A 112264-nucleotide genomic window follows, 5' to 3' on the forward strand; every position below is an offset into this window, starting at 1 on the left:
CCAAAAAAACTGTTCAAAGAGCCAGGTCAAAAATGTGGGAATGGTTATAAAATCAAATATCTTCATTGCAGTCTTTGGACAGCTTTTACAATAATTCTACCTGAAAACCATCACGGATCCGCTGTTAGACCCCTTGCAATTTGCATACCGAGCAAATAGATCAACAGATGATGCTGTTAATATGGCTCTGCACAACATCTACAACATCCTACAACATCTTGAGTCTCCAAAGACCTATGAAAGGGTCCTTTTTGTAGACTTTAGTTCAGCATTCAATACCATCATTCCAGACATTCTTCTAACTAAGCTAAACCAGCTACAGGTACCGGAACAGACTTGTAAGTGGATCACAAGCTTCCTAACAAACAGGAAGCAGCAGGTGAAGCTAAGCAAGATCACATCAAATACCTGTACAATTAGCACAGGGGCCCCCCAAGGCTGTGTGCTCTCCCCACTTCTCTTCTCTCTGTATACCAATGACTGCATCTCCAATGATCCATCTGTTAAGCTACTGAAGTTTGCAGATGACACAACAGTGATTGGTCTCATTCGAGACAATGACGAATCCGCATATAGACAAGAGGTCGAACGACTAGCCTTGTGGTGCAACCAAAACAATCTGGAACTGAACACACTCAAAACCGTAGAAATGGTGGTAGACTTTATGAGAAATCCTTCCATACTTCCACCTCTCACAATACTTGACAACACAGTATCAACAGTAGAAACCTTCAAATTTCTGGGTTCTATCATATCGCAAGATCTCAAATGGACAGCTAACATCAAAAACATCATTAAAAAAGGACAACAAAGTATGTTCTTTCTGCGCCAACTCAGCAAGCTCAAACTGCCCAAGGAGCTGCTGATCCAGTTCTACAGAGGAATTATTGAGTCTGTCATTTGCACCTCTATAACTGTCTGGTTCGGTTCTGCAACCCAACAAGAAAAACACAGACTTCAGAGGATAATTAGAACTGCAGAAAAAATAATTGCTACCAACCTGCCTTCCATTGAGGACCTGTATACTGCACGAATCAAGAAGAGGGCCGTGAAAATATTTGCAGATCCCTCGCATCCTGGACATAAACTGTTTCAACTCCTACCCTCAAAACGACGCTATAGAGCACTGCACACCAGAACAACTAGACACAAGAACAGTTTTTTCCCAAAGGCCATCACTCTGCTAAACAAATAATTCCCTCAACACTGTCAGACTATTTACTGAATCTGCACTACTATTAATCGTTTCATAGTTCCCATCACCAATCTCTTTCCACTTATGACTGTATGACTATAACTTGTTGCTGGCAATCCTTATGATTTATATTGATATATTGACCATCAATTGTGTTGTAAATGTTGTACCTTGATGAACGTATCTTTTCTTTTATGTACACTGAGAGCATATGCACCAAGACAAATTCCTTGTGTGTCCAATCACACTTGGCCAATAAAATTCTATTCTATTCTATTCTATAATACATGAGAATAAATGAGAATCAAATTTAGAGTAGAACAGAACAGAACAGAACAGAACAGAATAGAATAGAATAGAATTTTTTTATTGGCCAAGTGTGAATGGACACACAAGGAATTTGTCTTGGTTCATATGCTCTCAGTGTTCATCAAAGTACAACACTTACAACACATAATGATAGTCATAGAGTACAAATTTTACATTTAATAATACAACACTTAATGATAGTCATAAGCTACAAATAAGCAATCAGGAAACAATATCAGTATAAATTGTAAGGATACAAGCAACAAAGTTACAGTCATAAGTGGAAGGAGATTATCAAAGAAGAGAAAAATAATAGGACAATAAAACAACATATCCAATTAAATGTTTCGCATAGTTGGTGAAGATATTTGGCCGCATGATGTGTATGGGATGGTTATAAAACCGGTGGGTGTCTCAGGATCGAACCTCTAAAAACTAGGCTACACTTCCTTGACCTTCAGCCTTCCTGATTTGTTGGGTGGTCTGGTGAATCGGATAAAGATGCTAGAAGCTGCAATTGTAGCATCGTTAAAGAGCAGCAGATTAAGAAGAGATGGAGTAGCCATGAAAGCACCTTGGTTTACCTTTGTCCTGTCTGTTTTTCCAGGTTAAGGCTTAAGGCATGGCTGCATTCCTTCGGGCCTTGTTTTCCTTGCTGCTTTTGGCCCTGTTCAGCAATACTGGGAGAGCGCAGCGAAACCCCGAGGTATTCTGTGGAGGTTAGTATCTCAGCTGAGCATTTCTCTATGCACCCAAAGGGCTTGTAGTTCACAGGGTTGATAATTCTGCACAAATAAGCCAATAACCTTGTCTGATCCCTTAATAGCAGAGCTTTTTTTTTATGGAGACTGAAAGTCAGAGATGTATCAATGGATCCCGGACATCCTTTCCTTACAGGTGGTCTTCAATTTGTGACTACAAATGGAACCATAATTGCCATTGCTAAGCAAGGTGGTTGTTAATAGCAATAGCACTTAGACTTATATACCGCTTCACAGTGCTTTACAGCCCTCTCTAAGCGGTTTATAGAGTCAGCCTCTTGCCCCCAACAATCTGGGTCCTCATGTTACCCACCTCGGAAGGATGGAAGGCTGAGTCAACCCTGAGCCTGGTGAGATTCGATCTGCCAAATTGCAGTCAGCCGGCAGTCAGCAGAAGTAGCCTGCAGTACTGCACTCTAACCACTGTGCCTCCACAGCTGTTAAATGAGCCATGTCCAATTTTACAACCTTTTTTTGCCATGGTTATTAAACCATGAATTATTGTGGTCGTTAAATAAACTATGCAGTTGTTAAATGAGTCCAGCTTTCCCCATTGACTTTGCCAGCTGGGAAGGTTGCAAATGGTGTTTCACACGACATCGGGATCCCGCAGGAGTTGTAAATTATGCCGCTTGCCAAGTGCCCAAATTTTGATCATGAGACTGTGGGAATGCTGCAACAGTCGTAAATGTGGGCACTATTTTTCCATACCATTGTTATTTCGAATGGTTGCCAAACAAATGGTTGTCAGTCAAGGTTTTGGTAACTATCTTCAAAGCGCTCCACGGCATTGGGCCGGCTTACTTACGGGACCGTCTGCTGCCACCGATTGCCTCCCACCGACCTGTGCGCTCTCACAGGGAGGGACTCCTCAGGGTGCCGTCAGCCAGGCAGTGCCGGCTGGCGACACCCAGGGGAAGGGCCTTTTCTGTGGGGGCTCCCACCCTCTGGAACGAACTTCCCCCAGGACTTCGCCAACTTCCTGACCTTCGAACCTTTCACCACGAGCTTAAGACACATCTATTTATCTGCGCAGGACTGGACTAGAATTTTAAATTTAAATCTGGTTTTAACGGGGTTTTATTATCTTATTGTAGTTTTAATATTCGGCCTTATTTAATAAGTTTTTTAAATTGGTGTTTTATTTTATATTTATATGCATGTTTTTGTTATTCAAAAAGTTTTTATTAGTCAAAAAAGGTTTATACAAATACATATCAGGTATGGTAAATTTTCATTTTTCTTATCTAAAATAAGAATTTTACTCAAATTTTTTAACACATACAACAGCCATAAGGCAAGCAGGTGACACGAAGTAGCTAAGTTTGCAAATTTTAAATACGTAATAAAGAAGAGTCAAGAATAAACAGAATATCGTACAAAAGAGAATAAGGAAAACCAACACAAATATCTTTATCACTTCCTAGTTTTGGATCTCAGAACTCTGGGTTCAGCCTGACCCAACTCCAGGGCCGCAACAGCGGCAGCCGCTTCAGCCCCATGATCTATAACCTCCCCTTCTTCAATTCCTGGGTCATCTGATTCCAGGAAGGCTTTGTGTTCCTCCACATAGGCCGTAGCCTCCATAATTGTACTGATTTTGTCGTAATGCCCTCCCGGAAAATCATCAATCCCTCTGGCATCAGCCATCTGAAGCCCACTCCCTTCTGGTACAATTTGCTTGACAAAAAATAATATTTCTTTCTTTTTTCACGTACCTGTCTGGGAATCTGCCTCAGAATGGCTATCTCCCTGCCCCTGTAAATCAGTGCCCCACTCCTATGTTTTCTAAGAATTTCATCTCTCGTCTCTCTTCTCACAAATTTGACATGAACCTCTCTGGGAACTGCATGCGTGCGTGCATATTGCGAATTAACTCTATAAACTCGATCCACATCCCAATTCATGAAATCAACACCTCTCCCAAGAAATTCTCCCAACAATTTAGTCACAACATCTCTCAAGTCTTCTTGGTCCACTTCTTCCAAATTTTGAAACCTAAGGAAATAAGACATTTTATCCCTCTGTGGTCCAAGCACAGCATTGCCTGTCGTCTCCTCTCTTTTCTGCACTGCCCGCATCTCACCCTCCAAACCTTCCACTTTCTGCTTGTTTTCTGCTGAAACTTGTTGAGTATCCTTTAAATCCTTTTGGATAGTCACAATTTCTGCTCTTATTTCATCCAATTTCTTGTCCATATTAGATAACTTTTCCAAAATTCTCCATCTCTCCAGCAGTTGGTCTCTGACCTTTTGCCATTAAGGAAAAAAAATACAAAATCCTCAGGCAGGCACAGTATCCTTGTAATTTCCTCCGGATCCACCAGGGGCACTCACAGGAGCAACGAGTCCAGAGTACAGTTAGTCAACCAGGAAGTCAAGGGAAGTGATGTCATCAAAATTCTCATAGTGAAGGCGGAAGCTGGACGCCACCACTGTTCCCCAGAAGGAGGGGCCTCAAACCTTCCCTCCTAAATTTCTCCATCACCTCTTCTCTCCAGAGCTCCACAAAACCGTAATCTTCTTATTTTAAGTTCTCCTCTCCAGAATAACTCGTGCTCCTTCCAACCGCAGGGGAGAAAACCCCCGCACTCCGGAGCACTCCACCACGCCACCGATATTCCCTTCCCTTCTCCTCCTCAATTCTTCTCCGTGCCCTGTTCACCACCAGGCTGCTGCAGTTATAGATCCAATGCCCCGGTGTCACTGGGCACAGCGGCCCAGGCGACGACCAAAATAATGGCCGCGGCCTGTGGCCTCCGAACCCCGCCGAGCCTAGGACGCGCCAGCATCGGTCCCCACAGTCCTGTATGTCGGCTGGGAGACCCCTGGCGAGCCGTCCGTGCGGCAGGTGTCCTTTTCGGAACACCTGGCCCCTGAGGGCCTCGGCGGCGGCCGGATTCGGGCGCTGGAGGCAGGAGAAGCCTTCCAGACGTCCGTTGCCGCTGGATACCGGAAGTCGTCCCATTTATATGCATGTTTTATTAGGCTGTAAACCGCCCTGAGTCCCTTGGGAGATAGGGCGGTATAAAAATGCGATTAAATAAATAAATAAATAAATAAAGACTGCCTGCACTCTTTTCCTCCGTTGTTTCCCTCCATTTGAGTGATTAGAGCTCAAATCCAAAGTAGGAAAATAACTCAGGACTGCAAACTGTGGCTTCCACTGCCTAGTCCCAAAGGTGCTTTTTTTCCCAAGAGGCATCTGAACTTTCTGGTTTTTCTTTGAAGAGGTTTTGCTTCTCATCCAGGAAGCTTCTTCAGCTCCAGTTAGATGGTGGGGAATGGAAGGATTTATATACCTGGCAGACAGCTGGTCATTTGCATTCTTTTAAAGAATTGTTGAGGCCACTTGGAGGTTTATCTGTGTCTTCAGCAGGGATGAAATGCTCTGAAGTCTGCTACCGGTTCGCTTTACTTGGCTACTGGTTTGCTTCACATGTGTATGCACGGTGCGTGGCAAATGTGCGCTTTGTGCACATGCGCACTGCAGGTGCTACCGCACAGCGCTGAAAAAGGAGGATTACGAAGCCTTTTCTAAGTCTGCAAAGGTAAGTAGAACAGCGAAGGAGGGAACAGCTGTGTTGCACGTTTTAGATTCGTTAGAAAGAAGAATATAAATCGTGCGGCACAGCTGATCATTGGAAATACTGGTTCGCTCAAACCGGTAGCAATTTTTATACTACTGGATTGCCCGAACCGGTAGCATTTTTTTACTACCGGTTTGGGCAAACCGGTCTGAACCGGTAGCATTTCACCCCTGGTCTTCAGGGTCATCTGAGTGATGTAAATAAGTTTGGAGCCTTCTTGGAACCATTCCTCGCCATCCAGTCAGAGCTGAAGAAGCTTCTTAGATGTGAAGCAAAAAATGTCTTCAAAGAAAAAACAAGGAAGTCTAGTGGCTGCTTGAGGAAGGAAATCACCTTTGGAACAACCATGACCTGGATGAGAATCTCCATAGATTTTTTTTGCTGTCTTGAATGCAAAGAATGTTATCTATCTGATCGTTTCTTTTTCTCTGGTGGGACCAGTCTATCAGGGCAACCTGGTCTACCCAATTATGTAACGGAGCATGCTGCTTCTGTTTTTGCCTTTCAGCCCCAATCCAGGAGCCTTCACAGGCAGTCACTTTCGCCACATAACAGAACAACCTTACTCAATAAGTAAGCATACCAAGTAGTCCTCAATTTATGATCAGTCATTTAGCAACTATTCAAAGTTATGACAGACCTCTACAGGGGTAAATACATTATGAGGGCCTCTCCCACCTGTAGCCACATGTCCGCATTTCAGATGCTTGGCAATGGACTCACATTTACAAACATTTACAGGGTCCGTTGCCAAGTGTCCATTTTACAACATTTTTGCTGGGAACCAGCGCATTCAGTTTTTGGCAAAAAACGGCCTTTAGCAAACAATTGGTTTACTTAACAACCACAGGGTGGCTTAAGAATTGCCACAAAAAGTTCATAAAATTGTGTCAATTATCTGAGTGACTTTCTTTACGGCTCTCATGATATGATTAATGAGCAAGCTCCTCTACAGTCTTAAGTCAAAGACTACCTATATCTCTCCTTTTATTTGTCTCATCAAAAGCCGTGATCCCTCCATTCACCTAAGAACTATTTTCAACTCAGTACAGCAGGATCTTGCCGCGAGGAAACATGCCTAGGAGAGAAAATAAACTTTTGCTTTATCTACATGTAGTTTGATGCTCACTTGATAGGTTAAAATTGCCTTAGAAAGGGAACTGACTGGCATTGTTCGCTGTGCATCGCTCGGTACCCAGAGGCAAAGATTCAACCTGTACAGGAGCACCCACATTGCTCTCCCCTCCTCCCCAGCAATTCCACCTGGCTGGAAACAGCAAGGCTTTGTCATCCATTGACAGTTGTGCACACAAGGGGGAAAAATCTCCATCTGTGGTCTCCTAGCACGGAGACGAGCGGTTGGCTTTTTAAACAGATGGCACAATGAGCTGTAAGAAATGAACATCTCTCCCGAGACGGATAACCTGACAAAAGTAGTTGCAACAACATATTGAAATAAATCCTCCCTTGATGTATGCCAGGGCTGCGGAATCTTCAATCCCAAGATCTCTTGACAAAAAAAGTCTGGTTTGGGTGATTCGGGTGCGGCAGTTTTGAGAGACAGACCACCTTGTGTTTTCTGGAAAGTAGCAGAAGGAGACAGGGTGGCGAAAGGCATACCATTACAGATGTGCTTTGATTGAAAAGGACCCACCACAGTAGCAAAGATGCCTCTTCCGGGCAGCAGTTAAGAGAGAAGAGTGTTTTCTGCTAGAGCAGAACGTGGTGTTTGCATTTCTTTTCTTATCCTAGTCAATCTCCTGATTCTGCTTCAAGTATATCTCTGGGATAAACCGAGTACAGGTAGTACTTGACTGATGACCAGTCCCTTAGCAGGGACATTAGAAAGGTGGTGTGTTGGTTTGTTTGTTTTTTTAAAATGAGGATAAATTTCCATATCATATGTCTTCAGGAATTTGGAGGGTTCCGTAAACCAAACATTTCTGGTGGATATCAAATTGTGGAAAGTTAAATCTGTGGAGTGCTTTGCTGGAAACAGGCAAGATATGGACTTATGGTCTTTCTCTGGTCAAATAATATATCCTGTAATGTTTTTGTACAGGAAAGCTTAATTTTATGTTACTGTGTTTCCCCGAAAATACGACCTATTCAGAAAGTAAGTCCTAGCTTAATTTTTCTACAGTGCACCCAATATAAGCCCTACTCCCCAAAATAAGCCCTATTTAAGACCCCGCCCACTCCAGGCTGCACAGGTAAAAATTAAGCTGGGGGAGGATGGGGGGATTTGAGCTGCCCTATCACTTACCTTTGGACAGTTGCAGCCAGGCCTCGCACACGCCGACACCTACCTCGCCAGCCAGCCCATTTCTTCTGCAGCTGGCAAGCTGGCTTTCCTGAAGTCTTTTGTAGCTGATAACAGAGCTCCAGATCAATCTAGATCAGGGGTCTCCAACCTTGGTCCCCTTAAGACTTGTGGTCCCCTTAAGACTCCCAGAGTTGAAGTCCACAAGTCTTAAAGGGATCAAGGTTGGAGAACCCTGATCTAGAGTTCTGTTACTGGCTATAGAAGACTTCAGGAAAGCTATGCTGGCCTTGCTGGACGAAGAAGTTCCTGAAGGCCTCTGATGGTGAAAAAGAGGCTGAGGGTGACACACGCAAGTCAGATGAGTGAGTGGATGATATTCCCCCTGAAAATAAGACCTGGAGCTTTTTTTGGTGGGAAAAGAAGTATAAGTCAGGGTCTTATTTTCAGGGAAACACGGTTATTTTGATCTATCTTGGCATTTCATATGACTTGGGATTAGCCCTCAATATTCAAAGTTTTTCATATTTTAGGGCAGTTTTGGTCCGTTCTGAAGAAACAGAAAGCTCCATTTTGTATACCATAGTCCTTGACTTGCAACCAGTCGCTTAGCAAACGTTCAAAATTTATGGACCTCCACAGCAGCACTTACAACCTGGTTCTGAAGTTCTGATGGCTGCATTTATGGCAATTTGCAGTGTCTCATGGTCACAAGACCACATTTTATGACATTTTTGCTTAAAATGGCATTTACTTCTGGTTTTCAACAAATCCAGCCCATAGTGAACAATTGGTTTACTTAAAGACCATGTTGTTTCTTTATCAACATGACAAAAAGGTCATTACATTGGACTGGTTACATGGGTGACCTTTTCAACCATCACAACTAATGATCATAATGGGCAAACTTCATAATGGGTCATAAATCAAGGACTACCTGTACTCTTACTGTTCCCAATCTTGTTTTGCAACTCAGATGTTCGTGCAAGGAACTTGGGTTTCCCATTGATTTAATGACCAGCTGCTGCTAGAAATAGATTATATATTTCCATTAGTTAAAAATTTTTCCATTGAAAGCTCATTCTGTGCTGCTTAATAATGAGGAAGAGCTTAAAATCAACCATGAAACATATGAAATATAGAAATGGGTTACCATGAAGTAAAGGAAGACTGGCAACCTTTTGGAGTCCCTGGATTAATTTGCAGTTTGTGAGAGTGGTATAAATATTTATTTATATCATAACTTTATTATTGTATTATATATATATATATATATATATATATATATATATATATATATATATATATATATATATATATATATATATATATATATATATATATAATTATATCTACTTATATTAATGTCAGGGTTCTAAGTAACACTCCCAATGAAAGAAGATTCTGAGGCTCTCAGTGTCTGTGAATTAGATATAATGATTAATATTAGATATGGAGAACATATCTAATATTTCTTCCTCCTCCTCTTTTCCCCACAATAACAACCTTGTGAGGTGGGTTGGGCTGAGAGAAAGTGAATGGCCAAAATCCGCATTCATGCCTGAAGTAGGACTAGAACTCACAGTTTCCTGGTGACTGGCCCCACAGACAGCTTTCATGCTTGAGGTGGGACTAGAACTCACAGTTTCCTGGTGACTGGCCACCCAGACAGCTTTCATGCTTGAGGTGGGACTAGAACTCACAGTTTCCTGGCGATTGGCCACCCAGACAGCTTTCATGCTTGAGTTGGGACTAGAACTCACCATCTCCTGGTTCCATCCTAGTGCCTTCATCACTAGACCAAACTTGCTCTATATATTCTCAAAATGGCTCACCTTTTGGGGAAAAAAAGGGTTATGCAGACGGGACACTTACCTGCACACACAAACTGGTTATCACCGCTGTCAGAGCTCCGTTATCATTGATCAGGTGTGCTGTCTCCTCCTTGTCCTCAGGTGATCTGAGAGAGACAGGGTTGCATTTGCCATCAAAACCCTAAGGCAACACAATTCAGTAGAACCTGATCTGAGATTTGAATTGGGTAGGTATGTCCAGTGGTGGGATTCAAATAATTTAACAACCAGTTCTCTGCCTTAATGATTTCTTCCAACAACCAGTTCACCAAACTGCTCAGAAAGTTAACAACCGGTTCTCCCGAAGTGGTGCGAACTGGCTGAATCCCACCACTGTGTATGTCTAAAAATCCACTGATTTTTCCACCCTTTCAGTCACTTCAGAGCCTTTTAAGGCTTCAAGTTCAAATCATCTCCGAGAATTATTCAAAGTTTTAAGGCAATCGCATCTCCCTCAAATCAATGCCTTTGCTCAGATTTATTCTTTTCTACCACAACTTATTTTCATCTTTTTTTTTTTTTTTGAGGTGGGGGAAGAAACAAGCAAGCAAGCATTCTTATGAGACTACAATAAAGCTGAAACATTTTTAAATTTTTTTTCTAAGGATGACTATTGGATCTATGTGGCGCTCAAAAGGTTTGCAGGAAAAATTAACCTTTGAGGCTGGTGCCTAGCTAGGGATGATTATGTCCCATTGGATGTCACCACCTTAGAGAAATTTAATTCTCAGGACATCTCAGTTCATACAAGGCATTTGTAGGTACAGAGACTACAGTTAAATACTGATAGAACCACGGATGAAATCCAGCAGGTTCTGACAGGTTCTGGAGAACCGGTAGCGGAAATTTTGAACAGTTTGGAGAACCGGCAAATACCACCTCTGGCTGCCCACAGAGTGGGGTGGGAATGGAGATTTTGCAGTATCCTTCCCCTGCCGTGCCCACCAAGCCATGCCCACCAAGCCACACCACACCCACCAAGCCATGCCCACAGTAGTAAAAAAAATTGAATTTCACCACTGGATGGAACCCAGGTTCAATTTGACTCCTCAAAGGCATAAAAGACCTGACTGAGTGACCTTCATCCATGAGCAGTGCAGTAGTGCAGTGGTTAGAATGCAGTACTGCAGGCTACTTCTGCTAACTGCCAGCTTTTGGCAGTTCGATCCTGTTCAGCTCAAGGTTGACTCAGCCTTCCATCCTTCCAAGGTCAGTAAAATGAGGATCCAAATTGTTGGGGGCAATAGGCTGACTCCGTAAACCGCTTAGAGAGGGCTGTGAAGCACTGTGAAGTCTATGTGCTATTGCTATCTAGGCATTATCTCTTAGCCAGTGGTGGGATTCAAATAAATTAACAACCGGTTCTCTGCCTTAATGATTTCCTCCAACAACCAGCTCACCAAACTGCTCAGAAAGTTAACAACCGGTTCTCCAGAAGTGGTGCGAACTGGCTGAATCCCACTACTGCTCTTAGCCCAACTTGACTAACAGAGATACGGTTGGGATAAAATTAAGAGATCTGTATAAGTTCAACACTTGAGGAAAAATGGAGCTTTGCAAATATACGGTTTATGCATTAGTTTAATTAATCAACCTGTTTTTCCAACTGAAGGGGTTCAGAACAATCCAGAACATAATGAGGAGATGCAAGTAATTCCAAAACACAAGTGAGGCTTTCCGTAACTTCAGCTGTGGACTTCACAAGACTTTACTGTTGTCAACTAGGAATACCCAGCTGTGAAAAAACAGGTTAATAAATAAATATAACCTAAATAATTTGGATTCAGGCAGTAAGGGGCAATGTGTCAGCGTTCCAGAAAACCCCACGAAGGCGCGGAAGCCTTCGGCCTAGTATGGCTTCCAAAGCTGACACAGCGCTTGTTCTGGGCAAGCTGTAGCATTTGTGGATAAAGATAATGAGAATGTGTTGCGTATGAATGAAAGCACACACTGTGTGATTGTACAGGAGTTAAGGACATAGTACAGGTAGTCCTTGGCTTATGATTACAATTGGGAATAGAACATCTATCGCTAAGCAATGAGATCATTAAGGGACTTTACAATCTTTTTGCCACAGTTGTTAAACAATCACATGGTTATTTTTTATTGTATATGTTTTATTTGTAGTTTTCCTTTAACAACCAACATATTTTGTGGACAGTGTAATGACTTGGTCAATACATTTTTTACGCAGTGCTAACAGTAATAAACAATTGCATATGCATAGTTTTTATCTAGGGGATGTGGTGGCTCAGGGGCTAAGACGCTGAGCTTGTCGATCGAAAGTTTTCTATAAACACCATTTATTAATAAAATTTAATCGGTCCCCGTATTATATCTCTAAGTCCCCTGAATTTGTAGTTCTTAAAAGCTATAAATTCCAATATATTTTTGCACACTGTTAATTATAATAATACATTTAAATATGCCTACTCACAGTCTTCCACCTCCTAACCTTAGTATATTTATGGTTATAATAAATTCTATTATATATCTATATATGTGTTAATATTTTCCCAAGTTATACTTCCTATTTATTTCTGTTAGTTTTTAATACAATCATAGTATTACAAGATATTATATCTCTATCCGTCATCTCTCAGCCTTTTTAGAATTTTATCATTTATTGACTTTTTGATACTGAAACTTAAGTTGAGAGTGCCACCTGCTGATGAAAGGAAAAATTACAAGTTTGGGAATACCTATATCAGTGTTGGCGAACCTTTCGCGTTCTCACGTGCCGCCCGCATCCCGAGGCAAATGTGCGGCTCACCAGCTCCCATTGCGTTCCTGTGCTCAAACGCGCGCCGGCTAGCTGGCCATTATGCATGCGGTGCTGGCGACCTCAGAAGTGCGGCGGTCCATCGCGCATGCATGTTGGCAAACCTATGGCACGTGTGCCGCCTCGCACATGCGTGGTCCGCCAGCATCGCCCATGCACAACAGCCAGCTGACCGGCACGCATTTGAGCACAGGAACGCGACAAGGAGCCAGCGAGGGCACGCATTTGCCTCGGGACGGTTTCACGTGCCACTTCTGGAACGCGTGCCATGGGTTTGCCAACACTGACCTATATGAAGGACTGTGAAAATATTTATTGGATTATTCCTGAATGTTATGCTAGAAGATTTAACCTGTAAAGGGGACACAAAGAAGCTTGTAATAACTGCTGGGACTATTTAAATGGAACTGATTGTTTAGCTAGGGGATACAAAGAACTGGGGTTAGTGCACTCCTTGAAGGGCAATTTAAGGACTGACTAAATAGTTCCTGGGATACTGGATAAAAGTTGAACTTTTTAAAACAAAATAAGATGCCTTATAAGGAAGAAATGAATGGAATTTCAAAGGAGATGGTGTTACTTTTTCAGAACACAAAAAAAAAAAATGGAGAAAGGATTGAAGGAGATTACGGAAAAAATTGAAAATACCATATGAGGAATGATGAGCAGTGGTGAAATGTTAAATTTGTTACTACCAGTTCTGTGGCCATGGCTTGGTGGTGGTGGAAGTAATGGGATTGGGTGGGTGTGGCCAACTTTTTTTTTTTACTTTTAAAAGCATTTTTTCTACAACTTCTTCTACCGAAGAAGCTTTTTTTTCTTTTAAAGGCAAAAAAATGCTTTTAGAAGAAAAGAAAAGCCTCTGGCAATCAGGCAATTCAGCTGGGATTGTCAGAGGAGGAGCCTTTTAAAAGCATATTTTTACAACCTCTAGGGCTGAAGAGGTTGTAGAAAAAATGTTTTTAAAAGCCTCTGACGATCCCAGCTGAGCCACACGATCATCAGAGGCTTTTTTTTTTCTTTTAAAAGCATTTTTTCAGCCAAAGAAAAAAAATTGCTACTGGTTCTCCGAACCACCCACTGCCATTGCTACCGGATCAGGTGATCTGGTCCGAACCGGGAGCATTTCACGCCTGATTATGACTAAAGACCAAGACGCCCAGGAAAGGGAGGAGTCAACAGAAGAAATGGAGGAAGAAGTCAAAGAAGAGACAACAATGAAAATAACTGTGACTGCTGAATTAAATCAGGGGGAAAATATACTAAGAGAGTTGGAAGCTACTTTTGAAAGGGAGATAGGGGCCTGGGCAGAAATTTTGGAAACTATGCAGTGGAAGCAGGTAGTGATGGGAGACATACCTAGATTGACCAGCCAAGAAGCAGATGCAGAGAGAGATAAAGATCCAAGAGAGGAATATAGGAAGCAAGCCAAAAAAAGAGAACAGCAATTAAAGTATTGAAGTGTGCAAGAGACGATGGATAGATGATTTCTCATTTTTGTTATTGTTCCGATTTGCTTTTCCTTTTCCCTCTCTTTCTTTTCTTTTTTTAGGTAGGTGACATGATTAGAAGTTAGGTAGGACAGAAAGAAAATGGTTTTTAATAAAGGATGACATGATTAAAAGTTAGTATAAGAGATAGAAATTAGAGAAGGTAGAATATTAGTGTATACACTTTTATATAATAAAAACAAGAGAAAGCATGGAATAATTGAATAATGACAGAGTGCAACTTAATATAAATGTGTATCATTATTAGGAATTATTAGAATATATTATTAAAAATATATAAGTTGGTTGAAGGTAGTAACTATGATCAATTCTACTAGTTTTATTTGTATTAGAATCTAGGACACCCAGGTTCTACACTGTTCACCGATTGGTATGTTTGTTAAAAAAAAACTTTAAAAAATGTACAAACAGCTTATTTGGGGAAGATTTATCTTCTATCTAGGTCAGGGGTCTCCAACCGTGGCAACTTTAAGACTTGTGGACTTCAACTCTCAGAGTTGAACTCAACTCTGGGAGTTGAAGTCCACAAGTCTTAAAGTTGCCCAGGTTGGAGATCCCTGACCTAGAGTGACAATGGAAAGTAATATTCATTCTGTCCCATGAGCAAAAAACAACAACCCAGTTATTTTAGCAATAATAATGCTTATTGATTAGCCATAAAGCCATTATTAGTTACGTATTTCAATATGTATTTCCAGGTTTCATATCTAATGCTTATTTGTCAGGATGCTAAAGTTTTTCCTTTTGCTTCAGTTTGCTATCTGGGCTGAATTATTCAATTACAAGCTCTTTGACCTTCTCTCAACCTTTCTAAATTATTTCCAGCCTCCACACCAGTCTTTGGCAGGAGTTGAAAGATGGTTTGAACTGAAAATTTCACAGCTTTATCAGCCTTTCTAGACTGTCTGCTCCTGGTTTAATTAATTTTAAGGCAGACATGGAGCAGTATTCAGATTTATTTTATTTATTTATTTATTTATTTATCACAACAGTATATATAAGCATAAGCATGAAATAACTATATGATATATAAGCATATATATAATCATAAGTATGTAATAACTATAAGAAATTGGATACAATCAAAGGGAACATTAGGACAGGAACAGTAGGCATGTTGGTGCTCTTATGCACACCCCTTGCAGAAATGGGGTGAGGTCAATAGTAGACAGTTTTTGGTTAAAGCTTTGGGGATTTTGGGAAGAGACCACAGAGTCTGGTAGTGCATTCCAGGCATTAACAACTCTGTTACTAAAGTCATATTTTCTGCAATCAAGATATTTTCTGCAATCAAGATTTTTTGCAGGAAGAATGAGCCAATGTGGTTGCATGATGCAGTTGTATGTTGGACATACAATGGATCTGCTGTGTTGCAGTTAGCTTGACAGTACAGGTAGTCCTCCACTACGACCAATCTTTTAGCAACCATTTGAGGTTATGATGAATCTAACAAAAGGTACTTACGATCTTACGGATTCAAAATTCTGACGGCCGCCCTTCCCCACTGTGGTTCTGATATTTTTTTGCAGAAAAATGGCTCAGGAATTCTGGGAGTTGAAGTCCACAAGTCATAAAAAGGACGTAGTTCCCCACATCTGTTGTAGAGGATTAAAAAACAGTTCCTAAGTCTTTAAATCGCTTAATCTTGTACTCATTTTCCACATACCGTCCGACAACGTTTGTATTGACTCTGGTTTTTTTAATGGTTGATGATAATTGTTCCTGGCTGTTCTCTGAAATATTAAGCAATGACTATTATATAACTATTAATAACTATTAAGGTTGCCATTTATCTGGCAATTTTAGCATCCCTTGATCTCTGCATTATAAATTTTAATGTATGTGAATCATATGTTGAAATGAAGCTAATATGTTGCCTAGGGACGCGGTGGCTCAGGGGCTAGGACGTTGAGCTTGTCGATCGAAAGGTTGGCAGCTCGGCGTTTCGAATCCCTAGTGCTGCCGTGTAATGGGGTGAGCTCCCGTTACTTGTCCCAGCTTCTGCCAACCTAGCAGTTTTGAAAGCATGTAAAAATGCAAGTAGAAAAAATAGGGACCACCTTGGTGGGAAGGTAACAGCGTTCTGTGTGCCTTTGGCGTTAAGTCATGCTGGCCACATGACCATGGAGATGTCTTCAGACAGTGCTGGCTCTTCGGCTTTGAAATGGAGATGAGCACTGCCCCATCTCGGCAATGATTAGCATGTATGTGCGAGGGGAACCTTTACCTTTACCTTATGTTGCCTACCTGCTTGAGGTAATTATTTCCCTTGCTTAATGGAAGAGCTAGCTTTGAATGAAGTAATTGTGCTTCACTATTTATTTGACTTTAATCCCACCTTTAATATCTGTATAAATAGCTCAAGGCAGTGAACATATATAATACTCCTTTCTATTTCCCCACAATAACAACTCTATGAGGTGAATAGGTCTGAGAGTGACTGGCCCAAAGATACCCAGCCAGCTTTCATACCTAAGGCAAGACTAGAACTCTTTGCCCCAAATCACCCAACTGGCTTTCATTCTTAGGTGGGACTAGAATTTAGTCTCCTGGTTTCTAGCTCCAGCACCTTAACCACTTCACATATTGCCATAATGAATGTAAAGGCCTCGATCCATATTTAACAAGAGAAACCATTTTTCTTACATTGCGTAGTACAGTGGTAGTCAACCTGGTCCCTACCACCCACTAGTGGGCGTTCCAGCTTTCATGGTGGGCGGTAGGGGTTTTGTCCGATACTGAAGCACTTTCCTTTTTTTTAATTTAATTGACTTTTTAAAAAATTTTCATAGCATTATTTAAAAGCATTTTCATTAGGTTTTCATAAAATTCCCTGTGACAATTTAAATTTCTGAAAATATACTATTTTTTTTTTTTGTTTTGTTTACATTTATACCCCGCCCTTCTCCGAAGACTCAGGGCGGCTTACAGTGTATAAGGCAATAGTCTCATTCTATTTGTATATTTGTATCGCCCGCGCATAAGTTTAGTTCATGTTACGTAAGTGAAACTAAATAGCGCTATAATGCGACCGCAAATAAAAGAGCCTCGTCCCAGAATAGCTCACACAGCTCCCCCCAGACCACCCAGCTATAACAGACAAGCAGAGCTGGTAGCCGGTGCCCCCCTCAAACCCAATCCACGATGTGCGAGAGGCATGCACAGATGACGATACATGGCGCGTTACTGTGGAACCGGTGGGCGGTTGGAAAATGTTACTACTAACAGAGATACAAAAGTGAGCGGTAGGTATAAAAAGTATAAAAATACTACCCCTGATGTAGTAGATAACTTAGTAACATCGGTCTTGACAGAATAATACAGTATGTCACATATAAAGCAGGCTAATTAAAACTAAGTCACGAGTAAGAACTATGGATGTAATTCTGAGCAATGTCTTCATAGGTACTTATTATTAACACCAGCCTGTTTCCACATTAATAGTTTACTGTAGATCTTCAGGCACCTTTGCAATCTAGCAAAAACTGGCCATGGTAAAGTGAGAGAGGGCCTTTTTGGTGAGGGCACCCCAGTCACAGAATGCTCTATCCAGACTGATTTGATTTTGATAGAAGAGAATGTTTGTAGCTCGGGCTTGAACTGTGCGGTCATTGGTGCTCTCTCAGTGTAGTTGTTTTCTTGTAAACATTTCATTACCCAACTAGCTAACATCAGTAATGCTAGAAGGGAATGGGGCTTGCTCTCTGTTTATATATATATATTTGCCCTGACAGAGTTGGTGGGAGTTGTTCTTGGTGGTTTCTTGATTAGGCAGTTGTTTATTGTTAGCTTGTTCGTCTGAGTTTGTAATTCCTTGATTAGGATATTGTTTATTGCTTTGATTTTCTAGCCTTCTTCCTAACGACATGACCTGAGTTTGAAGACTCCTTCCATGTCCTTCCTGTTGAAGACTACTTCAGCTTCAGTTGCAACAATACACGAGCACGCAATAGCGATTCGGACGGGACGTCTGAGGGTGGTCTTGGTGATGTTGTGTGGGATGAGTTTGACCCTGTGACTCCCGAGGACATGGACAGGTTGCTGGGTAGATTGAATGCCACCACATGTTTACTGGACCCGTGCCCCTCCTGGCTGGTGCTGGCCACTCAGGAGGTGACACGAGGCTGGCTCCAGGGGATTACGAGTGCTTCCTTGTTGGAGGGAGTCTTTCCGGCCGCCTTGAAAGAGGCGGTGGTGAGGCCCTCCTCAAGAAGCCTTCCTGACCCGCTGTTTTAGGTAATTATCGCCCAGTCTCCAACCCGCCGCGCGAAGGTTGTAGAGAGTATGGTGGCATATCAGTTCCCCTGCACCTGGAGGAAACTGTCTATCTGGACCTGCTCCAGTCCGGCTTCCGCCCGGTTACAGCACTGAGACGGCTTTGGTCGCAGGATGATCTCTGGAGGGCCAGGATAGGGGTTATTCCTCTGCCCTGGTCCTATTAGACCTCTCAGCGGCTTTCGATACCATCGACCATGGTATCCTGCTGCGCCGGTTGGGGGATTGGGAGTGGAGGCACCGCTTATCGGTGGTTCTCCTCCTATCTCTCCGACCGTCGCAGACGGTGTTGACGGGCAGAGGTCACCCCGCGGCGCCTCACTTGTGGGGTGCCGCAGGGTCGATTCTCTCGCCTTCTGTTCAACATCTATATGAAGCCGCTGGGTGAGATCATCAGTGGCTTCGTGTGAGGTACCAGCTGTACGCTGATGACACCCAGCTGTACTTTTCCACACCGGCCACCCCAATGAAGCCATCAAGTGCTGTCCCGGTGTTTGGAAGTCAGACGGGTCTGGATGGGGAGGAACAGGCTCAAGCTCAATCCCTCCAAGACGGCTGTGGATGCCGACATCCCGGTACAGTCAGCTGAGTCCGCGGCTGACTGTCGGGAGCGAGTCATTAGCCCCGTTGGAGAGGGTGCGCAATTTGGGCGTTGTCCTGGATGAACGGCTGTCTTTGAAGACCATTTGACGGCCGCTCCAGGAGAGCTTTCCACCAGGTCCGCCTGGTGCGCCAATTGCGCCTTTCTAGACCGGGATGCCTTGTGCACAGTCACCACGCCTCGTGACGCCTCGCCTGACTACTGCAATGCTCTCACATGGGGCTCCCTTGAGGGGCATCCGGAGGCTACAGTTAGTCCAGAATGCAGCTGCGCTGGTGATTGAGGGAGCCCTCGTGGCTCCCGAGTGACACCTATCCTGCGCCGGCTGCACTGGCTACCTGTGGCCTTCCGGTGCGCTTCAAGGTGTTGGTGAATGTCTTTAAAGCGCCCATGGCATAGGGCCAGGATACTTACGGGACCGCCTGCTGCTACCGAATACCTCTCACCGACCCGCGCCTCACAGAGAGGGGCTCTCAGGGTGCCATCGGCGCGACAGTGTCGCCTGGCGACACCCAGGGAAGGGCCTTCTCTGTGGGGCTCCGCCTCTGGAACGAACTCCCCAGGACTTCGTCAACTTCCGGACCTCCGAACCTTTCGCCGCGAGCTTAAAACTTACTTATTCATCTGCGCTGGACTGGGTTAGTGTTTTAATGGGTTTTAATGGGTTTTAGCACTAGATTTTAATTCTGGCCAATTTTAATAAGTTTTTTAAATTGTATTTTAATTTGTATTTATATTATTGTATTTTTACTTGGCTGTGAACCGCCCTGAGTCCTCCGGGAGAAGGGCGGTATACAAATTTAAATAAATAAATAAATAAATAAATAGATTTAAACTTAATGTTAGCCGCTCCAATCTTGATTGCAGAAAATACGACTTCTGTAACAGAGTTGTTAATGCCTGGAATGCACTACCTGACTCTGTGGTCTCTTTTCAAAATCCCCAAAGCTTTAACCAAAAACTGTCTCCTATTGACCTCACCCCATTCCTAAGAGGTCTGTAAGGGGCGTCATAAGAGCACAAGCGTGCCTGCCGTTCCTGTCCTATTGTTTCCTTTCATTATATCCAATTAATATAGTTATTACATACTCATACTTATATATATATGCTTATACATTGTATAGTTATTTCATGCTTATGCTTATATATACTGTTGTGACAAAATAAATAAAATAAAAAAGAAAGAAAGAAAGAAAGAAAGAAAGAAAGAAAGAAAGAAAGAAAGAAAGAAAGAAAGAAAGAAAGAAATGCAATATTTTGGCAGTGGGATAATATGTAGCTTTCCAGATATTCTCAACTTCAATTCCCTGCAGCCCGAGCTTGCAACAAGGCAATGAGAAAGGTTGGAAATTGCAGATCAGTAAGATTCTTAAGTAAGTAAGAAGAAAGTATTGCGTTATCACCAGTGCAATAAATATAAAACATCCCACTGGCTTTCTCCAAAGCGAGACACCTGTGCATGTGTGTGTAATGAAGAGGCAATTGCATCATACCAATCCTTGTGTGATTCTGAGGCAATTATGTTTAGAAGCAGAAAGATGGGATCTTGGAAAATAAAATAAACCGAGTGAGAAAAAGCTTTCTAGACAGATTTTTTACTCACAAAGTCTTACTCCAAGCAAATTATAGGGGCTGAGACATAGCCACTTCAAATGAGAAGCTATCTTTCACCATGTTTGATTTTTCTCCCAGCCCAAACCCAAATCAACACGTAAGACCAGCAATACATATCCTGTTTAGCTTTATCTATCTATCTATCTATCTATCTATCTATCTATCTATCTATCTATCTATCTATCTATCTATCTATCTCAACCCTGTCTTATATCACCAGACACATTTCAGCTTAGCAGCTGCACACATTAATGATTTTTTTTTTTTAAATGAAGATTTCAGCAGGTAGATAACATTAGGACTCCTGCATTTATCCTTCATTTCCTCAGGGGTTTTTCATGTTTGATTTTAGCCCATCCAGCCTGCAGCTGGAATTTATATTCAGGTTTAGCTTTTAACTACTCCATGCAAGGGTGGCTGCACAATAATTCCACTACGGTTTAATGAGAACAAAACAGCCAATAGTAATTCTAACTGCAAAACTTGATTAGGAGACTAAATAGCCTGTGCTGAAACAACCAATAAGCCAAGGCCATCCCCCAGGCAATAGATGATGAGCTTTGTTGGAGTAGATTTTGTTATCTTTTGACAGTTTATTGGGCCACATTTCTTTTGGGAAGTGGGAAGGGTATTTGTTCTAGAATATATGGTATTCCCCTTTAAAAGATGCCAAATCTCTAACTAGACCAAAACAAAATCTTCCTCTTCCCTCTGGGGAAATGTAGTTTTTTCTTTCATCACATCTAGGCACAAGCAGTGGTGAGTTTCTACTGGTTCGCCTCAGTTCGGGTGAACCAGTAGTGGCGGTGGAGGGAGGCTCCGCCCACCCGCCCGGATGTCATCATGGGCGTTTTGCGCATGTGCAAAAGCGCTGTGTGTGAGCGAAGCGAGTTCCGAACCGGTAGCGAAGGTAAGTGGAACCCACTACTGGGCACAAGTGTTCCATTTAGGTTATAGGTAGTCCTTGACTTACAACCATTCGCTTAGTGACTTTCCAAACTTACAATAGCACTGAAAAAAATGACTTATGACTGATATTCACACTTAGGACTGTTGCAGCATCCCCATGTCACATGATCAAAATTCAAGTATTTGGCAACCAGCATGTATTCATGATGATTGCAGTATCCCGGGGTCATGTAATCATCACCATTTATAATCTTCCCAGCTGCTTCCAACATGCAAAGTCAATAGGGAAGCCAGATTCACTGAATAACCACATGAACTGCAGTGATTACTTTAACAAACGTGGCAAAAAATATCATAAAGTCGGGCAAAATTCACCTAACAAATGCCTTGTTTAGCAACTGAAATTTTGGACTCAATTATGGTCGTAAGTCTAAGACTACCTGTATTTGCATGAGGTCTGAGTGCTTGTAGCAACAAGACATATAAAGAAGGGAGGAAGGAGAAGGGGAGAAGGAAGGGGGAGGGGGAGGGGTGGGGAAAAGGAGGAAGAGGATGGAGGATGGAGGAGGAGGAGGAAGTAGCAATAGTTATGTATTTTATAGAATAGAATAGAATAGAATAGAATAGAATAGAATAGAATAGAATAGAATAGAATAGAATAGAATAGAATAGAATAGAATAGAATTTTTTATTGGCCAAGTGTGATTGGACACACAAGGAATTTGTCTTGGTGCATATGCTCTCAGTATACATAAAAGAAAAGATACCTTCATCAAGGTACAACATTTACAACACAATTGATGGTCAATATATCAATATAAATCATAAGGATTGCCAGCAACAAGTTATAGTCATACAGTCATAAATGGAAAGAGATTGGTGATGGGAACTATGAGAAGATTAATAGTAGTGCAGATTCAGTAAATAGTTTGACAGTGTTGATGGAATTATTTGTTTAGCAGAGTGATGGCCCTTGGGAAAAAACTGTTCTTGTGTCTAGTTGTTCTGGTGTGCAGTGCTCTATAGCGTCGTTTTGAGGGTAGTAGTTGAAACAGTTTATGTCCAGGATGCGAGGAGTCTGTAAATATTTTCACGGCCCTCTTCTTGATTCGTGCTGTATACAGGTCCTCAATGGAAGGCAGGTTGGTAGCAATTATTTTTTCTGCAGTTCTGATTATCCTCTGAAGTCTGTGTTTTTCTTGTTGGGTTGCAGAAGCTATATTTATGGTAGCTATATTGTATGATGGATGGTTGCGGGATCTAGGTATGTCTAGTCTATTGAAGAAAAAGATAAGGGATGACATGATAATTGTCTTCCAGTACTTGAGGGGATATCACAGCAAAGAGGGGGTTAACTTCTTCAAAGCAATTGAAGGCAGGACAACCAGCAGTAAATGGAAGCTCATTAAATGGAGATCCAACCTGGCACTTGGGAGACATATCCTGACAATGAGAGCAATCAATCAATGGAACAACTTGCCTCCCACAGTTGTGGGTGCTCCATCCCTGGAGATAGACTGGACAACATTTGTCCAGGATTGCCTTGAGTAGGGGGTTGGTACAGAAGACGTCAAGGTCCCTTCCAGCTCTATGATTCTGTGCTCTATTTTTTAACTAGCTAAGTTTTATTTTAAAGAAAATGAGACACAAAATTAGATCTTGTTCTTCCTACAGAAACAGAAACTGATTCACTCTATCTCAACATTTCCACTCCACATTTGCTCAGTTCTTTGGAAATTCCCTACTCCCTTGTAGTTCCCTATTTTAGCCAGGTAGTGGTGGATGGTCTGAAATCGGACTCTCATTAAACCAGAAATCAAATATCAAGTTGCCAAGATCATATCCCAGAAGAGAACGGATTGATTTGGAGAAGTGGAATTTTGTCAGGGTCCTCAATTACCACAGAGATAGTTCTTAACTTACAGCAGTTTATTTAGTGACCATTCAAAGTCACAATGGCATGGAAAAAGTGACTTATAGTTGTTTTTTTACAACCGTTGCAGCATCTCCATGGTTATATGATCAAAAATTCAGAAGCTGGGCAACTGGTTTATATTTATGATGGATGCAGTGTCCTGGGATCATGTGATCGCCTTTTGCGACCTTCTGACAAGCAAAATCAATGGGGAATCCAGATTCACTTTACAACCTTGTTACTAACTTAACAATTACAACTACTGTGATTCACATAACAACTGTGGCAAGAAAAATCATAAAAGTAAAAGTACATATGTGGCTAGTTATTCTCGACTCTAGGGGGCGGTGCTCATCTCCGTTTCAAAGCCAAAGAGCCAGCACTGTCCGAAGACGTCTCCGTGGTCATGTGGTCGGCATGACTAAACCCCAAAGGCGCACGGAACGCTGTTCCCTTCCCACCAAAGGTGGTTCCTTTTTTTCTACTTGCATTTTTTACATGCTTTCGAACTGCTAAGTTGGCAGAAGCTGGGACAAGGAACGGGAGCTCACCCCATTAAGCAGCACTAGGGATTCGAACCGCTGAACTGCCGACCTTTCAATCGAGAAGCTCAACATCTTAGCCACTGAGCCACCATGTCCCTTTTTGAAAAAAAAAATCATAGAAAAATCATACAAAAGAGCAAAATTCACTTAGCAACTTTCTCACTTAGCAATAAAAATATTGAGGTCAATTGGGGTTGCAAGTCAAGGACTACCTGTTTCTAGAATGTGAGAGATAGCATAAGAGGGCTATTTCTCTAGTAATTAATGTTTGTTAATGCTTCTTTTATCCTGAGGGCCAAATAAGGAATAAGGCACTTGTGTTTTCCTTCTTCTTTTCCTAATAATCAAGTTCAGAGAGGAAGGGGGAATGAAAAAGAATTGCATAACCCTTAAGAGTGTTTCATGGATAAAATATAAGTATTTGAAATATTCATATTTTTCCGGGTGGGGGGAACCAAGCTGGCTATAAAGGTAGCCATCGGGGCCAAGTCAGGATCTGCGTAAAAAACAATTATCAGAAAGCAGAAAAGGAGACAGGACACAGAGAGGTGTCCAAACACAGATAGAACTTATTCAAGGAAGGGTCAATGGAGGTAGGAAGCTGTTTCTCTCATACTTCCTGTTAAGGAGGAACCAACGTACAATCTTTAAGAAGTCCATCCTTGGTAAAAAGTTATCTGAAGCAGTCTGATGCACAGGGCAAAAGGAAATAGTTGCAGTGTGGTTGGATGGGTGGATTTGAGAGAATTCTGAACACAGAAAATAGCTCATGATACTTCTTCACTTGATATCTTCACATTAAGACATAGGACAGTGGCCCCCAACTTTTTTGACACCAAGGACCAGTTTCAGGGCAGACAATTTTTCCACGGACTGGTGTGTGTATGGGGAGGGGGGGAAATGGTTTCAGTTTTCCTTGCTTGCCCACCGCTGTGGTCTGGGAGTTGGAGATGCATGACCTAGGTCAGTCTCAATCCTTGTGAAGAGTCTGAAAACTAATTGCTTTCATTTTTACCTACCTGTAATGAGCTACGGGAATAACCTTGAGAAAAAAGGAGGAAGAGCTGGAACTATACAGTGGATTAGATAAGAGAACCGAGCAGAACTGTAACCTGGGTAAGCATCTCAGATAAGACGAGCCCTGAGTTGCTTTGAAGTTTAGACTTTACTCTGTAAGTTTGAGTAATAAATCAATCAAATAAGATAAAGGCAGAGAGTAGGGAGGCATATTCAGACTTGCCAGATTCTGTTACTGTAACTTTACTATAAGAGTAATATTAGCATTCATATTTCTGGTTTCTTTTGTCTGATGAACTAGACTGACTACCTCAAAATGCTAAAAACACAATCAACTAATCAATGTCTTATTCAAATGATCAATAAAAGAGTACCGAAACTGTCTTGACACTGGTAATGGGGGTGGGTGGGAATCCCTTTCGCCTCAGAAGCCAAATAAATTGCAAAACATTCAGTGTGGTTGTTAGGGAAAACTTTCTGTCTGCCAAGTTATGATTCAATTGTTTCATTAAAAATATATCTTGCAGGCAGAGAAGGCCAATTATAATCTCTAGATACTTTTGCAATTAGACAATTTTCTAATAGTTGTATCATCATGGCATGGTTTGGTAGGGGCTGGAACGGGAAAAGGAGGAAATGTAATATCTCCTGGCAAGTAAGAAGAATGGATCGTAAAGCTCTGTAGAAAATGCAGAAAGAGACTAAATGATATCTCCAGTATGATGTGATCATGATGATTAATTAAACTTCTATGCTACCTGACTTTCAATAATTCCGGGCAGCTGACAGCAATCAAAGGTAGAAATTACAAATAAATAATCATTATAAATAATAAAGGGATGTGGTGGCTTAGTGGGTAAGACGCTGAGCTTGATTGAAAGGTTGGCAGTTCAGTGGTTCAAATCCCTAGTGCCGCATAACGGGGTGAGTTCCCGTTACTTGTCCCAGCTTCTGCCAACTTAGCAGTTCGAAAGCAAGTAAAAAATGCAAGTAGAAAAATAGGGACCACGTTTGGTGGGAAGGTAACAATGTTCCGTGTGCCTTTGGTGTTGAGTCATGCTGGTCACATGACCACAGAGACATCTTCTGACAGTGCTGGTTCTTCGGCTTTGAAACGGAGATGAGCACCGTCCCCTAGAGTTGGGAACGACTAGCACATATGTGTGAGGGGAACCTTTACCTTTACCTTTACAGCAACAGGATAGGAACTGGGAGACAGTGAGTTCTAGTCCTAAAAGCTGGCTTGGTGACTTTGGCTCAATCACTAGGCAATGGTGAATTATATTCTGCTATAGCCATGAAAGCCAACTGGGTGACTTTAGACCAGTGGTGTCAAACTGGCAGCCCGCGGGCCAGATGCATCACTCACAAGCCACGACCATCCCAGCTCCGCAAAGGCAAAAAATGTCACAATATGTCACATGACATCATGTGAAGCGAACGAGTTTGACAGCCATGCTTTAGATCAATCGCCAAGATAGTGTGAGTCCTAGTCCTGCCTTAGGTATGAAAGCCAACTAGGTGACTTTGGGCCAGTCACTCTCTCTCTCTCTCTCTCTCAGTCCAACCCCCCTCTCAAGGTTGTTGCTATTGAGAAAATAGAAGGAAGAAGGTGTATTAGAGATATTCACCTCCTTGACGTGTTTATAAAAAATAATAGGCATGATATAAATTAAATAACTGAAAATAATAAAGAATAGGTGAGGAAAGAAGATGGCAAGAGCAAAGAAGGGAAGAGTCTTCCTTACCAGAGGCCTTAGGGGGTCTTTCAATCTCAGAGGGACCTCATTCCAGAGGGCAGGTGCAACTTCAAAGGAGGTGTACTTCCAGGGTCCCAGTAGATAGCATTGTTTAATCAAAGGAACCCAGAGTGTACCAGCTATGCAGGATCAAACATCTGCTGGACAGATGTTATGAGAGACAGGCAGTCCCTCAAGTAACCAGGCCTTATGCCATGTAGACATTTATAGGTTACAGCCAACACTTGAAGGATGGGAGACATTGATGGGGTGTGAGTTTCACCCAATGAAAAACAGGCCATCAGTGTGTTCTGCAAAACTACAGCTTTTCAATGAAAAAGAACAATGTGCCTCTACCCTGTTTTCCCCAAAATAAGACATTCCCTGATAATAAGCCCAATTGGGCTTTTGAGCGCACGGCAATAAGGCCAAGACTTATTTCAGGTTTCAAAAAAATATAAGATAGGGTCTTATTTTTGGAGAAACACAGTACTTCCAAAACATCAGAGCAGCTTCAGAAAAAACCAACTCAGTTTAATTCTCCAAACTGCCCAACAAACCAGATTGAAACTATTTTCAAACTGTCTCAACCAGTCCTAATTGGCTAAGAATGTCAATTGCTGAGATCTTCGGAAGCTGAGCATACATAAAGCCCAAATGGTAAATGAAGCAACCAAGGGAATACAGGTAGTCCTTGACTTACAACCACAATTGAGCCCAAAATTTCTGTTGCGAAGTGAAACACTTGTTAAGTGAGTTTTCCCCCATTTTATGACTTTTTCTTGCTATGGTTGTTAAGTGAATCCCTGCAATTCTTAACTTAGTAACATAGTTGTTGAGTGAATCTGGCTTCCCCATTGACTTTGCTTGTCAGAAGGTTGCAAAAGGGACGTAACCCCAGGACACTGCAACCGTCATAAATGTGAGTCAGTTGCCAAGCATCTGAATTTTGATTACATGACGATGAAGATACTGCAATGATCATAAGGATGAAAAATGGTCATGTCACTTTTTTCAATGCTGTTGTAACCTTGAACGGTCACTAAATGAATTGTTGTAAGTCGAGAATTAACTGTAAATGAGTTTTGAGTTTTTTTTAAAAAAGAAACATTTGTTTGATTGCCAGCCCTGTAATTCTTCCTATGCTTTGCCAGCCTCTAGAATGAACAAATGCATGTGTATACGCGCACAAAGATCAGGGGTAAAATGCTCCCAGTTCGGACCGGATCGCACGATCCGGTAGCGATGGGGACGAGTAGTTCAGAGAATCAGTAGCAAAAATCCCTGTCTCCCCCCCACGCCTCGCTGTTCTTCTTCCCTGTGTCTGTAGCTCTTGGTGGTGATATAGCAGCAAACGGCCTTAAATGACTGCGGCAGCGCTTCAAAGAGTCGCACTACAGCACTGCAGCAGCTAGTAGACTGGTGCCTCTATTTTTAAAGAAGGTAGACCAGTGCACTCCCAAGTTTTGTATACTTTGTTTATTATTTTTATTATTTATTATTATTGGCCATGCCCATTCAGTCACCTGACCACCAAGCCATGCCCACCAATTAAGCCACGCCCACATAACCAGTAGGGAAATTTTTAGATTTCACCCCTGTCATAGATGCACGTATGTTTTATCTAGCCTCGCCACCATAATTCCCATGTACCTTTTGCATGTAACAGTAAAACATGGGTATTGTTCTTATGAATAAATTACAGGGATTCCTCAACTTTCAACTCGGCGCTTAGCAACCGTTCAAAATTATGATGGAGCCAGGAGCCAGAAAAAGCTACTTACAACCCAGATTCAAACCTGGCCCGCCTTTACAGCACTTACCTCCATTTCTTTGGTAAAACATGTCCCATAGTAAGCAATAGGTTTGCTAATAATTGCCACATTCACTTAACAACTGCCACAAAAAGAGTCATAAAAATCAAGTGTGGGTACATCATTATTATTATTATTATTATTATTATTATTATTATTATTATTATTATTATTATTATTATTATTATTATTAATTAGATTTTTATACCGCCCTTCTCCCGAAGGACTCAGGGTGGTTTACAGCCGATAAAAACATATATAACAAAAGTTAAAAATCATTTTTTAATCATGAGGACCCACTTAATGGCTATCATGATTTGCAGTCGTAATTTCAGGCACAATTATAGTCATAAGCCGAGGACTAACCTGCTCATAACATTTTTAAAATCTGCCACAGAGATTTGTACATACAAAGCATGCACTATGCCAGCAAGGGTAAGTGCGAGGATATGTTATCACTTTTCAGCTTTCTTTCAATCAAGCAATACTTCGGCTATGTGGATAAATGGGAACATTGAGCAATACAGCAATTTTAGACCTTTAGAGTATTGGAAGAAATATCCATCTAGATTCAGTTCCAAGTGGGGACAAAGACACTGGAAACATGGAGGCTGCTTGGAAAGATGGTTTAATGGTGGTCAGGATCACATGGCTTGAGTTCCTGAACAGAAAAGGGATGAGATCCTGTGTGCTCCCTGGCTTTATGCTTTTTCTGAGCTTTGAACTTTCTGGGGCACAAGAAGAGTACCCTGATTGGCTGTCAGACTCCCAGGGGGTGGGGGTCTTAGCTAGCCTTGCTGGCTGATGTAATCTTCCCAGGTGCCATGTGGTGAGTTTCAGTTGCTAGATGGGTTCTATTATGATGCAGATGATGGCCCATTGACAAAGGTGGGGGGTGGCAGGAAGTTGCAGGGAGCTGCTTTGTCTTTAAAACATGTTTCTCCATTTCTCATCCAGGGAAATATATTCTGCCTTTTTAAATATTTTCTAAAATATTTCATTCTTCTAGGAGGGGGGTGGGTGCTAAATTCCTACAAGAGTAAACAGATGAGGTACGTGTGCTGAAAGGATGGATACTAAGCAAGACCCATCCGATAAGCTGCAGAAAATGTTTCTGAAAATGAATTCCCGACTTCAGAGAAAAGTCAAAACCCATCCTGTCCATTATGGTTGTAACTCATGGCAGTCGATAAATGAGGCGCCCATGTGCTTGCCTTGCTCAACAATCGCAACTACAATCCCTGCTTTTCCCATAGTCACCATTCAGGAGGCCCTGGTTGGCCTAGCATAACATCGCAGCACCTCCCCTGTGGCAAAGGAAGATAGGCAGGACACGAGGCTTATCAATTACCTATATTTTGTTTCACCTGACTGTGGGAAGGGATTATAAGCAGTGGTGAAATCCAAATTTTTTTACTACCGTTTCTGTGGACCTGGCTTGGTGGATGTGGTGTGGCTTGGTGGGCGTGGCTTGATAGGCCTGGCAGGAGAAGGATACTGCAAAATCTCTATTCCCTCCCCACTCTTGGGGGAAGCACATTGCATAATCTCCATTCCCACCTCACTCTGGAGCCAGCCAGAGGTGGTGTTTGCCAGTTCTCCAAACTACTCAAAGTTTCCGCTATCGGTTCTTCAGAACCTGTCAGAACCTGCTGGATTTCACCCCTGGTTATAAGTCTCTTCATTTGTCGTCATTATCATTTTGAACAATCACTGAACAAACGATTGTAAGGACTACTTCTACATATATAAACTAGGGCAGCTTTGAGATGTTTGGGCTTCAAATCCCAGCATTCCATAACCATCATGGCCATTTATAGGGACCCTGGAGGCTGAAGTTCACAAATCTCAAAGTTGCCAGGTTGGGAAACTCTGAAATAAACATGGCCAATACCATCACTTGCAACCTTTTTACGACCTGTCAGCTCTGGCATTTTTTCACTTTCTTTAAGAAAAGCCAAAACATATTTTCCCTTTCCCTTCTCTACACTGCCCTTTTGAATCTCTTATCCGGTTTGCCTCAGACATTTCAGAATTTATCAAATTATGAATGAGCGTAATATTATTTCTTTGGGACACGTATTTGCTTTTTTGTTTCGGAGAGAATAAATGACAAGGGGATAACATTTAGCTGCAGCCGCATATCCTGGCTTACCACAGGCGAGGCTCCAGATGGTGCCATCTCAGGCACAACCAATCTTAAAAATGTGGCTTCTATCAATGTACAAGAATTATCCCTCAAATAAAAATAGCTGTTGTCATCTGTGCCATCAACGTTGCACATGACGCTGTGGTGTCCAAATCTTCTTTCCAAGAATTACTCTCAGAAGAAGAAAAAAACTACAGGGAGGTTCTGGCCCAGCTACATATTAAGATTTTATGGTGACAACATGTTTGAATGGCTATGTAAGCACATGTTTTGGAATACACTTTGCCTGCAAACAGCTCTCTCAGTATTCGTGTTGGTTTCGCCCCCTGCCTTTGACATATTTTCTGTTGGGATTTTTTTGGAATGAGGATATCTCTTCATACTTCTTTTCCTTTGCACTCTACAGCATGTAAGGCTCTTGCTGATGAGTTGGAGTATGAGATCAAGAAAATTGGACCAAGAAGGACTGTAAATTCGGGGACATTTCGAATCAACCCTGATGGCACACGAGGGAAAAAAAAGGTAAGACAGACAGGAGACCAAGCTCAGTAATTGCTAGGGTGTGCAATTATCAACCACTTATCCAAACAGCAGTTGGTCTTTTAATCTTCTAACCTTTCCTGCATTAGGCCAGCAGCCACTAAATTGCTTCATTTTCCTCTGGGACTTAAAATTATCTCTAAGCTTGAAATTGAGGTATTTTTTTCTTTTTTCCGGGGCCTTTTAAAAAAATTTTTGGATGGGGACTTTTTAAAAAACTTTGAGAATGGAGTCTTGTTGCCTTGACAAGTTGTACTACAGACTCAAAACATAGAATCATAGGGCTGGGAGGAACCTTGGAGATCTTCTAGTCCAACCCTCTGCTCAAGGCAGGAGTCTTTATACCAGGGGTCTCCAACCTTGGTCGCTTTAAGACTTGTGGACTTCAACTCCCAGAGTTCCTCAGCCAGCTTTGCTGGCTGAGGGACTCTGGGAGTTGAAGTCCACAAGTCTTAAAGCGACCAAGGTTGGAGACCCCTGCTTTATACCATGCCAGTTGTTTGTCCAGTCTACTTTTTGAAAACTTCCAGGGATGGAGCTACCCGCACCTGTGGGAGGCAAGCTATCCCATTTTCTAATTGTTCTCTCGTGTCAGGAAATTTCTCTTTAGTTCCAGGTTGGATCTCTCTTTAATGAGCTTCCACCCACTTCTCTTTGTTCTACCTGTTGGTCCTTTGGAGAATAAGTTGACTCCCTCTTCTCTGTGACAGCTCCCCCAATATTGAAAGAGTGCCATCATGTCACCCCAATCCTTCTCTTCACTGGGCTAAACATACCTACTTCCTTCAATTGTTCACCATACGATTTAGCCTCCAGGCCTTTTATCCATCATAATACGGGTTCATCAGAACCAAAAAGGTATCTAAGAAATGGTAAGAAGATATATCAGAATAACAGAATAATCAAGTTGGAAGGGACCTTGGAGATCTTCTAGTCCAGCCCCCTACTCAAGCAGGAAACCCTATACCATGTCAGACAAATGGTTATCCAATCTCTTCTTTAAAACCTCAATTGAACACCCACAACTTCTGGAGACAAGTCATTCCACTGATTAATTATTCTGTCAGAAATTTCTCCTTAGTCCAAGGATGGTTCTTTCCTTAAGTAGGCAGGAACTACACTCATATAACCTCTCATATAACTTTTCGATATCTTCTCCACTGGTGAGAGTTATCTACTTGCCCTGACTGTGACATCTCATATTGTCCAGTAATTTCTTCAGTTTATTCTGGTCTCAGAGAATGCAGTTGGGGTGGGCATCTACTGTGGGACTCCTCTGCCTTAAGGTGAAACCATGGGGGACTGAAGGCAAATCTGTCCCAATCATAAGCAAAATAATGAATGAGAGTATAGAACTTACACTAATGAATAGTGAGTAGCTTACACTAATGAATAGCGAATGAATAGTGACTTCTGACATACAGCTCCTTCAAGATTTCTGTGTATCTGAATTTTGTACTGTAGAAGTTAGCACCCACCCCCCTCCTAGAAGAATGAAATATTTTAGAAAATATTTAAAAGGCAGAATATATTTCCCTGGATGAGAAATGGGGAAACATGTTTTAAAGACAAAGCAGCTTCCTGACTATTTATTTATTTATTTATTATTTAAATTTATATACCGCCCTATCTCCCAAAGGACTCAGGGCGGTTCACAGGCATATAAAACATCAGTGTACAAAATTAAAATAATCTTTAAAAAACTTATTCCAGTGCCCTATCATTAAAAATAGAAATATAAATATTAAAATCAATTTAAAACCCCTATAAAATTTAAAATCTAAGCCAGTCCTGCACAGATGAATAAATGTGTCTTGAGCTCGCGACGGAAGGTTCGAAGGTCCGGAAGTTGACGGAGTCCTGGGGAGCTCGTTCCAGAGGGCGGAGCCCCACAGAGAAGGCCCTTCCTGGGCGCCGCCAGACGACACTGCCTAGCTGACGGCACCCTGAGGAGTCCCTCCTGTGAGAGCGCACGGGTCGGTGAGAGGTATCTGGTCGCAGTAGGCGGTCCCAGAGATAACCCGCCCTATGCCATGGAGCGCTTTAAAGGTGGTCACCAAAACCTTGAAGCGCACCGAAGGCCACAGGTAGCCAGTGCAGCCTGCGCAGGATGGTGTTATGCGGGAGCCACGAGGGCTCCATCTATCACCCGCGCAGCCGCATTCTGACTAACTGTAGCCTCCGGATGCCCTTCAAGGAGCCCCATGTAGAGAGCGTTGCAGTAATCCAGGCGAGACGTCACGAGGGCGTGAGTGACCGTGCATAGGGCCTCCCGGTCCAGAAAGGCGCAACTGGCGCACCAGGCGAACCTGGTAGAACGCCTCCTGGAGACGGCCGTCAAATGATCTTCTAGAGACAGCCGCTCATCCAGGAGGACGCTGTTGCGCACCCTCTCCATCGGGGCCAGTGACTCGCCACCGATGGTCAGCCGTGGATTTAGCTGACTGTACCGGGATGCCGGCATCCACAGCCACTCTGTCTTGGAGGGATTGAGCTTGACCTGTTTCTCCCCATCCAGACCCGTACGGCCTCCAGACACCGGGACAGCACTTCGATAGCTTCGTTGGGGTGGTCCGGTGTAGAAAAGTACAGCTGGGTGTCATCTGCATACAGCTGGTACTTCACACCGAAACCACTGATGATCTCACCCAGCGGCTTCATGTAGATGTTAAACAGAAGGGGCGAGAGAATCGACCCCTGCGGCACCCCACAAGTGAGGCGCCCGGGCCGACCTCTGCCCCTGTCAACACCGACTGCGACCGTCGGAGAGATAGGAGGAGAACCACCGATAAACGGTGCCTCCCACTCCCAAACCCCCCAACCGGCGCAGCAGGATACCATGGTCGATGGTATCGAAAGCCGCTGAGAGGTCTAATAGGACCAGGGCAGAGGAACAACCCCTATCCTTGGCCCTCCAGAGATCATCCACCACCTTTGTCAATGGGCCATTAAAGCCTCAGCTAAGCTCACTCATTTCCCCCCACCTTTGTCAACCATCATTTGCATCATAATAGAACCCATCTAGCAACTGAAACTCACCACATGGTACCTGGGAAGATTACATCAGCCAGCAAGGCTAGCTAAGACCCCCATCCCCTGGGAGTCTGACAGCCAATCAGGTACTCTTCCTGTGCCCCAGAAAGTTCAAAGCTCAGAAAAAGCATAAAACCAGGGAGCACACAGGATCTCAGTCTTTTTCTGTTCAGGATCTCAAGCCATGTGAACCTGACCACCATTAAACCATCTTTCCAAGCAGCCTCCATGTTTCCAGTGTCTTTGTCCCCACTTGGAACTGAACCCAGATGGATATTTCTTCCAACAGTACATGCAGATCTCTACTCAAAAATGGGATTTAAAAAGAAGCATTTTAAGACAACGTACTTCAGTAAACATACAGAACTTTCTGAAATGCGTGCTTTAAAATGAAATGTTTGGACATTTCTGTCATTTTCCAGGAACTGGGCAATATAGAAATATCTGCACATGAATAATGATACACATTTTTTTATTTATTACATTTTTTCATCCCACCATTATTTTTTATTAATAACTCAAGGGGGCAAACATATCCATAAATGAAGGCAAACATACATCTCCTAGGACAGTGATGCTAACCCTTTTTGCCGTTTTGTGTGCCAAAGGCGAGGGGAGCAAGGCAGGTCGCGTGCGTACATGCCCACACCCATAATTCAATGCGCCCCGCCCCCTGCGCATGCATGTGTGAGCCCCCCATGCTCCCCCCCTCTTTTGGCACACTATGGCATGGTGGGCCCGGTAGGCCCATTTTTCACCCTCCCTATGCCATGGAGCGCTTTAAAGGTGGTCACCAAAACCTTGAAGCGCACCGAAGGCCACAGGTAGCCAGTGCAGCCTGCGAGGATGGGTGTTGCGCGGAGCCACGAGGGCTCCATCTATCACCCGCAGCCGCATTCTGGACTAACTGTAGCCTCCGGATGCCCTTCAAGGGGAGCCCCATGTAGAGAGCGTTGCAGTAATCCAGGCGAGACGTCACGAGGGCGTGAGTGACCGTGCATAGGGCCTCCCGGTCCAGAAAGGGGCGCAACTGGCGCACCAGGCGAACCTGGTAGAACGCTCTCCTGGAGACGGCCGTCAAATGATCTTCTAGAGACAGCCGTTCATCCAGGAGGACGCCTAAGTTGCGCACCCTCTCCATCGGGGCCAGTGACTCGCCACCGATGGTCAGCCGCGGATTTAGCTGACTGTACCGGGATGCCGGCATCCACAGCCACTCTGTCTTGGAGGGATTGAGCTTGAGCCTGTTTCTCCCCATCCAGACCCGTACGGCCTCCAGACACCGGGACAGCACTTCGATAGCTTCGTTGGGGTGGTCCGGTGTAGAAAAGTACAGCTGGGTGTCATCCGCATACAGCTGGTACTTCACACCGAAACCACTGATGATCTCACCCAGCGGCTTCATGTAGATAAAGAACAGAAGGGCGAGAGATCGACCCCGCGGCACCCCACAAGTGAGGCGCCTGGGCCGACCTCTGCCCCTGTCAACACCGACTGCGACCGTCGGAGAGATAGGAGGAGAACCAGCGATAAACGGTGCCTCCCACTCCCAAACCCCCCAACCGGCGCAGCAGGATACCATGGTCGATGGTATCGAAAGCCGCTGAGAGGTCTAATAGGACCAGGGCAGAGGAACAACCCCTATCCTTGGCCCTCCAGAGATCATCCACCACCTTTGTCAATGGGCCATTAAAGCCTCAGCTAAGCTCACTCATTTCCCCCCACCTTTGTCAACCATCATCTGCATCATAATAGAACCCATCTAGCAACTGAAACTCACCACATGGCACCTGGGAAGATTACATCAGCCAGCAAGGCTAGCTAAGACCCCCACCCCCTGGGAGTCTGACAGCCAATCAGGGTACTCTTCCTGTGCCCCAGAAAGTTCAAAGCTCAGAAAAAGCATAAAGCCAGGGAGCACACAGGATCTCAGTCTTTTTCTGTTCAGGATCTCAAGCCATGTGAACCTGACCACCATTAAACCATCTTTCCAAGCAGCCTCCATGTTTCCAGTGTCTTTGTCCCCACTTGGAACTGAACCCAGATGGATATTTCTTCCAACAGTACATGCAGATCTCTACTCAAAAATGGGATTTAAAAAGAAGCATTTTAAGACAACGTACTTCAGTAAACATACAGAACTTTCTGAAATGCGTGCTTTAAAATGAAATGTTTAGACATTTCTGTCATTTTCCAGGAACTGGGCAATATAGAAATATCTGCATATGAATAATGATACACATTTTTTTATTTATTACATTTTTTCATCCCACCATTATTATTTTTTATTAATAACTCAAGGGGGCAAACATATCCATAAATGAAGGCAAACATACATCTCCTAGGACAGTGATGCTAACCCTTTTTGCCGTTTTGTGTGCCAAAGGCGAGAGGGGCAAGGGGGGTCGCGTGCGTACATGCCCACACCCATAATTCAATGCGCCCCGCCCCCTGCGCATGCATGCGTGAGCCCCCCATGCTCCCCCCCTCTTTTGGCACACTATGGCATGGTGGGCCCGGTAGGCCCATTTTTCACCCTCCCCAGGCTCCAGAGACTTTCTTGGGAAGGGTGAAAATCGACTTTCCCACCCGCCCGGAGGCAGGAAACGGCTCGTTTCCTGACTTCCGGTGGGCCCGGAAGGCCCGAAAATCAGCTGGCTGGTGTGTGCATACATGTTGGAGCTGAGCTAGGGCAACGCTTGTGTGCCCACAGATATGGTGCCACTTGTGGTATACATGCCATAGGTTCACCATCACAATCCTAGGGTAATGTTGCAGGATCTAATCTGGGTTGGTTACTGGAACCAACTGGTTTTGGTCTTCTGAGCTTTTGGATTTGTGCTGGAGCCCGTCCTCAGGGAACTTGTCTCTCACCAGAAAGTTTGGTAGAGAGATGTTCCCTACATTCTGGTAGAAAGGAATGCCTGAGGATAGGCACCTGGCTAGAGACTGTGAGTTCAAGTCCCACCGTAGCCACGAAAGCTGGCTGGGTGACTTTGGGCCAGTGACTCTTTCTCAGTCCAACTCACTCCATAGGGTTCTTGTGAGGAACATAGGAGAAAGAAGGTGCCACCTCGAGTCATTTATTAAAAAAATAATAAGGATAGGAAAAAAATAATTAAAAAATCCCACACAACCGTGTGCCTAAGGTGGGACTATAACACTCTCCTGGTGATGAGTCCAAAGCTATTTAGAGATGCAGTTTAGTCTAGTGGTTAAAGCACCAGCTAGAAAGTGGGAGACCGTAAATTCATAGGAGAGGGTGGTATGTTGCTGCCTTGAGTTATTTATAAAAATAACAAAGCAAAGGTTAAATAGAATAGAATAGAATAGAATAGAATAGAATAGAATAGAATAGAATAGAATAGAATAGAATAGAATAGAATAGAATAGAATTTTTATTGGGCAATAAACACAAGGAATTTGTCTTGGTGCATGTGCTCAGTGTACATAAAAGAAAAGAGATGCTCATCAAGAATTCTAAGGTACAACACTTAATGATAGCCATAGGGTACAAATAAGCAATCAGGAAACAATCAGTATCGGTATAAATCGTAAGGATACCAGCAACAAAGTTACAGTCATACAGTCATAAGTGGGAGGAGATGGGTGATGGGAACGATGAAAAGATTAACAGTAGTGCAGATTTAGTAAATACTTTGACAGTGCTGAGGGAATTATTTGTTTAGCAGAGTGATGGCGTTTGAGAAGAAACTGTTCTTGTGTTTAGTAGTTCTGGTGTGCAGTGCTCTGTAGCGTCATTTTGAGGGTAAATTAAATTTTAAAAAGTCATCCAGCAGGCTTTCAGGCCTAAGACAAGGCTAGATTCCACATTCTCTTGGTTGCCAGGCCAACATCTTAGCTACCGCACCAGAAGTAAAATAACCAAATAACTCTCATGATAGAATCTGAACATTTCAAACCATTCAGAAGAATAGTTAGGCATCCAATGTGAGTAACCAGAGAAATAGGACCTGGGATATAAGCCCACACAGTTACAAATAGGAAGTAGAAGATTATGACAGGACAACCTTTGCCCCAGCCTAAACATATAAAGACAGCATATGGAGGAGCTGTTTGGAGCAGAAAATCTCAGGAGAGGCAAATGCCTAAGCTGATATAAGCAATAATCTTCTTCCAATGATTCTGCCCACTGGGGCTCTTTCTTCTAAACTTCTGCATTCAACATATAAATACTAACCACTTCCTTATTTGCCAGAAGTATTTATGTACAGATAGTCCTCAACTTACAATCCTTCATTTAGTGACAGTTCGAAGTTACAGTGGCACCAGTAGTGGGATTCAAGCAATTTAACAACCGGTTCTCTGTCCTAATGATTTCTTCCAACGACCAGTTTTCCAAACTGCTCAGAAAGTTAACAACCGGTTCTCCCGAAGTGGTGCAAGCTGGCTGAATCTCACCACTGAGTGGCACTGAAAAAAGTGACTTTATGACTATTTGTCGTGTCCCACTCCTCCGCTGACGGCCGGGTCGGGGAAGTCCGTATTAGGCGTGCCTCTGCAGCTCTGCCAAAGTTCTAGCAAAATTCTCAAGGCAGGCAGGAGACCAGGAAGTGACTTCAGCAATCCAAGGTAGACTTTGCCTGACTCAGAGAATGCCAGAAAGCAGATCCTTTATATAGGCCATGGGGTGTGGCTCCATGACTCAGCACTTATCCAGGCCTGCCCCTCCCTTCCTTTTGCTGACGCTGCCTATCAATTCTCCTGAAGCGAGGATCTCTCCAGGCTCCAGCTGTTGGCAATTCACATTCCTCAGGCTCACATGCTGTGGGGGAGGGGGAGGGGGTCTAGTTGCTTCGTGCATGGAGCCAGGGCTGGGGGCTGGAGGCATGCCAGGACATTCCTCAGCGTTCGGCAGGAGATAAGAGGGACCCGGCTGCGGGGAAAGCGAGCGAGACACAACACTATTTTTCACACGGATGACCACTGCAGCATCCCCTCTACCACGTGATTCAAAATTGAAATGGTTGGCAACTGTATTTATGAGGGTTGCATTGTCCTGAGGTCATGTGATCACCTTTTGCGACCTTTTGGAAAGCAAAGACAACAGGGAACTCAGATTCACTTAACAATTGTAGAGATTCACTTTACAACGGTGGCAAGAAAAGTCATAAAATGGGGCAAAACTAATTTAAACTGTTGCTAGGCAATAGGAATTTTGGCCTCCGCTGTAAACATAAGAACTACCTGTACTATTTTCCATTAAAAAATATTCCTAAAGTTGTAATAGAAATTTATATAAAAGCAAGATTAAAATCAGATCTTGAGAAAGTAAAGAAAGCACATGCCCCTTACACATCTGATCCATACAGGTAGCCCTCGCTTAATGACCTGCTAGGTTGGCAGAAGCTGGGACAAGTAACGGGAGCTCACCCCATTACGTGGCACTAGGGATTCGAACCAGTGAACTGCCGACCTTTCAATGGACAAGCTCAGCATTTTAGTCGCTGAGCGACCACGTCCCTTAGATAAGCAGATAGGGAGGCAAATAAATAGGCCTGCAGATAGACAGGCAGGTAGTTAGACAGGCAATAGACAATAGAGAGAGATGCATTCAAGACATTTCTAGTCCTATGGACTGGTTTTAGAATAAATAATTGTCCTATTTATTTTTAAAACTGTTCCTCAATTGGAGTTTTAGTTTCTACTATGGAGCTAAAGTTACAGCCCATTCAGGCAGGTGAGCTTATTGTGCAATGATGAAACCAAAGTCTCTTCCAGCCCTAAACTTCAAGCCATAATAGAAAGGCTATACTACAGGTAATCTTGACTTATGACCATAATTGAGACCCAAACTTACATTGTAAGCAGGCAGTTGTTAAGTGGGTCACACCTGATTTTATGACCTATTTTACCATGGTTGTTAAGCAAATCATGGCAGTTGTTAAGTGAATCCCAGGGTTCTTAAGCAAATCTGGCTTCAGCCATTGGGTTTGTTTGTTGGAAACCAGTTGGGAAGGTCACAAATGGCAATCACATGACTCCAGGTAAGCACCATAGTAAGTACATGCCCGTTGCCAAGTGCCTGAATTACGATCACATGACCTTAAGTATGCTGCAATAATCATTAGGACCAGTTACAAGTCACTATTTTCAATGCCATTGTCACTTTGAACAGTTGCTAAATGAGAAATGTAGTAAGAGATAAGTACAGTGGCAATTTGACAAATCTACTTTCTACAAATCTAAGCTCATAAGCCATTTATGATTGCTACCTTCAGCATGTTGGTTCATTTTTTCCATTTTTTCCCCAGTCCGGTCCTAGGCTGAATTTTCTGCAGTTCTCAGTTAGCTTGTAGTTAGCTTGGCTATGTTGGATGGAAGGTGGACTTACAAATTTGGAGGGCACCATGTTGATTAAATACGATCTTTTGAGATTGGCAGTGACTCTGTATGATTCCGTATATCATTTCTTTCTTCTCATCTGTTAACCTGAGGGTTGAATTTAGATATTTCTGCATTCAAAGCTTATTTTCATCTCCTGCACAGCTGGAGAGTTTGTAGCTCACCAGATGTTATTGAGTGACAGCTCTTCACTCGTTTGCTCTTAGCCTTGCTGGGGATTGGTGTTGAGAGGCATTTCTTGTTCTCCTCTCCTTCCCTTCTCCTCTCTCTGCCTAGCAAGAACATCTCGATTAACCTGGGAAAGAAAAGGAGAAAGAAAGGCATGGGAAACGTTGAGGGCAAATGTGTGACCCCCTATTGCTCTGATCAAGGTTCAGGTTCAACTATACTACCCGAAATTTACCTATAGATCTGAATATTGATCACTTAGAACATTCCTTTGGCTACATTGTGCTAGCCAGATTTCTTAGTTTTTAAACTTTGTCCACATCTGGCCGTCTGTTTTAAATTGCAGATTAAGGCCATGGTTTAACTTCTTTTCAGAAAGAAGTTGAAGTTTTATTTTTTTAAAAAGGTATCTTCCTTGTGAAATGTTCTTGTAAAATATGCGTGGTAATATTTTGTTTTTAACATCTTTTTCATCCCTCTCTCTTTTCTCTTGCCAAAATGCATCAAACACCTGCTAAATATAAACTCCTGGCAATTTGCCCAGCAGCGCTAACGATCAGGGTTCTCAGGAGTCTTCTAATGTTGAGAGAATCAGAGGGCATCGCAATGCCATCAAGGTCAAAGACCATCCACTGCTTCCCACTAGTGGTGGAAATGATTTATTTTCATCTCCAAATTCAGACTACTCAACCAACTCATAATTAGGGATATGGGGGAATGATCTAAAACTCAGTCTATATCAATGAGGCATGAGTAGGCTTCATTCTGACCAGATTTCATGATTTGTGTGTGTGTTTTTTTTTAAAGACTGGAACACTCTACTTTCACATTTATTATTATTGCTGGACTTGAATGCTGGCTAAACAAAAGGCTTAGTTTAGCAAAATTAAAGGAAAAACATACTTGATAAATGTATTTTTTACATAACTTTATTTTATTTATTAGAATATTTTTTATATTTATTTATTTATTTATTATTTATATATAGGAAGTCCTCAAAATACAACTATTCATTTAATGATTGAATGAAGTTAGAACAGCACTGAAAAAAGTAACTTATGACCAGTTTTTACATTTATGACCGTTGCAGGATCCCCATGGTCATGTAATCAAAATTAGAGCCCTTGGCAACTGGCACATATCATATTTTTTGGAGTATAAGACGCACCTTTTCCCCCCCAAAAAAGAGGGTGAAAATCTGGGTGCGTCTTATACACCGAATGTAGCTCCACCCAGCTTCTCAAACAGAGGTTTCAGAAGCTGAAAAAAAGCGGAGACGACTTCCGGTATCCGGTGGCAACGGACGTCTGGAAGGCTTCTCCTGCCTCCAGTGTCCGAATCCGGCCGCCGCCGAGGCCCTCAGGGGCCAGGTGTTCCGAAAAGGACACCTGCCGCACGGACGGCTCGCCAGGGGTCTCCCAGCCGACATACAGGACGGGGGGCACCGATCCTGGCGCGTCCTAGGCCCGGCGGGGCTCGGAGGCCACAGGCCGCGGCCATTACTTTGGTCGTCGCCTGGGCCGCTGTGCCCGGTGATGCCGGGGCTTTGGATTTATAATTGCAGCAGCCTGGTGGTGAACAGGGAACGGAGAAGAATTGAGGAATGAAGAAGGGAAGGGGATATCGGCAAACGTGAGTGGAGTACTCCGGAGTGCGGGGGGGTTTTTTTTCTCCCCTGCGACTGAAAGGAGTACGAATCACTTTGGAGAGAGGAGAACTTAAAATAACAAGATTACCGGTTTTGTGGAGCTCTGGAGAGAAGAGGTGATGGAGAAATTTAGGAGGGAGGGTATGAGGCCCCTCCTCTGGGGAACAATGGTGGCGCCCAGCTTCCGCCTTCACTATGAGAATCTTGATGACATCACTTCCCTTCGGCTTCCTGGTTGACTAACTGTACTCTGGACTCGTTGCTCCTGTGAGTGCCCCCTGGTGGATCCGGAGGAAATTATAAGGATACTGTGCCTGCCTGAGGATTTTGAAAATTTTTTTTTAAATGGCAAAAGGTCAGAGACCAACTGCTGGAGAAATGGAGAGAATTCTGGAAAAGTTATCTAATATGGACAAGAAACTGGATGAAATAAGAGCAGAAATTGTGACTATCCAAAAGGATTTAAAGGATACTCAACAAGTCTCAGCAGAAAATAAGCAGAAAGTGGAAGGTCTGGAGGGTGAGATGCGGGCAGTGCAGAAAAGAGGGGAGACGACAAGCAATGCTGTGCTTGGACTACAGATGGATAAAATGTCTTATTTCCTTAGGTTTCAAAATTTGGAAGAAGTGGACCAAGAAGACTTGAGAGATGTTGTGACTAAACTGTTGGGAGAATTTCTTGGGAGAGGTGTTGATTTTATGAATTGGGATGTGGATCGAGTTTATAGAGTTAATTCACAATATGCACGCACGCATGCAGTTCCTAGAGAGGTTCATGTCAAATTTGTGAAAAGAGAGACGAGATGAAATTCTTAGAAAACATAGGAGTGGGGCACTGACTTATAGGGGCAGGGAGATAGCCATTCTGAGGCAGATTCCCAGACAGGTACGTGAAATGAGAAAGAAATATTACTTTTTGTCAAGCAAATTGTACCAGAAGGGAGTAGGCTTCAGATGGCTGATGCCAGAGGGATTGATGATTTTCCGGGAGGGCATTACGAAAAAAATTAGTACAATTGCGGAGGCTGCGGCCTACGTGGAGGAACACAAAGCCCTCCTGGAGTTAGATGACCCAGGAATTGAAGAAGGGGAGGTTATAGACCATGGGGCGGAGGCGGCCGCCGCTGTTGCGGCCCTGGAGTTGGGTCAGGCTGAACCCAGAGTTCTGAGATCCAAAACTAGGAAGTGATAAAGATATTTGGTATTGTGTTGGTTTTCCTTATTCTCCTTCGTATGATATTCTGATTATCCTTGACCCTTCTTTATTGTGTATGTAAGATTGGTAAACTTAGCTACTTCGTATCACCTGCTTGCCATATGGCTGTTGTATGTGTTTAAAATTTTGAGTAAAATTCTTATTATGTATAAGAAAAATGAAAATTTACCATACCTGATATGTATTTGTATAAACCTTTTTTGACCAATAAAAACTTTTTTGGAAAAGAAGCTGAAAAAAGCATCAGAAAAGAAGCTCCCAAACAGAGCTTCAGAGGCTTTTTTTCTGAAGCTGTTTCGGAGGCTTTCAGAGTCAGGAATAAAGTTTTTTCTGAAACAGAATTTCAGAAGTTTCAGAGGCAGAAAAAAAAAGCAAAAAAAAAAAAAAAGCAAGGCACAGAGCTCACAACCAAGGAACCTGTTCCTAAAATTCACCTCTGGGAACAGCTGATTGAGGGTATTCCGGGAGGCCAATCCACCTGCCAATCAGCTTTTTTTTTATTTTCCTCCCCAAAAACTAAGGTGTGTCTTATATTCTGGTGTGTCTTATACTCCGAAAAATACAGTATTTATGACAATTTCGATGTCCCAGAATCACCATTTGTAATCTTCCCAGTTGGCTCCCAACAAGCAAAGTTAATGGGAGAAGCCAGATTTGCATAATAACCACATGATTCACTTAACGTAATTGCAGTGATTCACTTAACAACTGTGGCAAAAACGGTCATAAAATGGGGCAAAACTCACTTAATACCTTGTCTTGCTTAGCAACAGAAATTTTGGGCTCAATGATAATTATAAGTGAAGGACTACATGTATTAGGTTGTTATTCCAACTTTATTACTTTATAAGTAACTGATAGCTGTAAATGTACCTAATACTCCTTCCTTTTCTTATTTTTTCTATAATAACAACCTTGTAATGTGGATTGGCCCAAACTCACCAGTTTGTTTTCATGCCTAAGGTGGGGCTAAAACAGTGGTGGGATTCAAGTAATTTAACAACTGGTTCTCTGCCCTAATGATTTCTTCCAACAACCAGTTTGCCAAACTGTTCAGAAAGTTAACAACCGGTTCTCCCAAAGTGGTGTGAACTGGCTGAATCCCACCACTGGGCTAAAACTTGATGATTGGCCGAAAGAGCTAAGAATGATAGATATTTGCAGAACCCATGTATCTGTCTAGTTTGTGGCTTGAAGAATCTGTGTCTCCAGGCCATGCCATTTTGCATAAAGAGAACTTTTGAAAATGCAATTACAGTAACTGAAAATAAACTAGGTGACACCAATCTTCAAATTATTTGATGGTCCAGAATGGTCTGACAATATGTTTTAGTTGCCTATGAATATTCAGCTGTTTGCATGTAATTTATTCTAATATTTTAAGGACTAGCAACAGAGAAATATCCAGCTGCTGATTCATCACAATCAAACGCTGGTTTTTAAAATCTCTCCCAAAAAGCAAAGCAGACACACCTGACAACATCTGACTGTAATGAGATACCAGACAAAACCAATGCAGATTAATTCAGCCTGAACTGTAACAAACAGCATCTCTTGTTTTCTGAAATATGCTAGAACGTATTTCGCTTTCCTAATTTGTAAACTCCATTCCCACATAGGATAAAAAAATTGCAGAGCAAATACATCTGAATCCAATTGTTTATGAAGGATAATGATATTTTAGTTCTGATGGGATGTATGCCATTCAAACTCTTATTATCCATATTTTTCGTACAAGTTTCACATTTCAGCATTTTTTAACCCTTGGATGATGCAATATAGCAGCCTAAATATTTTCTACCTCCAGCTCCTTCTCCTTCTGAAGGAATTCCAATCTACTCTGAAGATTAAATTCACTCTTGAAATCTAATATAAATGTGTCCTCGTTCATGTATTTTGTTATGTCTTTTCGAATTATCTTCTACTATATTACTACACTTAAAGCTTGAGATCCATATTACATAATATAATGAACACTGACCCAGTACAGATTGGTAACTAGATGCTTTTCAACTCCCCAGTCTAGGGCTGGAAAAAAAACAACTGCCCCAAAATCACCCTGGCCCAAGTCACTCTGCCAGAAAAAGTTTAGATCTTCATGTTTCTAGTCCAATAAGATAAAGGTAAAGGTTCCCTTCACACATATGTGCTAGTCATTCCCAACTCTAGGGGGTGGTGCTCATCTCCGTTTCAAAGCCGATGAGCCAGCAGTGTCCGAAGACGTCTCCGTGGTCATGTGGCCGGCATGACTAAATGCCAAATATGCATGGAACGCTATTACCTTCCCACCAAAGGTGGTCCCTATTTTTCTACTTGCATTTTTATGTGCTTTCGAGCTGCTAGGTTGGCAGAGCTGAGACAAGTAACGGGAGCTCACCCCACTACGTGGCAGCACTAGGGATTTGAACTGCTGAACTGCCGATCTTTCGATCAACAAGCTCAGTGTCTTAGCTACTGAGCCACCGTGTCCCTTATTCTAGTCCAGTATCCACTCTCAAATAAACATATGTGTATGTATGAATTAAGGTGCCACTATATTAAACTAGACATGAGATTAGTTATCCATCTTGCTCATATCAAAATTGACAAGCAGTGGCTCTTCCAATTTTAATTGGAAGTTTTAATTGGAAGTTTAAGTTTTTCAGCTAGATGTGTTAGATGTAAAGCCTGAGACATGGGTACAACCCCTGGGAACAGAAGCACCATAGGAACATCTTGAGATCCTATCAATCTCCTTGGGACCTTATTGAATGCCAGCATGGAAGCATGGCATCCTGAGTCTTACTTTTGCATCTGAAAACATCCATGCATTTTTAAGTTCCTGCTATCTGCAGATGGGTAGCGCTGTTGCTGAAGATATGCAGAGGATACGCACAGTGTTGGGATTCAAACAATTTAACAACCGGTTCTCTGCTTTAATGATTTCTTCCAACAACCAGTTCACCAAACTGCTCATAAAGTTAACAACCGGTTCTCCCGAAGTGGTACGAACTGGCTGAATCCCACCACTGGATACATATGAGTGTGTGAATCAAGAGTAGGTTCTTTAGAGAAGAAACAAAAACCAGGATGCTACCATCTGGAATAAATTCAGCCTGTTGGTGGAGCAGATCTTTTTTATTTCAGGTTTGCCAAATGTCAAGATACTGATTCTTCTGGAAACCTCAGAGGGATTGGGGGCAGGTACTTGGAATTCTCCTAGCCAAGGATGGGGACCCTTGGTTCCCAGACTCATAAAGATTTAGGAGTCTGTTGTGTAAACAGGTAACTCTGCAAGTTTGTCCATCATTGGAAAAGAGGTCCCCCTCCTTCCCAGAACATAGAAAGGCTGTCAGAAAGAAAATCAACAAGTTTCTTTTTTTCATTACTATACACAGTGATGTATTAGTTCTAAACGGGAAATAATTCAGTTGGAATTCATGCCAATGTTTGGAATCAGAGCTGGATTTTTAAAAAAACAAACCAGGCCAAAACTGGTGATATGCCACTAATTTGCCCATCAACCATTAAATCTGGAGTGATCAGCTTTGAAGAGGACAGAAAGATCATCTTTACCTTTTCATTTGCTGAGCCAAAAGCTACAATCCCAAAGGAGGAAGGGGGCAAGATGAAAACCTGAATTTGGTCATCTTCATGTCTAAGTTAAATTCAATAAATTTGAAGCAATGATTACAACTATTTTCCACATGTTTAATAGCGGCTACTTCTGTCTTATTGAAAAATTATACAGGTAGTCCTCAATCCCCAACAGTTCATTTACTGACCATTCAAAATTATATCAGCATTGAAAAATTATGACTTATGACCATTTTTCACACTTACAACCACTGCAGCATCTTTGTATTAATAACAACAACAACAACAACAACAACAACAACAGAGTTGGAAGGGACCTTGGAGGCCTTCTACTCCAACCCCCTGCCCAGGTAGGAAACCCTACACCATCTCAGACAGATGGTTGTCCAACATCTTCTTAAAAATTTCCAGTGTTAGGGCATTTACAACTTCTGCAGGCAAGTTGTTCCACTGATTAATTGTTCTAACTATCAGGAAATTTATCCTTAGTTCTAAGTTGCTTCTCTCCTTGATTAGTTTCCACACATTGCTTCTTGTTCTACCCTCAGGTGCTTTGGAGAATAGTTTGACTCCCTCTTCTTTGTGGCAACCCCTGAGATATTGGAATACTGCTATCATGTCTCCCCTAGTCCTTCTTTTTATTAAACTAGACTTACCCAGTTCCTGCAACCGTTCTTCATATGTTTTAGCCTCCATGTGATCAAAATTCAGATGCTCGGCAACTGATTCCTATTTATGATGTTGTAGTGTCCCGGGGCAAGGGTGGATTCTACTTACCTTTACTACCGGTTTGCAATGGGGCCGCACATGCGCACTTGCTCGCGCATGCACAGAAGCTTCCTGATGACGGTCAGTGAGCGGAACCTCCCGCCGGTTTTACTACCAGTTCTTGCAAACCGGGGGCGAGCCACCACTGTCCCGGGGTCATATGGTCATATTTTCTAGCAAGCCAGATTCACTTAACAACTGCCTTACTAACTTAACAATTGCAGTGATTTGCTTAACCACTGTGGCGAGATGGAACATAAAATGGGGCAAAATCCACTTAACTATCTTGCTCAGCAGCGGAAATGTTGGCCTCAACTGTGGTCGTAAGTCAAGGACTAACAAAATCTTTTCTGGCAGGATTGGTGGGTGGTGAGAGGTTGTACATTCACAAACCACGAATCATAATGTGAGAGTAACACTCAGATACTCATTCAGTGTTGAATGCTCCAACACTGGAAATTTTTAAGAAAATGTTGGATAACCATTTGTCTGAAATGGTGTAGGGTTTCCTGCCTGGGCAGGGGGTTGGACTAGAAGATCTCCAAGGTCCCTTCCAACTCTGTTGTTGTTGTTGTTGTTATTGTTGTTGTTATTACTCCTGAGAGCTTTGACTCTGTAACAGTCCTGTATTCATACTTACAAGGTTAGAGAAGTTTATGTCTTGTTTACCTGCCTGGTTTTTGGAAAACTAATGTTCCTGTGGCAAAGAGGACAATTCAGAAGAAGAGATGGTAATCTGGGCAAATATAATAATCTATATCAGTGTGCGCATGGAAGTCTTTTTCTGATGTTCCTTCTCTTTCAGCCTTCCCTCTCTTCCTTCATGAAGTTGTTTTCAGTGCTTAAATCAATCATTAGTCTCTGTTTATTTCGGCAAAGGACATAATTCTTTGGAGAAATATGTCCAGTCCCCAAGGCTGTCATAGGAACATGACCTTTGCTACCTGTAAATGTTATGTAAGATGCCTGCCTTCCTTGACAGCTGGGGTGATAATCCTCTTTGTCTCTCTTAAGTGATAGCTGATAAGTCTGTACAGAAATGTTGGCTGTATTTTTCTCTCCAGAAGAATGCGAAGGAATGCAAGTTGGCTTAAAAATATTTATTCTAAAAAGGAATGGAGAAATTGTTCCCATCCAATTTGGCCAAAGCTGAATAGAGTGGAGGGGTAACCTAAGGCAGTCAGATGCCTATATTTCAGAACGAGATTATGATTTTAGAAGTCTTAAAATGAAATTACATTTAGGATAGGAAGTTTTTGTAGAAGAGTAGATGGCTTCCTCCCTTCCCATTTGTATATCGACCTTTTTATTTTTAGCACAGATAAAGGGGATACACGAATGATTTGTCAGGAGCTCATATATTTGCAGAATAGCGGTATATATATGTTCAATGACACGCTCACAAAAAAGGAAATTTTAGCTAATAAAAGAAAATTAACACTTGCTATAAGCATTCGTGACATAATGATAAAGCATTGAGAAAAAGAATGGTAATAGTAGCTGAAGAAATCCCAAAACTATTACAATGAAGAAAATAGGATAATTTTATTTATAGGAAGTTTTTTTCTTGCTCTTTTCTTGCACCGACACACAAATACATTATGAATTGCCACACCCAAGATTTTCATACTCTAATACATTACAGAGGATGTTTTTAAAAGTTATTTTCCAGCACCGTTCCTTCTTTTCTCTCTCTTTAGTTTTTCTTGTTAAATGTATATTTTAACTACTTTTTCAAGACTGTGTTTTTCCCAAGGCAGCTTGCAAAATTAAAATATTCAATTCAACAACATACGTACTACACTGAAAGATCATGTGTTTTTTTTTTAACACATGAACTAATTATAACAACTCATGTAAAAAATATACATTAAAACTAAAGAATATTAATATACTTTAGAAGACTTAAAAAATTTCGATCCGCAATCCTTATTGCAGTGAATTATTTTGCCATGCTGGGCTCAGATCTTTGCACACCATTTCTTATTTATAGGCATACTTTTTTTAAAAAATGGTGACTGGTTAAGATCATGGTTTTTTTTCTCAGATGGAATATCCTTTAGCCTTAGGTTTCCCAAATGGAATATCTGCTAAGCCTTAGGTTAACCAAACAGAAACAAATCAAAAGAGACAAAATAACCCAAAATGATTTTGATGGCTTAAGACCAGAAACTTGTAACTTAGGAGCAGTACTAAAAGACACTCAATATAATTTCTCTATTGAGCCAATACTTCAGTCACTTTTGCCAAGGGAATATTTTTATAAATCATCCAGATATGGGTCCTTGGGATACTGCAGTTGAAAATTTATTATTTTCTTCAGTTCCTTATCTCATCAACCATAATGGCCAAATTTCACAAGTTTATGAATTTATTCTCCAAAAGGTGCAATTTATTCCGTTTTTCTAAATACCTAAATTTGAAAGTCCATTATGTTTGCTATTTTTTAACCAAGTGCTTCTGATGGCAAAGACAGGCCCAATAAGAATCCTTTAGAAGATGCGATTAGACGAATGTCCTGTTATTAATGATCTGCCTTCCTCTCATTCATGATGTATTTCCAGTTGTGGGTCTGCAATGCTCTGCCTTGAACAAGAGTGTAATCCTTTGAACGGGCTACCCTGTCGAATGCTTTGCAAATGCATACAGGATGCGAACTGCTTTTCCTCTTCTTTCATGCGGGATCACCGGAAGAACGTTTGCAGGCAACCAGAATCACATTAAATGGTTGAGTCCATTGCAGTGGGCTTTATTATTATTATTTTTTCCCTCTCTCCATCTCTCTCTCTCTCTCTCCCTCTCCCTCTCTCTCTCTCTCTCCCCCTCTCTGGCTAGCAAAAGAGGACGGATGAATGGGGTCATGCACCAAGTCCCCTGCAGTTCACCATTATTTTTGGTGAATAAAGGATGGCTAAGGTTGACTGGAATGTCAGCAAACCTTTCATCCCTCTTCCTTTCAGCTGTCTGTGTTGTTATCCGCAAGCCATACAAAGATCCTGGGCTGAGTTTTCACATCCATGGCCAGCTGGCTCCTGCTGCATAATGGGCAAGAGTGGGCATTTGCTTTCTACATTTGCAGAGGGAAAATGCCAGAAGATATTTATCACAATGTGCTCAAGGCAGGATTGGCCTCTCTTCCCCCTGTTTCTTAAGGAAGGAGTGGGGCCTGCCATCTCCCCGTGGAAAGTTGGTGCTGAGAACCCTTAATTTCAAAATTAGCGTGCCCCATGAGGAAGGCCAGAAGGTGGAGCCGTCGCAGGCCAGATGTGAACTGGGATAGGTCAGAACTGGTGAGAAAATGCATGTGTCTTTGTGTGTATGTATGTGCGTGTGTGTGTGTGTGTGTGTGTGTGTGTGTGTGTACATATGCGCAAACATGCATACTCCTGACATTTTGTTTTAATAGATGACCTCAAGTTTTAATATTCAGGGAAAGAGAGAGAAAAATTGCTTTCTCCCTACCTTCTTCACACCAGGCCTAATTTTATATTCTTCTATGTTTTCCCCCTTACTTGCCTTTGCATCTATTTCTTTAGGTGTTGTTCTTCCTTTCCTTTTCAGCACTTAGGCTATTGCAGCTGCCAAATGCAGGCCATCCAGACACATAACTTCTTGAAAACATTATTGTTGCTTTGTGTTTTTTTAGGAAAACTCTTGTCTTCTTGCAAATATCAAAGTGTTTTTCCACTGGGCAGGTCAGCAGTTTGTGTGTCTCAGAAACCTGTACTAGTTATAGGTTCATTTTTTGAGGATGAGCTGGGGACAACCTAAGTACTGTGTAATTGCTGGGGTTGTTTATGTTTGTAGTACCCTGCGTATCTCTAATTACACAATTCCCAGAATTCCCTAGCCTGCCAGAAATAAATATACTGTTGCGGAAATAAATATGCTGTTAGTAAAGGTCACAGTATACTGGCTTGGGGAATTCTGGGAGTTGAAGTCCAGATATTTTAAAGTTTCCAGGGTTGAAAAATATTGCTGTTGTATAAAACTACCATTGTGCAAATTTGCAGTCTTTTCAACTACTCAGCTGAGTAAAGTTGGAATATAGGAAATATTTTTCTTACCTTGCCAATAGATTAGAGTTATATCCCAGGTTATACTATCTGAAACATCTAGTCTCTGGCATTTATGCATTTTTACCATTTCCACTTCCCAAACCTTCAAGACCAGTTTGAAGATTATTGGTAATTATCTTCTTTTCTGCCAATCTCTGAATGCTAAACATTAAAAACAAGAATGTCATTTAGTCATTAGCTCCATTCTAAGGTGTTACAAATCCCAGAGTAACAAAAATCTTCTCTTCCCTTCAAAAGGAAAATAAAAGAAATGTTTTAATCTTTAAAAAAAAATTCACATCAGATGCTTTTTTTTCTGGTCATATTTAGGAAAATCAAAGTATTTCCTAGGAAGGAAGGTTACAAAGCTACCAAGTCAACCTTCCCCTTAAAAATACATTATGGCCACTGAAGGGAGAGGCTGATTGCGCAGAAGTTCCATTAAAATGAAATATTTTAGATGGGTAGGTAAGTAGGTAGTATAGATAGATTAGAAAGCCCAGAATGATAATCATGTTTTAGGACAGACCAAAAGGGTAAAACTGCAGAAATAACTGGAGTGGGGGAATGGATGACTGGGAACCTATTATTTTCACCCTGGGGAAATGTGAAACAAGTAGAAGACTCAACATAAGGTTAGAATTAAAGAGACAGAAAATATTCCAGGAATCGCCTACATCCAAGTTCACATTTCTGCATATGAAGGTTTAAAAAACAACAACAGCAAGAAACAGAGCTAGCTTCTTGTAAAAACTAAGCATGAATCCTTTCTAGAAACACAATAAGTGAGTGGAAGCAAGAAGCTGGTTTGGTAGACATTTAAGATCACTATTCAAGACTTGGTAGACATTCAAGATTTGACAAGCCAGTAGTTATCCCTGGTCACTCATTGTGAGAAAGGACATGAGAGCAGTGAAAGGTGACAGGATAGCAGTCTTCCAATATCTAAAGGGTTGCCAAAAAGAAGAGGGAGGGGGTGTCAAGCTATTCTCCAAAGCACCTGAAAGCAGGACAAGAAGCAATGGGTGGAAACTAATCAAGGAGAGAACCTAGAATTAAGGAGAAATTTCCCGAAAGTTAGAATAATTAATCAATGGAATAAATTGCCTCCAGAAGTTATGGATGCTCCAACCCTGGAGATTTTTAAGAAGAGATTGGACAACCATTTGTCTGAAATGGTATAGAGTTTCCTACTTGAGCAGGGGGTTGGACTAGAAAACCTCCAGGGTCCCTTCCAACTCTGCTATGCTGTTACTTTATACTTAGGTTTCATTAATTTCTTCTTGTAAGAAAAGAACCCTTACACTATCAAGGTCATGTTCAGACCCTCCTACAATGAGTGCAGGAAAACTGGGTTATATATAAATGTCCGTGTCATTTGTTGGAATATGGAAAAATTGGATGCTGTAGGACCAAAAAGTTCAGGGATTAATGGATGCTTTCACAGATCAGGAAAGGAGTGTGTGGGCATAGACAGACAGACAGACAGACAAGACAAGACAAGGAATTGCAAGACTGTGGACTGGGCTGGAAAATGAATTCCCCCTTGTAAAAAATAAATAAATAAATAATGCAGAAGATCACTGCTGTGTTATTGCCAGAAAATGGATGTGTTGATGTAATCACAGAATGTCAAGCTTAACTTAAGAACATTTTTATATACTGTAGAGCTCTTGTCTAATCTCAGGGTTAGCCTACTATAAATTTACCCACTGTAAGATTTCCTACCCTCTCTTGTGCATTCAGATAGCTCTGTCTCCACAAAAACATCATTAGCTGGAAGTACAAGAAAGTTATGACAAAGGAAAGTAATACATGGGAATTTAGCAGAGCGCAACAGGTGCTTATTACCTGCCCTTTCTTTCTTTAGCAGTAAGTAGGTGGCTTGTTTATGGGGATTGATACGTGGAGTCTACTGGTTTTAGGCACTCAGAATCTCAATAATGTAGTGCTGTAATGTTCCCCAAAGCCCTTCTGTCTACAAACTCTGAGGATATCAAAACTGAGAACCACTTACTTGTATTCAAAGATGACTTTGGGCCTCTTCAGCAAATCTCCTAAGGAACCCAGATGTTAAATTAGCAGAAGAGGAAAGCTGAAGCAAGAAAATATAGTTTGCATTTGGTTTCTATGGTTTGGTTTTCGTTTGGTTATTTTTCACATGTTAGATAACTTACAACTACAGATAATAAGTATGTTAATCGACCGAAGCACAATGCACAGAAAAGGAATAAACTGAATTTCAGCTGAAACGGACAGTGGTATGTGTAATTGTATACAGGTAGTCCTCAATTTAAGACCACAATTGAGCCCAAAATTTCTGTTGTTAAATGAGAGAGGATTTTGTTGAGTGAATTTTTCCCCATTTTATGACCTTTCTTGCCTCAGTTGTTAAATGAATAACTGCAATTGAAAACTTAGTAACTAGGTTGTTAACTGAATCGGGCTTCCCAATTGACTTTGCTTGTCAGAAGGTCGCAAAAAAGGATCACATGACCCTGGATAGTGTAACTGTCATAAATATGAACCAGTTGCCAAGCATCTGAATTTTGATCACATGATCATGGGGATGCTGGAAAAGTCGTAACTGTGGAAAAAGATCATAAGTCACTTTTTTCAGTGCTATTATAACTTTGAACAGTCAGTAAATGAACTGTTGTAAGTCGAGGACTACCTGTATTGGGCTGAAGAACCCTTCCTGCCTGCCTGCCTGCCTGCCTGCCTTCCTATTCAAGTGCAATAGTAAATTAACAGTATAACTTTTATGTTATCAGCTATTAAAATGTATTGACAATATAGCAGCATAACCAGTCAAGGTTAACCAACTTTATATCCCATTGACTTCAATATGAAACCTAATTTGTCTCATGTTCAATCAGTGGAACCGAAATTCCATTCACTGTAGCTGGGTAGCACCAATCAATCTCATTTTATTCTAATCAATAATCTGATCAGATAGCCTTATTTTGTTCTTGGAAATGATAGGAGCATCGTATACATTGTCAGCCGGGGACATGGGTGCCCCTGAGAAACCATTTCTAGCTGATACTGCAGAATCTACCCTTGATAAGGATACACCATTATTGTTCCTTATTGTCCTTATACTGAGGAAGGCCCACTAAAGACTGGGAAGAGAAATTGGATCATGGGTGGAGCTTTGCATAGTGTTTGGTTTATTTAGTTGGATGGAATCAGTTCTACAGAGGAAGAAAAACATAATATGCAATAGTTAAGTATGGCTCTTTAAAAACAGCTTCTGTGAAGGTAGAGATTTGAAGTCAATAACTTAGATGGAATTCTTACACCAGGACTTTTAGAATTATTGAGCACATAATTACTCTTAGACTATTAGAGTAATAATTAGACTATTACTCTTCAAAATACACAAACCAGGATATTTCTAAGCTTCTGTCAAAGAGGAGAAAGGTTGTAGTGCAGTGATGTTTTGTTACAGAATGAAAATCATAACTTTCTTACTATGAACAGTTCTACTTTCTTTAAACTAGCAACTTCTAGAATGCAGAATTTCATATTATTGGAATACATTTAGAATAGAATAGAATTTTATTGGCCAAGTGTGATTGGACACACAAGGAATTTGTCTTGGTGCATATGCTCTCAGTGTACATAAAAGAAAAGATACCTTCATCAAGGTAAGACATTTACAACACAATTGATGATCAATATATTAATATAAATCATAAGGATTGCCAGCAACAAGTTATAGTCATACAGTCATAAGTGGAAAGAGATTGGTGATGGGAACTATGAGACGATTAATAGTAGTGCAGAAGCATTTAGTAGAAGCATTTAGCTTCCGGGCAAAGCCAACATAGTTTTCCTTATGCCAAATTAAAGGACTTGTCATCTAAATCTAGTGTTTCGCTGTTTGTTACTCTCCAATTTCCAACCTGGAAATTTGGAAGTCTTTTCTGTTGCAAAATGAACTGTTTGCAAGCATTTGATGATGCCAGCAATTAAACTTATTTGCCCACTTGATTGCAAAGAAACAATTCTTTAATATGTTACATCTTTACTTACTGTAAAGATGGTATCATACAATACAAGCTGGTAGAATTTATCTCTGAATTAGCATGGTTGAGTCTGGGCTGAGAGTGTAGGTTAACTTTTATTTTACCTGGTTGGATCATGGATCATATTAAAAGAACACCTTGATATAAATATTACATGCTCCACCCCAAAAAAGTCAAACACAGATTTTAAAATGTGAAGCCCGCATCAGTAAGATGTTGACACTGGTTCAACTTTGTTTTTGAGCATGGAGTCACTGTATGGTATGATGTGCCAATTGTTATGGTGGAGATTCCTTTTTTCTACAAAGCCTTCATTTTACTGGCTAACAATAATTGAATTTTATGCTAACAGGATTATCGCTTCTTACCAAAAATTAAGCCGCTCAAATGTTGTATCCAAAATTAAGAAATAGTTGGTCTTCCTAGGTTTGTCAGGTTCTTACTGCACAGGGTGCCTCTTAAAAACAAAGAATAGCCAATATTATATTAAATAAATATCAGATTATATCATTTTATATATATTATGCTTATCATATTCATGAAATTCAGTGTAGTTGCTGTTACGGGAAGCCCAGATTTAAATACTGTATGTTTTACCTATATGTATTAACGATATTGGTGTAATTTTTCTGCAACATTGAAAACAGAAAAGTCACAAGAGTTTCAACTCTAAAACTGATGATTGGTATACATGAGGCGGGACAAACTTTACCCCAGAAACTCTAAGCCAAGACTTAGAGTTTTACTTTCAGATGTTTAATTCTAGCTCTTAGAACACCTGCATTTGTTATTGGAAATGAAATGATGAAGGTTACAGAACAAATACTAAAGTATCTTCTTTTACTTGGTTGATATCTCTTAATCAACCGAATAATAACAGCTTTATAGGTGAATCCCCTATTCCATTATCCTTGCATATATAGCTGGGTCTGTGGTTTTATTTTGAAAATTAAAAATGCCAGACTAAAACAGGTCAAACTTTTCTCATCCAATGTGAAGAATTGATATATTCTGTAACTCCAAGAATCTACTTAACTGGACTGGACTGGAAAAGAGTTAATACCAAGAACTTTCTCTGAACATAACCTAGTGACTTGGATTCTTAAGAAGAAATTTAGAGAATATAGATGGGGAATGAATGAAACCCAGTTAGACTATGAACCAATGGTAAAGGATTATAAAGGACAAATAAATGATTTTTTTTAAAAAAAATTAAATTAAATTTCTGAAGTGTAACAATTAAGGTTTTAAACTTTGCATTTGTGTACTCTATATGTATGGGAGGTGATCTGGTCGATGTGCAAAGTTTTTCTCTCTCTCTTCATTTTAATTAAGCAAGCCCAGGTGGTAACTCAACATAGCAAACATATTTTCCTAACCTTTATTGTACCTCATTAGAATTCTCTCTTTTAAAAGGATTTCTAATTATATTGTCTAATAAAACTAAACCTTAGAGATCATTTGCATATTATATGAAGAAATCTCATACAATAAACTCACAGTGGATTCAATTAACATAATAGCTAATTATATATCCCATCAGCCTTTTGAGTGGTTCAGCATTCATGTTTCTCCTGCACTAGCCTAAAGCAAATGGTGTGTGTGTGTGTGTGATTGAGTTTTCATTTTTAAATACTGACCCTTAATAAATATTGAAAATTGGAATATTGTTCTCAATGACAAAGCTGGTGATCTTTTCTGCATGGAAGACTCTAAAGAGAAGCATACTTCGATTCACTTCTGTATGGATCTACTTCTAGTTGGGCATATTTATGAATGATTGTAGAGATACACATACAAACAAACACACACACACACACACCAGCAGGCTGTAAATCATATATAGTGAAACCTGGATAGAAGAGAGGCAGAAATTCTTACATGGAAAGTATTGTTCAGAAATATTTGATTGGCTATCTAGGTTTTGGAAGCTGTCCATCTGTAGCAGTTAGGTTTTTATTTTATTTTTCCACATCCCAATTGCATTCTTGGCGAGTTGCATTCTCTATCAAGGCAGAAATTTACGATGAAATTAGCAAAGACACAGTAATGAACTGGATCATGAGCTTCCATGTAATTGACTGTTATGAAGGTGTCATTGTTGCTTGTAATGAATTCTCTATCCTGGGGCTTAAAATTGGCTAAAATATCTTGGAATTGTGGTGTGTCTCCATTCTTCCACCCGTGAAGTGTGTTGATGTTAACTCCCCCCCCTTTTCTTTTTAGGTTTCACAATCTCAGAAAGACTATCTGACCGCTGGTTTGAAAGTCTTCTTTTTTTCCTCTCTCTCTCTTCTTTTAAAGATGTGATCGGCATGCTCTGAAAGATTTGGCAACACAAGTGATTTCTTTGAAAATGTTTAGGCTTAATCCACTCCGCTGCTAACATCGTTTCCACATGCGACAAACATCCAGTTAGGGAAATGGAAGGGTTTTTTTGTTTTGTTTTGTTTTGTTTTTGGAGGTGGGGGTGTTGTTCCATGTTGCTCTGTTGTGGTTGTTTGAAATGATGGCGAAATTTGATGCAGAATAAGATGCCTTTCTTTCTTTTGAATGACGGCTGACTTGTTATTCATATTTTAATGAGGTTACAATCTCTGAGGCAGTTTTTCCAGGGTGGAGGCCCCACATCTCCGGGGTGATTACAATAGGAGCTGTCTATTGAGAAGCACCATTCAGAATCTTTAGGGCTTTCATAGAATTGCTTTTGGTTTCTGCCCCTTGTCCAAACTCCCCCCCCCATTTTATTATTAAAGCAATTTTAAAGTATACTTAACTTTGGGAGGGGTGGTTTTGCACGGGTAGTTATTTGATATATCTTTCTCAAAACTCTACGCAAGGGGAAATATAAATTGCGGTGACCATCTAGGGATGCCTCCTTAACTCGAGAACCAAGAAAATTATACAAAAGCAGGAGTGCTATTACCCATCTTGAATTGGTATAAGAACCTCATCTATTAATGTGTGTATGAATTTTGGTGAGGGTATAAATGTGGCCTGCAGTACCTCCTCGTACACAAAACTGCTAACAGAGAGTTTGCCCTCCTTAGGAGTTTTGTAAAACAGGAGAACCATCTGGAGGTCTTGTGTTAAATTTAGTTATGGTCATTTTAAATAGCTGGGGATGGGCAAAGAGAAGAAATATTGGGACTTTATTTGTCGTAGCTACTTTGGTCAGTGTAAAAAACAGGTTATTGAAAATGGTCTTGAAAGCAAGCAAGTCCCATCAGAAATATATTGGGGTGTGTAGAGTGTATACCTCTTTTTTCTACATGCCTGCATAAATTATTCTGTACATGTTTTATATCTATTTAGGATCAGCATCACATTCTTTTGGAGTAGGAACTCCATGTCAAACTAGGTCATTCACTGTTTCTTGAAAAGTTTGTATATTTAGAAACAGAGACTAATACATGCTTACTTCAAAGCAATACAAATATTTTTAGGCTCAAATTGAAGTCTTACCTGTATTCTGATTACCTCAATATATATCCAATTGTACGATTCAAGCCTAAAGCAATTCTCAAAAGTTTCTTGTACTTTCTCCTTATGTTTGATACCTCAGCACCTTTCATTGGCTTGGCTATATACATCCAAAATATCCTCCTACTCCTCCCTGAAATCTTAGCTAAATACCCAATCTGCTTTTTCAGAAAGCACTGCAGATCTCTCTCTCTTTTTTTTTTAAAACAGTCCTCTGAAAAACAGCACAGTTTGAAATATGAAGCTACTGTATTTAACAGCCTCATCGTTCTATTTTAATTTCCCATGGTTGGTGCAAGTTCAATTCTAGGAGGTCTACTTAGAAGTAGGTCTTGTGTGCTTTACTCACCATCAATACACGGGAAGATATGTTTAAGCATTGCAATAAATGGGCTTAAATATTATTAATCTTATTTATTTGCAGCCAAATCAGTTAAGACCCTCCTAGCTAAAGAACACCCAAGTATACTGTAGATGCACCCTAGATCAAACTTTCTAAACTTTCATTTTCATTACATTATTGTAGTAGATGTCTTTTAAATCAAATTATTCATCTCAATGAGTTCAAGACAAACTTTGTAAAATAAAGAAATGCATCTCTTTAACACATTAAAGTATCACGAAGGGGGGGGGAAGGGAACGGTATCTCTCGGCTTTTATTTCCACTCAGTGCAAATGTTTTACGGGTTAAAGAAAAAATCTCCATTGAAATTAGCAAGAAGTTCTTCCAAATAATATCAGAGTACCTAGCTTTGCAATGCTTACCGATAAAGGTGGAGAAAAGTTGTGTCAGATCATGCATTTCACCTAATGCCTTTGGAAACATGCTATGCAGTCTCTATATTATAGGGGAGGAAGGTATTTTTTGAGATATGAGAATGTGCACACACAAACACACATATACATACAAACATGTTCATGTGCATGTCTGTGTTCATTTTTAGAACAATTTTATTTGTGATTTAGCCTTCAATGCAACACATGAACTCTGTTTCTGAACATCTGCCCACCCTCCCACCCCCCAAAAAAAAGGAAGAGAAAGGAAGGACGGAAACAAGGAAGGGACATTTCCTACTAGCAGTTTTCTTTTCTTTTTTTTTAATGTTGAGCTTTTCTTGTTCTTTCCTATTTCCATAAGCTTCAGGTTTCTAACTATAAGGTAGGACAAGGTGAAAGGAGGGAAGTCTATTGTAAAGAAAGGCCTACTTCAAGATGCACAAGAGATGGGGGTTGGAGAGAAGGGACTCTAAGCTTTAATTTTAATTCTCCTGCCTTTATTTCCCTGATTTGTGACCAGATGGTGGTGAACGAAGGGACCCCCCTTTGTGTAAGTGGAGCACACATATGAAAGTCCTTCTGTAATGTAATCGTTGACACCGGAAGGGTTCATACTGCGTGTGAAAAGAGACAATAGGGATGGGATATATCAACACTGAAGAAATCGAGTTCATTTGTGATTCAGGTTCTTTGACTCTGGTTGTCATGATAACTTCCTCCTTTGATCAGCAGAGGGTGAAGAGGGGAAATCTTCTAAAGGCCCAAAGATGCAGCTCTGTTGTTTACTATGCACTTGGCTTCAATTCACGCCCTCTTCCGGAAGAAGCTCCAGAGATGGGCGCATCGTGCACCTTGACCTGTCTAGACGGGAGAGAAGTTTTTTTGTCTCTGTTACCAAGAGCAAGGGGTGCTCTTTGACCCTTGTAGCATTGACTGCTGAGACCCTCGCTAAGTACGTAGGTAGTGTGTGTCTAAATGTGTCCCCTGAATTCTTGCTTAATTCTGAAGGAAGGAGGAAAGGGCGAAGACATGGGCCAGCTGTTTGAAAAGAAAACCTGAAATAGTAGATTCTGGGAGAAGTACAGTTTTGTAAGTGATTATTTTCTTTGCCCAAACCCTTGGGAGGCATTAAACAGCTGCAAATGACTTGACGAACAGCAAGTCAGACTAACTGAAGGATGGACGGGTGTGGGTGTGGATGTGTGCGTGTGTGAGTGTGTGGGTGTATTGGGGGAGTAGGATGTTTGGAAACTTCGCTTTGGTTAAAGAAACCAAGCACATTCTAACTAGGAATCTATTAAGACTTCACTGAGACCTGAAAAACAAAGTTTCTCTCTTTAGAGGTTGAGTTTTGAACATAAAATATACCTCTGCAATTTCTAAAAAAGAAAATTAAACACCTCTTGCATTTAAAAATCATCTTACAATGGCACCTATATTTTCAGGCTAAAAAGAATATTTTATTAGCATCTTAAATGTTTAATTATTTCCAGACTCATCCTAGATTTAGCTGACATTTTTAATTATATATGTAATACGATATCAGACAATAATTATGTAGATACGGAGATCTGGAGGCATTGTTCTCTACTGTCAATCCAGGTTAAGGATTCTGTGTTTATGTACGCCTGCAGGATTTTGCTTTGGTAAAACCTGAAAAATGTATATTTCTGCAAATCTTTTTCTTTAGATTCCTTTTGCAAAGTCAGAGACCTTCTTAACAGACATTTTGGAAAATATATGCGATCGGATGAATGATTACAAACTTGAGGATGATCCTGTAACTAAGAAAAAGATGTTCAAGAGATATGCTCCGAGGAAGGATGAGGAAATATATCCAATATATAAACAATATTTCTTTTATTCTGATGCTTATAAACCCTTGAAATATGCGGTAAGACAACAGAATAAACTAATGACTTTGGGGAATGAACTGTTTTGACCCTCACATTTGATACTGCAGATTAATTTGTTTCCCTGAATCTAAATTTAAGGCTTTTATAGTATTCGGATATTTTTCAGGCCCTGTGTTAATTTGTCTTAAATAATAATAAATGGCACAGGATGGGTTAAAGCAAGAGAAACACTATGAAATATAGATCTCAATATTCTTCAGAACAAGTATGCATGGGTAATGCCAATTTATTTTCACCTTGGTTTATCAAATAATTAAGTTGAAATAATTTTAAAATAAAGAAAAAGCATTTTAAAATAAACGATAGAAAAGCAACACAAATCTACTGATTTACCTTCCATGATTTTCAGCAATATGAATCCAAAGACAACAATTGGCTACTCTATTCTGCAAGAAAACATGAAATTGTGACTCTAGGTTTTGCATTCAGATTTAAAGATTGCTAATTCAAACACTGATAGTTATTAAAGTGGTAGAGAGTTTAGTTATTGTTTCTTTTCCATTTTTCTTTCTTTGGACTTTGTTGACAGCTAGAATGGAGGTCTAGAGCAAGTTGACACAAGAGTGTCGTTCTTGAGCTGGCCTGTGCCTCAAACATCAACAAATACACATAAAAATAATGTTTTCATCATGGGCCTGTGAAAAAAAGAAAGAAATCTGGAAATATATTTGCCTGCTCATCTGAAAACAAGTCTTGTACTTTTAGAAGAGTTTACTTCGTGATTCTAATAAGTCTGGAGCTCTTGTAGGATATTTTATTGCCAGTTAAATTCCTTGCCAAGAAAAGTTGGTTCCTTTAACTAAATTAATAACTGATCTTCAACAATTACCACAATGATCAAATAAGGAATTTGGGCAAAGGGATTCCTGCAGGAATCTCATTATCTACTCATTTACCTTTTATTTAATTCTAGAACCAAGAAGGTTGTTTTAGGATCATCCAAGCTGTTTGGGAAAATTCTAAATAAACGTAAGAGAGCATGTAAAAATGTTAAGGAGATAATATTTGAAATTTCATTTTTTTTGAAGACAATTTTTGTGTTACAAAATCTGTAGAGACTTATCACATGTGCTGAAGCAGTTTTTATTTAAGAATGCACATTACGTATGCGATTTGAGCCTAAGAACTGGATTCTTGGGAGGGGTAGAATTTTATGGTAGAATCGGGTCTTTCTGTGATAAAAGTTGGCTTCTTGGTTATTTTTAAGGGCATCTTATAGAATGTTTCTCCCTTGCTGGGATTCTCTGCAGATTTTGGGGACAGCCAATGCTTAAGGCCAAATGACCAAGTAAAGCTTCATTGGAAGGAGCCCCAACGCTGACCAAATCAGAAGTAGAACTTATGTTATATGAAGTCACTGATGCTTTCTTCATTTTGAAAAAATAAGTTATTATTTGGTGATATAGTGAAATGGTTTCTTTCCCCATATGCACATACTGTGTAGGTTTTATCCATCCGTCCATTTCAAAGCATTAGCATCAATCCCTGGAACCATTTCAACCAACAGCGTCACAAAATGACTAACCTACATTAAACAGAATCATTCATCATTCGCTTTCAACAGATAGGATTTGAATAACCCTATAATGAAATCTCAATATATTGTTAATTCTATATATACTGTTACAGGACAACCGATCAAGCAGGCATGCTGCCTTCCGGGGTGGGGGGGGTAAGCAACAACCCCAAATTGTCTCTCTCTTTTTTTTTTTTTTTACATTTATACCCCGCCCTTCTCCGAAGACTCAGGGCGGCTTACAGTGTATAAGGCAATAGTCTCATTCTATTTGTATATTTTTACAAAGTCAACTTATTGCCCCCCCAACAATCTGGGTCCTCATTTTACCTACCTTATAAAGGATGGAAGGCTGAGTCAACCTTGGGCCGGGCTTGAACCTGCAGTAATTGCAGGCTTTGTGTTCTTAATAACAGGCCTTACCAGCCTGAGCTATCCGGCCCCTCTTGACATGATATCCTTTGGTTGTTCTGTGTAAATGGCCTTGTTTAGTTCTTTGCTGCTGCCTTTCCTCTTTACAGTGTGAAACTATCATAGAGCAGTATGAAGATGAAATATTCTCAGTTATCACTCGGGAGTCACACTCTCTGGCTGACAAGCTGTGCATTGAAAAATCAGGTACTGTGTCTGATGTAACATGTGCTTCTTTCTCAACAGCAATTCTCCCCCCCCCCTTCTCCCTCCTCGACCCCCGCCAATCCATGTTGTATTGCTGGGATGCAGCAAAAACACTTTGGAAAATAATATTTTCTAGATTGAAGGAGCATGGGCATTGCCCTTCCAAGGAAAGTTGGTTAAAGAAAGAAGAAATATATTCGCCTGAATATATTGAATTCAGGCAAATATATATTTTAGAAGAGTTTACTTCAGGGTCTGGAGTTCCAGTAGAGTATTTTAATGTTGATTAAATTCCCTGCCTAGAAAAGTTGGTTCCTTTAACTAAATTAATATCTGATTTGCAACTATTATGAACACAATAATAGAAACAGAATTTAAGTGATGGTATTCCTGCAAGAATCTCTCCATCTATTCATTTCGGCTTGATTCTAAAACCAAGGAGGTTGTTTTACGACTACCCAATCTCTTGTGTCAAATTCTAAATAAATATAAACTGAAATGTTATGGACAGTTACTTGTATAAGACCACAGAACAAACTGGGTCTTAGCAGGAAATATACGTAGGATGACGTTGCTATCACATCTGAATGACCAGATAGTAAAAATAGGTGAGTTTTAAAAAGCTGATTTAGAGAGACGATAAGATCTAATATTAACACTAGCAAATGTTAACAGGGCCAATTAGTGGGTAATAAAATAATTCATAAGAATACAGGGGAGGAATTAATAATTTACATAGTCTAGAAATTTGTAATTGTTTTAAAAAAATTTACTGCAAATAAAAGATAAATTATTTAAATTTCATCTATCACTTGATCACAATATAACTGATGTTCTTAATATAGTAGAAACAAATTGTCCCACATCGTCACTTTTAAAACTCGTGTACAGTTTGCCTTTTCTTTCCAAAGTTTTCAAGCAATGTGAAAGTAAAGATAAAAGTGTAGAAATAAGTAGGAAGAAAGATAAGAATAGTATGAATCAACTGCCTGCAGCATGTTAATCCCATTTTCAAACCTTTTCTCCAATTTGTTTTAAGGCACCTTTTCTCCAATCTATAGCCTTTCAGTTGTCTTTCTTCCTTTTATTCTTGACAAAGTAAGATGCGATATATTGGGTTCTTAGGAAGCATTGTATGCACACTTATCCAAGTGGTAACCTTAAATAAATAGGATTCATTTAAAAATAAATGTGATAGAATCAAGCTGAGTCTAGGTTGTGGTCTTCCCCGGTTAATAGTGAAAATAATGGCTCTTTTGGTCAGATCTATCTGTCTGCCTGTCAGCCTATATATATGTCTACTATCTACTATAGATTTACTACTACTGTAGATTATAACTTCAAGACAACTGCAGTGTTCTCATTTTGGTAGTGTGGCTTCCTGCAATTTAATAGTGTTTGAGAAGTTGGTGACCTTTGATAAGAAGCTATGCCACTTATTTCCCTCTAATAATATTTAGAACTGTGAAGCTAGATTGCTCCTCTAAGCCAGTTTACATAGTCTAAAGTATGTTTAGGATTGTGGCAAAATTCTGCAATGACTAGAAAGAATGATAAGAAAGTCTATCAGACCAATCAAAGCTATAAACATTTCTTCTTGAAGAACTGAATAGAAATATTGATGATGATGATGATGGCGAGGAGGAGGAGGAGGAGGAGGAGGAGGAGGAGGAGGAGGAGGAGGAGGTCATAGTAGTTTGCTATTAGTGCCTGCACAGGTTATTTACAAGAAACAAGGAAAAACAAATGATAGCACTTCTGTCTGACCTTGTAAAATCTCACAGGATTATAAATATGGCTGAGATGCTAAAGTGAAAACTCAGAAAGAAAAGTAAACAACCATACGTTCTTTCTATTGCTTCAGTAAGTAGAAAGTTTTAAAAAGACCCCCTTCCAAATGCTAAAACAAAGGAAAAAGGGAAAATATAGATACTGATTCCAATTATAAAAATGTTCAGCTTTAGCAAACCAAGTACTTATGTTTACTAGCTGATGTCTGCCTCGAGACTAGAAGAAAAATCACATTTTCCAGAAATTGCATCATAAATGTAAAAAACAAAAGAGCCTAACAAAATGTAGGAAAACCCTGTGGGTGTTGAATGTTCCCAACTCATTTCCCATCTCTACAAATCATAGTATAGCTTTGATTATAAACTTCTTTAAATGCTATTAGTTATTTCCACCAGACCATATATATATATATATATATACATACATACATATATGCATACCGATATGAAATTTGTGGAAAAAATGACTTTGTCGAAGTAACTAATTGTGTCAGTATGCATTTCTCTGCAACACAAAAGATAAACAGTCTGTGTGAAATGTATTACAAGGCACACTTTAGCGACTGTGACATATTTGTGATAATCTACAAGAAAGATGCCTTACAAAGCAGTTACTGATTTATGTACCCCTTTCATCAGGAAGGGGGAAATGCAGAATATCATTACCTTGTTAAAAGCAATCCATGATAAATTCTCTATGAATTTAATTCCTTATCCTATAATCTGTCAAACTGAGGCTAGAAAAATATGTGGTGTTTTTTCCATGTTTACATGATGATTGCATCTGGTGTTTCATTAAAAAAAAAAAAGCCAAAAACTCTTTCACAAGCTATGTTAAAAAGATGAGGGTTGGTTTTTTGATACAGACAACCATGGATCAGTTATCTGTCAAAAGATTTCTTTGATCTCACTTAAAATCTCTATATTCTCTTTCTGCCAGGAAGGAATCAAAAGAACGAAACAGCCTTTATCTATTCTTTTTCACAGTTCTTACGAAGATATTTTCTCCTCTCCTTAAAGGAATTGTTTCTAAAGTTAACAGACATTGTAGTCATTAGCTGGAAACTTAAGATTTGCTGTAGGATCACTGACATCGTATCAATGCATAACTCAGAATTTATTGTTTTGCCAGTGAAGTCTACCTAAACAAAATTGGGTGGACATTAATTTGCCTAAAGGACAATTTTCATTACCCCACTATTATTTTGTAATTATGCTGTTTAGAAGCAATAGGATTAAGACATTGGTCAAGAAGGTAGTATTCTTGGATTTGTATCAGTTAATTTGTTTCAACAACATAATAGACTGCCGTTATGTCCATCTGTCCCCAACCCATTATTATCATTAAGGTAATATAGAGGCTTCCATTATTCTAATCGGCTTCACGTGCTCATAACTCTGAAAAATTATTCTCTTTGGCTGAAATTTTTTATTCTCATCCCAAAGGTGAATTTATTTATGTATGTAGAAAGCTTGAGCAGAAGCCATTCATGCATTTTTAAGTCTCACAAGGATAGAAAAACGCTTCTATTATTCTATAAAAGCCTGATGTTTTTGCTTTCATTTCACTTGCTCAGTTTGGCACATCTATTATTGTTCCGAAAGTACCGCTTTCAAATTCAGTGTTTTCTAGGCAACTTGCTAAGACTATCCTTCAAAATGGGTTGCCAGCCCAAGACAGGACAACCAAGTCCTACGCAATGCAACTCAGCCTTAATATACAAATGATGCTAACATTTTCACTGTATTCTAATAACATTCTCTGGGATTTGAAGATAAAGATGTACTCTCCACTGATCTATTTTTAATGAGCCTTTACAGTTTCATAATTATCTTTTCTTCTCCCTCCTGCCCAGAAATTTCTAGTAAATACAGAGTTTTATTAATCTTCCCCTATGATGGGTTCTGTAAATTCAAGCTTTCTAGGAATAAATGCGGCAGTCATCTGAGGACAATCCCTTTCCGATAGCCCTTTTTATTTTTTTCTTTGATGTCATTTTGTAATTCTGATTTTAGTTTATTATTTAGATCTCTTTAGAAGAACACATAAGAAAAACCCAAGTATGTCACAGTAGGAAAAAAACCCTGTTCATTCTGTTTTGCTGAGGTATCTGAAACATATTCCTGTCGCCAAATACTAAATTAGTTCAAGCTCAGGCTATTTATGTTGTCAGAGATTAGATGCCAATATTAACTCTGTTGATTCAGAAATAAATAGCACAAAAAGGGGATTTATTTCCCAATAATTTTGTTAAAGACTGGGGCTGTGATTTTTAGATAAATGGAATCTTCTACAAAGAGCATTTAATATTTTTATACCAAAGTTCCTTTGTTCATTAAATTGAAACAGCTTCTACAAGGCAAAATACTGAAAGGAAAAGTTGTGTGTGGCGTATAAGAATAGGCAATTCTGTCAAATTTATAAAGAAAGAGAACAATCATGTTAAATAGCAATTCAATCATCACATATTTACTCATTGTCTTAACGCCAGCAATTTGCCCAAAATATGGACTGTCAGATACTGTTCACTTCAAAGATTTTTTTTATCTTAACACACCTATAATTTTATGTGTGAGGTTATATTTAAAAAATCTGGTTGTTCTGTTTTAAAATACTATGCCAAATCATTGAATACATTGGACCAGCCTTAAAATGAAAAAAACTACTATGATATTAAAAACTCATCAGTAACTCTCTTTTTCAAAATGTGTATCAGGATATGACTTATGATTTTTGAACAATGGTGAATAATCTATTGCACTACCATGATGATCAAGGGTATCTGAAACCTGAATAAATATAAACATGTAATTGTGAGATAATCTAATTGTTTGATCTTCCATTGGTGTCTAATTTTGCCCTCTCTTGATAGGTCTTTGTCAAGAAGCTGAGATGCACAGTGAACTCTAAAAGGCAACAAACATTATTATTATTATTATTATTATTATTATTATTATTATTATTATTATTGTCATCATCATTATCATTATTATCATCATTATCAGGAGCGTCTGGATGAAGAATATAAACTAAAATAATTCTACATTCTCTACCTTCCATTAATCTTCATAACAACCCTTCATATAGACTGATAAATCAACATGCCTGTTTGTCTTGTCTATTTCAGATATTGGACTGAGTTAGTGGGGGAAAGTCTTCAGCTTTTAAAGCTGCTGTGTCATTTGTACTCAAAAACCCTGCCCTTTTCATAGGAGAAACTATGTTAATTATGAGTAAAATTGCCGTTTCAAATCTATGTGAGTTGTACTTTTCTAAAACCTGCCGATGTATTCTCTGTAGATTTAGATCAATGCTAGGGCAGTTTTCTAAACCAGAATGGGACAACACGCTGCAGCTAACTCTCCATGGCGAATTCGCCATGGCCAACTCACCATAGCCAACTCACCGCGAGACAACTCACCATGGCCAACTCACCACAGGAGAACTTGCTGTGGGACAATTCAACAATTCAATTTAATTAGTTAAAATAGTTTGGGGAAAAAAATAATTTGTATCATTCACATTTCATTTTGCCCCTCCTTCAGCATCCTTTGTTTAATAATGCTATTGCTTTTTCCATATTAGTGTAACTCTTGTCCCACGGTGAGTTAGCCATGGAAAGTTGTGACGGAAAATTGATGTGCCTTATATAAAATTGTTTTACTTAAGAACGAAGAGTCACCAACAGGTTTTACATCCAGGATTTGGGAAGAGGATGGGCAATGAAAATGAAACAATTGGTCTATTTGGCTGATCTAATTGGACAATCCAGTCAGTTCATATGGTACCTTCTTACGCCTTATCACAATTTTTTTTTTTAAAAAAAATCATTTTGTAAGTAGGCAACTCAGGTAGGAAAACATGACTAGCACCAATAAACCATATCTAATAGTTTGATTGGAAGGTATTACTAACTCAGGAATATAATTGTTTATTATTTCTTGCACTGTATAATAAAAAGGGTTTCCTCATTTCAGTGATTGTGGCTTTCAATTCCTTTTCCCACTTCGCAGTAATTTCTTACTAATGCATCAGTATGTTTAACATTTCAAACACACCCTCGGCTATACTATTTCCATTGGAAAATATATCTGAGTGATTTCCATTTGTATATCGCAGACTTCTTGACTCACCCATGAAAACTTCCATACTCTCATGAAAAAATAATAATGATATTTATTTAAAATCACAATATGAACTTTAAGTCTGTATTTTGAAAAAGGCAAAGCCATAGAATCAACTTTCCATGGCTGCTGTTACACATTTTTAAAGTTACAAAATTTAGGCTGGCAGTGAAATTCCTAGGAACCTAGCGGACTTGTTTTGAGAAGTTGAAATGTTAAAAGTAAGGACGTTTGTGCAAATAGTCCTCGACTTATGGCCACAATTGAGCCCAAAATTTCCATTGCTAAATGAGACAGCTTTTAAGTGAGTTTACGACCTTTCCTGCCACAATTGTTCAATTTCTGCAGTTGTTAAGTTAGTAACGTGGTTGTTAAGTGAATCCTGGCTTTTTCAGTGACTTTGCTTGTCAGAAGGTTGCAAAAAGTGATCTTTTGCACTTGCAGTGTCCCCATGATCCTGGGACACTTGCAACTGTCCTAAGTACATGCCAATTGCCAAGCATCTAAATTTAGATCACATGACCACAGGGTTGCTGCAATCATCATAAGTGGGGAAAATGGCCATAATGTAAGTCACTTTTTCAGTGCCATTGTAACTTCGGTCATTAAACAAATGATCGTAAGTCACAGACTACCTATATTGTGACCAAGAACAAATCATTTTAACATTACCTTGGCTTATTCACATGAAGAACGATACGTTGTCCCCCTATAGGAAATTCCCCATTGATAGTTTAAAACTAGTATGTTTAAGTCTGGATAATAGTTTTGTTGCCTTAAATAACAAACATGGACTCAGTTCCACCAACTTCATTTTAATGTGCATGTTTACAGCAAATGACTCTAACTCTTATGGCTTTAATATTTAAATACAATATATTAAATTAGTGGGATGTGCTTCTGAATATGGAAAGTGATTTTCTATGCAAGCAAAGACCTTCATTGCTCAGTGAATTGAAAATTAATGACTTTATAGTACAATCCTAATCAAACCTGTGTGATTTTCTTCTGAATATATCTGTTTGGACTGCAATATTGATATAAATATAGACATGAATACACTTGCATTGGCAATATTTCCTATTTTGTTATCCCATTAAATTTCTTTCTATTGTCTCCTTCAAGAGTTGATTTTTCTTTTGTTTAAAAACCATACATTTTTACTACAAAACAAGATTTTGCTTCTGTTGATTAATAAAGATGAAAACTTTAATCTGTTTCAGGACCTGAATTTAACTTGAAATTTAGGTTTCAATAGCACAGAAATACGAAGAAGAAACGAAAAGGATTTTCAGTTGGGTTAATTTTAGACAAATACGGTTGGATATTTCGTTCCTACTTAGAACATAGAAAATTTAATGGAAAGTGTCAAATTGTTTACTTTAGCTTTCATGGAATACTATTGATTTTTAAAGTAATAATAAAAATAATAATAAGTTACCCCAAATCAGCTCACTAGATATTTGTCAGTGTGTTTGTGTAATACTTATGCTGCTCTGTTCCTGTTGTGGTCCGCCAGCAGCCTGTGGAGCTGGCAACGGAGTCGGAAAGCGATGAGGCTGACGAAGAGTGTGGGCCAGTGCTGGAGGCTGGGGAGGGCCCAGATGAGGACTCTGCATCAGAGGCTGAGGTGGGACCAGGGCCATTGGGGAGTGAGGTGCAGACTCCAGAGCCTCCAGAGACTGATAGTGGTGAGGCAGAGGAACAGGAGGAACTTGATCCTAATGCACACATGAGAAGAGCTGCCAGAAGGCAAGAGCCGCTCAAGCAAAGAGGATGACTTGGGAATAGAGTCAAGAGATGATCGGCCCCTCTCATAAGGCTTAAAAGACCAGCAACGGCATTGGGCTTTGCTGGAAAGCAACATCGATAGCTTCGTCTTGCATTTGTTTTATATCGGTGTATTCTGAACTTTTGCCAAGAAAGGCCTTTGGCAGTTTGCCTAATTGGACCAAGGCTGGAATTTGCTTTAATTTAGTTGAACTACGCTGAAAATGAAATAATTCTCAGCTGTTCGAATAAAGTTTGTTTGTTTTTACACTGATTGAATTTCCTACTACCTACTGGGGCCTGGGTCACAACAGTTCCTGCAGCTTTCAGAAATATACTGTATGTTTTTAAGGAAAAAATTAAAACAGCATAGACTTTCAACCATTTTAACTCCAAAACCATCCACCACAGATGAGCCAAATCTTAATGTCATCCGTTATTCACCGTAAGTCGTTTCAATAGTCCTATGAAAGCTCATTACAGAGGCATTGTTCCAGGTTTATGAAGGCTCCTTTTCACAAAAAGTGTGCTCTACCTATAGAGTTGTCTATAGGGTTCCCATAGATTGAATTCCTTTGGGAGAAAAGACCATCAACAACAGTGAGGGGTTGCCCCTGATTCGGACTGGTTCTATAGAACCGGTAGTAAAACCGGCAGGAGGCTCTGCCCACTGACTCGAACGTCATCAAAAGCGATCTGTGCATGCACAGAAGCTTCTGCGCATGTGCGCGCACACAAGGGCACGATGCAAACCGGTAGTAAAGGTAAGTAGAATCCACCCTGATCAACAAGTCTTTTCTCCTGGATCTTTTAGGATAAGAAGGTGGTCTTGGAGATATCCAGGCCTGCATCCATAAGAACATGTAAATAGCAATAGCACTTAGACTTATAAACCGCTTCACAGTGCTTTACAGCCCCCTCTAAGCAGTTTACAGGTTCAGCGTATTGCCCCCCAACAATCTGGGTCCTCATTTTACCGACCTCGGAAGGATAGACAGCTGAATCAACCATGAGCTGGTCAGAATCGAACTCCAGGAATGAGCAGTGGGTTAGCCTGCAGTACTGCATTCTAACCACTGCGCCACCATGGTTCCAAAGCTTCTGACTCTATCACCTTGTTTTCATTCAAGAACTGCAAGTAGTTTGTGGAACTCCTAAATCACCTTTTCCCTGTAAACAACACTGTACATATCAGGAAAAACCAAGGAACTAGCATGAAGACAGGGGCAACTGTGGGGGGGGGGGTCAAATCAGTCAAGAGAGCAGTTGGGCCGCTACAGTTGAAGTCCCTCCTGTTTGTAGATCTCAATGCACTTCCTAAAAAGGTGGAACATCAATAACAGCTGTCAACTTGAAGTATTTGATCCCCCATTCTAGGGAGATGCCCCTGGATGTAGAATTACATAAATCAAAGCAATAAAGTAGCTTATCCTAACCAAATATCCTTTTGTTGTGTTGCTAAGATAGTATGATCTATATTGGCTAGAAATTCTAGAACCTGAAGACTTCTATGGTGGGCAACCAGATAAGAAATGTTGATCTGAACAGCTAGAAACACCTTTCCTCCCCCACTTTTCTGGCAATTCTAACAATACCAGTATATCTCTGATGTGTATGTTTACTGTTTTCTGTAAATCACAGTCCTCAACTTACAACCATTTGTCAAGGTACCGTTGGAAGTTACAATAGCATTGACAAAAGTGACTAATGATCAGTTTTCACAGTTATGACTATTGTAGCATCCCCATGATCATGTGATCAAAATTTTGAGTGCTTGGCAACTGGCATGTACTTCCGACAGTTGCATTGTCCTGCTTCATGTGATCATCACTTGTGAATTTCCCAGACAGCTTCCAACAAGCAGCCGTTGGAGGAAGGCAGATTTGTTTAAGAAATGTATGTTTCACTTAATAATTGCAGTGATTCGCTTAACAACTGTGGCAAAAAAGGTTGTAAAATGAAGCACAACTCACTGAACAACTGTGTCGCTTAGCAATGGCTATTTTGGGCTTAATTGTGACCATAGGTTGAAGATCTAAAACTGTTTTTGTGACTACTAACCACAACCTTACATTTAGTACTTCAGTGCTCCGTTTTGCTTTGTTTGCTTTGTGGAGTTTGTGTGGGGCCACCTGCTAATGAAAATCTAACCCTGGGTTTGCTTTCTTTATGTGGAATCACCAGATGTTCATACTGCTTTGAAATTAAGCGTGTCTTGATATCTCCATGCAGCTTTGATTGGAGTAGTTTGTTTCTCAACTTTATCAACTTCAAGATATGTGGACTTACGCTCTCAATGCTGGCTTGGAAAGTCCGGGAGTGGAAGTCTTTAAAATGCCAAGATTCAGAAACACTGGAATAGAAGGTAAATGGGGAGTTGTCTCAGATCATTTTTATTGTCCTCTTGACTGTCATAGAATAGAATAGAATAGAATAGAATAGAATAGAATAGAATAGAATAGAATAGAATAGAATAGAATAGAATTTATTGGCCAAGTGTGATTGGACACACAAGGAATTTGTTTTGGTGCATATTTTCTCAGTGTACATAAAAGAAAAAGAAAAAGAAATACCTTCATCAAAGGTACAACATTTACAACACAAATGATGGTCATAGGTTGCAATTTAACCCTTAATGATAGCAACAAAAAGTTACAGTCATATAGTCATAAGTGGAAAGAGATTGGTGATGAAAACGATGAGAAGATTAATAGTAGTGTAGATTTAGTAAATAGTTTGACAGTGTTGAGGGAATTATTTTTTTAGCAGAGTGATGGCATTCGGGAAAATACTATTCTTGTGTCTAGTTGTTCTGGTGTGCAGTGCTCCATAGCATCGTTTTGAGGGTAGGAGTTGAAACAGTTTATGTCCTAGATGTGAGATCTGTAAATAAAAAATCTGTAAATATTTTCATCGAGTTTTATAAATGATTACACCGATTAACTGGCAAATCAGAAGTTCAATAAAAGTAGTTCTGACTCAGCTTTGAGCCATATTATACTGAGAATTGAATAGGATGCTCCTTAATGTACAGACTATTTACAGTCTGGTTCGTCCATGAGTAAGAAGATTTGGGATGCAGCTACAAATCTTAAGACTTAAACTCTTATCTTAAAGTTGTTTGCCTGTAGCTTGGAGAGATTTGAATAGTCCAGACTTTTTGAACCAATCTTGCTAGAAAATGGATCCCTAATATTTATATGTTATAGTATTAGCTTATTGCATTTATAGCTTATTGTATTTCAATAAAATCCCTTATCCAGAGCTATCAAATCTGGGCTGGAAAATCAAGATAATCATTAGCAGGTACAGAAAGCTCTAACTCTCTGCTGCCATCTGGTTGTCATCTGGATTTTGCAGTCCAGATCTGCTAGCTAAGTGAATCGTGCACAATTTTACGATATTTTTTTTGCCACCATTAAGCAAATTATTGCAGTTGTTAAGTAAATAATATTGTTGTTAAGCAAATACAGCTTTTCACATTGACTTTGCTTGTTGGAAGCCGGCTGGGAAGATCGCAAATGGCAATCAGAGACCCCACAATGCTACAATTGCCATAAATATATGCTGGTTGCCAAGCGCCAAATTTTGTTCACATGATTGTGGAGATGCTGTGATGAGGACCAGTCATAGCTGCCTTATTGCAGTGCTGTTGTGGCTTTGAACAGTCACTAAATTAATGCTTGTAAGTTGGGGACTACCTGTACTTAAAGCTTTTGCCTTTGGACAGAATATAAACCTTGTCCAGAATAAGTCTGCAGCTGGCAGTGTTGAACAGAACAGAACAGAACAGAACAGAATAGAATTCTTTATTGGCCAAATGTGATTGGACATACAGGGAATTTGTCTCTGGTGCATAAGCAATCTCAGTGTACATATAAACAGCAAGTAATAGGTCATAAATCATTTGTTGTTGTTAGTTGCGAAATGGTGTCTGACCGATTGCGACCCCATGGACAACGTTCCTCCAGGCTTTCCTATCCTCTACCATCCTTTGGAGTCCATTTAAGCTCACGCCTACTGCTTCAGTGACTCCATCCAGCCACCTCATTCTCTGTTGTCCCGTTCTTCTTTTGTCCTCAATCTTTCCCAGCATTAGGCTCTTCACCAGTGAGTCCTTCTTTCTCATTAGGTGGCCAAAGTATTTCAGTTTCCTCTTCAGGATCTGGCCTTCCAAAGAGCAGTCAGGGTTGATCTCCTCTAGGACTGACCAGTTGGATCACCTTGCAGTCCAAGGGACTCGCAGGAGTCTTCTCTAGCACCAGAGTTCAAAGGCCTCAATTCTTTGGTGCTCAGCCTTTCTTATGGTCCAACCTTCACAGCCATACATTGCACCTGGGAAAACCATAGCTTTGACTATACGCACTTTTGTTGGCAGGATGATGTATCTGTTTTTTAGAATAGAATAGAATAGAATAGAATAGAATAGAATAGAATAGAATAGAATAGAATAGAATAGAATTTTTATTGGCCAAGTGTGATTGGACACACAAGGAATTTGTCTTGGTGCATATGCTCTCAGTGTACATAAAAGAAAAGATACGTTTTTAGTACGCTGTCTAGATTTGCCGTAGCTTTCCTCCCCAGGAGCAAGCATCCTTTATTTTCTTGGCTGCAGTATGCAGTATGCAGTATTTATGGCTGCAGTCATAAATCATAGTTACAATAATTAATCATCACTTGCAATCAACAGTTGAAACCAATAGGAGAAGATAGTAGAAAAGATGAGAAACTACTGTATTAATTTCCTTGTGATAAATGAAGAAAAAGGTAACACGCAATATTATTCTTCTGCCACATTGCATTTTCCTTGGTGAAGGAACACAAATCTGAAAATGACAGAAATCCCCAGGGTGAAAAAGTCAAGATGGCCATCACACACACACCATTTCTTTGATCTCCACCACACATAAAAAGCTGGAGCTTCGATTGCATCATCATGGCTGCCATTTTGACATTTTTTTTATGACACCCCTGGAAATGCCTGACAAGAGCACCTCAGACATTGCGAGAAAAAGATATGTTTCTTTGGTGTTAGTGTTTGTTTAGATCAGGGGTTGAAGTCCACAAGTCTTAAAGTTGCCAAGGTTGGAGACCCCTGGTTGAGATAATAATTACATTAAATACTGGAACGAATAGCGCATAGGTGGCGGCATCTGGCTGACTTCACGCAGCTTGGAAGAGATCTGGCCAATAAGTACATTTCCAGGTAGTCCTTGAGATATGACCACAATTGGGACCAGAATTTTGATTGATAAGGAAGTTGGTCATTAAGTGAGTCACACCCAATTTTATGACCTTTTTTTTTATTTATTTACATTTATATCCCGCCCTTCTCCGAAGACTCAGGGTGGCTTACATTGTGTAAGGCAATAGTCTCATTCTATTTGTATATTTATATACAAAGTTAACTTATTGCCCCCCCCCAACAATCTGGGTCCTCATTTTACCTACCTTATAAAGGATGGAAGGCTGAGTCAACCTTGGGCCTGGTGGGACTTTTGCCACTGTAGTTAAGCAAATCACTGAAGATATTAAGTGAATTACATAGTGGTTAAGAAAATCTGGATTCCTACATTGCCTTTGCTTGTCAGATTCTGGTTGGGAACTTTGCAAATAGAATAGAATATAATTTTTTGTTGGCTAAGTGTGATTGGACACACAAGGAATTTGTCTTGGTGCATATGCTGCAATCAAATAGCGATCATGTGACACTCCCCCCCCCCCAAGACACTGTAATCACTAGAAATATTGGTGGGTATGCTGAGACAGTCATAAGTGCGAGGAGCGGTCATAAGTCATTTTTTCAATACTGTTGTAACTTCAAACAGTAACTAAACAAAGGGGTGTAAGTCAAGGGTTATCTTTATTTCAAAATACGTTCTGTTGAAATCAATAGAATTTTCTTTCAAACATAAACCTGAATTGATATTTACAGGGTGCTCAGTATCATAATAAGTATTCATTTGGTGAACCAGTTCTTTTTAATTAGTCATTTTTATTTTTGTATATTTATTTATCAAATTTATTTGCCACCCCGCTCACAATTCAGGTGACATAAGAATAATCCATTGTATTTGTGACAAATACCGAGTTGGACTGAATGCTGATAATTTGTTATTTTTCTTTTTAAAAAAAGTTCCTTAAAAAGAAAACAAGATGGGAAAGATGGTCTTGTAGCAAAATTATCTACCAATTGTAAAAACATAAAAATGAAGAATGCAATTTTAAAATTTTTTGACAGGTAACCAGAGATCCTGTAAGAAAGGAGCATTACTCTGCTGAATTCTAGGAAATGAATTCAAGAGTTTTGTTTTGTTTTTTTTAATTTATTTATTTGTAAAAAATGTATTAGCTGCCCATCTCACCACATGGTAATTATTTTTCCTTGGAATAGGACAATGGAGTTGAAATTACCTACTTTTTAACAGTTGATTTCATCTCCCTCATCTAGTGGCAAGACCTGGATCAAAAACAGTGACTGCGAGAGGGACTTCAGAGTCCTAGTAGATGATCACTTGAATATGAGCCAGCAGTGTGCAGCAGCAGCCAAATAAAGCTAATACAATCCTGGGTTGTATAAACAGAGGCAAAGAATCAAGAGCACATAAAGTATTAGTACCACTTTATAAAATCTAAAAAAAGTAAGACCACACCTGGAATACTGCAAACAATTTTGGTTACCATACTACAAAAAAATTGTTGAGAAAGGTTTGGAAAAAGTTCAGAAAAGAGCAACTAAGATGATCAAAGGCGTGCAGACTAAAACATATGAAGAACTGCTGCAGGATTTGGGATTTGGCTAGTCTAGAGAAAAGAAGGACTAGGGGTGACATGATAGCAGTATTCCAGTATTTGATGGGCTGCCACAAAGAAGAGGGGGCTCAAATTTTTCTCCAAAGCATGAGTGGGCAGGACAAGAAACAGTGGTTAGAAGCTAATCAAACAGAGAAGCAACCTGGAATTAAGGAGAAACTTCCTAACAGTGAGGACAATTAGCCAGTGGAACAGCTGGCCTCCAGAAATCGTGGGTGCTCCATCACTGGAGGTTTTTAAGTAGAGTCTCTAGACCAGTGTTGGCGAACCTTTTCGGTGCCAAGTGCCGAAATGGGACCATGTGCACATGCGTGCGCACATGCCGGAAACTGGAAGAGCAGCCGCCCAGTGCACATGCATGTGCCAGGAAGATGAGTTGGTATTCGCACACACATGTGGCCCAGAAACCAGAAGACCAAGTGGCTGGTGCACATGCGCGTGCTGGAAACCTGAATATCATCTTCCTGGTGCATGAATGCGCACCGGGTGTCTGCTCTTCCAGTTTCCGGTGCTCCTGCGTACGTGAAGACCAGCTGGCCGGCATGCTGGAACTGGGAAGAGCAACGGGTGACGGCTCATGTGCCCGGAGAGATGGCTCTGCATGCCACTTCCAGTACACCTGCCATAGGTTCTCCATCATGGCTCTTGTTGTTAGTTGCAAAGTCATATCCGACCCATCATGACCCCTTAGACAATGTTCCTCCAGGCCTTCCTATCCTCTACCATCCTCTGGAGTCCATTTAAGCCAGCGGTTCTCAACCTGTGGGTCGGGACCCCGTTGGGGGTGGAATGACGATTTGCCAGGGGTCGCCTAAGACCACCGGAAATATGGGAAGTATACTTGCGAGTTGAAGAATCGCGCTCCAATGGTTGACTCCACAAGCCAGCTGCAGGCTCTTCAAATCGCTAGCCGAATTCGGCTTCAGGCGCGATCAATTAAAAAAGAGAGAAATCTTTGCTCTGATGTCTCCCTCTCAAGCCAGCTGCAATCACTCCCAATCGCTAGCCTAATCTGGCTTCAGGCGCGATAAACTTGATAGGGGAGGAGTCTCTGCTTTAATGCCTCCGTCCTCAAGGCAATCGCGAGCAGTTCAGATCGCTAGCCAATACGGCTTCAGGCGTGATAAATTCAAAACGAAAATAATTTTACGGTTGGGGGTCACCACATCATGGGGAACTGTATTAAACGGGTTGCCACATTGTGGGGAATTGTATTAAAGGGGTCGCAGTACTACAAAGGTTGAGAACCACTGATTTAAGCTCACGCCTACTGCTTCAGTGACTCCATCCAGCCACCTCGTTCTCTGTCATCCCCTTCTTCTTTTGCCCTCAATCTTTCCCAGCATTAGGCTCTTCTCCAGTGAGTCCTTCCTTCTCATTAGGTGGCCAAAGTATTTCAGTTTCATCTTCAGGATCTGGCCTTTTAAAGAGCAGTCAGGGTTGATCTCCTCTAGAACTGACTTGTTTGTTCACCTTGCAGTCCAAGGGATTCACAGGAGTCTTCTCTAGCACCAGAGTTCAAAGGCCTCAATTCTTTGGCGCTCAGCCTTCCTTATGGTCCAACTTTCACAGCCATCCATTGTAACTGGGAAAACCATAGCCTTGACTATACGCACTTTTGTTGGCAGGCTCTGGACAGTCACTTATCTGAAATGATATACAGTAGATTCTCCTGCTTCAGCAGAGGGCTGGACTACAAGACTCATTCCAGCTCATTCTATTCTATTTATAGTATTATAAAGGTATTATATTTAAAGGGAATTATCCTGTTTCATTGGAATATTTCTGTATTTATTTGCTTGCTTGCTTTATCTGTTAGCACTTAAATTGCACTCCAGTCAGTAAGGACTCTGAATGACTTCTATTCTTCACTTTAAGTAAGGAGGTTAAAAAGAAAAAAAAAAGACAAATAATTCTTAACTGTAAGCAGTCTTCGAGTTATGACCACAACAGAGCCCAAAATTTCTATTGCCATACAAGATAGTTATTGAGTATCGCCCCATTTTGTGACCTTTCGTGCCACAGTTGTTAAGTGAATCACTGTAATTGTTATGTTAGTAACACTGTTGTTGAGTAGATCTGGCTTCCCCATTGACTTTACTTGTCAGAAGGTCACAAAAAGTCATCACCCCAGGACACTGCAAACTGTCATAAATATATCCCAATTGCCAAGCATCCAAATTTTGATCATGGGACCGTGGGGCTGCTACAACAGTTTTAAGTGTGAAAAACAGACACTTTAAAGCAGGGGTCTCCAAGCTTGGCAACTTTAAGCCTGGAGGACTTCAACTTCAACTTCAAAGCTGGCTGGAGGATTCTGGGAGTTGAAGTCCTCCAGGCTTAAAGTTGCCAAGGTTGGAGACCCCTGCTTTAAAGTCTGTTAAAGTCTCTTTAATGCCGTGGCAACATTCAAATGGTGACCTAACAAATGGGTGTAAACTGTAAGGATTACCTCAACTACCTACAATTAAAATGACAGAACATTTTGGCATCTTGGGAGCATGTAATTATCTGAGCATGACTCCTAAAGTGGTGCTTTCTGTTCATATCAGTTCAACACCCCTTAAAAATCCAAACTTCAATGCTTTTCCTGAAGTTCAATTGAACAAACAATCTCCAATGGGAAAATCAATACTTTATTTACTAAGATAAGCCTTCAAACCATATTCTTCAAAAGCAAATCATATTTTTCTACTCATTTGTCTCCTGGTGAGTACACACTTCATGTCTCTCTCGCACATGCACGCAGACACACACACACACACACACACACACACACACACACACACACACACAAACACTCATAATCACTCACAGTCTCACAACAGTCCTGCTGTACTTTTGCATCTTAGAGATACAAGTCCAAAGCTGATGGTGAGAATATTAACTTGTTAGAAGAGACATCCAACATGCATTTCAATTCATCACAAACTAGGGAAGCCGCATCGAAATGTAATGAAATACTATTAATCACACTTCTGTGTGAAATATTCTGTAATTATCCCGAACACAACCACATACAGCATGTTTTTGTTATGGTAGTTTAACTACATAATTAGAATTAAAGATATTCAGTTGTTGGGAATCCTACGTGGGCTTCTAACAGCTTTGCAAAAATTTGTTGGCTTGTGCTACAGAATTAGCTCAACTGGACTGGATTGATAGTTGGGATAAAGACAAAGCAACTTCTCTAACAAGAAAAATTCTACACAAGGGAAACTAAGAGCCTGCGACCAGGTAGCAGTCCGATACATACATTCTTAAAGGTAAAGGTAAAGGTTCCCCTCGCACATACCTGCTAGTCGTCTCCGTTTCAAAGCCGAAGAGCCAGCGTTGTCCAAAGACGTCTCCATGGTCATGTAGCCTGCATAACTAAATGCCAAAAGCGCATGGAACACTGTTACCTTCCCACCAAAGGTGGTCCCTATTTTTTCTACTTGAATTTTTTATGTGCTTTCGAACTGCTAGGTTGGCAGAAGCTGGGACAAGTAATGGGAGCTCACCCCGTTACACAACAGCACCAGGGATTTGAACCGCTGAACTGCCAATCTTTCGATCGACAAGCTCAGCGTCCTAACCCGTTGAGCCATCGCATCCCCTCACATACATACTTACGTTAAAATAAATTCTCAAAGGACAATACAGGTAGTCCTTGGCTTATGACTACAATTGAGCTCAACATATCTGTTGCTAAGTGAGACAGTTAAGTGAGTTTTGCTCCAATTTACAACATTTCCTGCCACGGTTGTTAAGTGAATCACTGCAGGTGTTTAGTTAATAACAAGGTTGTAAAGTGAAACTGGCTTCCCTATTGACTTTGCTTATCAGAAGGTTGCAAAAGGTGATCACATGATCCCCGGACATTGCAACCGTCATAAATATGAGCCAGTTACCAAACATGGAATTTTGATTATATGACCAACAGGGATCTTGCAATGATTGTAAGTGTAAAAACAGTCATAAATTATTATTTTTCAGCGCTGTAACTTCAAATTGTCACTAAACAAATGGGATTCTGGGAGTTGAGAAGTTGAGAACTACCTGCAAATAAAAATGTCTAGAACTCCTTGAAACATCTGCATGCATTTTTGGACAAAATTAATTTGTTCCAACCTCTTAATTGTCCAGAGGATCACTTGTTGCCCTCTTCCCTCCTTGGAACAGGAACAGCTCCCACTTCCTTAAAAACCTTCAAAACATTCTTAAAGTTCCATCTCATCCTGTGCACCCTTTTTTTGAACTATTGACATCTGGCAGACAGTACAGGATAATAAAAACAAGGACAAATAGGCTGAAAAACAGGTCCTTTCCCAGAGCAGTAACTATATTGAATTCTTACTGTATAGTGCAATATTAATGCAATATCAGGGGTTTTCAATTCAATTGTATAGAACGTGAAGGATTTGTGACCATTGGTTCAGCAAGTACTCAGAGTGACAATGGTGTTGAAGGAAGGGACTTGGACTAGTCCTCAAAGTTTGATAAGACTTTTAGATAAGGAGCTTTGGATAATGAAGGAAAAGGTTTGGGGGTGACTAACTCATTTAGAAAACTGATTAATTCAATGCACAAACCTAGAAAATAGGTGAATAGGTGAATTCAATCACCAAATTAAATGAGTTGTATATTAAATTCTTTGAAGGGAGAAAACCCATAAAGGGATTTAGATCAAAACAAACCCTCCAAAGAATTACACTGTCAGTCTCCAAGTCTGGTCCTCAAAACCGTATGGATGAGATTGTCCAGATTGGGAATTTTGCTCAACGTCTAACCTTAGCCTTAAAGATTTTGTACTTGCATAATGGGATCTACCTATTGACATGTGTCTTTAATACAGGACAGGTGTATATGTAGGTATTTAATATGCAGATGAGAGAGGATAAAAGTCAATATATAATGTTTTAAAAAACTCTAACAACCCTACCTGTTTGGGCTAAGCTGTTCTTGGTATCAGCAAGGCAAATAGAAGAACGAAGGATGGAGTTCTCTCTCTCTCTCTCTCTCTCTCTCTCTCACACACACACACACACACACACACACACACACACACACACCTCTGTGTGTATCTCTCACTTTCTCTCTCTCTCATCTCTCTTTCTCTCTCTTCTCTCTCTCTCAAAACCGTAGAAATGGTGGTAGACTTTAGGAGAAACCCTTCCATACTTCCACCTCTCACAATACTAGACAACACAGTATCAACAGTAGAAACCTTCAAATTTCTAGGTTCTATCATATCGCAAGATCTAAAATGGACAGCTAACATCAAAAACATCATTAAAAAAGGACAGCAAAGAATGTTCTTTCTGCGCCAACTCAGTAAGCTCAAACTGCCCAGGGAGCTGCTGATCCAGTTCTACAGAGGAATTATTGAGTCTGTCATTTGCACCTCTATAACTGTCTGGTTCGGTTCTGCAACCCAACAAGAAAAACACAGACTTCAGAGGATAATTAGAACTGCAGAAAAAATAATTGCTACCAACCTGCCTTCCATTGAGGACCTGTATACTGCACGAATCAAGTAGAGGGCCATGAAAATATTTACAGACCCCTCGCACCCTGGACATAAACTGTTTCAACTCCTACCCTCAAAACGACGCTATAGAGCACTGCACACCAGAACAACTAGACACAAGAACAGTTTTTTCCCGAGGGCCATCACTCTGCTAAACAAATAATTCCATCAACACTGTCAAACTATTTACTGAATCTGCACTACTATTAATCTTCTCATAGTTCCCATCACCAGTCTCTTTCCATTTATGACTGTATGATTATAACTTGTTGCTGGCAATCCTTATGATTTATATTGATATATTGACCATCAATTGTGTTGTAAATGTTGTACCTTGATGAACATATCTTTTCTTTTATGTACACTGAGAACATATGCACCAAGACAAATTCCTTGTGTGTCCAATCACACTTGGCCAATAAAAATTCTATTCTATTCTATTCTATTCTATTCTATTCTATTCTCTGTATCTCTCATTTTTTCTTTCTTTCTCTCTATCTCTCTCATCTCTCTCTTCCCCCCCCCCATCACTCCCTCTCCCCCTCTCTCTCTCCCTCTCTCCCTCTTCCTCCCTTCCCTCCTGCTTCTGTAATTTCCCAGACTTCGTTGTCATGAGAAGGTTTCACTTTTTGGATGGATCAAAGTGGAAGAGAAATGGCAATAATCCAACCAGAATATCTCTTCTATCTGAATTGAAAAGCCAAAAGGAGCCTTTGATTTTTTATTTTTTTTCCCACTAGAACACAAAGCTTTTTTATCCAGCAAGTCATGGTCCTCCTACAGGTCTACCTTCAAAACAAGCCAAGCTGAATTTTATCCCAGGGGACCTTTCCTGGAAGGTTTCCACAAAATCATCTTATCTAAGGCAAGATTGCAGAGATGAAGGACTGAAATCCCCTAGTTTTCTGGGATGCAGCAATTGTTTTGGAAAGTTTCAGAATGCCTGAAGAAACCTGCTTTATATAGTAAAGATGAATAGTGCCACTGGTTAATTTGATGAGGCTTTGCACTGAGAAAAATGTAAGGGAGAAAGTGTAACCTACCAACCTTATTAGAAAGTCCTGGGGATGCAAAGAGCTTATTTATTTTTATTTATTTATTGATCACATTTGTATACCGCCCTATCTCCCGAGGGACTCAGGGCGGTTAACAGGCATATAAAAAGGACATATAAATACAGATTAAAACACAAATAAAAAACTTATTCTAACCAGCCTGATTACCAAAACCAATTAAAGTCAATATAAAATTTAAAATTTCAAAAATTTAAAAATCTAAAAAACCTAGTCCAGTCCTGCGCACCTAAATAAGTGTGTTTTAAGCTCACGACGGAAGGTTCTAAGGTCCGAGAGTTGGCGAAGTCCTGGGGAGCTCGTTCCAGAGGCGGGAGCCCCACAGAAGGCCCTTCCTGGGCGCCGCCAGGCAGCACTGCCTAGCTGGCGGCACCCTGAGGAGTCCCTCTCTGTGAGGCGCCGGGTCGGTGAGAGGTATTCGGTAGCAGAAGGCGGTCCCGTAAATAGCCCGGCCCTATGCCATGGAGCGCTTTAAAGGTGGTCACCAACACCTTGAAGCGCACCCGAAGGCCACAGGTAGCCAGTGCAGTCTGCAGGATAGGTGTCACCGGGAGCCACGAGGGCTCCTTCTATCACCAGCGCAGCCGCATTCTGGACTAACTGCAGTCTCCGGATGCCCTTCAAGGGAGCCCCATGTAGAAACATTGCAGTAATCCAGGCGAGGCGTCACGAGGCGTGGTGACCGTGCATAGGGCATCCCGGTCCAGAAAGGCGCAACTGGCGTACCAGGCGAACCTGGTAAAAGCTCTCCTGGAGCGGCCGCCAAATGATCTTCAAAGGACAGCCGTTCGTCAGGAGGGCGCCCAATTCGCACCCTCTCCGTCGGGGCCAATGACTCGCCCCAACAGTCAGCAGCGGTTGCAGCTGACTGTGCCGGGATGCCGGCATCCACAGCCACTCTGTCTTGGAGGATTGAGCTTGAGCCTGTTTCTCCCCATCCAGACCCGTCGGCTTCCAGACACGGGACAGCACTTCAATAGCTTCATTGGGGTGGCCGGTGTGGAAAAGTACAGCTGGGTGTCATCAGCGTACAGCTGGTACCTCACACGAAGCCACTGATGATCTCACCCAGCGGCTTCATATAGATGTTGAACAAAGGCGAGAGAATCGGCCCTGCGGCACCCACAAGTGAGGCGCCTCGGGCCGACCTCTGCCCCCGTCAACACCGTCTGCGACCGATCGGAGAGATAGGAGGAGAACCACCGATAAGCGGTGCCTCCACTCCCAATCCCTCCAACCGGCGCAGCAGGATACCATAGTCGATGGTATCAAAAGCCGCTGAGAGGTCTAATAGGACCAGGGCAGAGGAACACCCCTATCCTGGCCCTCAGAGATCATCCACCAACGCGACCAAAGCCGTCTCCGTGCTGTAACCGGGCGGAAACCGGACTGGAGCAGGTCTAGATAGACAGTTTCATCCAGGTGTAAGGAAACTGATATGCCATCATACTCTCTACAACCTTCGCGGCGGGTTGGAGACGGGCGATAATTACCTAAAACAGCTGGGTCCAAGGCAGGCTTCTTGAGGAGGGGTCTCACCACCGCCTCTTTCAAGGCGGCCGGGAAGACTCCCTCCACCAAGGAAGCGCTCGTAATTGCCTGGAGCCAGCCTCGTGTCACCTCCTGGGTGGCCAGCACCCAGCTTCTTGTGCCTTTAAATATATTTACAGAAGAATCAGTGTAATGGCACCCAGAAATGAATTTGGCTGCCTTCAAGAATATGTCATAAAAGAATTTGGAAGCTGCTTTAGCTCCTCTACAGCAGGAATGCTAATAAATTGGCATCTAACACTCCATTGCTAGTGAAGCAGAATATTGGGACCTAAATGTCAGCTAATTAAGTCAGGCAGAAGCCATGAAAGATCTCAAAAGTTAGAAGTTAAATATTAATATCCATTTCAAACTTCCTGAGAAAATGGTTTTGTGGAAGAGAAATAGAGATGGGAATATTTTAACAATTTGATATTTTAGATAGCAGTGTCTGTGCAGGAGGGAGCGCGAGAGAGATAAGGAAAATGTGTATTTTCACCCCATCCCCACAAAAAAAAAAGGCACATAGCAAAGCAAAAAAGTAATGGTGCAGAAATTGTGGGAGGAAGAGAATAAGTATTCGTAGAATACATTCCAATTTTATCAAAAGAAATCCAAAAATATAAAGAGCATCAGAAATGAATAAAAGTTTGCTCATCCTTTAGTTAGCATTTATTTTTTAATGTTCATTTTGTGTGTGTGCGTTTGTGTGTTTGTGTGTGTGTGTGTGTGTGTGTGTGTGTGTGTGAGAGAGAGAGAGAGAGAGAGAGAGAGAGAGAGAGAGAGAGAAGGAAAAGAGGGAGGGAGGGTGGGAGGAGAGAGAGAAAAGAAAGAAAGAAAGAAAGAAAGAAAGAAAGAAAGAAAGAAAGGGAGAGAGAGAGAGAGAAAGGAAGGAAGGAAGAAAGAAAGAAAGAGGGAGAGAGAGAGAAAGGAAGGAAGGAAGGAAGGAAGGAAGGAAGGAAGGAAGGAAGGAAGGAAGGAAGGAAGGAAGGAAGGAAGAAAGAAAACATGGTTTTGGCACTCATTGCAAATTTCATTTATTACTTGAAATTGCCATAACTTTCTCTCTTTCTTGGTTGCTCTTCTGTCCTCAATGACTTCTGTACAACACGTAACCAAATTTGTTTGCCGATTGTTCCTTTCACCAGACTTCCAATAATATCGTCATATATATGCAGACCCCATGATCTCTAATTGAGTGGGATTACACATGTAAGAAGAAACAGCCTAGTGGGTAAAAATTGTGTCCCTGTAAAATTAGAAACTAAGCAGGATTTTTTGAATAGCCAAAGAAGTCTTTGAAGCAAAATTCTACCCTAGCAGCCTGGACTATAGGTGAATAGCACTAAGCACAGCATTTCTTTCGCTGATAAATTATTTCAGGAGGGTGAACTCTGATGTTAGGTAAACTGAAGCAGCTGTTACAGGCAACAGGTACAGAGGGTGATAAGTAGAGGCAATTCAATAATCTCTTGGCTTGTCCCTCCTCCAGAAACTATATCCCACCCCATTTTCACACACGCGTTCTCCTTCCAAGATGTCAGAAAGGATATTGTTGGGCCATGCTTCTGGCCAAGTGTCCAAGAAGAGAAGGAACCACAGGACCTGCATGGCCATCGAATAAGCATTTAGGTGCCTACTGTCCATGCGGGTAGCACACCAGCTCTAAAACTATAGTCATGGTGCCATTGCTTAGCTCAGAGATGGCTAATCTTTTCCGGACCGAGGGCCCAAAGCGCTCGTGTGTGCACGTGAATGCATGGGGGCACGTGCCCAAACCCCCAAAATACAATGCACGTGCAGGGGGCCCGCATGTACACGCATGCGCGCGCACACACCCAGCACTCACCCCAGCCCACCTCGCATGCGTGTGCAACCCCCCTCCACATGCCCCACCCTCCGCGCATGCGCAGCAGAGACCTAAAGACCAGCTGGATGGCAGGAGGCAGGCGCGCATGCGCAGCAGAGGTGAACTGAGGCTCGCATGCCATAGATTCGCCATCATGGGCTTAGCTTTTTGGGGCAGGCAAGAAGTTCAAATTAAGGATAAAGTTGAATAGTTAAATTACAGCAATCTAATAGACAAAGACTGTCTTCAGTTAAGTGAAATTCTTGCTTGGAAGACACTTTCAAACTGGAACCACAAATGAGATGCTAAATTATAATCATTACAATTATAGGAAAAAGAAGACTTTTACACAGGTGAAAGATAGCAAATGGTAGATGAATAAGGCCAAGAGTGCCGAAGAATTACCTTAATTCACTGCTGATATCAAAGACATACTTTAGATGCCAATCATCTACGTTAATAAAGGACTATGAAACCCCTGCCTCCACGAAGATATCGGCTTCTAGTTTGAGTCTTTCTTCTAAAACTCCATGCTGGTGGGGAAGGAATTCTGGGAGTTGAAGTCAACACATCTTTAAAGTTGCCAAGCTTAAGAAACATTTCTGTAATATAAGAAACCTTTTGATGAAAGGTTCATCAAAATATGCATGAAGCTTTCATCCAAAGCTGGTCAGATTTTCCCATTTCCTTCTGAACTAATTCTCCCAGCCTTTATACACAAAGAGTATGTTTGTGTGTGCACATGAATAAGAATTTTGGCTCCAAACCCAGGTGTTATCAATGACAATGGTGTTCAAGTGATGTTCCAGTTGTTCTGTGATTGCAGCCAAGGCATCTACCCTGTTTTCCTGAAAATAAGACCCAACCAGAAAATAAGCCCTAGCATGATTTTTCAAGATGCTCATAATATAAGACCTACCTCCCAAAATAAGCTCCAATTAAGATTTTCAGCCAGACAGATGCATTTATTACTGTATTTTCCCCAAAATAAGACCCAACCAGAAAATACCCCCTAATGCATCTTTTGGGGTAAAAAATAATATAAGACCTGGTCTTATTTTTGGGGAAACATGGTATTACATTTGGTACTATCTTCAGCCATAGTCATTCTACTTCTGTTTGCAGATCTTTATATTATGTGATTTTTTTCCCCTGTTGTTTCTCTTCTAGACTTTTTTTTAAAATTTTTTATTGCGGCCATCATAGGGTCAGCCAAGTGTTTAGACTGGATTTGGTATTTTTACGTGCCTATTGAGACCTTCCCAGGGACCTGAGAACGGCAGATGTGTTTGTTGATGGAGTTAAAGTATCATTGCAGGATGTATACAGTTCCAATTATTTGTAGTATTATTATTTCTCTTACTGTTGAAAGCAATCTAGCCAGGCAGAATAAAATTAGAAGGGTCTGGAGCGTATGCCAGAAGGAATAGGGGAGGAAAATATCTTAAGGACAGCGGCTGCAAATTTATCCTATCCTTTTAAGGCCTTCAGGGGCTGTTGCATTAATTAGATAAACCAATAGTTTTCTCACAATCTGGGACATTTGACAGCTGATCATAGGTCGGGTGTGAAAAGGTGTTTGCCACATTTCTCTAAAGGCAATTCTTTTGCAAGCCTGTACTTTGTTGAGATTTTTGCATTAAATCTGCAGCAGCCAAAAATGTGCACTAGAGCAGGCCAGACAACGAAGGAAATGGGTTGAGCCATTCAGGAAGGAAATGTGTCCTTGCTGTGGAAAAATGCTGGTGTCCTCCACAAATATTCTACAGATCCAGCCAATATGAGTTCCTGAGGATCCAGGCCACCCTCAGTACTTTCCACTTCAGACAAAACATCAGCTAACCAAAGAACCTGAACACCAGCCATGTTTACATTTAAATTGGTGGCTGCTCATCCGAATAGAAGACCATCCAGTGGGTTTCATGGCCAGTTTGCTCACCACAGTTGAACGCTGAGATTTGAGCACATTTTCAGTCTTTGTCCTACCTGTGAATCAAAGACACAAGTTTGTGAACACAACAACAACAACGACAATGACAACGACAAATGGAGCATCTCATCATGTCTGTGCAAAAGTGTGACCTCTCTCTCACCCTTTTTCCTGCTCACTAATCTGTTAGGAATCACAGCATTCATACTCCAAAGCTGCAATCTTTGGCATATGCAAATCCTTGTTTAGACTCCGATTCCTTTCCATCCTATAAAAAAGCAGCTGCTGCAAAGGCAAATTAATTGTTCATCCTCCGTTGATGAATTGTCCAGTTTTAACTGATTAACCAGTTAATTAATTCAGTTGATTAACTGTCCTTTTATGAACTGATGAATCAGTTACCCGATTGATTAAACGGGAGATGTATAGGGCTTCTGTCTTTCCCTTAATGGCTCTTCACTGCCTGCTCAAGATTTTGACTTGGTCTTCTGTTTAATCTGTCCCTCCATGCCTGCTCTGTTATTAGCTTTGTGCCTGCCTTCTTTTAGTATTTGGCTGAATATGGCTTATTTTCCATTTATCTTAATCATCAGGGTACCCATCAACATATTTTCGCTTGATCGAGCAAAGTTATCTATTGCTCGGTGTTAATAGAAACATGGCAAAGAGTTAAGCACGGGAAAATTGTGTTTTATTTTCTCACCTGACATTTTGTTTTCCATTTAGCTAAAGAATAACACTACTGTGAATCAACACTTCTGGCTTCTATATTTTTAGAAGCTTATATCTCAGCAAGCTTTTTTAATGTTGTCTTCACTTTATTCCTCATCTATCAGCCATTTCAGAAATAACACGCAGTGATGAAAGGAAAATAGAACATGGTAACTCTTGACAAAGTGAATTTTAAACCTACCAAAATGGCAATTGAAAGTCTACAGGTTTCTGACATTTATAATCTGCCTTTCAAACAGGATTCCTGAGTCAGATTCCTGAGTCAGGATTCCTGACTACTTCAGCTTCAATCATAACAATACAAGAGCAAACAATAGATTTAAACTCAATGTTAACCGTTTCAATCTTGATTGCAGAAAATATGACTTCTGTAACAGAGTTATTAATACTTGGAACACAGATTATAAAATTATACAAAAACAATAATACATTGAAACACCAGATAGATACACAAACCTTTTTAATATTGTTACCCACACTCACACACAGTGATATTTGTTGAGGTGGTCATCAATATAAATTGACTAAATACATGTAATGTCTCGCTTTTAAACACGAACTTATTAATTTTTCACCAGCCAGCACTTCCGTAATGTAAGATCTAAAGTATTCAAATAAGTACAGAATAGATTGTCTTCTGTAGGTGAATCATGGACTCTGTTGTTGGGAGAACATAAACAGCATTTTCTGGATTTATTAAAAGAAAAGAGAAATAAATAAAACCAGGCTAATTTTAAGAGATAGCTCCTGGATAGAGAAGAAACAAGGTAGTAGCCTCAGAACAAAGAGATGGTAAGTTCTAGTCCCACTTTAGGCATGGAAGCCAGTTGAATGACTTTGAGCCAATCATGAGGAGACACTGAGTTCTAGTCCCGCCTTAGGCATGAAAGCCAGTTGGATGACTTTGAGCCAATCATGAGGAGACACTGAGTTCTAGTCCCACTTTTGGCATGAAAGCCAGTTGAATGACTTTGAGCCAATCATGAGGAGACACTGAGCTCTAGTCCCGCTTTAGACATGAAAGCCAGTTGGATGACTTTGAGTCAATCATGAGGAGACACTGAGTTCTAGTCCCGCCTTAGGCATGAAAGCCAGTTGGATGACTTTGAGCCAATTATTAGGAGACACTGAGTTCTAGTCCCACTTTTGGCATGAAAGCCAGTTGAATGACTTTGAGCCACTCATGAGGAGACACTGAGTTCTAGTCCCGCCTTAGACATGAAAACCAGTTGAATGACTTTGAGCCAATCATGAGGAGACACTGAGCTCTAGTCCCGCCTTAGACATGAAAGCCAGTTGGATGACTTTGAGCCAATCATGAGGAGACACTGAGCTCTAGTCCCGCCTTAGACGTGAAAGCCAGTTGGATGACTTTGAGCCAATCATGAAGAGACACTGAGTTCTAGTCCCGCCTTAGACATGAAAGCCAGTTGAATGACTTTGAGCCAATCATGAGGAGACACTGAGTTCTAGTCCCACTTTTGGCATGAAAGCCAGTTGAATGACTTTGAGCCAATCATGAGGAGACACTGAGTTCTAGTCCCACTTTTGGCATGAAAGCCAGTTGAATGACTTTGAGCCAATCATGAGGAGACACTGAGCTCTAGTCCCGCTTTAGACATGAAAGCCAGTTGGATGACTTTGAGTCAATCATGAGGAGACACTGAGTTCTAGTCCCGCCTTAGGCATGAAAGCCAATTGGATGACTTTGAGCCAATCATGAGGAGACACTGAGTTCTAGTCCCGCCTTAGGCATGAAAGCCAGTTGGATGACTTTGAGCCAATTATTAGGAGACACTGAGTTCTAGTCCCACTTTTGGCATGAAAGCCAGTTGAATGACTTTGAGCCACTCATGAGGAGACACTGAGTTCTAGTCCCGCCTTAGACATGAAAGCCAGTTGAATGACTTTGAGCCAATCATGAGGAGACACTGAGTTCTAGTCCCGCCTTAGACATGAAAGCCAGTTGGATGACTTTGAGCCAATTATGAGGAGACACTGAGTTCTAGTCCCGCCTTAGGCGTGAAAGCCAATTGGATGACTTTGAGCCAATCATGAAGAGACACTGAGTTCTAGTCCCGCCTTAGACATGAAAGCCAGTTGGATGACTTTGAGCCAATTATGAGGAGACACTGAGTTCTAGTCCCACTTTTGGCATGAAAGCCAGTTGAATGACTTTGAGCCAATCATGAGGAGACACTGAGCTCTAGTCCTGCCTTAGACATGAAAGCCAGTTGAATGACTTTGAGCCAATCATGAGGAGACACTGAGTTCTAGTCCCGCCTTAGACATGAAAGCCAGTTGGATGACTTTGAGCCAATCACGAGGAGACACTGAGTTCTAGTCCCATCTTAGGCAAGAAAGCCGGCAAGGTGACTTTGAGCTAATCATAAGGAGATACTGAGTTCCAGTTCCACCCTAGTCAAGAAAGCTGGCAACATTATTCAGGGCCAGTCTCTCTTTCTCAGCCTTCCCACCTCACAGGATTGTTGTTGTAGGGAAAACAGGAAGAGGAAGAAAGCAGATTAGGTATATTTGCTGCTTTGAGTTATTTATTAAGTAATAAAGATGGGATAAAAATCTAATACCTAGATAAATAGGTCAGGTAGAATCTGGGCTTGTGTTAGATTTCTTATGAGTATATGGAGGGCTGCATCAGGGTTGCATTTGACCTTGTGTAGCTGGAGAGGGCGTGGCCAGGGTGGGCGTGGCTATCTTGACATCACTCATGTCGGGGGGCACCAATAGTGGTCCAAGCGCTTTGCTAGTAAAAACAGGCTCCCAGGCTGTTTTCGGCTGTGACAGGTTCCTGCAACCCTCTGCCAGCAAAAACACCCTCCTGAGCTCCATTTTCACTATCAGAGGCATTGTGGGCCGCTCCTTTGCTGTTTCCATGGCAGCCCCACGGGCCAGATCTAAGCACCCCGCAGGCTGCATCCGGGCTCTGGGTCTTGAGTTTGACACCCCTGATTTAAAACCCTATTAAAGACCTTGGAGTTTTCATATCCAATGATCTAAGTGCCAAAGCCCACTGCAACTACATCGCAAAAAAGGCTTTAAGAGTTGTAAACCTAATCTTACGTAGCTTCTTCTCCAGAAACATTACACTGCTAACCAGAGCTTATAAAACATTTGCTAGACCAATTCTTGAATACAGCTTGCCTGTCTGGAACCCATACCTCATTTCGGACATCAATACAATTGAACGTGTCCAGAAATATTTTACAAGAAGAGTTCTCCACTCCTCTGAATACAACAAAATACCTAATGCCACCAGACTTGAAATCCTGGGTTTAGAAAATTTAGAATTACGCTGCCTTCGACATGACCTGAGTTTAACTTATAGAATCATCTATTACAACGTCCTTCCTGTCGAAGACTACTTCAGCTTCAATTGCAACAATAAACGAGCACACAATAGATTTAAGCTTAATGTTAACCTCTCCAATCTTGATTGCAGAAAATATGACTTCAGTAACAGAGTCGTTAATACTTGGAATAAACTACCTGACTCTGTGGTCTCTTCTCAAAATCCCCAAAGCTTTAACCAAAAACTCTCTACTATTGACCTCACCCCATTCCTAAGAGGTTTGTGCATAAGAGCACAAACGTGCCTACCGTTCCTGTCCTATTGTTTCCTTTAATTATATCCAATTAATATAGTTATCACATACTTATGCTCATATATATATTTATATATTATATAGTTATTTTCATGCTTATGCTTATATATACTGTTGTGACAAATAAAATAAATAAATAAATAAGACATGGCTCAACTTCTCTGCCGTAATGAGGATAGGCATAACATCAACAGAACCCTTTCCTTCCCTCTCAAGCAAAATCCTCTGGTCCAATCTGCTATCTGATAAATACTTTATTCTAGCTGTATTTGTTCACATTCCTCAGGCTGTAGAAATGTGTATAATGTCTCTTAGGATGCATTCGTATAGAGATTCTGCAGCAGCAAACTTTGATGATCCTACAGCATTGCCCATGATCCGCCCCGAGCCAGTTTATTTCTGTCTCAAAGGTAGTATATCCAAACTTATGAATAGTAGGACCAGTATTTCTTCCAAAACGCTGCCTAGAATTTGTGAGGTGGTTCATTGTTCCGTTTCTGGGAAGTTGTGCCTCGTTTCTCTCCCTAGTCTTCAATGGCTCTAGCAATTCCTTCGAGGGGAATGGTGGACTGGCAGCTTTGCAGTTTCTTCCATAAGAACTGCTTGGATTTATTATTATTTTTATCCACACAACAGGCAAATGCACACAAAAGGAAATAAAATAAATCGCCTGTAGCACCATAACCTCCATCCAAAAATCCTAGAATCTTCTTTTCCATGGGAAGACGTGCAAAGAATTCGCCTTTTTTTCTCCTTTGGAAACTATTTTGAGAATCCTATGTATAATAACATAAAAACTTGACTACGGATTATCCTCAACTCATAGCCGTTCTTTTATTGCATGTTTGACGTTGCAATGACATTGAAAAAAGTGACTTACAACCAGGCCTCATACTTACAACAGTCGCAGCATTCCCAAAGTCGTAAGATCAAATCTGGTGTTTGGCAATCGGCATGTATTTACAATGGTTGCATTGTCCAGGATGTCATGTGATCAATCCCCAGCCAGTTCCTGACAAGCAAAATCAATGGGGGGAAACTGGATTTGCTTAACAAGTGCACAATTTACTTAACACTGCAGTGATTTATTTTGTTTTGTTTTGTTTTATTTATATTTTTTTATGAATTTACTTCACTTCACTCCTATGTTTTATTTTTTATTTTATTTTTATTTATTTATTTTGTCACAACAGTATATATAAGCATAAGCATGAAATAACTGCAAAATACATAAGCATATATATAAGCATAAGTATGTAGTAACTATACGAAATTTGGATACAATCAAAGGGAACATTAGGACAGGAACGGTAGGCACGCTGGTGCTCTTATGCACGCCCCTTACAGACCTCTTAGGAATGGGGTGAGGTCAACAGCAGATAGTTTTTGGTTAAAGCTTTGGGGATTTTGGGAAGAGACCACAGAGTCAGACAGTGTATTCCAAGTATTAACAACTCTGTTACTGAAGTCATATTTTCTGCAATCAAGATTGGAGCTATTCACATTAAGCTTAAATCTATTGTGTGCTCGTGTATTGTTGTGATTGAAGCTGAAGTAGTCTTCGACAGGAAGGTCGTTGTAACAGATGATTCTATGAGTTATACTCAGGTCCTGTCGAAGGGGCGGAGTTCTAAATTTTCTAAACCCAGGATTTCAAGTCTGGTGGCATAAGGTATTTTGTTGTGATCAGAGGAGTGAAGAACTCTTCTTGTAAAATATTTCTGGACACGCTCAATTGTATTAATGTCCGAAATGAGGTATGGGCTCCAGATAGGCGAGCTGTATTCAAGAATTGGTCTAGCAAATGTTTTATATGCTTTGGTTTTATTTTATTTTATTGATTGATTTTTTTTTAACCACCCATCTTCCTCCCAGAGGGGATTTACTTAACAACTGTTGCAAAAAAAAAAAAATTGTGATAAACTGTTATAAAATCAGGTGTGACTCATTTAATATCCACCTGTTTAGCAATGAAATTCTGCTCTCAATTATGTTCATAAGTAGAGGGATATCTGTATAAAAGGGGCAAATAGACAGCCTAAACTTTGCAGGAAGGAAAACATCCAAGAATGCTATCTATTTTCCTGAGAAATGATGTTTGATATTTCAGTTGCAAATCCAGATAGACCATTAAGAGCTGCAAATTCTATTTTACCCTGCCTTCCCCATTAATCTAAGACTTTATTAATCTAAGACTTTATTAATCTAAGACTTTAATCTAAGAGAAAGAGAAGCAACCTGAGAAGCCTGTAGCAACAAACTTTGCAGAGCTGCCGCGAAAAAGGTAGCGCCTCGAAGCCTCGAATTCCGATCACCAACATCTCTTGATCAAAAGTAAACTCAGTGTGAAAAGAAACCAGCTCTAGGAATTCCTTTCAAGAAACACTTCTCAGATTATGGTTAGAAAGCCCGGAATGATAATCATGTTTTAGGACAGACCAAAAGGGTAAAACTGCAGAAATAACTGGAGTGGGGGAATGGATGAAAAAAGTAGAAAATGTGGGGGAAATGTGAAAAAAGTAGAAGAGTCAACATAAGGTTAGAATTAAAGAGACAAGAGAATATTCCAGGAATTGCCCACATCCAAGCTCACCTTTCTGCATATTCAGAGAATATGAAGGTTTAAAATAACAGCAAGGAACAGAGCTATCTTCTTGCAAAAAGTAAGCATGAATCCAGTGCGCTCCCATAGGGAGGGTCTCCTCAGGGTGCTGTTGGCCAGACAATGTCGGCTGGCGACCCCCAGGGGGAGGGCCTTCTCTGTGGGGGCTCCAGCCCTCTGGAACGAGCTACTGCCAGGGATCCACCAACTCCCTGATCTCCGGACCTTTCGACGCGAGCTGAAAACGTTTCTGTTCCATCGTACAGGACTGGCCTAATGGTTTTTAAATTGGTTTTAAATGGGGTTTTTATTGGATTTTTATAGTTCCTAGCCAAATTTGAATTTTTGTCTTTTAAATTTGCTTTTAATTTTTGTATCTGCTGTTTTATTTTAGCTGTAAACCGCCCTGAGTCCTTAGGGAGAAGGGCGGTATAGAAATTAAAATAATAAATAAATAAATAGATAGATAGATAGATGATAGATAGATAGATAGATAGATAGATAGATAGATAGATAGATAGATAGATAGATAGATAGATAGATAGATAGATAAATAAATTTTAGAAACAAAATAAATTTACAATAAGGGAGTGGAAACAAGTAGCTAGTTTGGTAGACATTTAAGATCACTATTCAAGACTTGGTAGACATTCAAGATTTGACAATCCAGTAGTTATCCCTGGTCACTCATTGTGAGAAAGGACAAGACAGCAGTGAAAGGTGACAGGATAGCAGTCTTCCAATATCTAAAGGGTTGCCAAAAAGAAGAGGGAGGCGGGGTGTCAAGCTATTCTCCAAAGCACTTGAAGGCAGGACAAGAAGCAATGGATGGAAACTAATCAAGGAGAGAACCTAGAATTAAGGAGAAATTTCCCGACAATTAGAATAATTAATCAGTGGAATGACTTGCCTCCAGAAGTTGTGGGTGCTCCAACACTGGAGGTTTTTTAAGAAGAGACTGGACAACCATTTGTCTGAAATGGTACAGGGCCTCCTACCTGAGCAGGGGGTTGGACTAGAAGACCTCCAAGGTCCCTTCCAACTCTGTTATTCTGTTATTTTAGGACGGCCATCTCTTTAATATTTTCAGCATAACACATGCACATTTATACAGAAGCAAGTCTCAGATATTTCCTTCCTGCCCGATATCCCCAAAGATACAACCTTCATCCACAACATCAGACCTCTAAACATTTATCTTCTCTGCAGTGGAAATCCCAATAAAAATGTGGCTGATCAATCTTTTTTTTTTTTGTCACAACAGTATACACAAACAATTGTCATAGATAAAACAACATGTCTTGAAGAAAATATATAAGTAAAAAATATGCATCAACTATATTAATTTGATATAATGAAGGGAACAATAGGACAGGAACGGTAGGCACTTTTGTGCTCTTATAGTCCTCTTAGGAATGGGGTGAGGTCAATAGTAGACAGTTTTTGGTTGAAGATTTTGGGATTTTGAGTAGAGACTATGGAGTCAGGTAATGAGTTCCAAGCATTAACAACTCTGTTGCAAAAGTCATATTTTCTGCAATCAAGTTTGAAGCGGTTGACATTTAGCTTGAATCTATTTTTTGCTCTTGTAATATTGCGATTGAAGCTGAAGTAGTCTTTTTATAGGCTGAAGTAGTCTTTTATTAAACTTTTAAACTATTAAATGCCTCAGCAGCTCTCAGAGCCACGTTTTCCTATCAGTAGGTGTCCCTTGCTCTCCCCCCACCACAGGCCTTAATGAAATAACGTCCTTACCTCATCCATACGAAGGACTTGGCTGCGTTCAACGTGCCACGCAAGGACAGTTTCTTTCATTGTTGGGAGAAACTTTGATGTCTCCCATTGTGTCCCTCATTTCATGGCGTTTTGTCCCCAGTTGTCCCCCCATTCAGAAGGTTTGCCCTTCGTTTTGAGAGTTCAGTGGTTGAGAGATATGGTGGAAGTAAAAAAAACAGGGATATTTTTTTTTTCCTTGCGGGAGTTAGGCTGGAATTCTTCGGCTATCCTGCCATAGATTTGCTCCAATCTATGGCAGGATAGCTGAAGAGTTCCAGCCTAACTCCCACAAGCTGTTGCTTTTTTGTGACAGTGAAGTCAAATGAATGCTGCGGGTGGATGAGGGGGGGAATTCCCAGGGGCCTCCCAGCACCACTTGGTGTCCAGATAAGTGACAAGGTGAGCACCGTGCAGCCTGCAGACGACATTTGGCCTCCCAACTTAATTGGGATTTAATTTGGAGCTAATTAAGCTCCAAAACTTTGCTGGGATACAGTGACAAAATACTGGCATTCTACCATATTAGTGGGGCTTATTGTAAATAGGAAAACGTTTGAGTGTTGGATTTGGCTGTCTGATTGGATCTCTTTTATTTGAGAAAACGAAAAGCTTATTAAAAGAGCTAGAATGTTAGGCCCACAATCTACATGTCTGCTACATTACACATGGATTTTTTTTTTTTTTACATGTGATCATTAGCAGTAAAAGGGCTCCCATAGAAGAGAATATTTATAGCTCACAGTTGGTGCTCCCTGAATTTGGTTGTTTTCTTGTAGATGTTTCATTAACTAACTAGGTAACAACATCAGTGTTTGAAGGAGGTGGGGCAAAACCAAACTCTTTTAGCACTGATGGCATTAACCTAATTGGATAATAAAATATCTCCAAAAAGGCAACCAAGATCTGGAAGCACCAAGGACCCAACAAAAGGGTGGCCATCCCTGCACTAGATGGGAAATTTTCAGAAGTGGGATATTTCCTGCAAATTCCTTCTCAGAAACTTTTCTAAATGTGAGTGTCTTAAAGCTGAATGATATAGGTAGTCCTTGTATTATGACAACGGAATGGAATGGAATGGAGTGGAGTGGAGTGGGGTGGGGTGGGTGGGGCAGGGGTGAAATCTACTTACCTTCCTTACTGGCTTGAAGTGCACATTCAAGATTTGACAATCCAGTAGTTATCCCTGGTCACTCATTGTGAGAAAGGACAAGACAGCAGTGAAAGGTGACAGGATAGCAGTCTTCCAATATCTAAAGGGTTGCCAAAAAGAAGAGGGAGGCGGGGTGTCAAGCTATTCTCCAAAGCACTTGAAGGCAGGACAAGAAGCAATGGATGGAAACTAATCAAGGAGAGAACCTAGAATTAAGGAGAAATTTCCCGACAATTAGAATAATTAATCAGTGGAATGACTTGCCTCCAGAAGTTGTGGGTGCTCCAACACTGGAGGTTTTTTAAGAAGAGACTGGACAACCATTTGTCTGAAATGGTACAGGGCCTCCTACCTGAGCAGGGGGTTGGACTAGAAGACCTCCAAGGTCCCTTCCAACTCTGTTATTCTGTTATTTTAGGACGGCCATCTCTTTAATATTTTCAGCATAACACATGCACATTTATACAGAAGCAAGTCTCAGATATTTCCTTCCTGCCCGATATCCCCAAAGATACAACCTTCATCCACAACATCAGACCTCTAAACATTTATCTTCTCTGCAGTGGGGGGGGGGGAAATCCCAATAAAAATGTGGCTGATCAATCTTTTTTTTTTTTTTGTCACAACAGTATACACAAACAATTGTCATAGATAAAACAACATGTCTTGAAGAAAATATATAAGTAAAAAATATGCATCAACTATATTAATTTGATATAATGAAGGGAACAATAGGACAGGAACGGTAGGCACTTTTGTGCTCTTATAGTCCTCTTAGGAATGGGGTGAGGTCAATAGTAGACAGTTTTTGGTTGAAGATTTTGGGATTTTGAGTAGAGACTATGGAGTCAGGTAATGAGTTCCAAGCATTAACAACTCTGTTGCAAAAGTCATATTTTCTGCAATCAAGTTTGAAGCGGTTGACATTTAGCTTGAATCTATTTTTTGCTCTTGTAATATTGCGATTGAAGCTGAAGTAGTCTTTTTATAGGCTGAAGTAGTCTTTTATTAAACTTTTAAACTATTAAATGCCTCAGCAGCTCTCAGAGCCACGTTTTCCTATCAGTAGGTGTCCCTTGCTCTCCCCCCCACCACAGGCCTTAATGAAATAACGTTCTTACCTCATCCATACGAAGGACTTGGCTGCGTTCGACGTGCCACGCAAGGACAGTTTCTTTCATTGTTGGGAGAAACTTTGATGTCTCCCATTGTGTCCCTCATTTCATGGCGTTTTGTCCCCAGTTGTCCCCCCATTCAGAAGGTTTGCCCTTCGTTTTGAGAGTTCAGTGGTTGAGAGATATGGTGGAAGTAAAAAAACAGGGATTTTTTTTTTCCTAGCGGGAGTTAGGCTGGAATTCTTCGGCTATCCTGCCATAGATTTGCTCCAATCTATGGCAGGATAGCTGAAGAGTTCCAGCCTAACTCCCACAAGCTGTTGCTTTTTTGTGACAGTGAAGTCAAATGAATGCTGCGGGTGGATGAGGGGAATTCCCAGGGCCTCCCAGCACCACTTGGTGCCCAGATAAGTGACAAGGTGAGCACCGAGCAGCCTGCAGACGACATTTGGCCTCCCAACTTAATTGGGATTTAATTTGGAGCTAATTAAGCTCCAAAACTTTGCTGGGATACAGTGACAAAATACTGGCATTCTACCATATTAGTGGGGCTTATTGTAAATAGGAAAACGTTTGAGTGTTGGATTTGGCTGTCTGATTGGATCTCTTTTATTTGAGAAAACGAAAAGCTTATTAAAAGAGCTAGAATGTTAGGCCCACAATCTACATGTCTGCTACATTACACATGGATTTTTTTTTTTTTTACATGTGATCATTAGCAGTAAAAGGGCTCCCATAGAAGAGAATATTTATAGCTCACAGTTGGTGCTCCCTGAATTTGGTTGTTTTCTTGTAGATGTTTCATTAACTAACTAGGTAACAACATCAGTGTTTGAAGGAGGTGGGGCAAAACCAAACTCTTTTAGCACTGATGGCATTAACCTAATTGGATAATAAAATATCTCCAAAAAGGCAACCAAGATCTGGAAGCACCAAGGACCCAACAAAAGGGTGGCCATCCCTGCACTAGATGGGAAATTTTCAGAAGTGGGATATTTCCTGCAAATTCCTTCTCAGAAACTTTTCTAAATGTGAGTGTCTTAAAGCTGAATGATATAGGTAGTCCTTGTATTATGACAACGGAATGGAATGGAATGGAGTGGAGTGGAGTGGGGTGGGGTGGGTGGGGCAGGGGTGAAATCTACTTACCTTCCTTACTGGCTTGGAAGTGCACATGCCCCGCACGTGTTACATGCACACGCAGACCTTCTGCGCATGCGCAGACGCTATCGCTGCCACCTGCCTACATAACGTCGCTGGTGCCAGCCCTTTGCTCAACCCAGCCTGCAAAAACTGCAACAACTGTGGAACCTTTACCTTGGTCGGCTGAATGCTCTTACCAGTGCACCAAATCACAAAGGTTCTCCAAGTGGAGTCATAGATTCGGGTAGTAGACGGCCGTCTAGCCGCCTGCATTGTCGTTATCACATTTGAGGGAAATTTCCATCTTTCTAGCAGTCTCCGCTCAACCGCCACGCGGTCAAGTGCAACCACTGGGGTCCTGGGTGATGAACCGGCCCCTGACTGAGAGACACCCTGTCGGGTGAAATCCTCCATGGTGTGGCGACCGACAGACGTACCAGATCCACAAACCACGGCCTTCTGGGCCAGTATGGTGCCACCAGAATGACCTGCCCCCTGGTCTGCAGAATCCGACCGATTACCCAAGGAAGGATAACCATCGGAGGGAAGGCGCATAGTAGACCCCTGGGCCAAGGAAATCGGAGGGCATTTACCCCTTCCGCCCCTGGCGCTGGGGACCTGGAGAAATAACGAGGAAGTTGATGGTTCGCCGGAGACATGAACAGATCGATGACCGGCTGTCCGAATCTCCTCACTATCTCCTCGAATAACTGCGGATCCAGTTTCCATTCTGCAGGTCCAGAGGTGCCCTGCTCAAAAATACTTCCTGGTTTTAACCAGGAGGTAATGACACCCAGGTGGGTGAGCGGAGCTTTGCTCCACCATTGCTACCGGATCTCGCGATCTGGTCCAATCCAGGAGCATTTCACCCCTGGGGTGAGTTGTGGTGGGGTGGAACAGAGCGGAATGGAACAGAATGGAATGGAACAGAACAGAACAGAACAGAATTCTTTATTGGCCAAGTATGATTGGACATACAAGGAATTTGTCTCCAGTGCATAAGCTCTCAGTGTACATACAAATTACAAAATGATATAAGTCAGGGACCATGAGTAAAGATCAGAATTTTGCTTGCCAAGCAAGGCAAAGTTGTTAAGGGATTCATGCCAATTTTATGACTTTTTTTTGCCATGGTTGTTAAACAAATCATTGCAGATAAATGAATCGCGTGGTTGTTAAACAAGTCTGGCTTCCTCCATTAACTTTCTTTGCCACAAGCCAGCTGTGAGGTTCGTAAGGGGCCATCACAGGATTCCAGGATAGTGGAACTGTTGCCTGCTGCAACAATGCAATGTGCTGGTTGCCAAGCACCTAAATTTTGATCCCATGATTGTGAAGATGGTTGTAAGTGCAAGGAATGGTTCTAAGACAGGGGTCTCCAACCTTGGCAACTTTAAACCTGATGGACTTCAACTCCCAGAATCCCCCAGCCAGCTTTGCTGGCTGAGGGATTCTGGGAGTTGAAGTCCACCAGGCTTAAAGTTGCCAAGGTTGGAGACCCCTGTTCTAAGACACTTTTTTGAGTTCCATTCACCTCAATTTCGAATGGTCCCTAAACAAATGGTTGTAAATCGAGAACTACTTGGAAATTATATGATTTTAAATGCATATCCAAAAATGGGTAAATACCTGTTTACTGACAGATATTTTCGTATGCGAAAATTATTTCAATTGTTGCTATTAATCACATATACTAAAGATTTCGTGCACAAAGTTTTTGGAAAGTAAAATTTGGTCATTATCCTTTCCTCTCATAGGGAATGAGAATGTATATTAATCTGGGGAAAACATAACGTATTCTAAAGCTAGTTTTTTGCAACCTCAATACTTCTAGAATTTGTGGGCTTCAACTCCCAGAATTCCCCAATAACAAGGCTGGTTGGAAAATTCTGGGATTTGAGGTTCACACATCTAAAAGTTGCTGAAGTTAAGAAACACTGCTTGGGAGATTTTCTGAAATGAAATTAACACATGAGGAATATATGTCTTTCTCCCTTGATAAATAAGTACAAATTATTTGGATTTGGCTATTTCTACTGATGAATGACACACTCCAAGATGCCCATAGGGGGTCCACAGAACGTGGAAATACGGTGTCCACAGAGTGTGGCCCAAAAGTCAAGATGGCGGCCACAGTGATGTGATTGGAGCCCCACCATTTTTTTAACCTGTGTCACATGTGCAATGCATATGGAATGGGAGGAGCTTCAATCACTCCATCACAGCTACCATCTTGAATAGTTTGACTATGGACCATTCTGATGAAATCTTTTGTATCAGAATTAAATAAATTTTGCCGATCCCGTTTATTTTATTTATTGTTTGAATTTATATACCGCCCTTCTCCCGAAGGACTCAGAGCGGTTTACAGCCAGATAAAACACACATATAAACATATAAAAGTTAAGAACATTATTAAAAGACTTATTCAAATTGACTACTAAAATCCAATAAAACTAAAAATTCAATTAAAAACTCCATTTAAAAGACATTTAAAAACCCCATTAAAAACTATCAGACCAGCCCTGCACGCTGAAACAAGAATGTTTTTAGCTCACGTCTAAAGGCCCGGAGTCAGGAAGCAGACGTAACCTTGTGGATAGCTCATTCCAGAGGGCAGGAGCCCCCACAGAGAAGGCCCTCCCCCTGGGAGTCGCCAGTCGACATTGCCTGACCGACGGCACCCCAAGGAGGCCCTCCCTATGGGAGCGCACAGGTCGCTAGGAGGCATTTGGAAGCAGCAGGCGGTCTCGTAAGTAACCCGGTCCTAAGCCATGGAGCGCTTTAAAGATGGTAACCAACACCTTGAATTGCACCCAGAAGACCACTGGTAACCAGTGCAGCCTGCGCAGGAGAGGTGTTATATGGGAGAAATGAGAATAAACCAGCCGATTTAAGATATAATTTCACTGATTTGAGGATTTAATTTGCCTCAGGGAAGAATTGCCAAAGTTGCCTTTGTTGCAATACAACAAATAGCAATCAGCACATTTCACAAGCATTAATATGTTGATCAACGTTTTGTACATTTCCCAATTTCTAAGTGGGTTTATCAGTGAGATGGACCGGGGTGGGTTTCAAAACCCGTCATTACCGGTTTGCTTATGGGTGCATGAGGCTCGCGTGCACTCGCAGCACTTCTGTGCATGCGCAGAAGCATCCGGGAGGCTCTGCCCACCCGCCACCGCCGCTACAATTCCCTGATCCAGGGCGAACTGCTAGCAACCCACCACTGAGATGGACAGCATATAAATTTAATAAATAAATGTGTCTTTATGCAGTTTGTCTAAAATGAGAGTTTATTATCATTTTTACTACACAACCGTGGGTGTGAAAAAATTAATTATATTTTGTTGACTTAATTCCTCTATTGGTTTCATCGGGCACGTTTTTTTTGAATAAGCCATAGGGCCATTCACCAGACTTTGAATAAGGTTCGAAAGTTTGATCAATATGAATTAATGCGAATCCAAAGAGGTTGTTCCTGATAATGTGCAAAATGTGGTAAAATTCTGTGGACTAAATTAAAAGTACGTTCTAAGGATGTGCTTTCCTTTGGCTGCAAACTGAAATACAGCTGACTTAGAACAGTTCATTTAGTGAACATTCAAAGTTACAAGTGCACTGAAAAACCTCACTTATGACTGCTTTCACACTTATGACCGTTACTCCATCCCCATGGTCACATGATCGAAATTCAGACGCTTGGCATCTGGTATGTATTTATGATGGTTGCCATGTCCCGGGGTCTTGTGATCACCTTTTGCAATCTTCTAACAAGCAAAGCAAATGGAGAAGCCAGAGTCACTTAACAGCCATGTCACTAACTTAGAAACTACGGTGGTTCAGTTAACAATTATAGCAAGAAAGGTTGCAAAATGAGACAAAATTCACGTAACAAATGTCTCAGTTAACAACAGAAATTTTGAGCTCCGTTGTGGTCATAAATTGAGGACTACCTATAACCCAGAGAGTCCCTTATATTGGCCATGATCAGAAGTAGTGAAAGGATGTATGATTGCATGGGGTCAAAATATTGGACATAATATAAATTTATCAGACTGGGAGAAAATATGAAACGGAAATTATAAATTAACAAAATCAGCAGCATATAAAGAAAATGCATATAAAATGTTTTACAGGTGGCACCTACCCTCTTCGAAATTAACGAAAATGAATCCAAAAATGAGCTCCATATGTTGGAAATGTAAAAATAAAGAGGGAACATATTACCATATGTGGTGGTCCTGCCCCGAATCCCGTAAATATTGGTTAAAAATTAAAGAGTGGCTACAGGAAATCATGAAATAAACAATCGGATCTAGAACCGGAACTTTTTTTATTGGGGATTTTCAAAAAAATGTGAAGAGTATAAAATATTTAATACTACACATATTAACTGCTGCTAGGATGGCCTTCGCTCAATGTTGGAAACAGCCATGTATACCCACGGAGAAACTTCTTATACAAAAGGTCATGAACTGCGCAGAAATAGACAAACTAACGCTGAGTTTAAAAGATAAAGAGACATCGGTATTTTATAATATATGGGAACAGTGGTATAAATGGATAGAAAAGAGATAGACAAGGATACTTAGTTACTAAGTATAAACAATAAATAAAACAAGAACACAAATATATACAATTTAATGTTTGTAATCATTGCACGGATTATTGTTATAAGAAAAACACCACAAACAGCTGTTAAATGATATAACCTTTTCTTTTCTATGTTTTTAATGTAAAAAAGTTTAATAAAGTGTATTTTTAAAAAAAGAGAAAGTGGTTTAAAGCTTCAGTAGTGGAAGCCTCACCCAATCATTCTGCACAATTATAGAAGATGCATGATTTCCTATACAAGTATGCCTTAATTTATAATCATTCATTTAGCAACTATTCGAAGTTACAACAGCACTGAGAAAGTGGACTTACAACCAGCCCTTTTACTTACCATCATTGCAGCATTCCCATAGTCATGTGATCAAAATTCAGGCCCTTGGCCACTGGCATGTATTTATGACCGTTGCAGCTATCCAAGGTCAGGTGACTGCCATTTGCAAACTTCCCAGCTGGTTTCTGTTTCTAAAAAGTGCTATGGGACTAGGCCTGCTACTAGGCTCCTTCTGATTTTAGGAGCAATTGGTATTGCATCCTGGGGCATTACATTTGCAAAGATTCAGGCGTCATACAACCGGGTTCATTACTTATTTCAAAAATAAGTAGATTTAAATTTGCTTCCATCATACTTGCTAATCTTGCCTTGCCAATGCTGTATTTTTTGCACCAGACCAAAGTGGAATTCTTCAGCAATGCAGAATTAAGCCAGAAAATGAACACAGCGACATATTCCGTTGCCATAATAGCTGCCATATAGTGCCAAATGCTGAGATAAAATAAAAATCCAGAAGGATTGGAAGTCACTAATGAGGTAACCCATGACACCATCTCTCCATCACAATGCTCCAAGCAATACCCAGCAGAAAAACAGAAAGGGTGGGGGGAATGAAAAGGGGCAAGGAAATTTGCAGGAAAGGCAGAAGATTGTCTCACCAATGGGTAAGTCAAAGAGAGAATGTTTGGGATGCATTTGGACCACTGAGTTTGAAGGAAGACGGAGTAAGAGGGAAATGGAGTATTAGAATTAGAGAATTTGAAACGGCACAAAGCTACGTTGTGCTGCCATGAAGGAAGACATTTCAGCTCTTTCTAAGATTTGGCCGTTGAACAAGCTATCTGGGCAAACTTGGAAGGACATAAAAACAGGTCAAAGCAAAATGCAAGGCGAAGCCAAATCCCTTGTAATGAAAAGAAGAAGGAACAGATTCAAATTGGGCCAATAGTGACAGCAGAAAACAAAGCTATATCGTGTGATTTGATTGGAACTTCCCTGGCCTAACTAGGGTTAGTAAAAGACCTTGACTTTGTGTCAGAATGGTCTAAAACCTGGGAACTCCAAATCTCAGCCAGCAAATGCTCTGTCTTACACATTGGAAAAAAGAATCTGAACACTAAATACAAGCTCAATGGACATTACCTTACAGATGACCCCCACCCAGTCAAAGACCTTGGAGTCTTCATATCCAATGATCTAAGTGCCAAAGCCCACTGCAACTACATCGCAAAAAAGGCATTTAGAGTTGTTAACCTAATCTTACGTAGCTTCTTCTCCAGAAACACTACACTACTAACCAGAGCTTATAAAACTCCAACCAGCTAGACCAATACTTAAATACAGCTAGCCTGTCTGGAACCCATACCACATTTCAGACATCAATACAATTGAACGTGTCCATAAATATTTTACAAGAAGAGTTCTCCACTCCTCTGAATATAACAAAATGCCTTATACCACCAGACTTGAAATCTTGGGTTTAGAAAACTTAGAACTCTGCCGCCTTCGACAGGATGTATGTTTAACTCACAGAATCATCTATTGCAATGTCCTTCCTGCTGAGGATTACTTCAGCTTCAATCACAACAATACAAGAGCAAAAAATAGATTTAAACTTAATGTTAACCGCTTCAGTCTTGATTGCAGAAAATATGATTTCAGTAACAGAGTTATTAATGCTTGGAACACACTACCAGACTCTGTGGTATCTACTCAAAATCCCCAAAACTTTAACCAAAAACTGTCTACTATTGACCTCACCCCATTCCTAAGAGGACCATAAGGGGAGTGCATAAGAGCACAAACGTGCCTACCATTCCTGTCCTACTGTTTCCTTTCATTATATCCAATTTATATAGTTATTTCATACTTATACTCATATATATGCTTATATATTATATAGTTACTTCATGCTTATGCTTATATATACTGTTGTGACAAAATAAATAAAAATAAAAAAATAAAAAATAAATAAAAAAAGTAAAAACCTGAGATCTGTAGCACCTGAGCTATCTTGCCCATCAGGCTTCAAAGCTCATCAGACCACAAATGATACAGCCAGGTGAATCTAAACAGAGAAAAATAACGCAGTAAGAGGGGGATCAAATCCATGCAAAACAGATCCTTCAGCAAGGACCAGAGTTAGTTCAGTATGAAGGTTCGAATGGTTGCTTTTAGGGAAGGATAATGCTAAAGCATTAGGCTTCTTGAATGATTATGGGGAAAAAATGTGTACCTGAATCTATGTACTTGAAATTGCTACTTCCATAATAATTAAATGTATATTAAATCTATATTAATTAAATTAATTAGTTAAATTCACCATAAGTTAAATTTTAGTTGGGTTCTGTAACAGTTTCCCTTCTCTGTTACTTTTTTTTGAATATTCGGTTTAAATTAAATAATTAAATAGAATTAACATGGCACAAAACAGAAAAATACTTATATGAATATATGTAAGCTTTATTCAGCTTCTTACACAATATCAGATGGGATTGTACAATTTTTAGGCTCTTGACAATTATTTATAAAACATTTTTGTTGAATTTGTGTTTTCTTGTGATTTTTAAAAAGCTGAAAGGAAAAAAAATGCTAATTGCTCTCATAGTCTTGTATACTTCCCTTTTCATTAAATCTAATCAATTGGCTTTCCTGTCCAAAACACTTGAATTAACTCTTGTTGATTATCTGTAGATTGATAGCTATCAAGTTGTTGTCAACTCTTAGTGACCACATAGATAGATTTTCTCTGTGAGGTTATTTGTAGAACCAAATAACAAAACTAAGCTCAGCTATAGGGAGAAGCAAATTCCATAAAATCTATGACACCTATTTAAGTATGTTTTGACTGAACCCACAATAAAAAATAAGATCTATAATAGTAATCAAATATCTAAACTAAAGAATCTACATCACCATAGCAATGTTGTTCATAAATTCTCAACTAGTAAAAATTTACTTATAATCAGGCAGTATACAAGTTTAATAAATTAAATTAAATTCAGAGAATGACAGAACAATGTTGACACTACATAAAAAGCTTTCCTTACGATCAGTAATAGTAAAGTAAATCCTAGAGCGCCTATAAAATATTAATGATTAAAATAAGAGAATGTGATAATATTATAATAGTCCTTTAATGAGCTGTAATTCAGCATTAGGATGAGGAGAAACAGAACGAAAGGAATCCAGCTCAGTTCTCCTGTAAATCTGTAATTTAAGCTAACTTTATTATTTTTCAATACAGAACAATCAAAAAATATTTTTGGCATTTTCCAAAGAACAGGAGGTAATTTTAAATATGTGTGAAATGAAGTAATTGGAAATGAAAACTGCTCGGAAGATGTGGAAGAAAAGACCACAGCAGAAAGGATTTTTAACCCAGCTCTCTGAAAAAATGAATCTGATTAGATCAGGTTTCATAACAGCCTCTTAAACGATTTGAAAGTTTTGATTTTCTCTAATTATTTCTCAAGTGAACGAAGGATAGTACTCTAGGGTTTCCTAGTAAAAAATCAAGAAATGCTATTTGGATGAAAAGAAATCAAAATAACAGAGGACGATTTTGTGCGTGTTGCAGGGGGGTTAAAGGGGAAAACAAAATATATTTCATACCCAGTCAATTTTCTCTGTTTAGATGATGTATCTAATCCATGCCATTTCCCCACCTCCCCACTTATTTATTATTCAGATTTACTTTTCGGTTAATTCCTGGGAATAATGTTTGAGCTGCTGCATTTGTTATGGAACAGTTTATTATTCAAATGCAGACTGCATGAGTTGTTGGTAACAAAACAGCTTGAACCAGTTGCCAATTTAGTGTCATCGGCATGAATGAATGTAGCTGTAATCTAGTAGCCAGAGAAACGGTTTTGTACTTGCGTAATGCGCGGCTTGCTTTCAGGAGGGAAATCCGACCAGATCTGCTTCTACACAAGCTGTAATGCTATTGATGTAGGTGGTGCACCAAAGCACTGGTGGATCCATGCATTCCAAGAAAGCAACACAAACACACACATACCCTCTTCTGCCATGGCAAATGTTATGTTCAATGGCAAAGCACTTTATTTTTATTTATTTATTTATTTATTTATTTGTCACACAGTATATATAAGGATAAGCATGAAATAACTATATAATATATGAGCATATATATAAGCATGAGTATGTAATAACTATATTAATTGGATATAATTAAAGGAAACAATAGGACAGGAACGGTAGGCATGCTTGTGCTCTTATGCACGCCCCTTACAGACCTCTTAGGAATGGGGTGAGG

At 40.6% G+C, this 112264-nt stretch overlaps 1 protein-coding gene across 1 annotated transcript; it reads left to right on the plus strand.

Annotated features, from left to right (window-relative positions):
- Nucleotides 1–2126: 2126 nt before the first annotated feature.
- CNPY1 (canopy FGF signaling regulator 1) lies at nucleotides 2127–69259 on the plus strand. The gene is made up of 5 exons (XM_058183921.1): nucleotides 2127–2223; nucleotides 31248–31363; nucleotides 62199–62402; nucleotides 64462–64558; nucleotides 69222–69259. The coding sequence occupies exons 1-5, from the start codon at nucleotides 2127–2129 to the stop codon at nucleotides 69257–69259; spliced, it is 552 nt and encodes a 183-aa protein (XP_058039904.1).
- Nucleotides 69260–112264: the final 43005 nt, after the last annotated feature.

Source organism: Ahaetulla prasina, chromosome 4 (genome assembly GCF_028640845.1).
Source record: "Ahaetulla prasina isolate Xishuangbanna chromosome 4, ASM2864084v1, whole genome shotgun sequence".
NCBI classification, from domain to species: Eukaryota; Metazoa; Chordata; class Lepidosauria; order Squamata; family Colubridae; genus Ahaetulla; species Ahaetulla prasina.

Bases quoted from the DNA above. Each gene is read 5' to 3' on its own strand.
- CNPY1 (XM_058183921.1), top strand. From the start codon at position 2,127: ATGGCTGCATTCCTTCGGGCCTTGTTTTCCTTGCTGCTTTTGGCCCTG. The intron at 2,224-31,247 runs GTTAGTATCTCA...TGCACTCTACAG, and splicing joins CCCCGAGGTATTCTGTGGAG to CATGTAAGGCTCTTGCTGAT. The intron at 64,559-69,221 runs GTACTGTGTCTG...CTCTCTTGATAG, and splicing joins GCTGTGCATTGAAAAATCAG to GTCTTTGTCAAGAAGCTGAG.